The 144,179-nt window shown below is 41.6% G+C and overlaps 1 protein-coding gene across 1 annotated transcript; it reads left to right on the forward strand.

Annotated features, from left to right (window-relative positions):
- The first annotated feature begins 16,148 nt into the window (after positions 1–16,148).
- ST8SIA6 (ST8 alpha-N-acetyl-neuraminide alpha-2,8-sialyltransferase 6) lies at positions 16,149–117,501 on the forward strand. The gene is made up of 5 exons (XM_045085037.1): positions 16,149–16,247; positions 16,347–17,131; positions 17,593–17,691; positions 84,738–84,827; positions 117,361–117,501. The coding sequence occupies exons 1-5, from the start codon at positions 16,149–16,151 to the stop codon at positions 117,449–117,451; spliced, it is 1,164 nt and encodes a 387-aa protein (XP_044940972.1). The 3' UTR covers positions 117,452–117,501.
- The last annotated feature ends 26,678 nt before the right edge of the window (positions 117,502–144,179 follow it).

The raw sequence follows: 144,179 nt of genomic DNA on the forward strand, positions 1-144,179 counted from the left end.
ACATGGGACCATACTGTGTACATAGCTCTGCACCTTGCTTTGGACATTTAGTTCTGAGAATGGTATTTGATCCTTATCGTACAAATGAGGAAATGCAGTCTGCAAGAGGTTAAGTTGACTGACCTTGTAACTGCCAGGGCTGAGAATTCACGTCTGCCTGACTTTAAATCTCCAGTTCTTTTTGTCACTTAAAGCACGGGGGTCATTTTCCACCTATAAGTAAGTGGTGGTGACTGCCGCCAAGTGTAGGCAAGTTGATAAAACACCTGCGAGTTTTGTCCTCTCCTCTCTTGTCATGCGTTCTTCTCACCCCTCCTGGAATTCCCTCCCAGCCCTGAGCTTCCACAGCCTTCAGACAACTCACAACACTCCACTTTAGCTTTGTCCTTATTATAAAGCTCTACCCTTGTTGTGTTCCCCAGAAATGCCCGATGCATTCTCTCTGCTCTATACCTCTCCCTTACAATCAGAAATCAGAAATTCTTTTCTAAATAAAATACTAGATATCAGGCAATCTATGTGGGGAAGGTATGCCACTAGGGGGCAGAGGGAGGACAGTCAAAGACTCAGCCTCCCGGTCACAGAGGTGGGCACGTGATCTCCCTTAGACAGCCTCAACCCCTTGTCCATATGATGAGAAAGGTGAGCACATGATCCAACCCGGGGTCTGTTCTGGGATTTTTCTTACTGCAGCTAGTGTAAACAGTCTCTCTGTGAAACTTAAGGATGTGGCTCTGCCTCTTGCTGTGTTCCCTGTTAGTTGAAGGGTCCTCTAGCAAAGGGAGAGAAGGAAGCTGACAGGCACATGGGGAGACTTTTAGACAGAGAAGAGAAGGCATGTCCAGATGCAAGAGAGAACACGCCATGCTAGCTCAACTGTAGGAAAGGATGAGTGGCCGGGGGATAAAATGATAAGAGGAAGCATGAGAGGTGAGTGGTACTTGAGTCCAAAAGCCATTCTGAGGATGGTGGGTGTTATTACAAGGCCACTGGAAGTGGTAGGAGTTGGAGGGGGCGGGTGTTTCATGATGTGCCAGGTGCTCCTCTTGGTTGCCCGCACAGGTAATTGACAAGGGCAGGAGTGGAATTTAGGGGAAGGATATTTATTGGTTAGTTCTGGAAATATCAGGAGGCCTAGAGAAGAGAGCTCAGAAAATGGATTTGGATCAAAGGAGGCCAGGCCACAGGGTCAAGCCTGCCAGGGATCCATCATCTACTCTGCTCTATGGATGAACACCACATGATCCTCTTGGATGCCGCTGCCACCATGATGAGTGGTTTCCTAACTGGCCCTGCTGTTGAGTTTCACTTCCTCAATAGTCAGAGTTCTGGAGGTGAGTATGTGTGATTGGCCAAGCCCGGATCACAGGCCCATAACTTAGCTGCCAGAGGGTTAGGAGGTAGAATGTCTGATTCCTATCAACCTTGATAGTGGGAGGCTGGCATACTTCCCACCCAAACTCCTAGAGTGTGGAATTCTCCCACAACATGGACAAAAGTGGAAGAGGAATTAGAATATTAGACTGTCAGCAAAAGAGGCAAATGTCTGTTCTTTATTCTTATGTCCAGGTGCTAGAGTGATCATTCCTTCTGCTTTCTGGGAAATGGACAGGACATGGTCATGGTAGAGAGGAAACTGCTTGCTTTCAAATTAACTAAGAGGTTGTTGCAATAATTGACAAAGACAGGTGATGGGGAGCAATGTGTGGGATTCAGGATGCCTTAATATGTAGAACTGAGATGGTTTATTGATCAGGTAGATGAAGGGTAGTGATGAGAAAGAGAAGGTGTGAAGGATAGTACTTGTTTTTTGGCCTGGGAAACTTGCTGACTGCTGATGTTCTCTCCTTAGAGAACCCAGGAGGAGGAATAAGGTCCTGATTAGGTTCATTTTACCCCTGCTTTGCAGGTGAAGAAACTCAGAGAGGTTAAATATCATGCTTCCCATCACACTCTGTGAGTGACAGAACCAAGATACACAGCAGATCTGTTTGAATGAAAACCTCCTGCTCTTTCTCTTACAACAAAATGGTCTGAGTATCAAAATAGGAAAATCGGGGAGCAATCTATTCAAATCTTCTTTGTTTACATGTGTCATCTTTTCTGAAGAAGCATTTCCAGTTGATATTTTTAATGGGAAAATATTTTCATAGGGAAACAACTTGCTACAATTTTCTAGTCCACGGCTTGTCCAGTTTCTTGGTCTTTCATTATACTTTCTTCTGCATTGTTTAGTGACTAACGCTTCTTATATTTGCACTTTATTATTATTGTTATTGGGACCAGCATTTCTAAAGACCATTTGAATTTTCTGAGGAAAAGCAGTATTTAGGTTAGCTATGGAAAAATAGCAGTTGTGTATCCTACATATTATAGAATTTATATGCATTTATTTACTTTAACAAACATTTATTTTGTAACTTCTTGGTGTTCTAGGCACTGGGGATGCAGGAATAGAGCAAAACAGACAAAGTCTGTGCCTCCACAAAGCTTTTGTTGTAGCACGGAAAGATTGAAATGTACACATAAATATATAATGTATTTGGTGCTGATAAGTACTTTGGAAAACATACAGCAAGGTAAGGAGGTAAGAAATGCTGGGAACTCAGAGTTGAGGGGCACTTCTTATTTTATTAGGGTAATATTTGATCATACTGAAGAAGAGGGAATCAACCCTGGATATATCTGGAGCAAGAGTTTTTCTGGCAGAGAGAACAGAACTGTGAGTGCAAAATGCTGTGACAAAATAACTTGACCTCTCTGTTTCACACATCTGTTGTATATTCCCTTCCTCATAGTGTGGGAGAAAAGCGCAAGAAAGGAGGCAAGAAGAAAATGATCTCAAGTTTGTTTCTGATTCTAAATATTTCTAAGAAATTTTTCTTCACTTTTGAATTATGAGATCATGTTCTAGAGACATGTCTGGAAGAAAAGATGCCTTTAGGGATTCTGAAAGGCCAACGACAACACAAGTAGTTGAATTACTTGTGCTAACTGAGCCAGAAACTTTGGGCTAGATCTAAAATCTGTGTGCTTTCAGGTAGGGATCAATTTGGTCCCACAAATGAGTGGCGAGGAATATCAGTCAGGGTAATTGCTACTGACTGTAAAATCAGACTAATTTTCTCTTCTCCGGTTTTAGAGATAGCTGCAAAATCAAACCTAAGGCTGAGTCTTAGATTCAGAAATAGGACACTTGGCAACTTGTAAATATACTGGTTTTAAGCTATGGATGGAAGTGATGAGTATTTTTACGTGGTTCCATTTGGGTTTAAAGTTGTAAAACTTGGGGCGCCTGGGTGGCTCAGTGGGTTAAGCCGCTGCCTTCGGCTCAGGTCATGATCTCAGGGTCCTGGGATCGAGTCCCGCATCGGGCTCTCTGCTCAGCGGGGAGCCTGCTTCCTCCTCTCTCTCTCTCTCTCTGCCTGAGTCTCTGCCTACTTGTGATCTCTCTCTGTCAAATAAATAAATAAAATCTTTAAAAAAAAAAAAAAAAAAAAAAAAAAGTTGTAAAACTTGGGGCACCTGGGTGGCTCAGGTCATGGTGTCACAGTTCTGAGATTGAGCCCTGCATGGGGCTCCACACTCAGCATAGAATCTGCTTGTCCCCTACCCCGCCCCTTTCTCTCGAATTAAAAAAAAAAAAGAGTTTTGGAATTTACTTTTAGTGTATTGAGTCGTCAAATGTCTTGACAAGAACCTGCTCAGTACCATGGATACATTTCATGTAACAAATGTTTATTGAGAGCTGGTCTCATTCCTGATAGAAAGAACTATTTTGATTAAACAATTAAGCATGAGAAGCCTTTCAGTTTGAGGTGCTTATTATCTTTCCATCATGTTTTTTTTTAAGAAACTGCTGTCAAATCCTGTTTTACTAAAGAAATTTGAAATCCAGCAAATATTGCTAAATTTGATTAAATGTCTCTTTTTCTTTTCCTAGGACGACTGTGGATTTCCTGCAATAATCAAGTAATAAGATAAATAAAATTAGATGTTCTCATTTTGAACTATCTTTGCATCATGAAAATAAATGCTAGTGGTCTTTTAAAAAACATAAAAGACTATATTTGGGTGCCTGGGTGGCTCAGTTGTTAAGCATCTGCCTTCGACTCAGGTCATGATCCCAGGGTCCTGGGATCAAGCCCCACATCTTGCTCCCTGCTCAGCAGGAAGCCTGCTTCTCCCTCTCCCACTCCCACTGCTTTTTTCCCCTCTCTTGCTGTGTCTCTGTCTGTCTGTGAAATAAACAAATAAAATCTTTTAAAAAGTCTTTATATTTAAAAACCTTCATTTTTAAGAGCAGTTTTAGGTTCTTAGCAAAATTGAGCAAAAAAAGTACAGCATTCCCATAGACCCCCTCCCCTGACATGTGCAAAATCTCTCCCACTATCAATATCCCCCAACAGGGTGAGACATCTGTTATAATTGAGGAACCTACATTGATAGTCCGTTATCACCCAGAGTCCTTGGTTTATATTAGGTTTCTCTCTTGGTTTTGTACATTCCAGGGGTTTGGACAAATATATGACACAAATCTGCCATAATTATGTCATACAAAGCAGTTTCATTCCTCTTAAAATCTTTTATGCTCTTCCTTCCTCCCCATCCCCCAACCCCCAGCAATCAGTGATCCTTTTTTTTTTTTAAATGTCTCCATAGTTTTTCTTTTTCCAGACTGTCATATAGTTGGAATCATAAAGTGCTAATGGTTCCTTTAATGTCGTTTTTGAGATTTATGGCATGTAGCCTTATTCATTCATTTTAATTGCTGAATGAATAAGTGACAAAATATTGATCATTCTCCTACTGAAGGGCAATTAGGTAGTTCCTACTTTGTTCCTTGGTATAAAATTCTAGATTGGAAATAATTTTGCCCCAGAGTTTTGAAGCTGCTCCATTGTCTACCAGTTTCCGTTGTTGTTGTAGAGAATGTGGCAGTAAACATTTATGTGGTGTTTATATGTTGGCATTTTCCTAGCTTCTTTATATAAAATAGCTCATTTAATATGTATAAAAGTGTTAGGAGGTAGATACTGTTATAAGTATCCTTATTTTACATATGAGGAGGGACACCTGGGTGGCTCAGTGGGTTAAGTGTCCCACTCTTGATTTCAGCACAGGTCAATGATCTCAGGGTCATGAAATCGAGCCTCAAGTTGGGCTCCATACTGGGCATGGAGTCTGATTAAGATTCTTTCTCACCCATTCCCTCTGTTCCTCCCCTCTCCACTCACGCTCTAAACAAACAAACAAATAAAAGATTGCTGAGGCACAGAAAACCTAACTCTCTTAACCCAAATTCTGTAGCAGGTCAGTGGGAAGGCCTTCCTGTGAACCCAAGCAGTCTACTTCGTGAATTCCTTCTCAACCACTAGCTTACACCACTAGATTATACCACCTCTCATGACAGTTTGAATCCTGACCCTTCATGCATGACCTGTTTCTTAATCTGGTTTCCACTGCTGAGATTTCTGTTTGTACAGGTATAACCTTCAGTTCTTCAGAGTATCCCCTGCTTTCTTCCTGGGGGTTCTCTAATACCATGATGTGATGATCCTATTTCTGTAGGAACCCACCTGCTCCTCACTCACATGGGACCTGAGAGTTGGAGGGAGTTTGCAGCTCAGAAGAAAGGCCTTGATAGATGGGGATACAAGCTAATGGATAAATGCTTCTCCTGACTGGTCATCAGGTGAAAAATTCTGAGGTACATTCCATATGGTTCTTTAGGGGGCATCTACGGGGGTTGAACACCTGATTCCAATGGAATCCCTCAGGCCTAGTTCTGGGGATCATTTGTCATATAAGCTTTCTACCTGCAAGTTTTACCTCAGCTTTGCTTGGGGATGGCCAAGTGCCAGGCAGGTCAAGAGTTGGTAATATAAATAGCTCTAGAAAATAGAGCCTCAGGATATAGTTCTGGACCTGAATTACTTACTGGGAAGACTGCTATAAGGACCCCACCACTGGTGGTAGTTGGAGTAGTGACATCCCTTGATATCATAATTACTGAGACTCTCACTGAAGTGAGTTGAGGTCAGGTGTAGAGAAGGTAGAATGCTCACGATACAAGCAAGGGCTTTGAACAGTAGGGGCGATAGTAATGGAAAGGATCAGATTGACTGGTTTTGCTTAAAATATTTTATGAGTTTTAATTAAGAAAATGGCAGACTCTAGTTCTGCTAACTATCAACTCAACAGAGGCTTTGGAAGCTAGAAGACCCTTGTGTCAGCATTTAAAGAAGGTATCATCACTTGTGGCTCCAGTCTGGGCTCAGGATTGAATTTTGTGGGCAGCAAAGCTACGAAGAAGATTGAATCTACAGCAAATGCCAAGGTTATAATAGGAAAGGGGTAGGACTTTGAGAACCATCATGAAGACATCTGGGTAGGTGAACCTGAGAATCTCAAATGCCTGGTTTCCCCCAAACTCTCCAGACTGGCAGAAGCAACATCCCCCCCAAAACACCCCAACACCCTGATAAGGGAGAGTAGCTTCACCTTGTCTAGACCTTTGCCCTTAATGAAAATAGACCCTTCTTATCATCATGGCTTTCCTCCACAAGATCTGTCTCTACCTCCCTCATTGACTCCAGACTAATAATCAGGGTCAAGTCACAGCATGGCACCAGCAGGAAAACAGAGTCCATATTCCAGGAGGAAAGAGAATGTGCAGGAACTGGAGTGCACTACCTGCTGGCTGAAGCCAAGGCTCACATTGGGTCTAGAGCAGACAAGGTAGACTATATGAGTGAAGAGGGGAGAATTCATTACTCAGGGAGCCCTCTTCTGTGAATTAGAGTCTGATGTGGGGTCAGGGTACCACAGTAGGACACCTGCCACTCGTTATCGAGCAACCCAAGAAATGCACCACTCCAATAGTGGAGATGGAGAAATGCCAGTCTTCCTTCAGGTAGATGGGACCCATGCACATTCTGTGAAGTTTGTCAGAGAATCCCTGGGGCCATATTTTTAAACAAACTACCTGCACAAAAGCCCCGGTTCAACTTTGCTTTTTGGAGATTGAGCAGGAAGACTGGGGCTATTTGGGTAAGTTCCTTGGACTGATCTCCCACTTTTCTTGTCTTATAATGCCATTTTTTTTGTATATTTCAACAACTTTTGCTTTACTTGGCTTTATTTCCCTAGCATCTTGAGTTGTATGCTTAACTCATGGATTTGCAATTTTTACATTTTTAATATATACATTTAAGGCTGTGCATTTTCCTGCTCTTATTAGAGTCCACAATTTGATATGTTGTATTTTTATTAATGGTTTTGTCTTAAATATTTTCTAAATTTAACTAGTATGGCCTCTTTGACCTATGAATTATTTGAAAGTGTATTTAAGTATAGGAATGGTTTTATTAATCTTTCCAATATTGCTTTCTAACTTCCTGCTTTGTGATCAGAGAATATAGCTCTCTAATAATATTTTGCAGGGTTTGTTTTGACTGGCTGTGTGGAGTAGAATATGGCCAGTTTTCAGAGGAATTTCAGGTTAGCATGAGAAGAATATTCCTTCCTTCCTTCCTTCATTCCTCCCTTCCTTCCTTCCCACCTTCTTCTTTCTTTCTAAAGATTTATCCATTTATTTGTTTTAGAGAGAGAGAGAGAGCACAAACAGGGAGAAGGAGGAGAGAGAATCCACAAGCAGACTCCCCATTGAGTGTGGAGCCCGAGGAAGGGCTTGATCCCAGGACCTTGAGATCATGACCTAAGCCTAAATCAAGAGTCAGCCATGCAAATGACTGAACCACTCAGGTGCCCCCCCAAATTATCATGTTTTTCTATATGGTGGATATCCCTTTTTCCCCCTGGCTTTATTAAGGTATAATTGACAAAGAAAATTTAAGATAATTGAAGTGTATAATGTGATGATTTGATAAACCTATCTGTTTTAAAACTATTCCCACAAGTGAGTTAGTTGGCATATGCATCGCCTCACATATTATAGAGGATGTCTTAACATTTAAAAAAGTGTATATTTGACTTAACAATGTATAAAGGTAATTACTATTGCTAATGACTTCCTGAATCCCTATTTCAGGGATCTCTGTGTGCTTTCACTCTGATTGCTACTGTTCTCTTTCATTTTATTACTGTCTATTGTTTTAGTTCAATCTTGCTTTGTGTTCCCTTTATAAATCAGTCATTATTTTGTGTTATCTAGGTATTGCTTGTTTGCCATTTTCCTTCTTCACCTTTTTTCTTGTATCTCACTCCTTTCTTCTGGGATCAGTTTATTTTCTCCTGGAACGTACCACTTATAGGTTTTCTTTTCAACAAGGGACTGTGGGTGGTAAACGTTTTCAGTCTCTGTAAACACTTTTTAGTTTATCCTCACATATGTGTGATAGTTTAGCCAGGTATAAAATTTTATGATTGGTAATTATTTCCCCTGGGTCTTGGAAGATTTAATTAACTTTAGGGCTCTACTTTTGCTGATGAGAAATAATGCTGTAATCTAATTACCATTTCTTTAAAAGTTACGTTTCTTTCCTCTTTGCTTCTAAGACTTTGTCTTTGGGGTTCTGTAGTTTTATTAGAGTGTATTAAGATTTGGATGTATTTTTACTCATTCTGATCAGCACTTGTTGTTACTTTTAAAAGAGGTTTCAAATCATTTACTAGTTCTGGAAAGTTTACAGATATTAGCTCTTCAAAGATGACCTCTTCTCTATTCTCTCTTTCTGGAATTTCTATTATACAAATATTAGATTGTGGTAGATTAAGTGACACATTATTTGTTATTTCTCTTAGAGATGGAGTCGAGTTCCTCTCCTCTTGAATATATACCAGATGTGGGGAATTGTTCAACCAATAGGATAGAGAAGAAGTATTGTCTTGGAATTTCTAACACTAGCTTGCAAAAATGTGCAGCTTCTGTCCAGGCCTATCAGAATAGTTTTGTGAAGAACACTGAGCCTCTGTGTAAGAAGTCTGGGTTCCCTGAGATCACTATGGTGGAGAGTTCATGTGTGGGCACTCCAGTTGACAGTCTTAGTTGAACTTAACCTTTCAACCATTCCATCAAAAAGGGCAAGAAAAGTGAAACCATACTGAAGCCTCCAGATCACTCCAGACACTGTGTGATATACCAGTATCACCCAGCTAGGTTCTCTCTGAATTTTTGACCTGCAAAATCCTCAGGTATAATAAAATGTTATTGTTTTAAATGAGTGAGTGTTGGGATGCTTTGTTACACAGTGGCGGATAATAGGATAGATTTTCTTTTCTATAGCTTTAGTCATTTTCTATATCTTTATCTCTCAATGGATAATTTTCTCATATAATATTCTAGATCACAGATTATACCTTGAGCCATCATTGACTATTTTGATATCAATAACTATATATTTGTTTCTCACAATTCTGTTGGTTCTTTAGGAAATACCTTTTATTACCCTTCTTTCCCCAGTGTTGATTCACCCTTCCATATTCTTAATAATTTTAAACCTCACTGTTTTCTGATTACTGGTTAATGATCTTTCCATTAATGATATCTGTGGAGACATATCTTTTTAAAGATTTATTTATTTATTTATTTATTTATTTATTTAAGAGGGGGAGAGGGACAGAGAGAATCTCAAGCAGACTCCACATTCAGGATGGAGCCTAACTGCTGCATGCACCTGACACAGGACTTTATCCCATGATACCCTAAGATCATGACCTGAGCCAAGATCCAGAGTTGGATGCTTAACTGACTGAGCCACCAGACCCCCTCCTGCTGAGACATATTCTAGGGTGAATTCCTAAAGTATTTTTTAATAATAATATTAGAAAATATTTTTATCTTTTGATTCATGTTTTAGTGAGATTCCTTTTCTTTGAGATTTTTTATGGAACCAGAGTAGTTAGCACTTTCCTACCATATACCTCAGAACATCATTAGGCAGGAGCCAATCTTTGTGTTAACTTCAGAACAAATTCATGTGGGATAAAATTGGGCCTCAAACTCAAGTGAAGCAGAAGTTTTAGAATAAAATAAAATTCTTTCACCTAGAGCTTAGATGGTGACAAAGAGTTATCATTGTGAGGTATGTGAATCTTTGTTTTCCTAGTTCACATATTTTGTTTTCAACAAGAAGAAAAGCTTTCCATAGGAATTTTGATTCTTTCTCACTGGAGAACCTCATCCTCCTCCTCATCCCCTGAATAGATGTTAAAAGCAAACCTCCAGATCACTGGGATTTTCAGGTTAGCTGCTGGTCACATTGCACACTTACTGTTCTTTCTTTTTTTCACTTTTTTCCTCATTTCTGGTACGGGGCTTTTCCCTTCTTTATTGAGTGCTTAGCTGTGCATTCATTTTTATTGTTATATTTTATAAAACATTTCTAAATGTCTGTAGCAGATCCATGTATTGTTCCAATTGGTATTCTTTCTGTTTTTAGTTAGAAAGTCTGAATTTTTGGGGCACCTGGGTGACTCAGTGGGCTAAAGCCTCTGCCTTTGGCTCAGGTCATGATCCTGAAGTCCTGGGATCAAGTCCTGCATCGGGCTCTCTGCTTGGTAGGGAGCCTGCTTCCTCTCTCTCTCTCTCTGCCTGCCTCTCTGCTTACTTGTGATCACTCTCTGTCAAATAAATAAATAAAGTCTTAAAAAAAAGAATGAATTTTCTTTCTTCCTTCCCCTTCATTAGAAAATATTTATATATGTATGTATATATATATATTTATTCTTTTTTAAATAATAAAACGATTACTACTTTTTAAAAAATAGCTGCCTTTTGATAATTTGATTATATATATTTGCCCTGAAAGATCAAGAAAGTAATACACTTGCACTCCATCCTTCATTAGTATTCTTATTTCATATTTCCCACTATTTATAGTGAGCTAGAGATTTTCTTTCCCAGGTTTATTGCATCAACTTTTAATTTCATATTTATGTAGTGATTTTTAAAGAAAATGTAACATTTCCACTGTGAGATTCTATTACTTAAACTCAATTCTATTTTAAAAATGATGTATGGTTCATCTGAGTTCCTTATGGCCAGCACTTCTTCATTGTGAATTCTTTATTTGATTCATGTTTTATAGTTGAATTATGGCTCTAGTTGATTTTTTTCCAGGATACATACACAAGTAGTACATATTCTGTTTTCTTAAATATTTGACAATGTTGTATGTAAAAATAATTGTTTTTATTTATAAAAAATATCTTAGCTTGGTATAGAATTTGGGGGTCACATCTCTTCTGCTCAAAAACCCTGTAAGTATAATTTTGTTAGAGAGAGAGAGAGGGAGGGAAGGCACAAGTGGAGGAGGGGGTAGTGGAGAGGGAGGATGAATTCTTAAGCCGACTCCATGCTGGCCATAGAGTCCAATGCAGAGACTCAATCCCAGGACCATGGGATCATGACCTGAGCCAGAATCAAGGGTCAGCCTCTCAACCTGAGCCACTCTGGCGCTCCTACTTTTGTTCCTTTTGAGTCTAATGTTGCTGAAGTGAAGTCAGAGACAAGATTAATTTCTACCTGTTTCTTATGTCTTTTATGCTCTTAGGATTCTTTGTTTTTGAATAATCTCTAGAGGAGAATAAATCATGAAGTTAGTTGTTCTCTATAAATTTCTCTAAAACCTCGTAAGTGCACATAATGGGATCAGACAAAAAGAAGAAAATATCTGCAGATTTACATATTTTTTGGTAAAGTTTTCTTCTACTATATCCTTAATTGTTTGTAATATTTCATTCTTTGTCTTTAAAAATGAATCCCTAATACTTACATGGTATATATATATATAATATCTTAGATACATATAATTGTTTTTCTAATGATTGTATTTTCCTTGTCCCTCTCCTTTTTCTGTAATTCTCATCAGTCTCATCTCCATAACGCTAATTCAGATTTTTGCCAAGTCAATTCTGCTCAGGCTTTTAAAGTTTAAGTTCTATAATGGTTTCTATTTGCATGTTTTTTTCTATTGTCATCAGTTCACTTTTCATACTGTTGCTTTGCTATTTCTTCTTTCAGTTCTTAGTTCTTCTTTGGGTTTTTCTATCGCAGTGTTTGTGTTTCATTTCCTGGGCAGTATGAAGTGATTGTGGCTTATGTTTTCTGCTGTTTCCTGGAGGAAGTCTTGTTCCAACCTGTAGTCTTCATTTTCCTTTTTATTGTTTGCATTCTTTTTCTTTTCTTTTCTTTTTTTTTTTTTTTTTGAAGATTTTATTTATTTGACAGAGGGAGAGAAATCACAATCAGGCAGAGAGGCAGGCAGAGAGAGAGAGGGGAGGAAGCAGGCTCCCCGCGGAGCAGAGAGACTGATGTGGGGCTCCATCCCAGGACCCTGGGATCACAACCTGAGCCGAAGGCAGAGGCTTTAACCCACTCAGCCACCCAGGCGCCCCACATTCTTTTTCTTTTATATTTTGCATAACTATTACATCATTTTCCCCCTTTTGTTTACTCATCTTTGAAAGAAATCATGCCTCTATTTGTCATTTGCTTTTATGTGTTTGCTTGTTTGTTTTGCTACTTGCCAGGAATATTGTGAACAGAAAATTTTTGCCAGTGTTTCCTTTTCATCTGTCTACTTGTTGAAACTTGCTTTTGCATTACAGGATTGTTATTGGATGTTTTTTTGTTCAGTTATTTCTCTGGTTATAGTTTAGGTTGTACACAATGAAGTGGTAGGGAAGAGAAGTTAAGGAGAGACTATGGAAGGGTTAGGTACATAATCTTTGCACATACAACCTCCAGCCCCAATCTGCTGAAATAGCTGGAGTTCTACCTGATCTTGCAAACACTGGAATCAGCAAGGGTAGTCTGGGAGAGGCCAATTCAGTCTAAAAACCAATGGCTTGAGGGCCTGTTGTTTATTGAATACATAGACTAGGTACTAATTTTTCTTTGGTAAATTGATTTTAACCAGTAGCTACAAAATTTTTTTGTAGCATCTTTCTTCAAGAGTAGCATTATATCTAGGTCATCATTTCTCTGGATAGAGCTGTATTCACTGGAAACAGAAATACTGGTCACTGCCTCTCTTCAAACTCTGTAACTCTGGCCATTTACACTAATCGCTACTCATTTTTGATGTGACCTACTCCCAGACTTTGCTCTTCCAAATTGTGCATTAGTAGGGCCTTCAGAAACTTTTCCATTCCCCCCACCCTACCAATTTAAGTTCATAAATAGAGGCAATGAGCCTTGAACTTGGTATTCTTGTCCAATTGGTTCACCTTTCACAGATATTCTTGGGAGTTTGTGGAATGGGATTGCAGCCATTTTATGGTTTCAGGATAAACAATTTCCATTTTTCTTTTTGGTCCTTGATGATCTTTTAAGTGGATTTCAGAGAGAGGAGTTTTTAAAGTTTGAATGTTTTATACATTAAAAATCTATTTTGCACTGTAAATAATAACTCTAATTTTTTTGGTTCTGTAATTTTAGTTATGCTACAAATTGGATTTCTTATAATTGTAAGACCTATAAAAAATTTGTATATGACCTTCAGTGTTCTATCTTTAAAGTTAAAACTACTTTATGCACAGAATAGCATCCATTTTTTATTTTTATTTTATTTTTTAAAATATTTTATTTATTTATTTAACAGAGAGAAAGAGAGAGAGAGAGAGAGAGAGATCACAAGTAGGCAGAGAAGCAGGCAGAGAGCGAGGGAGAGAAAGCAGGCTCCCTGCTGAGCAGAGAACCGGACTGGGAGCTTGATCCCAGGACCCTGGATTCATGACCTGATCCAAAAGCAGAGGGTTAACCCACTGAGCCACCTAGGTGCCCCTGCATCAATTTTTTAAATATTCATTTAGCAGTGGGAGAAGTTGGTAATAAAACATATTTGGAAAGAGCTCCCTCTCATACATGTTTGTTGATTTCTGGAAGTTATTTCTACTTTTATTTATATTTTATAACTTACTGAAAATATATAGCCTTGGTTATACTATTCTTATGAATTTCCTCCCCCAAGGAATAGTTTAATATTTATGAATGTGCTATTGTTCTATAGTCTTCACGAATCTCTACTATTACTAAAAACCAATCAAGCACCCTGAAGACATCAGGAACCACCCTTTCTATCAGGGAGATAAAAATGTCCCCCAAATGAAGGAAAAGATTCTTGGGTGATTTTTTGCGTTTCTCTATATTGAGAGTCTGTACTTGTGTGTACAAGTGGATCCAACAGGCCCTTGATATCTGAGATTCTTCTTCGTGAATGCCTAAATCTGTGCACATGGAAATATTTAAAACCTTACACCGAAAATGAGAAACTCCAACTTCCTAGAAGATTTTCAATTATTTGGACATTTTTTTAATATATCATTACTTCCCAACCAGGTTTTCATGGTGATTTTCTGAAAGTAAGGGTCAAAACTAAAGAATAACAAAGGTAAATGAGAGGCACATGCTGGACAGACTGGATGAGTGAGACAGGTTTACACACCAGCTGCGACTTCTACATAGCACCCAGACTTTCTTTTTAGATCCTGGCCTCAGCAGATTACCCAAATGACCCAAATGTATCTTTGAGGTTGTTGGTCAAACTCACTAATCTTAAATTACCAAATATACAGTTTTACAGTTTGGGTTCTGTGGCTGATAATACAGAAGGACTCATTTTTGTCAGGTGCTTTTTGCTTTTCTTTTTAATCTCTCAAGGATAAGCAGGATAATTCATATTTTACCAACCCAAGTCTTCATTTACAAAGCTGGTGGTAAAGTTCCCTACTGTCAAATTTTAATACTGGGTTCAGAATTCCCAGTGCAAATTTACACTTGGTTTTCCAATTAAAATGGGCTTTTGTGAGTCCCCTGCTGATAGCCATTGGCTTGATAAAAAGTAACTTCATTTACAACAACAAGGGTGTTTAGGGAACCCAGTGCAAGACTGACTCTTCTGCTGTTGCCTTGAGCCCAGCTGTGCTGAAATATTAAACTTTAGTAAATTAGGTGAAATTGCAGCTTCCTGGCTGATACAATAATGTCCTTTTCTTTTTCTGCAAACCGTCTGCAGTATGAGTTGTCTGCCCAAATCTGCTCTAAGAGAAATAAAATTCAGACTATCTCCCAAATCCAGACAACTTTTCATTTTCAAGATAATTGTGCCATATCCTACTTGTCTAACAGAATGCCTCACTTTCAGACATGTAGAACTGGGTTGCTTTATTATTTTAACAGCACCTGAATATAGTATTACTTTTTTGTGCCCTACTCAGATAAGCAGCCATATTCCTAAAAATGTTGACCTTATGTAAAAGGAACAACTTTTTCTTTATTGATTAGCACATACTTTAACAGCAGGAGTGAGCTATGGAAGGAAATCATATTTCCAGTCACACCCATTTTCAGTTTTTTCCTCCTTCTTCTCTTTAAGGAAAGCGTTAGTTCCTAGGCGTTTCATTCATTGATCAAACATTTATTGATCGACTATTATGTGAAAAGTTCTGGTTTGTTTTCAACTAAATATTTTTAATTAGAGTAAATGCAGGGTTAGCAGAAAGGAACTAGGTAGCCCATATTTCTCTTTTGGGTATAAGTTATTTTTTTCAGTGACAAAATCCCTGGCAACAGCTTTATCGTTGTTTGGCTGCCTTGTTCCCCCAAAGGCTCTGGGGTGGGTCTTTTAGGTCAAGACCTTGTGTCTCTATAAGACTCCAAGTGAAATACAAATATTTTTGTCGCTTGGGAAAGCTAACACAATTAAAGACTTTTCAGAGCTTAAGCCCTTCCAAAGTATTTGCGAGATCGTGAAGTCCAGTTGTTCTTTCGGAGAAAGCTCAACTCTGTACGATCTAATGAGGCCCCATCTAACAGTTTTGGGGTTTACGGTTCACTGAGGTTCCTCAAGGGTTGAGTCGGGAGCAAAACTGAGGTTGCACTGCAGGAGACATGCGCAGTGTGCTGGAGGCACGGAGGACGAGGACAGAATCGCTTGGGGCAGAAAGAGGACAGCCAGACCGTATCACACCGCCATAGGGCCATTTTCCAGTATCTAACCAATATGATTTAGACCAACGTGATTTAGACCAATGGTCTGCTAAGTTTTTCTGAAAAGGGATAGATAAATGCTTTAGGCTCCAGGGCCCTTATTATCTTTGTCACCACTACTCAACCCTGCCTTGTAAACCCAAAGCAGGTCCCCCCAGCTACGTACAGCCATGGAGAAGACAAAGGAGCCGGCATGGAGGTGTTCCAAAAACACTATTTGCAAAACCAGGCTGGGGCCCAGCTCGGCCTTCAGGTGGTAGTATGCCAGCCCCTAAAGATTCCCTGGCTCCTGGTAAATCCACTCTCGGTGCCTCTAAATCTGCGTTCAAGTAAGAGACGGTTCCTCCTCCCCTTGGGTACCAGGATCTACCGAACGAAACCATGTCCCTAGCAGCCTTCGCGTGGGAGCGATCCAGCCGAGCGACTACACAGTTTTAAGAAAAGTTTTGAAGTGGTCTCTTTCCTTTCTTCTCTTCCAGCCCTCCGAGTCCTTGCTTTCCACCGCAGGGACGCGGAAGGAGTTGCGGTGTGCTTGGGTGAGCTGCGTGGGCTCCGGGGAAGAGCCCGCGGGCACTCCGGGGAAGGCGAGGGCGCACAAAAGTTGGAGCCCAATCAGCACCGAGTCCAGCTCGCGAGTCCCAACCTTCAGGTGACCCCGCGCGGCGGCGGCGGCGGCGGCGGCGGCGGCAGCAGCGGCGGCGGAGGAGGAGGCAGCGGCGGCGGCGGCGGCGGCGGCGCGGCGACTAAAGCCCGCAGCGGCTCGGAGCGCCTCCGGGCGGAGAGGAGGCGAGCTCGGCCCATCGTCACTGCCAAGCCGAGCGCCGAGCTCAGCGGTCCGGGGCTGGGCGCGAGAGGGCGAGAGCCGGCACGCGCCTTCTCCCTTCGCCCCCGGCACACCGCGAGAGGCTGGGCCGGGGCGCCCCGGGTGCGGGCCCGCGCCGCGCGCCGTCGTCGCCCCTCCCCGCCGCGTTTGAACACTGGAGGTGTGCGTGGCCGCGGCGGCGGCGGGAGCGGCGAGTCGGGCCGGCCGGGCTGCGCTTCGCCGGGGCGGCGGCGGTCGTGCGTGGGGCTCAGGATGCGGCCGGGGGGCGCGCTGCTCGCCCTGCTCGCCAGCCTGCTGCTGCTGCTGCTGCTGCGCCTGCTCTGGTGCTCCACCGACGCGCCCGCTCGCTCCAGGTAACCCGCCCGCCCGCCGCGCGCCCCCCCGGGGCTCCCCCGCCGCCCGGCCGCCCGCCTCCGGGCCGCCGCGAAGGGAAGCCGACGGGCGGCGGTCGCGCGAGGGCTGGCCGGAAAGGGGGCGTCCAGGAGGCGGGACGGGCCTGGCCCGGGCGACCGAGGGGGCGACGCGGGGTCCAGGTGGGCACCGGCTGCGGCGGGGAGAGAGGCGAGGGCTCCGGCGGGCGGTCGCTGCGGAGCGGGACCTGCCGTCGGGTCCCCCGCGGTCTCCCGAGCTCGCCGTTCTGGTCCGTGGTTCCCCTTCCTTCCCGCCCTAAGCGCCTTCAAACTCCGGGGTCTGGGAGCTGCCGGGGCGGGGGAGCCGGGGCGGCGCGAGGACGCCCGGGCCAGGTGCGAGCGCGCTGCGGCCGCCGAGCCTGTCAGCGACGTGTAACAACTTAGTTTTTTTCCTGGCGGTGCAGGCTCTCGGTGGAGGAGAGCAGGGACGCCACCCGCGGTACCCCCGCCGCGCTGAGGACGCTCCGGAGCCCGGCGACCCAGCTACCGCGCCCCACGAACAGGTACCCGCGGCGCGGGGCGGCGGGCGGGCGGGGACTCGGCGGCCGCGGGGCGCGGGTGGGGCGCGGCTGCAGCCGCAGGGCTCGCCTCGCGCTGTCTGGCTGGGACCGCGCGATTGAGTGCGCTTGGGTGTCTGAGTGTGCTCTGTGTGTGTGTGTGCGTGTGTGTAACTCCTCACACTGTGCGTGTGTGTGTGTGTGTGTGTGTGTGTAACTCCTCACACTGTCTCAACCTCCCCTGTAAAGCCTGGATCTCCACGTAGAGGTTCTCCGAAGCGAGGGAGACACTCAAACAGCTGCACTTTGCCAAAATGGGTGCTGAGGCCCCTTCTCCGTCACTTGGTGTTGAAAACCCCGGAGAGAGGCAGCTCAGCCTGTCCGTAGAGGGATTCGGTTGGTTTGCTTTTTGTCTTTATGCTTTACAGGGCACCCGTGTAGAGAGATTCACGTTTGGGAGAATTCTGTGCGCAACGTTCAGACTGGTTTTGTCCTTAGTGAATGGAAGCTTAAAACTGTTCTTTTTCACTCACAGGAGTATTTATCCATGTGCAATAATTATTTGGTTTTTATCTTTCTTTCTGATTATAAAAGTAATACATGCTTGTTGCAGAAAGGTAATATGAGAAATGTATTAAAAAATATTCACCCACAGATCATATTAAGGCTTTGGTCTGTATTCTTCCAGTAGTTTTTCCTACCTACATATATTTTTAAAATATATTTAAGATAGACTTTGTGGTCTACCTTTTCCTAAAAAATTAGACAAATACATATCATTATCCCCCCCACTATTGCTTTTAATTGTTGGATAATTCATCAGATGAACGTGCTGTTTAACTCTTTGTAGCTCTAGACATTTTGACTGTTTCCTGTTTGCTTTTTGTTTTACTTGCTGTTAATAATTCTATTAAGTGTATTCTTGTATGTAAATCCTTATCTTCATATTAAATGAATTCTCCAGGATAGAATGATAGAAGTGACATTATTAGGTTGAAGAGTATATGCATTGTTGGTTCCAAACACATGGCCAGTTACATCCTGGAAGAGTTGGTTCAATTTACATTTTCACCAGAAGAATGTACCGTTCCGTGCTTCAGCAACGCTATTCTTACCTCAATTTTGTATACTGTCTCTTTTCCTCTGCCTATCTTTTGTGAATGCTTTTTTCTATGTTTCCTTCTGTATATTCTTGGCTCTTGGACCTTCTAAATCTTTCTGACTGAGCAACCCCAGGGCTCCTGTGTAGCATAGTCATAATAAAGGTCTGGTGGAGCCTGGAAGAAATCTTGAAGTGCAGGAACAGTCTCCCACAGCCCTCCTATTAGGATTTTATAACATGTTAGAGGTACTAAGAAATCCTAGAGTAACAAAACTTTTGATAAAAATAGTGGCCTCTGGTTTGTATACTATAGATAGCATAGCTTTCCAGTGATCTGGGGAGCATTCCATTTTTTTTTTTTTTTTTTTTTGCAGGCTTTGGTACTGTTTGTTATTCATTTTGGCATTACCCCTTGGGGAAATTTTGAAAGAATGCACTAATTGAATTACCCGGTTCTAGGCCTTTTTTGAGGTAATTCTTTGATGAATTTTTTAGCTTCTTTTGGCATACTTCTTTTCTATTTTGCATGCTTCTTGAGCTAATATAGGTAATTCCTATGTTTTTCTGAATCTGATTCAAAGGCTTTTTAAATACTATTCTGTCATGTTTTTAAAAACCTGTCTAATTTATTTTATATGCCTTTTATCATTTATGATTTTAATTATTTATGTAGCAGGGATACAAATTTTAATCTGTACTACTTGATTATGGAGAGAAATTGGAATTTATTTTTTTAAAAGATTTTTTATTTACTTATTTGACAGACAGAGGTCACAAGTAGGCAGAGAGGCAGGCAGAGAGAGGAGGAAGCAGGCTCCATGTTGAGCAAAGAGCCTGATGCGGGGCTCCATCCCAGGACCCTGGGATCATGACCTGAGCCAAAGGCAGAGGCTTTAACCCACTAAACCACCCAGGAGCCCCTATAATTTCTTTTAAAGATTTATTTATTTATTTTAGAGAAAGAGAGCATGAGCAGGAGGGGCACAGGGTGAGGCAAAAAGATTCTCAAGCAGACTACCCACTGAGCTCAGAGCCTGAAAGGGGCTCGATCCCAGGACCCTGAGATCAGGACCTGAGCCAAAGCCAAGAGTTGGACACTTAACTGACAACCCAGGCACCCCGAGAAATTGGAATTTCTTAATTTTTCTGTAGCTGCTCTGATCTTTCCTTTATGAGCCCCACACTGTAGGTAATAGGTAAAAGTAATAATAGTAATGCTAATAGCAGTAAAGATAACCGACACTTAATGAATACTTTAATGGGCCAGATATTGATCTAGGCACTTTATATTTATTAACTCTCTTAACCCTTAAAAACTACAGAGAGAAACTATGATTATCTTCATTTCATAGTTGAGGAAACTGAGGCATGGAGGGAGGAAGTAAATTTCCCAGAGTTACAAGGAATTTGTGGATCCAGGAGTCAGACCTAGGCCATGTGGATACAGAATCCCACACTCTTTTTTTTTTTTTTTAAAGATTTTATTTATTTATTTGACAGACAGAGATCACAAGTAGGCAGAGAGGTAGGCAGAGATCGAGGAGGAAGCTGGCTCCCGGCTGAGCAGAGAGCCCGATGCAGAGCTTGATCCCAGGACCCTGAGATCATGACCTGAGCCGAAGGCAGAGGCTCTAACCCACTGAGCCACCCAGGCACCCTGGAATCCCACACTCTTAATGGCCTTGCTGTGTAACCTTTCTGAGGTGCTGGGCAAGATGGGGTGTGTGTGTATGTCTCCAGGTTAAAGCTTAGTCCGATGTGACAATTTAATCAACTCTTTCTGGCAATATTTATTCTTTCTGGGAGCAAATGCTCCATCTGCCATATTGTTTTCATCATTTCTTTTTACTTAAAGATGACACTCAGATACAAGGAGGAGGTGGGCTTAGATGATGTGTTAGTAGGGTTAAGAGTTGGGGTTCATGATCATGGTAACCTTTGACTCCTCTAATTTCCAGAGTGATGTTGTCCACTTTCCACCTGATGGCTGGGTACCACCCAGCTGAGAGCCAGTTAGGAAATTGCAGTTTGTGGCTCATTCTTTTTCTTCGGGTATTCTACCTTATGGGTCCCCCCACTCTATCTTCCTCATGAGCTCCCACCTGGTGCTATCTTTCTGGGATCTGGTGAAGATTCTCTCTTAGTCCTCTCCTGTGTTGTTACTTTGCAACATTTGCTCTGAGGCTGTCTCACCCAGGTCTGGCTCACCAGATCCACAACCAGTCTCCCAGCTATTTCTGGGACCTGTCTAAACATATAAGAATGGAGGCTGGTTCTGGAAATTAAATAGAGGTCCTCCCTCTACTTGCACTGTGAAGTACATGTGACCCTATTCTAAGTTAATTTCAGGATGGGAGGCTGTCCAAGAAGCGATCTCTTTTCAGAGTCCGAGGTGGGGGATGAGGCCAACTTCGTCTACTCTTGTGGTTACCCTTATCTTTCTGTCCCCAAACCAGAGCTCTCTTCTTTCCACCTCTGGTCCCAGTTGGGAATGTGCAGTCTACCCCAGTTCCTCATATTTTCTTTTGTCCTGACTCAAACCTCTAGGTTGAATTCCAACCTAAGTCTTAATGGTAATTTGTGGAGACCAGGTTTGAAAAGATTGAGAAAGCTCCAAGAGCTGTTTCTTCCAAATAAGGTGGTTAATGTGCTCAAGTGGGAGAATGAGAAGAATCTGGAATTCTTTTCTTGAGGCCATAGCATACCTTGTTTTGCTTGGCTATAGCTGAATATCACCTTATTTTTCTCTTTGCATTTTTTGAGTAACAAGTCTTCATCGCTCCAGAATCCCCCAAAGGATGCTTTAAAATGACAGAGGGAAAAGTCATGTCAAAGTCAGAAGACAAAAGAGAAAAACTTAATAATAATTTTCAAAATATAATTCCATTACAATGAATGCTTTCTTTTTCTAATAAGTTTTGTCAAAGTTTGTTCTAGGTTTGTTTTTCATACAACCAGCTCCTGGATTTATTTCTCAATTTTGGCATGTTTTCCTTGTTGTTACTTCATTTGTGCTCTCTTTATCTTTTAAAAATCATTCCTTTCTTCCAACTTAATGCCTTGAAGTGAATGCTTTATTTATTTTTCTGTTTTGCTTTGTAAGAGAATGTTTACTACTATGAATTTTCCTTTGAACGCAGCTTTAGGTCTGTTCCTTAAGTTTGGATACATAGTGTTTTGATTTTCAAAAATATATTCTAAACTGTGTATAATTACATTAATTTTTAAAAGATTTTATTAATTTTCTTTAAATATACCTGATGTGGAACTTGAACTCACAATCCTGAAATCAAGAGTTGCATGCTTCACTGCCTGAGCCTGCCAGGTGCCCCTATAATTGCACTAAAATTTTAAATAATTTTTATCTCCATAGTGATTTAGAAGAATACTTAAATTTTCAGGTGGTTGGAATTTTAAAAAATACTAATCAAATATTCTTTCTTTTAATTTCATTTTTGATTACAAAATAAATTAGTAGAATCTGCTATAATGTCATAAGTTAGTTCTCAAATACTCAAGAAGTGAGAGACTGGACTATCAGCAGTGTTAATCATGTAGCCTGAGCAAGTCTGTGTAACTAGCTGGCTTGGAATTCCAGGGTCCCTCCACGGGAGTATCTAGGTCCCGGTTGTGACTTAGTGCCTATTAGTGGGGGTGTCCATTCTGACTTTAACATCCATGGTGGTGATTCAGGCTCTGTGTCTAGCTCAGATTTCCCAGTGAGCAACAGCTATGCTGTGAATGTTCTGGTACTTACTGCCCATTTCATTGCCCCTTCAGGGATGACTGGACTATGAGTTTTCCAGAGATGTGGGGACCATACTTCTACTTCTCTGCTTTCTTAGAGAGGTTTACCTGCTATTTTCCCAAGTGGGCTGCCTTTCTGTTCCCTGTGATCCTTTCTCCCTGCAGTACAACTTTGACTTTTTCTTGTTTGACACCTGGGCATCCACAAAGGGCAGACATCAAAAGTCAGTTGTGTTACATCCCAACTCATTATTGTGGCAAGTGCTTTACGGCATGTTTTGTAGCAACTTTACTGCATGATTTTTAGATGAGTACAAAGAAAAAGAAAACTGCCTGTCATTCAGGGTACAAAAGATGGGTACTACTCGTATTTTCAATAACTTTGTATGCACATATCTGGCAGTTTTGCTATGCATATTTTGGTAGGGGTTAGTAAAACTTTTTAAACTTTTCTTCATGTCATTTACCTTTCTGCAACATAATTTTTAGAACATGGTATTTGAACTTGTACACCTATCATAATTTAGGCTTAGGTTTTTTTAAAAATTTTGATTTATACTTTCATATGAACAACTTTATTTTTAAAAAGATTTTATTTATTTATTTGAGAGAGAGAGGGAGCATGGGGGGAGGAGGGTCAGAGGGAGAAACAGACTCCCTGCTGAGCAGGGACCCTGATGTGGGACTCGATCCTGGGACTCCAGGATTATGACCTGAGCCGAAGGCCGTCGCTTCCCACCCAGGTGCCCCATCATATGAACAACTTTATACCTTTGCACGTATTCTTGATTATTCAAATAAATTCTAGAAGTGGAGGGGCTAGATCAAAGAATATAGGAAATTTCAAAATGTTCCTAGGACTTGTCCAACAAAAATGGTTGTTTCAGTTTATTTTTCTGTTAGCAGTGTAGGAGAGTGACCATTGACTCAAACTCCTGACAGTTCTGTGTTTTAGAATTTCTTTTCATATTTTTAGTTTCACTATCAGAATATAATATTTTATTGATGTCTTAATTTCTATTTGTAATGTTGTGCTTAATCTTTAGGATATTTTTAAATTTTACTTTATGGTTTGGCTCTTCATACTGTTATCTATCTTTCTATCAAGATCCTCTGTTTTCTGGAGCTCCTGTGTGGCTCAGTTGGTTAAGTATCCAAACTCCTGATTTCCGCTCAGGTTATAATCTCGGGGTCCTGAGACTGAGTCCCACCTCACGCTGCAGGGGCTCCGCTGTCAGCCTGCTTGAGAATCTCTCCCTCTGCCCCTCTCCCTGCTTGTGCATGCACATGTGCTGTTTCTCTCTCTCTTTCAAATAAATAAATAAAGTCTTTAAAAAAAGATACTCAGTGTAAACCTGGTGATTCACAGTCCTGTACTCCTGGGGATAAAAATATATGTTTATAAAAAATAAAAAATTATTAAAAAATGGAAAAAAAAAAAGATACTCGGGGTGCCTGGGTGGCTCAGTGGGTTAAGCCTCTGCCTTCGGCTCAGGTCATGATCCCAGGTGCTGGGATCGCGTCCCGCATCGGGCTCCCTGCTCGGCCAGGAGCCTGCTTCCTCCTCTCTTTCTGCCTGACTCTCTGCCTACTTGTGATCTCTGTCTGTCAAATAAATAAATAAAATCTTAAAAAAAAAAGAATTTAAAAAAAGATACTCTATTTTCTTACAGCTATACAAGAGGTTTATGAATATCAAAAATGTAAAACTTCTCTTTACCATGCATTTAAATTGATTTTCTAATTTAGTTAACATTTAATTATGTCTGTGGTTATTTAATCTGTGCAAGTTCCAACCTTTCTACTCTATCACTTGTATCTACTTTTCTTTCCCAATTCTGCTTCTGAATAAACGTAACAGTTCATTTATTGAAGTATTTGCTGTGCTAAGTATACATTTTAAGTACATTTTAAAATATTTAAACATTTAATGGTCCTAGAACTTCTTTCGGCATGTGGCAAAAGGGTGGGCTTTTATTAAGTTATTATTATTCTGTCCTGTACTTTTGCTTTTGAGAATTTTTTTTTATTTGAATTAGGTTCTTGCTCACAATCTAGAAATATTGGGTGGGGTGCCTGGGTGGCTCAGTCAATTAAGCGTCTGTTTTTGGCTCAGGTCATGGTCCCAGGGTCCTGGGATCAAGCCCTGAGCCCTGCGTTGGGCTCCCTGCTCGGCTCAGCGGGGAGTCTGCTTGTCTCTTTTGCTCTGCCCTTCCCCCTACTCCTGCTTTCTGTGGAGCTGACTCTCTGTCTCTCAAGTAAACAAACAAATAAAGTCTTAAACCCAACAAGTCTAGAAATACTGTTGAGATTTTCTTTTCTGTTGTTCAGTGCTCAATGCCATTGTAAACATTCAGCTTACAATGCCATTGTGATGGAGCCTCTCCCCACTTCTTCAGGTCTTTGTTTCCTTTGCGTTCTTGGTCAGCTGGCATAAATCTTGGACATTTTAGCCTTAGAGGATGGATGATAGTGTTTCTGAAACTTGAGATATTTAAGGATCCAATTCTTATTTTTCACATATGAGTACTGAATTACTGCACCATGACTCCATTTTTTTTTTTTTTTTTTTTTTTTTTTTTTTTTGGGTCTTAGAATTTTTCTAAAATTTCTGTTCATCTATTTTCTGCCTTTTAGGGCCCTGAAAAACAAATAAGAGTAATCCTAACTTTTACTTTTTCAAAAGTAACCTGTTTGATTTTTTTGTGTTACAGATCCTGAGAGGAATGTTCTTTTCTTTCTTTGCTGCTGTTAAATTTACAGCAGTATGTCTTTTCAGTGACCTCTTTTGGTTAACTTTTTCTGTAAGCCTTTTTAATCCACTGGCCCAGTTATTCTATTTTGTTTCTATTTATTCCATTTGGTATCCTATAATGGATTATGTGATGTGTTCCGCACATTCTGGTTGTATTCTGTGAAGTGAATCTTCATTTTTTGTGTGTGCCGGTGCTGAACCTCTTCCCATCATTACCTTTCCATGTAAACGATTTTATTTCTTTTTCCGATTTCAGTTTTTCTCTTTGTCTTTTTCCCCTGCCCTCTGGGATGGCCTCTCAAATCTGTCCTCTACATTTCTGAATTATTTTTCTGTAGTGTCAGTTCTCTGTTTGGCCCTGTCTAAAACAGTACATCTATTCCATTATTATTCTTTACAATTTTTTTCTTGTCTCGGCCTGCATCTTCTCACATCAGTTTATATCTTAGGAAACTTCTAAGTATGCTTTTAATACACCTCACCCTTCATTTCTGACGGTTTTCTTGTATTTTATTGAGAACGCAAAGCAAATGCTTTCTAAAGATTTCTTCTGCTGCTTATAGTAAATATTGTTCAAATATAGTAAAAAAAAAAAAGTATAATTTTTCCTTACACTTTGAGAACAGTGGTCTGCCAAGTTAGAGAATCTTTTTTCTTTAAGTTTTTATTAAATTCCAGTTAGGTAACATGCAGTGTAATACTAGCTTCAGGTGTGCAATTTAGTGATTCAGCACTTAATGTACATCACCTGATGGTCAGTGATGTTGAGCATCTTTTCATGTGTCTGTTAGACGTCTGTATGTCTTCTTTGGAAGAAAGTCTATTCATGGCTTCTCTCCATTTTTTTAAATTAACATATAATGTATTATTTGTCCCAGGGGTACAGGTCTGTGATTCATCAGTCTTAAACAATTCGCAGCACTCACCATAGCACATGCCCTCCCTAGTGTCCATAACCCGGCCTCCCTATCCCTGCCCCCACACCCCAATCCTCAATTTGTTTCCTGAGATTAAGAGTTTCTTATGGTTTGTCTCCCTCCTTGGTCTCATCTTGTTTCATTTTTTTCCCTCCCTCCTCCCTAAAAACCCCATCCGCCTCTCAAATTCCTCATATCAGAGAGATCATATGATAATTGTCTTTCTCAGATTGACTTATTTTGCTTAGCATAATACCCTCTAGTTCCATTCATGTTGTTGCAAATGGCAAGATTTTGTTTTTTTGATGGCTGCATAGTATTCCATTGTATATACATACCTACATATATATGTGTGTATGTATATCTCTCACATCTTTATCCATTCACCTGTTGATGGACATCTAAGTTCTTTCCCTAGTTTGGCTGTTGTGGACATTGCTGCTATAAACACTGGGGTGCTGGTGCCCCTGTGGATCACTACATTTGTGTCTTAAGGGTAAATACCAAATAGTGCAATTGCTGGGTCATAGTGTAGCTCTATTTTCAACTTTCGGAGGAACCTCCATGGTGTTTTCCACAGTGCCTACACCAGCTTGCGTTCCCACCAACAGTGTAGGAAGTTTCCCCTTTCTCCGCATCCTCTCCAGCATCTGTCATTTCCTGATTTGTTAATTTTAGCCATTCTGACTGGTGTGAGGTGATAGCTCACTGTGCTTTTGTTTTGTATTTCCCTGATGCTGAGTAATATGGAGCACTTTTTCATGTGTCTGTTGGCCATTTGGATGTCTTCTTTGCAGAAATGTCTTCTGTCCATTTCTTGATTGGATTATTTATTCTTTGGGTGTTGAGTTTGCTAAGCTCTTTAGAGATTTTGGACACTAGCCCTTTATCTGATATGTTGTTTGCAAATATCTTCTCCCATTCTGTCAGTTGTCTTTTGGTTTTGTTGACTGTTTCATTCCCTGTGCAAAAGCTTGTGATCTTGATGAAGTCCCAATAGTTCATTTTTTCCTTACTTCCCTTGCCTTTGGCCATGTTTCGAGGAAGAAGTTGCTGCGGCTGAGGTTGAAGAGTTTGCTGCCTGTGTTCTCCTCAAGGATTTTGATGGATTCATATCTCACATTGAGGTTTTTTTTTTTTTTTATCCATTTTGAGTCTATTTTTGTGTGTGGTATAAGGAAATGGTCCAGTTACATTCTTCTGCATGTGGCTATCTAATTTTCCCAATACCATTTGTTGAAGAGACTTTTTTCCATTGGGAAATTCTTTCCTGTTTTATCAAAGATTAGTTGACCATAGAGTTGAGGGCCCATTTCTGGGTTCTCCATTCTGTTTCATTGATCTGTGTGTCTGTTTCGGTGCCAATACCATACTGTCTTGATGATTACAGCTTTGTAATAGAGCTTGAAGTCTGGGTTTGTAGTGCATCCCGCTATGGTTTTCTTTTTCAATATTACTCTGGCTATTCAGGTCTTTTCTGGTTCCATATAAATTTCAGGATTATTTGTTCCATTTCTTTGAAAAACATTGATAGTGTTTTGGTAGTGATTGAATTAAATGTGTAAATTGCTTTATGTAGCATAGATATTTTCACAATATTTGTTCTTCCACTCCCTGAGCATGGAACATTTTTCCATTTCTTTGTGTCTTCCTCAATTTCTTTCATGAGTACTTTCTAGTTTTCTGAGTACAGATTCTTTGCCTCTTTGGTTACGTTTATTCCTGGTATTTTACGTTTTGGGTGCAATTGCAAAGGGGATCAACTCCCTTAATTTTCTTTCTTCTGTCTTGCTGTTGGTGTATAGGAATGCAACTGATTTCTGAGCATTGATTTTATATCCCGACACTTTACTGATTTCCTGTATGAGCTCTAGGAGTTTTGGAGTGGAGTCTTTTGGGTTTTCCTTATACAGTATCATATCATCTGCAAAGAGTGAGGGTTTGACCTTTCTTGGCAGGTTTGGATGTCTTTTATTTCTTTTTGTTGTCTGATTGCTGTCTCTCCATTTTTTTAATGGGTTTTGGGGTATTGAGGTTTTTTTTTTTTTTAAAGATTTTATATTTTTATTTCACACACACACACACAGAGCATGCAAGTGCGCAAGCAGGGGGAATGGCAGGCAGAGGGAAATGGAGAAGCAGGCTTCCTACTGAGCAGAGAGCCTGATGGGGGGCTCGATCCCAGGACCCTGGGATCTTGACCTGAGCTGAAGGCAGATGATTAACATACTGAGCCACCCAGGTCCCCCAGAGTTGTTTAGTTTTATAAGTTCTTTATATAGTTTGAATATTAACCCTTTATCACATATATCATTTGCAAATATTTCTCTCATTCCGAGGGTTGTCTTTTAGTTTTGGTGATTATTTTCTTCATTGTGTAGAAGATTTTTATTTTCTTGTAGTTCTAATGGTTTATTTTTTATTTTGCTTCCCTTGCCTCAGGAAAGATATCTAATAAGAATTTGCTACAGCCAGTGTTAGAGAGGTTACTGCCTATGTTCTCCTCTAGGGTTTTAATAGTTTCATGTTTCACATTTATGTCTTTATTTTGAATTTATTAAGAAAGCAGTCCAGTTTCATTCTTTTGCATATTGCTATCCAGTCTTCTCAACACCATTTTTTTGAAGAGACTGTCTTTTTCCCATCGTGTATTCTTTCCTGCTTTGTCAAAGATTAATTGACTATATAGGTGTGAGTTCATTTCTGGGTTTTCTATTCTGTTCTCTTGATCTGTGTGTCTATTTTTTTATGACAATACTGTTTTGGTCACTACAGCTTTGAAACATAACTTGATGTCTGGATTTATGATGCCTCTAGCTTTGCTTTTTTTTTCAAAGTTGCTTTGTCTATTCAGGGTCTTTGTACATACAAATTTTGTTCTAGTTCTGTGAAAAATGCTGTTAGTATTTTGATAGCATTTGCATTAAATGTATAGATTGCTTTGGGTAGTATAGATATTTTAACAGTATTTGTTCTCCTGATCCATGAACATGGGATGTCTTTCCATTTCTTTGCATCTTCTTTAGTTTCTTTCATCAGTGTTTTATGGTTTTTCAGAGTATAGATCTTTCACCTCTTTGGTTAGGTTTATTGCTATGTATCTCATGGGTTTTGCTGCAATTGTAAATGGGATCAATTCTTTAATTTATCTTTGTGCTGCTTCATAATTCGTGTGTAGAAATGGAACAGACTTCTGTACATTGATTTTGTATCCTGCAACTTCACTGAATTTGTGTATCAGTTCTAGCAATTTTTTGGTGGAGTTGTTCAGGTTCTCTGCCTGTAGTATCATGTCATCTGCAAATAGTGAAAATTTTGTTTCTGCCTTGCCAATTTGGATGCCTTTTATTTCTTTTTTGTTGTCTGATTGCTGTGGCTAGGACTTAGAGTACTATGTTAAATAATGGGTGAGAGTGGACATTCCTGCTTTGTTTCTGACCATAGAGGAAAAGCCTTCAGTTTTTTCCCATTGAAGATGATATTAGCTCTGGGTTTTTCTTATATTGATTATATTGAGGTATGTCCCCTATAAACCTACTTTGTTGAGATTTCTTATCATGAATGGATGTTGTACTTCTTTTAAATATTTTTTTCTGTATCTAGTGAGAGGATCATATGGTTCTTATCATTATTTTATTAATGTGGTATGTCATGTTGATTGATTTATGAATATTGAACCAAACTTGCAACCCAGGAATAAATCCCATTTGACCATGGTGAATGATTCTTTTGATGTCTTACTGGATTCAGTTTGCTAGTATTTACTGAGAATTTTTGCATTCATTTTTATCAGGGATATTGGCCTGTAGTTTTCTTTTTTTAGTAAAGTCTCTGCCTGGCTTTGGTATCAGGGTAATGTTGGCATCATAGAATGAATTCGGAAGTTTTCCTTCCTTTTCTGGGTTGGTTTTTTTTTTTTTTTTTTTTTTTTTTTTTTTTTTTTTGGAATAGCTAAAGAAGAATAGGTATTAACTCTTCTTTGAATATTTGGTAGAATTTTTCTGGTGAAGACCTGTGGCCTTGGACTTCTGTTTATTGGGAGATTTTTTTTATTATTGATTCAATTTCTTTGCTGGTTATCAGTCTGTTCTATTTCTTCTTATTTCAGTTTTGGTAATTTTATGCTTCTGGACATTTGTTCACTTCTTCCAGTTTGTGTAGTTTGTTGGAATATAGTTTTTCATAATCTCTGATAATTGTATTTCTGTTGTGTCAGTGATATTTCTCCTCTCTCATTTGTGATTTTATTTATTTGGGTCCTTTGTCTTTTCTTTTCTTTCTTCTTCTTACTCTTCTTCTTCTTTGAGAGAGAGAGAGAGAATGTCAGTGGGAGAGGGGCAGAGAGCAAGGGAGAGAAGAGTGAGGGAGAGGGAAAATCTTAAGCAGGATTCATGCCCAGCATGGAGCCCAATGTCGGGCTCAGTTATGGCCCTGTGATCATGGCTTGAGCTGAAACCAAGAGTCAGATCCTTAACCAACTGAGCCACCCAGGCACTGTGATCTCCTTTCTTTTTGATAAGTCTGGTTATGAATTTATCAATCTTATTAATTTTTTCAAAGAACCAGCTCCTGCTTTCATTGATCTGTTCTACGGTTTTGTTTGTGTTTTTTTTTTTTTTTCAGTTTCTATATCGTTTATTTCTGCTCTGATCATCATTATTTCCTTCTACTCATTTTAGGCTTCACTTGCTTTTTTTGTTTTGTTTTGTTTATTATTATTCTTATTGTTATTTTTTAATTTTTTAGTTCCTTTAGGTGTAAAGTTAGATTGTTTGAGATTTTTCTTGCTTCTTAGGTAGACCTGTTTTGCAATATACTTCCATCTTAGGACCACTTTTGCTGTATCCCAAGGTTTTGAACTGTTGTGTTTCCATTTTCTTTTGTTGCCCTGTATTAAAAAAATTTTTTTTATTCTTATTCTTTTCTTTTAGAGAAAGAGTGCATGTGAATCACAGGAGTGGGGGAGGGAGAGAGGGAGAGAGAGTAGCTTATGCAGGCTCCATGCCCAGCATGAGCCCAACACAGGGCTCAATCTCATGACCCTGAGCTCATGACATGAACTGAAATCAAGAGTCAGATGTTAGCCTACTGAGCCACCCAGGTGCCCCCTCTATGTATTAAAAAATTTTTTTTTTATTTAATAGAGAGACAGTGAGAGAGGGAATACAAGCAGGGGGAGTGGGCCCTTCTATGTATTTTTAAATTTCTTCTTTGATTTCTTGTTCGACTCATTCATTGTTTAGTAGCATATTATTTAACCTCCATGTATTTGTGGTCTTCCCAAATTTTTTCTTCTAGTTGACTTCAGGTTTCATAGCTTTGTGGTCAGAAAAGATGCATGGTATGATCTCAGTGATTTTGTCTTTGTTGAGGCTTGGTTATGACCTATTATGTGATCTTTTCTGGAGAAGGTCCCATGTGCACTTGAAAAGAATGTATACTCTGCTGTTTTAAGATGGAATGTTCTGAATATATCTGTTAAGTCCATCTGGCTCAGTTTGTGATTCAAAGCCACTGTTCCTTGTTGATTTTCTGTTTAGATGGTCTGTCTATTGATGTAAGTGGGATGTTTAAGTCCCCTACTATCATTGTATTATTATCAATTAGTTTCTTTTTGTTTGTTATTATTTAATATATTTGTGTGCTCCCAGTACATAAATAATTATAACTATTAGTCCTTCTTGTTGGATTGTCCCTTGTATTATGAGATAGTACCCTTCTTTGTTTCTCGTTACAGTCTTTGTTTTAAAGTCTATTTTTGTCTGATATAAGTCTTGCTACTCTGGCTTTCTATTCAAATCCATTTGCATGCTAAGTGTTTCTCCATCCTCTTACTTTCAATCTTCAGGTGTCTTTAGGTCTAAAAATGCATCTGTTGTAGGCAGCATATAGATGAGTCTTGTTTTCTGTGCTTTCTGATACCCTGTGTCTTTTGATTGGAGCATTTTGTCCACTTATATGCAGAGTAATGATTGATACATGTTTCTTTTCATTTTATTTCTTGTTTTGTCATTGTTTCCAAAGATTTTCTCTGATTCTTTCTTGTCTTTGTCACTTTTGGTCTTTCCATTCCACTCAGAGTCCTCTTTGATATTTCTTGTGGGTCTGATTTAGTTGTCAGGAACTCCTTTAGTTCTGTTTGGGAAACTCTCTCTCTCTCATATTCTGAATGATAACCTTGCTGGACAGAGTATTCTTGGTTGTAGATTTTTCCTTTTCAACATTTTGAATATATCATGCTTGCCAAGTTTCTGTTGAGAAGTCTCCAGCTAGCCTTTTGGGTTTCCCTTTGTCAGTTAAGGACTTATTTTGTCTTGGTGTTTCCTTAAAAAAAAAAAAAAAGAGTTATTTATTTCAGAGAGAGAGAGAGAGTAGGGGTGAGGGAGGGATGAGGGAGAGGGCAGTGGGAGAGAAAGAAAGCATATCCTGAAGCAGATTCCCTGCTGAGTACAGAGTCTGACATGGGGCTTGATCCCACGACCCTGAGACCATGACCTGAGCTGAAACCAAGAGTTGGATGCTCCATTTCTTTGGAAAAAATCAATGGGATTTTGATAAGGATTGTATTAAATGCGTAGATTGCTTTAGATAGCATAGACATTTTCACAATATTTGTTTTTCCAATCCATGAGCATGGAACATTTTTCCATTTCTTTGTGTCTTCCTCAATTTCTTTCATGAGTACTTTCTAGTTTTCTGAGTACAGATTCTTTGTCTCTTTGTTTAGGTTTATTCCTAGGTATCTTATGGTTTGGGGTCCAATTGTAAATGGGATTGATTCCTTAATTTCTCTTTCTTCTGTCTTGTTGGTGTAAAGAAATGCAACTGATTTCTGTGCATTGATTTTATATCCTGACACTTTACTGAATTCAAGTACAAGTTCTAGCAGATTTGGAGTGTAGTCTTTTGGGTTTTCCACATAAAGTACCATATTATCTGCAAAGAGTGGTAGTTTGACTTCTTTGCCGATTTGAATGCCTTTAATTTCTTCTTGTTGTCTGATTGCTGAGGCTAGGACTTCTAGTACTGTGTTGAATAGCAGTGGTGATTATGGACATCCCTGCCGTGTTCCTGACCTTAGAGGAAAAGCTCTCAGTTTTTCTCCATTGAGAATGATATTCACTGTGGGTTTTTCATAGATGGCTTTGATGATATTGAGTTATGTACCCTCTATCCCTACACTTTGAAGAGTTTTGATCAGGAAAGGATACTGTACTTTGTCAAATGCTTTTTCAGCATCTATTGAGAGTATCATATGGTTCTTGTTCTTTCTTTTATTAATGTATTGTATCACACTGATTGATTTGCAGTTGTTGAACCAACCTTACAGTCCTGGGATAAATCCCAGGTCCTGGTGAATAATCCTTTTAATGTACTGTTGAATCCTATTGGCTAGTATTTTGGTGAGAATTTTCGCATCTGTGTTCATCAAGGATATTGGTTCGTAATTCTCTTTTTTGACTGGATCTTTGGTTTTGGGATCAAGGTAATGCTGGCCTCATAAAATGAGTTTGGAAGTCTTCCTTCCTTTTCTATTTTTTGGAGCAGTTTCAGGAGAATGGGAATTAATTCTTCTTTAAATGTTTGGTAGAATTCCCCCTGGGAAGCCATCTGGCCCTGGGCTCTTGCTTGTTGGGAGATTTTTGATGACCGCTTCAATCTCCTTACCGGTTATGGGTCTGTTCAGGTTTTCTATTTTTTCCTGGTTCAGTTTTGGTAGTTTATATGATCTCTAGGAATGTATCTGTTTCTTCCAGATTGTCAAATTTGCTGGTGTATAGTTGCTTATAATATGTTCTTATAATTGTTTGTATTTCTTTGGTGTTGGTTGTGATCTCTCCTCTTTCATTCATGATTTTATTTATCAGGCAAGAGTTGGATGCTTAACTGACTGTGCCACCCAGGCATCCCTGTCTTGCTGCTTTAAAGATTTTTTTATCATAATATTTTGCAAATTTAATTACAATATGGCTTGGTGTTGGCCTGCTTTTGTTGAGTGTTGCCTGTGCCTCCTGGATCTGGATGTCTGTTTTCTTCCCTAGATTAGGGAAGTTTTCCGCTATTCTTTCCTCAAATAGAATTTCTGTCCCTTTTTCTCTCTTCTTCTTCTTCTGGGATTTCTATGATATGAATGTTATTATGCTTGATGGAGTCACCAAGTTCCCTAAGCCTATTCTCACGTTCTGTAATCTTCTCTCTCTTATTCAGCTTCATTATTTTCAATCATTTTGTCTTCTGGGTCACAAATTCATTACTTTGCTTCTTCCATCTTCTGTTCATTGCATCAAACCTGTTTCCAATCTCATTTATTGCATTCTTCATTTCTGATTGATTTTTTTCTAACTCTTTTATTTCTTTGGTAAGAGTCTCCTTGTTTCCTCAAGCCCAGTGAGTAATATTATAATTGTTGCTTTAAATTCTTCATCAGGCATGTTACTTCTATCTGTTTCACTTCAGTCTCTGTCCGTGGCCTTATCTTGTTCTTTTATTTGGGATGAATTCTTCTGTCTTGGTGTTTTGTCTAAGTCTCTGCCTTCTTCTCTGTGTTAGAAAAGCAAGTTATGTTTTTTGTTGCTAAAAGTAGTGGCTTTATGAAGAAGAGGTCATAAAATGTCCTGGGCCTGGTGGTTCAGGAGCATCTCTGGTGCATTCTGTGTGTTCTGCTGTTGTGTTCTGGCTGTTCTGTCCTTCAGGTCAGTCATCTGCAGAGGCTCTCCTGGCCTGCCGTCGGCAGTGTTTTGTCCTTGGCCTGAGTGTGGTGAGTATTAGTTAGGCATGTTCTGCTCTGCTTGTGAAATGATACCTGATGCTACTTCTACTAGAACTGAGGCCCTGAAGAAAGAACTCTCTGGTCAGGAGATGTGGTGCGGAATTGGATTTCTGCTGCTCTTCTGGGGAAGGGGCCTTCCACACTGGGACCGAGGCAACCTTGACTGAGAAGGGCAGTCCTGCCAGAGTGCAAGGATGTACGGTTGGGTTTAAGCAAGTTAGGCAGCCAGGGTTTGCACTGTGCTGTTTCCCGCAGGTGGCTCTGTGTTTCTGCTGAGGGGCAGGCGAGGGAAACTGTGCCAGTTAGCTCCTTTGTTGTCTCCCAGGGATGATCTCCGAAACAAGTTCCCACTGTGTTCCCTAGGCGTTCTTCAGATCACTGTTTCCATGCCGTCTGTACCCCCCGCCCCATCCCACAGATGTTTGCCTGCCTTCTCCCAAGGAGCAGTGCAGTGTCCTCCAGGCTCTGGCCCAGCCAAGCCTGTTGACCTTTACACCCTAGGCTTTAAGATGCACTGGTTGCAAGAACTCATGAAATTCAGGCCTTGTCATTTTCTCCCCCACCTGCGACTTTGGGGAAACGTTCTCCTTGTACGTTCCCCTTTGTGCATCTCTCTCTGTCTTTCCATTATCCATGACAATGGCTCCTTCCCTTCTGCAAAACATATTATCCATTACTCTCCTAAACCACATCTCCACACTTATTCCTTCTTCATGTGGCGTCTTCTCTCCCTTTAGTTGTGGCCTTTGTTCTGTCAGACTGTAGGCCAATTTCTGGGGTATTCAGAATGTCTTGATAGTTACTAGTTGTGTTCATGGGACGAGGCGAGCTTAGGGTCCTTCTACTCTGCTCCCCTCTTCCAGGGGTTAGGTGTTAGTTGGGCAGTTAGGTAGTAGGGCCAGGTTCCCCAGCAAGAAAATATGGAGTCAGGACAGTTAAGAGAAAATAGCACCGACATCCTCTTCTGGAGTGTAGACAGGAGCACACTGACATTCTGCTTTTCAGCCCTTGCAGAAATGACTTTTGCAAAACATTCTAAAATAAGACAATTAATTACAAAGCATTTGTAGTTGCCCCCTATCACGGGCAGGAGCAGTTAAGACATAAGCCCCTAGATGTTAGCAAAAAAAGGACTGTCACAGAGATTGTAGCCTAAGAGGTAGACAGATATGTGACCAAACCCCTGATTGGCACAACTCAGCACACCCCGATTGCTGAAGATAGTTCCGCAAAAGAGTTCATAATATCCCCTAAACTTAGACATCTTGAGACCAACCCTCTCAGGCCCCCCTCCCTCTCCAGGAGCCTTGTACTCTTGCTCAATAAACTTCACCGTGCTGCCCACTGCTCTTTGTCTGGTCTACCCCTTCATTTTTCGAAGTGGCATGACCAAGAACCGTGGGCACTAAGGGGACAAAATCCTGTAACATGGAGTGATCCAGTTAGAGAATTTTTTAACATGTTTTATGTGTTTTTAATCTTTTTTTAGGCTTCTTTTAAATTTAGACACCTCTAAAAGAGGAGGCCTCTCTCCAGCCTTGTGCACATCAGACACTCGTTGCAGCTCCCACCAGGGGCTGAAATGTTCCCCTTCTTAGAGCACACACCAGAGGAGAGGCTGAGCTATGAAGCCCATCAACAAATACCTGAATTTCTAAAATTAGAATTTAAAAAATTGTGGTGAACTATAGGTAACATAAACTTTACTAATTTGAGTTTGTAAAGACCAGACCTCAAATCTATCTCTTGCTTCCACATGTCGATCTCATGGGTTGCCAAAAAGGCCATGTATTTTTGGGTTGTCTGATTCAGCCAACTGAATGACTTGGTGACTGGCAAATGTCACCTGAAACCCAGGGCTGGGGCCCTGGGGCTCTCCCCGTAGCTGCCGCCCCCTTTATATCCCAGGGCATGAGGACTGATGCCCTTTCGTGCCCTCTTACCTTCCTTAAGTGTTTTACAATATAATATAGCATCACATCACATCACATACTCTGCATAGATAGAACCTCAGGAGAATGCAAAAATGGAGCCATAAATGGGGAGTTGGCTCAGCAGCACCCAGACAGCCTCTGCTGCTTCAGGAAGCAGGTCCCTTCTGTGTAGGGACAGCCATCTGACTTTCTGGTTGGGGCAGGTGCTTCCTGCTCAGGTAAAGACAGGCAGACAGTGGGAGGAAGGTCAAAGCCACCCTAATTTTTTTTTTTTCTCCCTGGACCCCACTGCTTCATCAGCTGCTGGTAATTTCTCCATGGGGTTCCATATGCCCTTCCAGATGCCTTGCATCTGAAGCGTTTTTGAAGCCGTCATCTGTCGCCATCTAAATGTGTGGTTGTCGTTTCGTGTAGACTTGTGTGCTTTCATGAGTATGTGAATAGTCTGGAAGGGAGAGAACCAGGTGGTGTGGTCTCTCTACTGTCTTATCCTGAAAGTTGTAATCATGTTTCATTGGACATTTTCTTGTTGTCTGTATTCACAATGGGATCATAATTGTGAGCTCTGGAAATTCAAGATGCGTGTGAACTAGAGCTTGTAAAAGGGAGGCATAGCTGAGCATAACTCTGCAATGGTGGCTTTTCTCTCTCTTTGACCCCTTTCCTCTCCACCCCACCCTCCAAATACATGAAGGCTATCGAACTGTATTTTTGAGGACAATATATTTCACCTTGGTATCTTTCCTCCTTTGCTTTTAGGAGTAAGGATACTGTACGTGTCCTGATTTTAAACATTCAGTACGCTTTAAGGTTGCTCTGAGTCTGGTTTCTGAAATAACCTGAAATGAGGTTTTAAATCTTGCATTCTGCCTCTTTTTTCTACTTCCTCATCCTGTCTTCATTGGAGCTCTCCTTTCTCAGGCTTGTAGGGAGTTCTCTGTGCCCACTGTGATGGGGATCACCGGGGTCCTGGTTTTCCCAAGGTCCGGTGAGAGCGGCAGGACACACTTCTGGGGGACGGGGAGCAGTCCCAGACATGGGCTGCAGGGCCCGCTGGGTTCCCGTGGGCTCTCCGACACGTGGGTGGGCAAGCCAGGCTGACCTGAAGGACACACAGAAATGTCCTGCTGTTTTCCTGGCTTTGCGGGGTAGGCGGATGAGGAGATCTGGTGTTGGGGGAAAAAATGGTATCTCACTGTCCTGCTGTCGCCTCAGAGGTGGTCGGGGGTGGACTTTTATGTCCTAATTAGAGGCTCCTAGGACTCCACAACTTCCTTTTCAGGCCTCTCTCCACAAGCAGGGGGGTGCTTCTTCTCATGGCTGGAGGCGTGACCTGTCGCCAGCAGGACGGTTCACCCGTGGATGTCACAGCGAAGGTGGTTCCATTGCGACGCGGCCAGTCAGGGCTGCCTGCGCGCTGTCTGGCCTGGTGTGTTAAGTCAGTGTGGCCTTAATAGACCGTTTCCTTGAGCTGACAGGCATCAGGTGAAAGTGAAACAACGGAAGTCTCACCGCCTGGTGGTAGGAGTGAAGCTTTCCCTCAGGAGTTGCAGAGAAGCACAGATGTTTCAAGAGAGGAGGCGCTGACTGAGGCTTAGAGGGAGGGAAGGCCTCCACCAGCCGAAGGGACGTGAAGAGAAGAAAAGGAAATAAATATATCTTCTCCTCGGCCAGGTGCACGGATTCTTTTCAGAGCCACTAATATTAGCTGCTCGGTGGCTTCAGGGTGCAGAGGTCCCGCAGCCTCTCTTCGGGGGACAGACAAAGAATCTCTTGAAAGAGCTGCTGAATGCCATGAGGAAACTTGAGAAAAGTGCTCTTGGGTCTCAATGATGTCTGGGTTTGCGGCTGCTTTTACCATGAAGAAGATGGTTATTGCTGTAGTCGGTTTATCTGCTCCCACTTAGGAAGTTAGCGAGGCCAGGTCTGACACGAGTCGGCTAGGAAGGCCCAGTTGTGTCTTTCCGCAGCATCAGCTTGATTCAGTCAGAAAGCAAGGTTAGCACCATTGGAAAGCAGGCTCCGGATTCCATCTCACTATGCACACAACTTGGCTTCACCCACATCACCCTGACCTTTGCTCAACTGAGCAAAGCGCAGTTCTAGGCACACAACGAGGAAGGTATGACAAGGGGTAAGAATTTCACAAACCAAATGCGGAGACAGTCTGTGAGCACACAGCTGGATGAGGACTTGGTGTGGTCTGGGGCGGTTCTCAGAGCTTCCTGCGGACTGTGTTTGAACAGTGGACGATCTCTGTTGTGTTCAGAGATCAATTGGCCAGAGCCTTTGGAGGCAGTTGCGTTTTCAGTGTGGCCAGACGTGAAGGGGTCTGTGTTTGGAGAGCCTGACTCTGGGCTACAAAAGTCCTCCCTCTTTTAAAGGAATTTAATCAGTCTTGGGCCTTTGCAGGACACTTCTGGTTCTGCTGGTTGTCAGATCTGGGTGTTGTCAACCTGTGTTGGTTTTGTCTTATCTGGTCTTAGCCATAACGCCCCCCCTTGGCTGCTTATGTCCTGCTTGAGAGGAGGGACTCCATCTTGCTTTCTTTTTTTTTTTTTTTTAAATTTTTTAAATTTTTATTTATTTATTTGACAGAGAGAGAGAGATCACAAGTAGACAGAGATGCAGGCAGAGAGAAGGGAGAAGCAGACCCCCTGCCGAGCAGAGAGGCCCATGTGGGGCTCGATCCCAGGACCCTGAGATCATGACCCAAGCTGAAGGCAGAGGCTTAACCCACTGAGCCACCCAGGCGCCCCCATTTTGCTTTGTATAAGGAGACTTAAATCTACCTTGTCTGTATCCCCAGAGGGAGCAGTGGAAAAGTTCTCCTTTCTTCCAGCCTAGATTTTTTGGTTGATCAAATAATTAAATTGATATACAACAGGTTACCAGGGTAAAAGCAAAAGTTTGGTAGCATGTATAGAGCAGAGGCCCAGAAAAACTGAGTACCCTTCCAAAGCTGCCAAAGCCACTTTAAATATCAATATTTTAAATACCATCTTCAACTAAAGACAGAAGATGTCTGGGGTGGGGAGGCGGTTATGCAAGCATACAAGGGAAAGCACCTTAAACAAGGGTATGGTTGTGAAATTTAAGTTGCTGCCTTCTTTACTGGTAAGAGTTTCTAGAGATTGATTTATCCCTCCTTTCCTGCTACAGGAAGGGAGACACGCTTAAAAAGAGAGAGTTCCCTGGGGTGCCTGGGTGGCTCAGTGGGTTAAAGCCTCTGCCTTTGGCTCAGGTCACGATTTCAGGGTCCTGGGATTGAGCCCCGCATCGGACTCTCTGCTCAGCAGGGAGCCTGTTTCCACCACCCCACCCCACCCCGCCCTGCTCCTGCCTCTCTGCCTACTTGTGATCTCTGTCTGTCAAATCAATAACATCTTTAAAAGAGAGAGAGAGAGAGAGAGTTCCCTTATAAATGTAAGTGTCTCTTGCCAACAGGTATATTCAATTTTCAGAACTTCCCCTGAATCTGCCATTTCTTAAAAATAACCAGCTTAAAATAATCAATATGCCAAAGAGACATATCTTAGAGTAGCAAAATTTGCTCCCATTCACAGATTTGAAAAACTTTGTGTCACAAAGTATGAAGAATGATTTGTGCATGCTAAAGATAATCAGTCAGTAATTCTAGAGAACATTCATATCCCTGGGCATAATTATTTCTAAAGAAAATTTTACAGGGCATAACCTGGGCTTTTGAAATTATTGTAAAAATAATTTCCATTATCTTGTTATTGTTATAAGTTATTATAAAAGCACTAGGATTCTCCAACATCCAATTTTTAAACTAGTATTCCAGACAATTGGAGTTGTAGGTTGCAAAGACCATTCATTCTGGAAATGATTAAAATCTCTCACTGGAGTCTCAGTTGGAATGAAGCGGTACCTTTGCACACTACCTCTGGAGCATATATTGTGTGTCATATATACTGATTCTTGAATATCATGGGTTTGAGCTGTGTGGGTCCACTTATACTCAGGGTTTTTTTTTTTTCCCCTGATAAATACAGTATAGTACTGTAAATATATTTTCTCTTCCTTATGATTTTCTTAATAACATTTTCTTCTCTCTAGCTTGCTGTATTGTAAAAGTACAGTTGGTAACCTTAAATTAAAGCCATCGGTTATTTTATCAGCAAAAATGAGTTTATTCAGAAATAGGAGAGGATCGCATTCAAGGACAAACAAGCCACGGCAAACCTTAGGCAAGTCCACTGGACAAAGGAGAAGAATGCCCTTTTGTAGAGCAGAGGGTAAAGTTGGGAATGCTGTTATAAACAAAAAGCCCATTGGAGTAAACTGGGAGCTGGAAGTAGTGGCTTTTCATTGGCTATATTGTGATGGTCTCTCATTGGCTGGGCTGTTGCCAGAGGGAGGGGTTAAGCCTGTCTTCCCCCCGCCACCTAGCAAAGTGGTATCCAAGTGCAAGGTTCATCTCTTCTTGGGGGGTGCAATTGAGGGCCAGTGGTAGGGTGTGAAAGGCCCTCTTTCTTTCTCCATTCTGGTGTGGTTTCCCTTTGTTAATTTTTGCAGAGTATATAATCTATATACAAAACATTTGTTACTTGACTGTTATCCATAAGACTTCTGGTCAATAGTAGGCTATTAGTAGTTATGTTTTTGGAGAGTCAAAAGTTATACATGGATTTTTGAGTACACAGGTTTGTGCCCCAACCCTTCTCTGGTTCAAGGGTCAGCTGTATTTTTTTTCTGAGAGATTTTTAATTATTTATTTGAAAGAGAGTGAGAGAGAGAGAGAGAGAGAATGAGAGAGTGCACAAGCAGGGGGAGAAGGAGAAGCAGACTATCCACCAAGCAGGGAGCCCGATGCAGGACTCGATCCCAAGACCCTGGAATCATGATCTGAATTGAAGGCAGATGCTTAACTGACTGAGCCACCCAGGCACCCAAGGTCAGCTGTGTTCTTTAAGAGATTATATTTCATCATTTCCTTACTCTGTGGGATATAATGTGTGATCCCAATGCTTTGTGTTTGGAATGTATCTTTTTTTTTTTTTTTAAAGATCTTTAATGTATTTATTTGACGAGAATTATTAGGCAGAAGCAGGCAGAGAGGCAGGCAGATAGAGAGGGAGAAGCAGGCTCCCTGCTGAGCAGAGAGCCCGACGTGGGGCTTGATCCCAGAACCCTGGGATCATGATCTGAGCTGAAGGCAGAGGCTTAACCACTGAGCCACCCAGGTGCCCCTGGAATGTATCTTTTAATGCTTTGGTACGTATATTATAATGTAATTGCTACTTTATTATTTTCGGGAAACCACTCATATTTTACATGTTTATATTTGTCAGCATAGCTTTGCTATTTGTGAGTTAAGTTTGTGGACAGAGTTTTGTGTTTTTAATTGGGCAGTCCATCCAACACTCCCCATTCTTTTTGGGGTTATCAAAATACTCATGTTTTCTTTCTTTTTTTTTTTTTACAAGTGTATTTTTTTATTAATTAATTTATTTTCAGAAAAACAGTATTCATTATTTTTTCACCACACCCAGTGCTCCATGCAATCCGTGCCCTCTAAAATACCCACCACCTGGAACCCCAACCTCCCACACCCCCGCCACTTCAAACCCCTCAGATTGTTTTTCAGAGTCCATAGTCTCTCATGATTCACCTCCCCTTCCAATTTACCCCAACTCCCTTCTCCTCTCTAACACCCCTTGTCCTCCATGCTATTTGTTATGCTCCACAAATAAGTGAAACCATATGATAACTGATTCTCTCTGCTTGACTTATTTCACTCAGCATAATCTCTTCCAGTCCTGTCCATGTTACTACAAAAGTTGGGTATTCATCCTTTCTGATGGAGGCATAATACTCCATAGTGTATATGGACCACATCTTCCTTATCCATTCGTCCGTTGAAGGGCATCTAGGTTCTTTCCATAGTTTGGTGACCGTGGCCATTGCTGCTATAAACATTGGGGTACAGATGGCCCTTCTTTTCACGACATCTGTATCTTTGGGGTAAATACCCAGGAGTGCAATTGCAGGGTCATACTCATGTTTTCTTGTCTGAGAATATTACTCATACAATGGATTGAAATTCAGCGAGGTCTGTGCTTTGTTTCTTTCACCATGGTATCCCCCATGACAATCTGAATGCCCAATATGTTGAGATTTGAGTCTTCCTGCCCTGTCTAAATAATAGTACTGAGTTTCAGGGTGTATACTTTATCATTTTGCATTGTGAGACACACAGTGAGCTTTACCTGGTAAAATATCAGTGATAAAACTTAATTTGACAGTTGTGTGCTTGTGTGTAAGTAGACAAAATAAAGCCTTTTGATTAGAGGAGGATGGATTGATCCTCGAGGATTGAAAACTCAGATCTATAATCATTTCTTAAAGGGAAAATTGACATTAACATATAATTTTAATAAAAAGGCATTGCCTTATGATATTTGTACTTAGAAAAGTTTTTTCAATAAAAATTTACAATATTAGTAAAAATTAGTAAAATTAGTAAAAATTTCAATAAAAATTTACCTATTAGTAATCACATATTTCTATAGTCGGTCTTACAACCTCTGCTTTTGTGGGGCTTTGAAAACTCTTTATAAAGCCACAGAGCATTGGAAACTTTTTATAGAAATATACATTTTAGTATATAATTTTTTTTAAAAAATGCATGTTCAAAGCAAAAATTCAGCATTGTTCAGGTTTATACTGGGCTTTTGTGGAAAGATTCTTTTTTTTTTCTATATTTTATTTATTTGACAGAGAGAGATATAGCGAGAGAGGGAACCCAAACAGGGGGAGTGGGAGAGGGAGAAGCAGGCTTCTTAAAGAGGAGGGAGCCCAATGCAGGGCTGTATCCCAGGACTCTGGGATCATGACTTGAGCTAAAGGCAGATGCTTAACAACTGAATCACCAAGGTGCCCCTGAAAGATCCTTTTAAGCCAAGACTGCAAACTAGGAAGTTTCCACATAATAAATTTGATTATTTGGTATGTTAATTAGAAATGAATGTAAACTATGGGATGGCTTCTTACAAAAAGTTTTAACAGTAAGAAAAAAAATCTGGATTTTACAAAATTTTGAACAATGTAAGATTTCCTCCCTTTTCTGTAAGAGTGGTCAACAGTGAGACATGTATCCTATCATCTTTCCTCTGAAAAGAATAAAAATCAGAAGAGAGCTACTGTTTGGGGATAGTTTCAAGTATGGAACTTTCACATAAGTTTGTTTTTAAATAAATGTAATTCTATTCAGCATGACAAATGATGTAAAATGAAACTTACTTAATTTACAGATTTGGAGGAGGGGTGTCCAGATAGTAAAGTGAGGATAGTTTCTATATGTAATTGATCTCTACAAGTAAAAGGATAAGTTTGGATTCTCACCTCACTCCATAAAAAAAAAAATTATTTCAACATGGGTCATAGACTTAAGAAGTAAAGCTATAAGCCTTTTAGAAGGAAACAGAAAATTTGGACCAGGAAATTCCTTGGATCAGGAAAAATGTGATTATACGTTACAATAAGAAATGTGTGATTGATAGAGGCAAAATTGATAAATTATACTTTATCAAAATTAAAAACTTTTTTGCTTCCACACAGAGCACTGAGGTGTGAAAAGATGAGTCACAGACTGGGAGAGAATATTTGTGAAGTATATATTTGGCAGAGGAGTTGTATTCAGAATATGTAAAGAGCTTTTACAATCCAATAACAAGAAGATAAGCAAACCAATTTAAAAATAGATGGAAGATCGAAACAGACATTTTTATTAAAAAAAAAAAAAAGATGGCTAATAAGCATCTGGAAAAAAAATGTTTGACCTCATTAGTCATTAGGGGAAATCCCAATGAGATAACCTTCTACCCCTTCTATAATGGCCTTTGTAGAAACTCCACCACAGCATGGGGTGCAGCTCCCTCCCCTCCCAGGGTTTGCTTCTGTTATTGAAGCCTGTGATGGAGGTCATTTGGTATGACCAAAAAAACACTTATTGATGACAGAAAAAAGGTAGTCCCACGTTGGAGGAGGGAAGGATGGTTCTCCAAGAAAAGTTCTGGAACAAAGACCATGAGTTGTAAGGACACAGGAGTTTTGTAGACATGAGTCTTTGGGAACCCTAAGACCATGAGGCAAAGCTTTACATTTGAGAAATTATTACAAGATGGAAATGTAGTATCTTTTTGGCTCTGGGAGTTGTGAGGTCATATCTTATTTTCTACTACTCTGAGAACCATGGGCATTGCAATCCTGAATCCTGCAGTAAGCCCTCATTCTAACTGCCGTAATGCGTGGAGTGAGAGTGGGCAACCTATTTAAGAATGTTGACACCAAGAACTAATTTACAGTCTTTCTTTCCTCATTGAGAGGTCCACACAGTTATAGGGGGTAGCGAGTCTGTGTTACACAATTGAGAATAACTAAATATGTGTCTGTTATACCAAAGATTGTGATGAGGCCCACAGAGTTTAACAGGGCACCAAGACTTCTGTTTCCTACAAAGATGATCCTCTAGTTAGGGGTGCTTGGGTGGCTCATTGGGTTGAGCCTCTGCCTTCGGCTCAGGTCATGATCTCAGGGTCCTGGGATCAAGCTCCACATTGGGCTCTCTGCTTAGCTGGGAGCCTGCTTCCCCTGCCTCTCTGCCTACTTGTGATCTTTCTCTGTCAAATAAATAAAATCTTGGAAAAAAAAAGATGATCCTCTAGTTAGTCAAGAACTTTAAAACTTCATTCTGAGGGACACCAAGATTTGACATACAGATAGCCTGTTTGAGCATTAGGCCTGAATAATATTCTGTGGGTCCCATTGTATTTTCAGCCCCAAAGTGGGCACCAGGTTTGAGAATGGATGGCATTAATAACTCCCCATTTAATGAATGAGGAGTTATTAAGTGGGAAGGGGAATTCTATTTGGGTATTATAGATCTTTAAGTGGGGAGTGTTCTCTTTTGTGACTAGAATGATGGGAAAAGGGACCCAACCTGCAGTCTGGTAGGATGATGTAAGACCTAAAAGTCGGGAGCTGAAGGTAACCAAGGCGGAGGGCAAAAGAGAGATCCATTTGGAAACACTATCCATTTTGTAATTTTAAGAGTATCTTTGAGTAGGCTATTTTGCTTCTTTATTAGAACTTTAGTTGGGGCTATTGACTCTGGACAATAGGAAGGAGGAAATTTCTAATAACGTCTTCTTGTAAGACTCAAGCCTACATTGAATGAATGGTGTGTATCCCAATCAGAGAAGATCCTTTATGGGGACCCAAAGGGAACTAACAGAGTTTTGGTGACTTATAATAGTGGTGTCAGCAGTAGCATGCTAAAAAGAATAAGCCCAAAGTAAACCCATATAATTATTAATCATTGTGAGGGCACTTTGATTTGTGCCTGATTAGGCATAAATTTGTGTACAATTTGTGCAGATTAGGACAACAGCCCAATGAAATCAATTGCTAATGAATGGAGGGGGATTTGCTTCTTGTTATAATCCTCATCGACCATGATGCCAGAACAAAATAAGGCCCAAAAAGCACATTGGGAGGTTAGGGGTTAAGGGTTCAGCTAAAACAAGTGACATGGAGATGCCATGGCATTCAGCCTCATGTTTAAGAGTTGAAAGACCACACTGGGCATTTAGGCCAAGGGAATGGGTGTGTTATATGAATTTCCAGAAGAAATGTGAGCTATCTGGTCAGCTAAACCATTACAAGAAGCTTTCTCCATGGGACCTTTAGTATTAGCTGAGACGTGGGAGACTTGAAATGTAACATGTGAGGTATGAGAAGAAGTATATTCCCAATGTGTAAGGCCTCACAGGGAAAAATCCTGAATGTGAAAGCTATGCTCATTGATGAGACCAAACAGTGGGGCCCTTAGCTACTAACCAAGAGTCTGTAAAAATATGAATAAATGAACACTTTATTAAGGAAATCCTCTAGTGGCCAAAGGGCCAACTCTTGGGTCCCATCCTTTATCAGCTGTGTCTTGGCAATGAGATGGAAAGAAACAACTCTCCAGTGGGTTCAAGCTCATGCAGTGATGGTGCTGTGGTCCATAAAATAAATGGATTCCCTTTCTCCTAGACTTGAGAACCTGCAAATGGCCATGAATACCAGGAAAGGGGCAATCTTTCTTGGACACATAGACCTGGGCAAGGAGATACCAGAAAACGTGAGAATTAGTGGCTAGGTATTCCACAGTAAAGGAATCACCAGATGGGACTAGTGGCATTCTTAGTTGGATGACATTTAGGCTTCAGGGGCCAGTTGTTGGGGTGGCCACCACTCGAATTCAGCTGATTTTCTTGTGACCACCTTAATGGTTTTTTTTTTAAGTCTTTTTTTTTTTAAGATTTTATTTATTTATTTGACAGACAGAGATCACAAGTAGGCAGAGAGGCAGGCAGAGAGAGAGGAAGAAGCAGGCTCCCTGCTAAGCAGAGAGCCCGATACGGGGATTGATCCCAGGACCCTGAGATCATGACCTGAGCTGAAGGCAGAGGCTTTAACCCACTGAGCCACCCAAGTGCCCCAACCTTAATAGGTTTTAATGAAAAGTTTAGGTGGGGAAGATAATTGCTTCTAGAAGCTAAGTAGGCAAGTAGATGTTGGGCTTGTTTGAGAGTGCTGGAATAGGGTTATTGACTGGATCTGGCATGGCGTGGTCTTCAGGGGGCCAAATAATGCCCCTAGATCCAAGTGAGGTGGTGAGACCTTGCGTTTTTTGGGATGCAGTGACCCAACGGCAGTCAGTCTGAGTGTGGACTACAATTCTAATCTTGTGCAGCAGCTTCATGAGTCTCTCCTCAGTAAGATGTTGTCAGTATGAGGCCAGACCTAGGTCAAAACAGAGCAAGCCTTTGAAGATGCTGTCTGCATAAATGTTGTGGAGATGGCATAAACCCTAAGTAATTTAGTGAAGGGATATTGGGACACCTCAATGGTGAATGCAAAGGTAGCTGTGATGCTGGAGAAATGGGGACGGAATCAGATATATTAACTCTACCAGTCACTCCAAGGGTCTCCCTCCCAGAATGTATCATCTCCTTGATATTTATCAGCTTTCCTGCCTAAGGAGTCTCAGTCTAACTTGTTGGGCTTTGTCACTCTTGGACATTTGTTATAATGCTCGAGAACAAAGGAGGATTCATAATCTTTGCTGATGATCTTTCTGTTGGCTCAAGAGCTCATTTGTTTCCTTGTGATCCTTAGGAGATGAGGAGATAAAGCACTTAGCACTGGTGAGCATTTCAGTTTTAGCTTCCGCGTGCCAACTGTGAGTCTCTCTGCAGCCCTAAAGACTGGGATCTTTATGGCAACACAAGGGCAGGAGGAGCTGGGAAGATATTTGGTGCTCTCCGTGTTCTAGTTAAGCATTTTCCCTCAGGAGGGGAGCTTCAGCTCATATGGTGATGGTTCTGTTTCACTGTTCACCTCCTTGGATACACTGGGGTGGAGGTGGTGGGGAACAAAGCTGTTGGGCTTGTGCAAGACACAGGTGGGAGTCTGAGAGGTTGCTGGCACTGAATCAATCATCAGCCGAAGTCCAAGTGTATGTACTTTGGAAAAGTGTTGGAAGGTTCCTCAGAGTGAAACGTAAACTTGTCATATGCCCCAGAGGCCTTTTGCTCCTAGATATCTACCGCAAGATAAATAAAAACATGTGTCCATGCAAATCACTTGTATTTGAATGTTTATAGCAACATTATTTATAATATTCAGACAATGGAAACAATTCAGACATTGGTCAGCTAGTGAGTGGATAAACAAAACATGGTGTATTTATACATGAAGTGCTATTTAGTAACAAAAAAGCATGAAATAGGAACACCCAGCAACATGGAAGAAAACATTATGCTGAGTGAGAGAAGCCAGACACAAAATACTGTATGAGACAGAGGTAAACCGCAGATCAGTGGTTGCCTGCGGGAGTGGGAGTAGGATAGAGATTAAGAAAGAGGATCTCTTCGGGGTGATAGAAAATATCCTAAAACTTGGCTGTGATACAACTATATAATGTGTAAAGTCACTAAATATCATTGAATTGTGCCCTTGGATTTTTTAGGCGCAGGAGATTTTGTGAGGAGATGCTTGTGTGTGAGTGACCTCTGTGCACTGTGTTAGCTTATGTAGTGTGTGTGCATTTGTGTGTGTGTGGGGGGTTAAATATACGAGGCTGAAGTACGCAAGTGTTGTGTTATTGGGATATGCACAGGGCTTAAGTATTTCTGAAAAGCACCAAACTTAAAAAGGCTTCTTAGGTAGTCTACATAGCTTTTGACAGTACTGTGAGAGGGAAGAGTAGAAAAAAGTGTGACAGGTTCCCCCTTAACGTATAGATTTCCTACAATTTTTTTTTCATGTTTTCTATACAGTTCAAGTCAGCTTTGAAATGTTGTTTATTTAAGATGGAGAATGATCACCTGAAGGTGGGTTCCTGTGATGCCTAGGGCGCTGTGTCAAGCTCAGCAAGATCTAGGTCTGTTGGCAGCTAGTGGTCTGCTAGCCTGGACAGGCCTTGGCGGTGTCAGTCTGACCTCACTTAGTTCTCACAGCAGCCCTGTTTTGCAGGACTGTTGCTATTTCCTTTGTGCAGAAGGAGAAACCAAGACCCTGAGGGTTTAGTCAGGTGTCCCAGGCCACCGAGCTGAAAAGGGCAGCTGACTCCCTTCCAAGGCTGTCCTCCAGAAGGAGAAACAGGGATCAGTCCCACAGTGTCCCTGTTAATGCTGGTGATCTTTCCGGTCATTTAGGGGCAGTGGGAGAGAATGGCAGGGAGAGGTCACGCATGACTGAGACTTGCTAGTAGGATGGATGGCCTCGGGGACATGGGGGGGGAGGGGCCCAGAGCCTGGCAGGCAGGGGACCAGCCCAGGGGACAGCTTTGAATTCTTTTAGACTAGAGTCAGACTTAGTGAAGTCAGGTGTCTAGGAGTTAGGAGGATGCCGAGTAGACCCTGCCTGGAGAGGGGGGCCTTAGGGGCTCCGCAGGAAGGCCATGTCCCTGTGCTGATTCTTGGAAACAGTTCCCTGGGGAGCTCTCCTTAGCCTGGAATGTTGGTGGTGGGGTTGGAGCTGAGCTGCCCCAGTCGGTGTGGGCCGGCGGTCTGTGCTCAGCCTCTAGGGCTGCGGCTGCCTCCGGAGGCCCACCTCCAGAAAGTCGTCCTCTCAGCTTACATGCAAACCACAGACCAGGCCCGAGGAAGGGCACTGAGACCCTATTATTTCCTTTAGCCAAGCTGGTACTAACCATTGCACACAGCTTAGCTCTCCCAAGCTTTACTGAACGCGCGCGCCGGTGCACAGTGGATGCACGGTGGACGCGTGCGCATGCGCGTGTCCTCTCCGCGGAGGCCCGCGTTCCCTTTATTCCCGCTCCATGGGCCAGGTTTGGGGGAGATTATACTTACTGCGTGTTGGGGAAGGCCCAAGAAACACAAACATACGTCCAACGCACTCACCAAGAATTCCACTAAGCGCAAGTCCCTTAAGGAAGAAATATATCTGTAGCCAAACAATTTTATCCTGACTCACTCAAAAAGGTGATTTCCTTTTCTTTTGCAAATATTCTTCCCAGCAGTACCGATCCCGGCACACAGTCAAAGGTTATTAATGGCTTCATTCATCCGTTCAGTGGATATTTATGCTGCGGGAAACCTGTGCTCTTATCTCCGAGCTGGGTGCCAGGAGTTTGGGTATGCAGGTGGTGCCTAATTTGATTTGGGTAGAAACAGCCTTCTTTCTTCCCTTGGGGAGGCGGTTGCAAAGTTCAGCTCAGTGTTTGCGGCCAAGCACATCAATCCTGTAATCCCCAGGCATTTTCTGAGGCCCCTGCTCTTGTCAGCCAGAGGTCCTGGATCGGTGACAGACCCGAAGAAGCATCCGTCACTGCTCCCAGGGAGTCCCCAGCCTAGAGAGGGAGCAACAGGCACCCTTGATGACTGGCCAGTGCAAGTGTTGTCATGGAAACATGTCCAGCACAGCAGGGGGGCAGTCCAGGGGAAGCCGGACAGGGGAGGGGGCAGAAGTAGAAATTCTGCGATAGGCAGAGGGAGGCAGATATTCATGATGTGTACAAAGGCTCGGAAACATATGGCCAAGATGGGCTTGTGAAGCTGAGACTCTGTTCAGAGTGTCTGGAGCCTGGGACATGAGTGGAGGATGCTGGACAGGTGACTGCCGAGGAAAGGTGTACCCTCCCCCAGGTAACACAGTGCCAGGGACCCGCTGAAGGGCTTTCAGGAGGAGCGATGTGCTAAGATTTGCAATTTGGAAAGCCCGGTCAGGGGTGGATATAAGGCAGGACTGAGGTTCAGTCTGGATGGCCACACCTGCCAGGACAGTAGTGGAAGAGCGGCTGCCCCTGCCCCTACCCCTCCACCCAGGGATACCAGAGCTGGTGACCGGGTTGAGAAGGTGTCTGCATGGTGGGTGCCATGCCCAGCGCCCATGTCTGTTTCCATGCAGACGGCGTCTGTTGTGAACATCCTACCCCCCTACCCCCCCACCCCATGCAGATGATGGATGGAAGATGAAAGAGGCACCTGGGTGGCTTAGTCAGTTAAGCAGCGGACTCTTGGTTTCAGCTCAAGCCATGATGTCAGGGTCCTGGCATTGAGCCACATGTCGGGCTCAATGGGGAGTCTGCTTGAGATTCTCTCTTCCTCTTCTCCTGCCCCTCCTGCTCATGCTGTCTCTCTCTCTCTCAGTCTCTCAAAATAAATAAATAAATCCTTAAAAAAGAAAGGGAAAGAGCTGTGAAGCCAGTTAGGAGGCCATCTCGGATGGAAGTTAGGCTGGTCCTGAGTTGAAACCCACGTGGTGGGAGTGGATGGGAGTGTAAGGAGGAGCGTGAGGAGTCTGAATCCTCCAGTCTTTGTGATTGGGTGGAATTGGGGGGTGGAGAGAGTCTGAGCGAGGCCAGTGCTGTGTGCCCTAAGGGAATGTATTGGTCTGTATTGGTGTGTTGTAACAAAGCAACCCAGACTGGAGAGCTTAAACAGCAGAAATTTATTTCCTTGTTAATTTTTATTGAATTTAGTTCTGGAGAGGCAAGACATCTGAATCAAGGTGTGGGCAGGGTTGGTTTCTTCTGAGGCTGTGAGGGGAGGGTCCGTTCCAGGCCTGTCTCCTGGGCTTGTGGATGGTCCTCTTCTCCCTCTGTCTTCCTGTGGTCTTCCCTTTGGGCATGTCTGTATCCCAGCTGCCCCATTTTAACTTGATGATCTCTTTAAAGGCTTTGTCTTCAAGTCAGGCAAGAGTCCCTGAGGGACTAGGGGTTAGGACTCCAACAATTTTGGCGGGGACGTGGGGACACAGTTCTGCTGACAACATAGAGACCTCAAAATCGGTGAGCCAGTTAAAGTTGGCCATTCTGAGGAATCATCCGATGAGGTTTACCTGAATTGATGTGTGTCCTTTGTAAGGAGGGAGGACAACTTTCATGGGGTAAAGAATCCCACCAACTAAGTTGAGGTGGGAGATTTTAACAGTTCTGGAAACTCACATTTTCTCAAGGTGCACGCAGGTCCTTTGGCTGATGTCTGGGGTGGGGGGAGTAGCTGAGTGTCAGTGGGTTTCTGTAGGATATTTCTGGAGTGCTGGAGTGGTCACCACCCAGAGGTTGGAGCTCTAAATGATGTGTGTGTGTGTGTGTGTGTGTGTGCATGTGCGCGGCGCGCACGCATGCGCATGTGATGGATTATTTTGAGCAAGGAGGTGAAGCTGCTTATGAGGTAGAATGGGGTCAGACAACCCTAGATTCTCATCTTGGCTCAGTCCATTAGTCTGTGGTCAGGCTGCCATAACAAAATACCACAGACTGGGTAGTTTATAAGACAGACATTTATTTCTTAATGTTCTAGAGGCTGGAAGTCCAAGATCAGGGTGCCAGCATGGTTGGGTTCTTGTCAAGGCTGTCTTCCTGGCTTGTAGATGGCTGCCTTCTTGCTGTGTGCTCTCACGGCAGAGAGAGAAAGAGAGGGAGGTGGAGACAGAGACAGAGATAGAGCTAGAGACAGAGACAGAGCTGGAGATAGATGTATGGAGACAGAGAGGTCTCTGATGTTTTTTCTTATAAGGGCACTAATCTTAGTGCCTCATCAGATCAGGGTCCCACCGGCATGACCTCATCTAAACCGAATTATCTCCCAAAGTCCCATCTCCAAAGACCATCACATTGTGGGTTAGGGCTCCAGCATATCAATTTTGAGGGGCATTTAGTCCATAGCACCACCCCAACTGTGACCTTGGACCTTTGCCCACTTTCTTGTTGGCAGCCTATGCCTGCCTCTCCAGATGGTGGGAGGGTTACATGAGATCCTGTCATGTGCCTGGTTTGTGCATTTATCCTTCGGTGTTTCATGAGAGCACGACACGGAGGAAATCCCTGACCTGTGAGATCCGCATCGAATCTCGTGTCACTGGAGGACTCTCAGAGTAAATGCTGCCTCATGCCATGCTGTCTGTTTGTCTGTCTGTGGTATAGCAGATCATGAATGGTGTGTGCTCAATAAGCACTGAACTTGATAATTTAGAAGCCCCTAAGTCCTATAATTAAATCACCTCATTTGAGAGCCAGTGTGTCCTATTTTCAAGTCTGTTTTTGTTGTTTTCTAAATAGTGTTTCAAATAGTTAAAAAGCCAAAGCGTTTTATTAAATAGTTTCTTCTAAAAAAGTTATGTATAAAAAAAAAGTTATGTATATGGCTTAGACTCATGTTAGAATCTGGCACCTCTGTAAATATCATTGATTAGGACTCAGAGACATAATGAAAATTAGCAATTCCTGCCTTTTTGTCCCTCACCCCTGCGGTCATACCTTTCAACCCCATTAGCTATTTTTCTGTTTACCTCCATATTTCTTAATAATGTGCTTCTACTTCTGTTTCTTGATTTATAAAATTTAATTAATTTATAAAGTTTATTTAATTTAGTTTCATAATTGAATTTTTAAATTTAATTTTATGTTGAAGTCTGTTTAGGGCAGAAATAGAATTAGTCCCTTATTCTCAATCCCCCATCTCAAAAGACCAACACACGCACACGCCTCTTCACACCTATTCCCTCCCACCTTCCTAATGTAGTTTTATTCATTTTTAATTCATTCTGTATGAAGTTCACATTATCAACAATTTGTAAATGTGGCTCAGAGCTGAACTTTATCCTGGATTGTGATTACAGCTCCTTTTGTCCTCCTTGTGTGTTTTTTTTCCTTCAGTATTTCCTTTTTCTAGAGCAGTTTTAGATTCATAACAAAATTGACAGGAAGGTGCAGCCTTCCCATTGTCAACACCCCCCCCCCCCCAAGAGTGCGACATTTGTTATCAACTGATGAACCTTCATGGGCACAGGATCATTCCCCAAAGTTCATAGTTTACATTAGGGTTTCCTCTCGGTATTGTATGCTCTGTCAGTTTGGACGAATGTGGAGTGACCTGTATCCAATGGGGGAAAATGTCATCTCTTTAATTAGAATCTCTTTGTTTATTAATAATATATCTTAGAACATCACTTAACTTAGGCACAAGTTAACGATCCCTGGTGATATTTTTGCTTTGGTGTTTAGCAGTCAGTAAGACAAGGGCACGTGCGTGGGTGTGTTTGACACATCGCTGTGGAATGTGTTGTTGTCCCGTTGAGGAAAGGTAGAGGATTTTGTGGGTTTCCAGATGTTGAGTGTTTATTAGTTTCCTGAGTCCTGTGGAGCCAGACAGGTTGGGATGTGCTCTGTCCACAGGCCCTCACATCTGCCTCCTCGGGCCATTATGCAGGCTCTGGATGGGACACCGATCTGGTGGAGCTTCCTTGACAAGCTGAAAAGTGCATCTTTATCATCACCTGCAAGGTCATAATACAAAACTCAATTTGTTGGCTGTATTTTTTCCCTCTAACATGTTTTTAGCATAAAGGTCATAAAATGACAATAATCATAAGCCTGAAATGCATGCAGTGTTTTGAAACTTATCTTTATAGTCACGACATCGTGACACGTCGGTGGGGCAGGAAAGGCCCCTACCCACCTGCCCGCCTGGCCTATTGGAATGGCCTCCAAACTAGTGTCCTTCTAGAGGGGAGCCTCAGCATTCTCCAAACGAAGAGCTGAGTTCTTGCTTCTAAACGTAAACCTCATCACATCACTGTCTTCTAGCAACTTCCTGTCTTGCTTGGAGCAAAAGCCAGGGTCCTTTCAGTGGCCTCTGAGTCATCATCAACTCTGGCCCCATTGCCTGTCTGACTTCATCCCCTTCAAGCCTCCTCCTTGTTCCCTTTCCCCCAGCTGTCGACTGCATCTACCCTTTTCTGGAACATTCCTTTTTTCTAGTGCCTTTTCTCAGACCACTGATGGCCAACCCTTGCCCCAAATATCCACCTGTTCCTTCCTTCATGGAGGCCTTTTTCTGAGTTGTCAGGTCACGGGGGTGTCCCTCTTCAGTCCACTTCCTGTCCTTTCTGGTTACCTTCCCCTGCCCTCGTGTTCTCTGTACCACCGTTCTCCTTACGACCCAACATCAGCTTCACGCCGGCCACTCTTGCCTGTCCCCTCTTGCTCGGAGGTCAGCTTCCTGTGGGTAGGGGTCGGGACAGAATAAACAAGTTCATTCCTGTTTTCTAAATGAAGAAAATGGGGCACAAAGAATCGAAATGATTTGCCCGACTCACAGGGAGCAGGTGTGAGACTTGGGACTTGAGCCAGGACCCCTTCCTCTGGGGATGATTTTATGGCAGAAAGGGTCTCAGCACCGGCTTCCTGAATCCCTCCTCTGTGTTTGCCGCGGGCTCGGCTGTTCTGGAGGGTTTTGTTTCTGCTTTCATCCTTGCACCCTGGATAGCCTATCTTTTTCAAAAATCGAAAGAAATCCCAATTACCAGTCCCCTCCCCCCTTTGAACTTTCATTGCTTGACTAAAATGACCACTTTCAAATGAGTGTGTCATTATTCTGGTCACACCTTGAAGTGATGTGCTTAAAATACCTTTAAAACAGCACTGTGAAGAAATCCTTTTATGTAAAGGTTATAGATGTGGCTTAAGATAGATGCTCCTGACTTTCTTCCCTTTATCCTCCATCTCGGGATGGAATCCACTTGACCTTCAGAACAAGGACCACAAAGAGGTCACCTAATTTATGTGGCATCCTGTTAAGTCACATGTCTTCACTGGAATGAACTCAGGAGGCCCAGAGATGCTGAAAGCCTCAGGTTTCCTCAGCAGAATGTGACAAAGTGAGGGGGATCAGGTGGCCCTCGGGGTTTCCCACTCTGCTTCAGCCAGAGATATGCCTGTTTCCTTAATTCGATATATTCAGCATTTGTAATAAATCTTCATAGTAAAAAAAAAAAGTGGGACTTCCATGGCAAGAGTTTGAGAACCATTTGTGATTTTATAGCGGAGGCCCAGAGAAGCTACTTAAGTTTTTCTCACTTTCAGTCCAGACTTCCCTTCCCTGGCTCCTGGTTTTAGGGCCTTTAGTTGAGTTTAAAAATTCGAGAACCCCATGCTAATTGTCACTTGAGGTGCTCCTTGAAAAATGAGAATTCCTGGGTCCCACTGCAGACCTGTGGCACCAGATTCCCTGAGGCTGGCTTCCAGGAATGTGCATTTCTAAAGGAAAGCCATGTGGCATTTCACCCACTCTTGTGTGTCCTGGTACTTGATCCCAGTACACACCCCGCATTCTTAGGCTCTCCCCTGTGATCAGGCCTCTCTTCACTGCCCCCCATTAGACCCTCTGTTCCTTGTCCCTCCCTCTTGCCCCACTTATCCCCTCCTTCAGTAATATTATATCACTGGACTGTGGGGATATGCCTACTTTTGCAGGTGTGACCCATGCTTCTTCAGACTTTCTTACTTTATTACCAAGGCAAGGTTTCTGGTCCTTCTGTGGGTTTTTTGTGGGTTTTTTTTTTTTTTTTTTTTTTTTTTTTTTTTTTTTTTTTTTTTTTTTTTTTGGTGGGGTTTTTGGCCCAGGAAGCAAGAGAATCCAGAAACCCATCAAATCAGACTTCAGTATGTCCGATATGAAATCTCCCGGCAGAAGCCGTGGGTGTGCTAGAGGCAAGCAATGAGGTGAAGTTTCATTCGTTTATACTTGGAGCTGCCAAACAGTGGATCAATCCAGATAGCATGGAGATGGGAGGGCTTTCCAGTTTCAAGGAGCCACACAGAACAGTGGTCACCAACCAAGAGCCTGCTTTGGATGCTTCCACCAGTGACTCACCTAGGAGTAAATCATCTTTAGCAATAAGTAACAGAGATTTATGCTTCTCGCTTAACAAGAGTCCTGGTGTAGCAGCTCCCCAAGGTCATCCGAGTCCCAGGTTCCTTAATCTGTCCTCTCCATCATTCTCTGTGTGTGCGGTTCTCTCTGGCCCTCATGTCTGCAGATGACAGCCACTCCCTGCGTGGTCTGCCTTGCCATTGGGAGGAAGAGGACAGGGTCAAGGGAAAAGAACTTTTTCCTAAGGAGACGTTGCCTGTGCACTTGGAAAGAAAATCCCTACCCAGAGATTTCTGCCTGAATCTTTTGGGCCGTAACTGTCGCATGCCCAGCCTGGCGGTAAGGATGTCTAGAGAGACCTTTCTAGTTTTCCCACCTGAGTACTGGAGGAATGAGGAGGGGCTTCCCCAATGGCTTTGGGGCTGTCGATCCGCTCTCTGCCACAAGGGGGAGCCCTCGGTCATAGTGAACAAGGGTTTTGTGTAACCCTGTTATGAAGAACGCGGGTACTTGGAAGAGGAAGGGCGAATGTACCAGAATCAAGTACAAGGCGCCACAGCATGTGAGGTCCAGAGCAAAGTGGAGTTAGCACAGAGGAGAGAGTATATGGAGGTGTCGGTAGGGGGGTCAGCGGTGGTAATGGTGTATATATCTCTAAAGGGAAAAAACCAGCTGTATAAATGTGTAAGGGGTCCAAAACCAGAAGGGCAGTAGATGTACCTCAGAATATTAAATATGGATGCAGAGAAACTTTTTTTTTTTCAAATACTGTCTATAAGCCAGCAGCAGCAGCCCCCTTTGCTTTCTACATTGGTGGAACCATGACCACCCCCCCCCACCACCCCCCCCCCACCCCCACCCCCGTTGCAGCTCAGGCCATAAAAACCTTGTGGCGTGTTTATGTCCAGTGCTGTCTCCCTCCCCAAGTTATGGCAGACTGATTTCTGACCACCACCCCCGACGCCGCCCCCAGGCCCTACGACTCTTTGTGCTGAGATTATCTGCAGCATAGCCGACAGACACTTAGTCCCCCATTACCTGCTTCCTCCGACTGGACCACTCCTTCTCTGAATGATTGTCTCTTTCGACTCCCACGGTGCCAGCGTTTGTGCTGTCCTGCTCCCGGCATTCACTGTTTATTGCCTTCCTGGCCTTCATTGCTGCCTCTCCAGCCCCTCGCCTGTACTGTTTCTTTGACTCCCTTGTCTACCTGTCTGATGCCTTAGCTCTTTTCTGGAGATCTAGCTCAGTGGCCTCTCCCCAGGGCCGGCTCCCAACTGCCTTTCCCCCTGGTTCTAACTCGCTCCCTCTGTGTTTCTCTGGAATAGCTCATTATCACACTCTGGCAAAGTGGATCTTTATTCACCATCCCCTGGGGAGACAGAGAGCTGTGTGTGAGCGGGGGGGCTGCCTGTCATTTTTGTATCTGCGACATTTACCGAGTGTCGTATCACAAATAAAACCAAATATTTGTGGAACGAATGAATGGAAGTATTAGGATTTATAATGGTCTCTGGACTCCAGAGAGAAAACAGTCATTATGATTGCTAAGGAGGGGGCCAGAGTCGGAGGGAAAGGGCAGGGATGCTGGCTCAGCCACCGGAGACGGGTCCAGCTCGACATTTAATGGGTACCGGTACCATTTGCTCTATCAACAGAGCCATCTCCGGAATACCTGTTGGAGTATTTGTGTTAGAGTATTTAAAGAAAGAAGCATTCAGAGAGCTTTAGTCACTCAGTGAGGAAGTGAGGAAAAGTTGTAGGGATAATCCTAAAAGTTAATAGAGCTGAAAATCAAAAGAATGCCTTGAAACACTGACAATAAACAAAGCGACCTTGTTTCTTCTCCTCACACAAGGAGAAGGCTGCTTCTTAGGTAGAGAGAAAGCCCTCCCTGCTCATTCCATTCCTCTTTGGGTCTGCCTTTCCTTTAGACTGACCTCCTGGAAAGTGTCTGGCTGTGCCTCCACAGGGACGGGCAGCAGGAAGGTATACACATGGGTACACTGCCTTACCCTCGATATATAAGCAGAATCATGAAACAGACCATTCCAGAGCCTTCATTTCCTGCCACCAGCTCCCAGGGCTCTGTGGGTCGCCCACCTCCTCTCGGCATTACTGTTTTACACACGTTTTTCAGGTTCTTCATGGAAGCACCTTCCCTCATGTGGATTTGTCTCTGCTCCTTCTCATATTTTCTACCTCACCCTCCCCACCACCCCCTCCTTTCCTATATCATACCCGTGTGATTCTGCGAGGAGCCATCCGTCATTTGGCAAGCAGGATCATGTGTTCATTTCCACAGAGGTGCTTCTGTAGGATTCTGGGTCACTAGTGGGGTACTCCCCAGGTGTGTTATAGGTCATTGGAAGTCCAGATCCTGTGCCTCACAAGGAAGGAAAGGATCTGATTTTTTGGGATTTCAGATGTGGGATGGATCTACTTGGATACATTGGCCCTTGCGAGAGCCTCTTACAGCTGTCAGACTGCGTTCTGAATATGCTCTCGTAGAGTGCATGTTACCTATCACACAGAAGGCACCCAACAAGCATGTGGAAAATGAAAATGGTATGCATGATGAGCCTGACCCTTGTAAGAATGGCTGAGGAATGCTGATAGAAACTTCCTTTGAGAGCAGAATGCCAAGTTTCAGTAGGGATTTTGGGAAGGAAAGACTTCTTTCTGCCCTGTATCTATCAGTATGCTCTCTTCCATGTCAGTGAGAACACTGATGGCCTTTCCTAAGTCACCTGATGGTGAGATGTCAGAGTTTTCCTCTTTTTTCTTTTCAAGTAATCATTGTTCTGGTAATAGCATCTTGAGCACTTGAATTCAGAGGAGAAGGTAAAGTGCTGGTCAGAGTGGTTCTCTTTTCTTGAGCAAGTGGATTTCCATGAAATCAAGGTACTGGACTACTTCCAGAGCTAAAACCGGACTCTTGTTGACTAAAGGGATTAAAGAATAAAAGCACATGCAAGACATTCCCTCATCAACAAGTAAGTGCCCACTTGTTGCCTGGGGAAGAATGATCCCGACGCCACATCTCAGTATCCTCTCCTTTGGAAACCCCATGTCCCCCTGTCATGGAGAAGAGGTCCATGTACACCAGCACCTGGGGTGTTCGCAGGCACGGCTGCCATCTTGACCTGCGCTTACCCGTCTCCTTCACCTTGATCTCTGTCAAGGAAATCTCCTTGTCTGCTCAAATTCTAGTACTGCAAAGACAAAACTACTGATTTTTCTTCTTTCATTTAACCTTATGCTTTGCTGGTCCCTCCCTCTGTTGAGGAGCCCTGCACTGACGCCATTTTGACTCCATCGGATCCTTATCACTAATCATGGGTCTCCTGAGCTCCACGTTGGAAGACCGTTGGTGGCAGAGCCTCAGCCTGGGACCACCAGCATCAGCACCCCCTGAGGCTGATCAGGAATCTCTATTCTCAGGCCTCAAGTCTGGAGTTGAGGCCCAAGCCTTCCATGTGATTTTGATACCTGCTGAGGTCTGAGAACCCACCAACCAAGAAGAGCTCATTCCTAAATGCTAGAGGGTAGAGAAATGAATCAGCAACCATACTTTATCAAGCCATCAACATTTTCCTTTTTTTTCTGTTAACAATCCACTTTTCAGGGACATGTGGGTGGCTCAGTCAGTGAGGCGTCCAACTCTTGATTTCGGCTCAGGTCATAATCTCAGGGGTCCCAAGATCAAGCCCTGTGTCAGGCTCTGTGCTCAGTCTGGAGTCTTCTGGAGATTCTCTCCCTCCCGCTGCTTACTCGCACTCTCTCAAATAAACAAATCATTAAAAAAAAAAAAAAATCCTCTTTTCATTCATAGAGCTTTATTGGTACTAAAAGATGGAATCTTTTTGTATTCAGATTTGTGAATTTGGGGGGAAAACTTGGAAACCAGCAGGATTTTTGGCAAGATGGACCATCGCTCTTCCACACGGTGGCAGGGGGGCTCTGCCCATGTCCCCTCAGGCTTCACAGCTGTCCTGTTTGCAGACCAGCTGCCTCTGCTCGACTCTGCATCTCTGCCTCAGGGCTCTCTCTGGCTGGCTGAGCCTCCTCACCAGCTTACAGCAGGTCTGACGTGTGGGAGAATGAATGCCCCCGGCAGCGACCCCCTCAACTGGTGCCTGACTAGACTTAGTCCTTTTACCCCATGGGGACAGTGTTTCTACACGGGCCCAGAGAACTCTCCAGAGGAGTTTAATGCAGGTACCCAGGAGCTGTAGTAGTAACATGCTTGATAATGCACAATTTATTAGATACATTTCCTTCTGTATCTGTTTTAATTTTCTCCCACTCACCCCATTGGTGAGGGAGGGATTCCTGCCGCAGGGCTCTGGAGATGCCCAGACACGTGATGCTGACATGGTAATCAAGACCGACAGCAGTTCATTCATTACACAGACTTGGAGTGGGACACTGCCTGTCACAGGGAGTCATACAGAGATCACACTTGGAACAGAAGCGCAGGGCCGTGGGAGGCACACCTTATAGGATCGAGAGAGAGGGGGGCGCCCATTGGTTCTTGCAGGAGGATGTGATTTGTTTGTTTGAATAATTGTGTGGAGAGTTGAAGCCTGCTTCTGAGGGATAGACAGGGACTGTGTCTGGTCCCAGGACCAGGAGGCCTCTTTGGTCAGAGGCCCTCATCTGGGGGATCAGAGCAGGAAGGGGAACTTAGGCTTTGGCCATTCGAGGCCCTCCTGGTTTTCCCCAGATGTCAAGGCCCACATAACATGGGGCCTTAATTGCGGGCCTTCGGCCACAGTAGCTCACTCCCCTCACGTCTTGCCTGAGGCCTACTTTCCAGCAGGCTTTCCACATCAGAATCCTTGTTTCAGGGTCTGTTTCTGGGCAAACCCGAGCTGAGACCACCAACCAAGCAAACGTGTAATCCCACAAGCCAGTCCCGCCACGGGTGTGCTTCTGTGCAGATCTGTACCTTGTGTAATTTCCGAGAGTCCTTCTGTTTTCATTCCCAGGTGCTTATTCTAGCTTCGGAGTTCTTTAGAGCACCGCACTGGTGATGTTTAGATATTATTTTTTCTAAAAGGAAAGCAGAAGGAAAAGATCCACTTTTGATGAATACAAACCTATAAGTAAAAACCGGAGATATTGAAATAACGGTGAATAAATGCAATGAGAGGAAATCTCTTAAGGTCTGTTGAAATGTCTAATGAAATTTCTAATGGAAATGCCATTTTTCTGCTTCTGTAATGGACAATAAAGTCAAAATCTTAAATACATTAGTAGATGACAGGCTTCACACGTGTACACCGTTTGGGGAGTGTGCAGGCAGGGTTGGAATGTGGTGTCTGTCACAACGACAGGTACACAGGTACGCAAAAGCAGAACTTGGGAAAAATGCTGTCAGAGTTGTTCAAGGTGGGGCGGAGGGAGGGAGCGTGGCGGGAAACCTGGGAGCCGAGAAGTGTGAGAATGACCACCGCTGGACAAAATCCTGTGCAAGGTGCTTACAACTCTGTCCTCAATGTTGCACAATTTTTAAATACCAGGTATTTTTAAATACCTGGAGTGAGTTAATTAGTACCTAGGATTATAATATAATACTCAATCCCTGTGGTTTCTGCTATCTATAAAGGACTTGATAGAATATATGGAGTATTGTTCTGAAGATGACTTTAGACCAAGATGTATAGTTTCCCTTAAGATTATTGCTTATGGGGGCACCTAGGTGGCTCAGTGGTTTAAGCCTCTGCCTTCGGCTTGGGTCATGATCCCAGGGTCCTGGGAGCCTGCTTCCCTCTCTTTCTCTCTCTCTCTGCCTGCCTCTCTGCTTGCTTGTGATCTCTCTCTCTGTCAAATAAATCAATAAAATCTTTCAAAAAAGAGATTATTGCTTATGTATTTTGGGATCCATCACAGGTACCTAAATGCCATTGAATGAGTGATCTGTTCTGGTGTGCCTAGAACAAAGGGGTAGGAGGAATGTGTCCTTTTCCTGTAAATGTCACATTGCCCTAGGGATGCTGCCTCCTCTCGTATTCTCATTAGAGTGGTCAAAGAAGAGAAAGCCACATTGCCTAGGGAAATGCACATAACAACCAAAGAGAGAATGGAGAAAAATCATGGATGTGTCAACAGTCTCATTTATTCATTTTAAAAGTATACTTGGTGCACCCGTCAGGGATCATACCAGGCACACAGGGAACCCGTCCTCGGGTCTGTGGCCCTCATAGAGCTGCCAGCATAGTCGGGGGGAGGGGAACATTAATCAGAATCTGACACTATCAAGTTATATGAAGAAAAAAGAAATAGGGTGCTGTGCAAACATAAAACAAGGGGACCCACTCTGGAAGATTTGAAAAGGTTTCCCGGAGAGATGGTTATTAGGATTTGGATAACAGGAATGAGCCCTTGTAAATTCAGAACGGTTCACAAGCTTCCGTTTAGAATTTGTGGGATCGCTGGCTTCTCTGGTGCAGTTTCAATATTTCTATCTAATTACTTGCTAATTTGGCTGCATAATACATCAGGCACATACTTTTTTGTTACCAAACACTCTCCTGAGTGTCTCCTTGGCTCTGCTTCTGCCAAATGAATGGCAACAGTATTCTGTTAAGAATTGCTTCTGTGCGCGTTTATTTCCTGTTGCGTTGAAAGGGATTTTCATCATTTTCCAGTCGGCTGTGTTTCAAAGGGAAATTAACACCGTCCGTCGTGGTAGCTGTTCCATAGCATGAAACACCTTCTAATATTTTCTAGCATTCCTGTCTCTGTGTCTTAGCATGCATCGTATTGTTTGTCTAATGGTTTTGAAAAGTTTGGCCAAATTCGGTGAACTTTAAAGGATGTTGGATCCGCAAAGCCCAGGCATTTTCGGATGATTTTTTAAGTACCACCGATTCCAAAGACATCGAGACAACATTGCCATTGAAGTAAGAGAAGATAAATCATCGCCCGTGAGAGTCCGTAAGATAGTTTTTTTACAGTCCATTTCACTAAGTGTTTAGAATGTGTATTACCTGATTAATCAATGTGTCGAGAGCCATAACGACATCAATGCATTTTCCCTTGAGCCCGGGGATGCTGGTAAGGGAGGAGCAGGATTATTGAAGGCTGTGTTTGCTGCGGAGCACATAATCTGCCGCTAATGGTGAAAGTAGCTGTTGGCTGCCATTTGGTAAAGAGGAGATCAGTGTCGTAGGAAGACGAAAGGTGATATCGAAATTCTGTCTCTCTGAATCTGGGCAATTGCTCCTGACTGCCTACATTCTGGCCTGTAAAAAAAACTCTTAATCCGCTACTTGTGGGGGAAAATGATAACCCAGAGCACAGACTGGAGGTTAAAAATGATAATTCATGGCGCACCTGGGTGGCTCAGTGGGTTAAAGCCTCTGCCTTCGGCTCAGGTCATGATCCCAGGGTCCTGGAATCGAGTTCCGCATCGGGCTCTCTGCTCAGCAGGGAGCCTGCTTCCTCCTCTCTCTCTCTGCCTGCCTCTCTGCCTGCTTGTGATCTCCGTCTGTCAAATAAATAAATAAATAAATAAATAAATAATCTTTAAAAAAAATGATATTTCACAAGAGTTGCAGTAAGTTGACTGTTTCTTTCTCTTTTTTTAAAGATTTATTTATTAGAGAGAAAGAGAGAATATGAGCATGAGTCGGGGAATGGGTAGAGGGAGAGGGAGAGTGTGAATCTCAAGTAGACCTTATGCTGAGCGTGGAGCCCAACACGGGGCTTGATCCTGCAACCCTGAGATCATGACCTGAGCTGAAATCAAGGGTCAGACGCTTAACTGACTGAGCCATTCAGGTGCCCCTAGAATAGTTGATCGTTTGAAATGTAAGCTTTCTTCCTACGTGGTTGTTTTGTTTTGTTTTGTTTTATATTCTGGCAGTCATACCTATGGAAAATATCCCAGAAAGGAAATAAAATCCAGTTTAAGACTTGTTCTGACTTTGAGCACCTGGATGGCTCAGTCAGTTAAGTGTCTGCTTAGGTCAGGATCTCGGGGTCCTGGGATTGAGCCCCACATGGGCATCTGTGGTCACTGCGGAGTCTGCTTGTCCTTCCCTTGGTCCCTCTGTCCCTCTCTGCTTTTCATGCTCCCTCTCCCTCTGTCCCTCTCTCTTTCAGATAAATAAATAAATACAATAATTTTAAAGAAAAGATTTATTCTAACTTTGTATGCATCTTTTTAAATCTTGCTCATTTCAGCTCTAGTTAACTGGACAGTTTTTATATGTGATTTTTTTTTTTTGCATACCAACTAGAAGCACCTGTGAATTAAAGTACATACTCTATGATTCCTGGTGTATCAGGGATTGTTGGACACTGGCTTCCCTGGAAAGTAGACTCTGGGATGGAGATTTGTGTGCAGGGAGTCTATGAGGAAGTGCTCTCAGGAATACTGTGGGGGAGGGAGTGAGAGAAGCAGAATGTAGCCGTGGGAGGAGTTGGGTCCTAATGCAGTTGCCTCAGAGGCCTTGGCCACAAGCTGGCCCCTGGGCACTGATCAGTCCTAGCTGCCTTCCTGGGCATGTGACCTTGCTGGAGCTGCTCCTTCCCCTGAGTGTGGTTTCTAGGGAAGGGTCCAGGTCAGATGCCCCTCCCAGCAGCTGGTGGGATGAACACGGCCATCCCAGAAGAGGGATTGTGCAGAACCCACAGCATCCTCTGTCCACCTGAGCCCGTATTTCATGACCCTCAAAAGTAGAAGCAGTTCACCTGGCTCGGAGAGGTAATTATCAGAGGACCCTTATTCTTGGGGGCTGATCCTCCGAGGGAGTTCTGGGATGATCACCAGTGGCTTTGACATTCCAATGACTTCACCATCCTCGAAAAGCCTGTTCTCTCTTTCATCAAGGCTTTCAGAGTTCTTGGGCTTTGACACAATAATGTTAAAAAATTATATCATGGTTATCATTTTATCACCTCACGCCTGTGTCTGTCTTCGGGGTGCCGTGTGGGAAAGCTATTGAAAAAAAACATTCTGAAGGTGTGAATGTAAGTGACAGAATTGGGAGGTGAGCTTAGCATGTGGATGACAACACGGCGTCAGATTCAGGAAAGCTGGGTCAGGGGACGAAGTCAGGACATCCTGCAAGTCAGACAAGGTCCTGAGAAGACTGGAGGATGGTCACCTCTAATGACCTCTGATGTGTTTGCATAACCATATTCCCAGCAAAAAAGAGAAAGGGATAGACTTCGTGCATGGGGCCAACTGCATAGTGTCCCCTGAAGGTGGGGAGAGAAGAACTCCCCACTTCTTTCAAGAACAATGATCTCCCCGTAGGAAACATCTCACGATAAAGAAGTGTGGGAACCCAGGGCAGGTGAAGAGAGGGTCCCAGATCACCTTGTCGCTTTCAATAATTCCCTTCCCCAGATGTAGGCAGACTGTCCGCCAGGAACTAAGTGTTCCTGACACGCGGAATTGGAGACCTGTTACCAGTCAGGGTTCAGGAACTAGAGAGAAGAGGAGAGGTGATAGGAAGCAAAAGATGGAACAAACTCTGTTTCAATATTTGGAGGGGGGATAGAGATATTTTGGAAGCCATGAATGGGAGAGCGTGACTGAAATTATGGGGAGCATTGAGAGGGAAGGCGGTAACAAAAGGAGGCCACATTGTGAAGGAGGAACCAGACACCCGCAGTTAACTGAGTCTCTTGTTAGGGAGGGACCGAGGCGATGTAGGCACAGAAACCCCAGCCCCGAGGCAGCAGCTCTGGGTTTGCCACTTTGCCACTGTTAACGGAACGGCTGTGGTCATGTCACATGGTCTGTCAGAACCTCAGTTTCTGTCAGAACCTTAGGGTCCTTGTAGTTCAACTCCCAGTATTTGAGGAAGCACAACTCAATGTGAAAAAAAAAATTATGTTCTTATTTTCCTTTCTCTTGACACACATGAAAAGGGGTTCAGTTCAGAATCCTCAGCTCTTGTCTCGGGTTTCTCTCCCCCACCCCTTCCAGAGACGCAGACTGGACAAGTGCGGAAAGAACTCTTACGTCTCTTACGTCTAGACCACATGGATTTTTTCTTCCCCCTTCCCAGTGCTTCCTCCCCCCTGCCTGCTCACTCAGACCTCTGTTCTTTATTATTGTTGACTGACAGCCAATTTCTCCAAGTCTTTCCCTTCCTCAGCCTTTCAGGTTCTATCTCCCCCTTTATTAATTCTCTGTCAACTCTCTGACTCTGATATATGAAGAACACAGGAGCAGCTTGGCTGAGACAGCTCTCCTTAGGAGACAGATGTCGTGGGGGGAAATGGAGGAATGGTTAAGGCCATTGTGGGCTTCCTGTGGTATCCTGGAGGAGGGAGAGAACGCACAACCAGTTTCATTCTCTCAGTGAGTCTTCGTTGTACACCAGGTGCGTGCTCTCTGCTGGAGAGAGAGCAGGGAATGGAACATGACAGAATGAAGCTCGGCCTTCTTGGAGTTCATGGTGATAAGCTGGACGAGGGATATAGAAAGGCAGCGCTGAGGACAGGTGAGGGTCTCTTGTAGACAGGAAGTAGGAAAAGCCACTTTGAGGGGCCGACATTTGAGTGAATGAGGAGAAAGAATTTTCAAGGCAGGGGGAGCAGTGGGTAGGTAGACCCTGAGTTTGGTCTGTTTGAGAAACAGAAAGAATGGACCATTGAGAGTGGGGGGCCCAGCGGAGCCGGGACCAGAGTAGGAAGAGACTTCTGGACGGTCAGATAATACAGGACGCAAGCCTTAGTGATGATTTTGAGTTTTGTTCTGATGATAAGTGAAACCACAGAGTGGTTTTGTGTAAGGCAAAGACAAAAGGTATGATTTAAGTTTTTAAAAGATTCTTCTAGGAGCTGCATATGGACGGCGGTGGGGCCACAATGAAAGCAGAAAGACGAGGAAGGATGCTGCGGGAGCAGTCCAGGGGAGAGACGAGGTGCCTTGGGCTAGAGGGCTAGAGGTAGAGATAAAGGGAAGTCGATGGATTTGAGGCAGACTTGCCAAAGGACTGGATGTCCGAGATAAGAGAAGGGCGGGGAGGAGTCAAGGATGATGAACGTTTTGGTTTGAGCATTTCGTTGCCATCCACTCAGATGGGAAGGTCTGGAAGAGGGAGGGGAAGTCAAGGGTTATGTTTTGGATACGCTACACTTGACAAGACTATTAGACATCCAAGAGGAGCTGTCACATAGGTGCTTGGATGGTATAAATGAGTCTGGAGATCAGGGGGGAGGTCAGAGCTGCACATATAAATTTGGGTATCACCGCCAGAGAGACAGGCAAAGCCGGGAAGTCGGGTGAGATCACTTAGCATTGGAAATAGCCAGAGAAGCGAAGATGATGCCAGAAGATACGGGAACAAATTCTAGGGCGCTCCCAGATCTAGAGGTTTGAAAGAGGAGTCGAAGCAAGCAGAAAGACCCAGGAGAGTATGCCATCATGGCTCCAGTGAGAGGAGAATTTTCAGGAAAGAGAGTGGTGCCCTGGATCACATGTTGCCGAAAAATTGAGTAAAATAAGAAGAAGCACACCATTGAATTTGGAGCAGGTTGGGATGTTGAGGAGCCTTTTGGAGGCAAGCGGATTTGAGTTGTGTGATGAGTGAGAAAATTGTTAAGGGAGAGACAGTGATTTTAATAGTGCTTCAGAGAACTGTTTTGAAGGGACGTGGTGGAGGACGGGGAGTCAGGGTTGAGCACCTTTAAATGCTTGCAAGAATGACCCGGGAGAGAGGGGCACTGGTCGTAGAGAAGAAACCAGACCCAGGGGCACTTTGATCTTGCACTTTCAGCTTCTGGAACTGCGAGAAAATAAGTGCCTGTTGGTTAAGCCACCCAGGATGTGGCATTTTGTGCTGCAGCCCAAGCGACTAAGAGAGAGAGGCACAGGAAACCCAGAGGTTTTAGATGTAGCGGAAGGCGTAGGAACGCGTTGCCCTCCATGGGCTTCTGTTCGCTCAGTAAAGTATGAGGTAAGGCTCTCCGCTGCCGGAAGGGTAGAAGTGGGGGGTGGGGGAGGTGGGAGCAGAGAAGAGAAGAAATGAAGGAATGACTGGGAGAGAGATTGAAATTCATTCGGGAGACAAGAGGATTGCCAGGTATCATTAAATGCCCATTTGAAGTCTGTAGAGCTGAATTTAAAGCACAGTCATTCAGCAGAAGTGCATGCTTCTTCTCCAGCATTATTTGGCCGGTTGGGGGTAGGCCCAGGTGGCAGAGGTTGGGTATTTTCAGAGCTCTGAATTTTCCAGGCAAGGGCAATGCAGAGAGAGGGGCAAGGGAGATTCAGGATATTTGGGGGGGGGGGGCATGCACTGGGAACAGAAAAAACGAAGGCAGGTGTGTGCACTGGAAGAAAGTCTCTGTACAATTAAAGAATTACTGCAGGGAGAATGCTAGCATCAGTGAGCTAGACACATGGTCTAAATCAGCACTAAGAAATCATATTTAGTTTATGAGACTGGTGATGGAAGTCCTCACTTCACAGGATTATTCTGAGTATCAAATGGAAATGCTTGGTAAACTCTAAGTTGAGGTATCAGCCTAGTAAGCTAAAATAATGCAGTAGATATAATGTATCTTGATTTCTTTAAGGCATTCCACTATAGCTGACACCAGCAAAAAAGTCATAATATGTAAATGATAGCACATAAAATAGATTTATGAATGGCTGAATAATTGCATCAAAAAGAACTGGTTCCACTTAGTTGTAGCTCTTTGGCCAACCCCCTTGGGAAAATGGTATTTCCATTTCAAACAACCCTGGAAGGGTGAAGTTTCAGAGTGGGACATTGGACAAGTCCGGCTTCTTGTGTTTTCCAGATGCCAGCAATGACTAGATGGAAAGATGGTCAAAGCCCCATAATTTTTATTTCACAAATCTCAAGCAGAGTGTTATAGGAACTCTGAAGAAATTACATGCAGTCTGTACTTTTTGTGTTCAGAATTACTCAGGCAGAATCAGAATGTGATAAGACTTGTAAATCCCAAATTACATTCAATTGTGTCTAATAAAGAGATTTTAAAAGTTGAGAAAATATAGGTTATTACTGGGAAAGAAATACAAGAGTTGAGAAAAAAAAGATAATAAGCAGTTGAATTAGATGGAATCGTTTATTGCCTAAGGAAAAACCCACAGCTGTAATAAAAGTCATCATTCTGAATATTGTATTTCTGAATTTTAAAAAAATGCACTCAGTGATGAGAATAGATAGAACAGATTCCATTTTTGATAGAATTGAAAAAGAGGTGTGTTAGATAATAAAATGCTTGCACTGTGTGTTCCTTTATCTCAACTTCTCCTTGATTCTCCTATGTTAATATGCACTTCCATTGATTACAGACCCATTCCTGTAAAGTTCTTGTAGACAAAGTACCTAAAAGGCCTGTGTATTAGGAACAGGCAGTTTCAGACTGATGCAGCCATTCTGATGGAGCCATGGATGGATCAGATCCCCTAGACTCACAGGGGGGAGTTCAGGCACACTGGTCTCCACTCAGGTTCATCCCCGAGCATGACCTTATCAGGCCTATTGCTTGACACTTAATGTAGAACGGAGGTTCCCATGGCCTGGCTTGAGTTCCTTTATGCCCAACATTTGTCTAACATTTGGGCTGTTTTGGAGCCTGACTCCCTACTTTGATTAGATTGCTAATTTCTCTGAGCCCCTGTTGAGAGGGGCTGGGGCTGGCTTGGCCAGTGTTGGATTAGTAGAATGGGGTGAGGCTCTGGGAAGGCAGAGCTGGGGGTAGGGTGAGGGCAGATGTTGTCCAAGGCAATCGGAGCCAGGTGTCAGTGATAGGAGGGTAGTCACCGTGATTGCTGCACATGCCTGAGAGAGATCCCCAAGATCAAAGCTGGAAAAGGCAGATCTATCCAATGGGAGTGGAATGGGAGGTTGGGACTTGGGTAAATGTGGGCAGGGACTGCAGAGCCCTAAGGGTAGGTGCACCCCCAAAGGCTCAAAGTGATCTCAGTATTCAGCCTAGACCAGAGGGGAGCTTTCTTTGCAAATGGGGCTGTACAGGAGGACAGAAAAACATCCTTAAAAGCATCTTTTTTTAATGCAAATTTGTTCATTTGAAGTGCAATTTATTAAAAACTCATTAGAACTCATTACCGTCTATGACCGCACTCCCAGAGACTAGTTTTTCAGATGAACAGGAAATGGGACTAGTAATTAGTTAAAGAGCAAGAAGGGATGTCCTACAGAGGAAAGGCATTCTCAAGGAGAACTTCAGGCATACAGGAAAAGAGGTCCTGTCCAAGAGAGCCCATGGGGTTTGCAAAGTTCCAACATGACAGAGCAAAGGAAAAAGCAAACATCCAGACAAACGACAAAAAAATCCATAACCAGACACAGGAACTCTGATTGAACTAGAATCAGATTATTCCAAATTTTAAGTGAAGTAACAACAGCAGGACGTTTGATCAGATAGGAAATTGTGACTGGCAGATAGGAGATTAATAGCCTTTAATGTAATCAGGAATTGAGTTGTGTTGAGTAAGGTTATTGCTCTGGAGTTGCATGAAATGAGACATGAATGACTGTGCTGCTCAGAACCCAACACCCCATTCGAGTAATTGTGTTTCGTCTTTTCAAGGATTATTATGTTGTGCTGTGTCCTTGTTGAATTTCATCTGTAATTGTATCGCTCCATTTTGAGATGGATGGGTCTCTTAGGATACTCTCCTAACACTTCCTAATTACGGTTTACATAAGCTCAGTCAATTCGGTTATCCAATTCTCTTAAACTTTCATTCAGTATGAATAAGGACATTTGGACAACATCATTTTAAATATAGTAAAATCTCAAAATGAACAGGGAGTGGGTTCTTCTGGATAATTAAATTTTTTTTTGAAGATTTTATTTATTTATTTGTCAGAGAGAGAGAGAGCACAAGCGGGGGGGGAGTGGCAGAGAGAGGGAGAAGCAGGCTCCCCGCTGAGCAAGAAGCCGGATGTGGGACTCGATCAAAGAGCCTGGGATCATGACCTGAGCGGAAGGCAAAGACCCAACCAACTGAGCCACCCAGGCACCCCTGGGTAATTAAATCTTAGAATTAGCTGGGGATTAATCAGAACACCCTTTTGGTTCCAATTAATTTTTTTTTCTAGAATTTTCTCTGTCTTTTCAGGCTGAATGACTCCAAAAATCTTTTTTTTCCCCACTGAATGAGTTATAGTTGCACTACCTTAGGTTTAGTTATCATTTATCCATTTGCCTATTCGTTCAGATTTCTTAAAGGGAGGCCCTAAGGGATGAGAGGACACAATCATGTGCAGGCAGGCATAGAAATGTTTAACAGCGAAGCAAGGGCGAATTCCAGAAGTTGCTTTTTTTTTTTTTTTTTTTTAGATTTTATTTTATTTATTTATTTGACAGAGAGATCTCAAGTAGGACGCTGAGATCGCAGGACGCTGAGACCATGACCTGAGCCACCCAGGTGCCCCCAGAAGTTGCTTTTTGAGAAATTCTAGTTTAACATTTTTTCATCACTGTCTTACAAAACATGGCTCATAGAGAAAAGGCGTCACAGGTAAGGAACATCTGAGATACTTCCTGTTAAACTGAATGACGTAGCCTCAGAATTGTGAAAATCATCATTATTCTGCGACAGAACCTTTTGCCTCACTTGCCATTTATAAAATTGCCACAGAGAGAGGAAATGTTCCACTGGCTACTTTTATTTTATTATGACATATCATTTTATTTCATACTCAAGGTACCCCCCCCACAATGTTTAGGCATGTTTCATGACAGATTCTTTGCCCTGATTTTTGTTCTGGTGACGCTAACCTCAATTCCACAAGTAAATGCAAACAGCCTTTATGGGATAGATCACCCTCCACTACTCAGGAATGTTAAGCCAGTAAATTAGGATTTTGCTCACTGGTCAAATGTGTTCAATGCCTAGCTTTTGGATTGTTTATATTTTAATACCATATAATTTCCCTGGAGCTTCTGCATTGATTAGGCAGCTTTTCCATGCTGGCTCCTGGTCTTGGCAGCAGTCTGCATTGCTTTGACTTTTCCTTGCTCTGATGATCAGAAACTATCGCACCGCCCTGTTTAACTTTGTTCATTTTGTTTTTTAAACAAGATTGCATGAAATCATCTTTGCAGCATTTGACCCCAATGCTTTTCTGAAAATGAGTATGAAATACAATTATATAAAAATGAACTATGGACTTGCAGGTTATAAGATCATTCCACCCTTTGATGACTAAGCTTATTTTAAAATTATAGCTATGGTTCAAATAGTTACATAGTTTTGAATTTGTAAGTGTTATTCAGGGCGCCTGGATGGCTCATTCCGTTCAGTGTCAGACTCCTGATTTTGGTTCAGGTCATGATCTTGGGGCCATGGGAAGGAGCCCTGGGTTGGGATCACCACTGGGCATGGAGCCTGCTTAAGATTCTCTCTCTCTCCCCTGTCCCTCCCCTCACATCCCACCCCTCACCTCTGCATGCAAGGGAGCCCTGTCTCTCTCAAAAAAAAAAAAAAAAATTCTTAGAAGTTACCCAGTGGCTATAGCTCTACCTCAAACTCCACTATAGGCTTAGCATGGATATACAGAAAAGTTATTTCTCCTTTAAATTTTTATCTACGTTTTATTGAGGAAATATTTAGTTGACAGAGAAGTTTCTTTCTTTTTTTTTTTCCTTCTTTTTTTTGGGGGTGGGGGGTTGGGATGAAGAACCTCGATGAGACTTGCATAGCTAATATGGACATTTCAACATGGATTTTAACCGACATTTTAGAGACATTTCCAACTCATGTCCTTTGGCCTTTTCTCAGTAAAGGCCATATCCTTCAATTACCATCCAGTTTGCTGGAATAATCCCCATGGGAGGGTTGTGTTTGACTGGTTGGTGGGGCTGAGTGGAGGATTTGGTGATGCTGGAGGCTGGTTGTGTGGTTTCTCTGTAGCAGAGCTCCAGGGAAGATGAGCGCTACATCTGGACTCAGGAAAGCAATTATGTTAAATGTTCTCAGTACCATAAATCTCCTCCTGTATTATTTCCTTTGTTGAGCTGTTCATCTGAAAACCTAAAAGCAGCAACATACTCTTGTTAGTGACATGGTCACTTAACTCATTTTACTCTGGTAATTTTTTGTTTCATTGTTTTTCCCACTGTTGGTTCTGGCTGTAAGACAGTCCTACATTTCTTTTCTTTCTTTTTTAAAGATTTTATTTATTTATTTGACAGACAGAGACCACAAGTAGGAAGAGAGGCAGGCCGAGAGAGAGAGGAAAGCAAGGCTCCCTGCTGAGCAGAGAGCCCAACTCAGGGCTCGATCCCAGGACCCTGGGATCATGACCTGAGCTGAAGGCAGAGGCTTTAAGCCACTGAGCCACCCAGGTGCCCCAGTCCTACATTTCTTGAAAGTCTAACTCTAGGCTATCAGGAAAAGCTCTGAGGGGAGATAATCGATGATCAGGTTGACCAATGATCAGCTTCTTTTAAGACTTTATTTGAGGTGTGATGCTTAGTCCAGTAGGACTGGCATCAGCGGAGGCTTGTTGGAAATGCAGAGTATTAGGCCAGATCCCAGACCTCCTGACCCAGAATCTGCATCTTAGTAAATCTCATAGGTGATTCAGAGGCACATTTTAGTTTGAGAATCTTGCTTCTAGAGGCACCCCTCATAGTGGCAAGCACCTTGAGGTTTCCTGCTGCATCCTTCTCAAGTGAGCTTTCTGTTCCATCCACTGTGGTGAGTATGTCCACGCATTATCTCTTACAAACAGCATCATATCTGTCAAAGAGGTAGTGTTATCTCCATTTTGGACACGAAGCTGAAAGCACAGAGGTGTTCAATAACTTTCTTGGAGCTCAGCATCTAGTGTGTAACAGATCCGAACTAGGGTCAGCTTGCTGCCGGTGTTTGTCTTCTTGGTCAGGGGAATCTGTTTATTCCATTTGGAAATATCTTCAACACTCTCATTCAGAGTGCTGGAAGATAGTTTTACCAAAAAAAAAAAAAAAAAAAAAAGGATAGTTTTATTAAAAAGATAAAAGCACGCCTCTCCTACAGATAAGAAAATGAACACTTTTGAGATATTTCATCTAACTCATCTGTAAGGAAACTGGTAAGGTGTTAACAAGCAGTTCAAAGGAATGAATACAAATCTAGATCAGGAATATTGAGAGGAATGTGCAAATGGAGGCAAACCTAATTCCCCCACCGTGGGGGAGAGTTGTCTCTCCACTGGACATAATTCATTTGTACGCCTATCGACAAGAATTATTTTGCTTTGCTGTCAGCTAGCTACAATTTATAGAATCACAAAATAGCTCTGTTAAAGAAAAAATTATTCATGACCCATGTTAAAATGGGGAGGCAGACTTTATTCGTTTCTATCAAGATAGGGGTGGGGACCATCGCAATGGAGTGTTTAAGCAGGGGAGAGAGATTGGGCTCAACTCTGAGGAGCACAAGGAAGTGGGGGGATTTATAGCCAAGGAGAACGAGGGGCAGGGGTTAGTGAACAGATTAACAAGAGGAGGCACTGGGATAAGGGGCATTCTGGCTGAACTGGCCTGGCAGGATTCTCACTGCAGGCAGGCCGGGGTGTTAGTTACCACCTGGTGGACAGGGGGGAATGAGGAACTTGGTCAGGTATTCAAGATGATCACTTGTAGGGGATGAAGGCTTCTGGCTAAACTGACTTAGCATAATTCTTGCTGAAATTGAACCCTTAAAGACATGCCCAAGGATGGGGTCTAGTTGAAAAAGCTGAGGAGCCTGACTAGAGTTTGGTCAAAGAGAAGGTCTTCATCAGCCCCCATAGATTCAGAATTAGGTCACCTGGAAATCAGGACAGATGTTGCTATAGACAGTGAGTAGCTCTCCATTGAAGGACAGATTTTCCTGCCTATGAATAGAAGCAGAATAATATAGTGGTTAAGAACACAGAACCATAGTGTCTGGGCTCAAACCATATGAATAACGAACCCACTCCAGTTCTAACCAGCAGAGTGATTTGGGGTATATTCTTTCATCTTACTGGGCTCCGTTTTCCTCATCTGGAAAATAGTGCCTACACTGAATATTCATTGCAAGGAATAAACGAGATGATGCATATATAAAGTGTTTCAAAGAGCACCTGGAACCTAGTGACCACACAGTAGATACTGCTCTTATGACCTTCAAGCTTAACAAGGAGCGCAGCTCAGAATTTTTGCATCAAGGAGCATGGATACTCTCATTAAAAGGATACTCGGCTTCTCTGAGAATTTCAGACTCAAAACACATTCAAGAGAAGTCAAAACAATTTTGGCTGTATGGAGCAAGAGACGTTGTTGGAGATGGGTTAAAACAAAATACTTAGAGACGCTGCAGTGTGGACGAAGTCCACCCCGACCCTATGCGTTCAAGTTTATCTCGAGTCCCCAAGGATCTCCCACTGGAGGACGGCGAGATGAGACCGGGTGCTCCAAAGCTTGTCGCTTGTCTTCCATTTGTCCCCATTGTGCTATTTTCTCTCCTCTCTGTTTTGTCCCTCCTGTTGCTCATTTAGATTTGAAGTTTTAATTAATCTCCATATCAGACTTGTCCTTTTGCTAAATCACTTCAACCTTTGCAGGTGAGTCCATGTTCCCCATCTGCCTCAAAGGCTCCACACCTGAGCCTGGCCCACCTCTTTCCCTTGCAGCAAGCTTTGGGAGTGGAGAGGCTTAAATTCAGCAGAAGCGGAAGTCTATTAGGTTCATGCCTATGGATCTTTCTTTCAACATCGTAGTGATGGGGAACGATACTGTTCATACTCTAGGGAAAATTTTTGCTTCAGTGGATAAGTTTGCCTTGTTCAGATCACACACTTCCGAGTTATCTGATTCTGATCCCTTGGGAGCAATTTTACAACTCTGTAAGTTGTAGTTAGCTCAGCAATGCAATATCACTCTTGTCTATAAATATGCAAACTATGTCTTACCCAGTAGAGGTCCAACTGGCTTCCCTGCCCCTCTCCACCTGTTTGACCCCCATTTGCGCGTACATCTCAATATTCCTGATCTATCAATGTGTCTGTACCTTGGATTCTCCTTTGAACTGATTTTCTCATTATGAATAGAATAAAATCTTTAACACGGGTTCATGTTACATCTGTATGAGATTTATGATTGTACATTTTTGAAAACTATCTTTCAGCTGTGGTAGGGGGCCAGAATGCATTATGGTTGCTGATTTAGTAGTGCAGAGAGCTACCTAATTAATCTTTGTCAAGGGGAAACTAAAGACAGGCAAGCATTAAGGTAAAAGCAAGTCCGCGGAGATTGCAGAAATGTCTGCAATTTCAGTTGGCTGCCGTGTTCATGGATAAAAGAGCGAAGTTCTGTCTGGTCGTTTTAAAAGCACATTCTGTTATTTTGAATTAAATGGCACCCACCAAAACACAGATTCATGGTTCCTTGGAATTAATATGATTGCAGAAAATAGCCGGCATTTGTTCTGCAAAGTCAGCATGGCAAGCGTGTCTGTCATGTCTGTCCTGTCTGTCCTCCTCATGGGATGCTTTGCTCAAGGCGGCAGGGACACTGTCCTGTTTACTGTCTTGTCTCCAGTAGTCACTATTCTTAGTGACGCAAGCTTTGAGCTCCATGGATGCTATAGCGAATGACTGAATGAACAGGCAGGCCAGGGTCTGCCCCTCATCTCTCGGTGGGTTTCGCCATGTCCCCTCTGTGATTGGTATTTCGAGGGCAGACTCGGGTTAACCAAGCTCAGAGAACAATCAGACTGTGCAGTGGGCGGGGACTTGTATCTGTCGTTTAGGGAAACTATGAGGTGAGCCAGAGGAGGTGGGGGGCAATTGTAAGGAATATTTTGCTTGATGACTTGGACAAGTCAGAGCCCTGGTGGTCACTATCACCTCTTAACCCTCTCTGCAGGGGGGTTTCAGTAGGTGGTCAGGAGGCCTTGTCCACTCTTCCGGGCTCCTCTTCTCAGGAGTAGGGAAGGAGCACGAGAAGTCAAAGGAAGAATCCTTAGTCTTGGGCTTTTCATGACTAGGGTGCATTCTCCATCTGTTAAAGCATTGTTTCCTCAGAGAGACTACAATTGGTTGGGTTTTAAGCTTTTCATTTAGACTCACATTCCAATTTTGCCTCCTTTATGACCACCATAAATAGAATTTGGGTGTCCTTGGAAGTGTCCTTGAAAGACCTCGGTCACCTGCAGGCAGATTACTCTTCTCCAGGGGACCGATTTCATGACGGCCTGAATTACAAGTCATGCTCAGAAGGTGATGTCAAGTCTGTTTTAGAGGTCTTTGTGGATGCCCACTAAGGACTGGTGACATCTTGTAGAGATTGAATCCCTTGTGTGTGTGTGTTTTCTTAAGGGATATTCTTTATATCATCAGAGGCTTAATTTTTAGCCTCTTGCAGGAGCCATGTCCTCCTTAAACTTCCCGTTTTTCTGCAAAATTTTGCCAGGTGGCTCTGTAAAGCGATCGCTTTCAACTCAAGACTGACTTAAAAAGACAGCATTTCTAAAAAAGGAGATCAGCCACACAGATAATGATAGCAGAAATGCTTGGTTTTGTGTATATTTTTCCCCCAAATCTTATTAAAAGATTTTTTTCTCCCCCGACACAGTGAAGTGAGGAAAATGTGCCTGAAGGCTTGCTTGCCTGTACCATACAAATAAATTCTATAATTAAATAATAAAAGCAGTCAGAATCCATAGTACAAGATTTACAAGGAAGGGAGAAAGAGGAATTTGTAGCATTTAGCATTTAGCAAACTGTCTGTGAAAGAGGAGAGTGGAATCTTGGAGTCCGGGTCCTAGATGGAGCTGTATGTCCAGTCAAGGACTGGGGAGCATGTGCCAAGGGTGATGTGGGTCAAGAAAGGGCTTTGCACAGGGAAATGTCACCATCACATGTGCACACGCAACAACCACCCATGGGCCAGTGAGGACGGAGCGGAAGGGACAGGAGGTTGGTGGAGATGTTTGGAGAAAACAGGCAGGCTGAGAAGACAAGAGATCCGGAGAAAGTCCTGGGGAATGCTGTCACTGAACACCAGCCAGTTACATAAAATTAACAGGCAGAACAAAAGAACCCTGGGGAACAGAGTAGAAGACCAGGGAGAGAGGACTGTGATGGGGACCAGGTGCAGAGAGGGGAGACTGCTGTCCAGCTACTGGGAAGTAAAGTAGGAGGACCAAAATATCCCCCAGATTTGGTGATACTTTCCAAGAACAGCTGAGTGGATGTGGAGAAGAAAAGCAATAGTGGCAGGGTACATTCTGAGAGCCAAGGTAATACGTAAAGGGGAATAGCAGAATGAGATTTGTTCGGTTTTGACAATGAGTTGGTAGAGAATTGAGCATGAGGAGAAGGAGGAGACCATGGGAGAGAAAGGGAACAAAATAAAGGGATGGGCCCAGATCTCAGAGGAGACAGGGAGGGATGGGGTGGCAGGTCGACTATCCTTTTGCTGGGCAGGGAGACTGGTTTGCTGAGATGGAAAGTAAGGTTAGCTGGTCCCTAGAGATCAGTTCACACCTGACAGCACTGCTTTTCTCTGAGATAGGACACATGATTAAGTGAGAAGTCTGGAAAGCAGATGCCGGTGAATGGGTAGGTAGCCATTGAGGAAAGCAAGAAGGGAGGCTAGCTGGTGACGTGGAGCGGAATCATCAAGACGGACCAAAGACCAAGCAAATTGGACACCATTGATGTATCAAGGCACCAACCACCTACCTGTGTGATTGCTTATTTCCAGTGGTCCTCAGGGGTCAGGTATAGCAATGGATGAGGCCAGGAGTCTCCATTACTGCAGCTTTGCCAGGGGGAAGTGACAGAATACAAAGAGAGAAAGGAATTGAGAGCGGTCTGAAGGTAACGGTCTTGCACGGCAACCCGTGAGCAGAGACTGTGTTCTTATAATGGAGTGATTAAAGAGGCACTGGCTGGGTAGTTAGAGCCATCTCTGCTCGCTGGTCTGGGAGGCTTCAAGTGCTCTGGGGTCCAAGGTCTCGTGCCTCTCCAAGGGGATGGTCACTGTCTCTTCTGTGACTGGCCTTGGGGGCGCTCTCAGCTGTGCAGCTCACTGGATCATATGTCGCCCGATCCTTTTCTGAACCTGATTCCAGTTAGAAGTATTTTAGAAGGGCCTTCACCGGGAATTGAAATGAAATTAAAAAAAAAAAAAGTCTCAGAGTTGGCAGAAAAAAACAGAATTCGTGTTTGAAGCCTGAGAGAGTCAGTCCCACAGTATTTTGTTATTAGAGCTTCCCTGGAAGCCCTCTTGATTCGTTGCTTTTTCTCTCCCTACACCCAACTGCTCGGACCACCAACTTGAGTTAGTTTTGGGGGCCCCCTGCACTGATATCCTGGACTTCCGCCTGACCATGAGATGTCAGGTTGTGATGTGCTTCATTCTGTAGCTGCCTTGACCATTTCAGGTTCTCCCTGCCCCCTGGTCCTTTAGGATGGGCCATTCCAACCTGATCTCCAAGACTCCTTTCTGGGTTACAGATCGGCCTGCACCTGCTTTGTGGCAATCTCTTGTTCTGCCAGCTTGCCTTTGACTCCCGGGCTTCAGAATTCCTGCCTGCACCTTAATTAGTTCCCACTTTCTTTCTTTTGGCCCGTCTGGGAGATGTCCCCATGTCTTTTCTCCAATCAGAACTGACAAGGTTTGATTATCCAAGAGCAAGTTACTCCATCATAGTCCTCTGAAAGAGCTTATATCCAAGCAACATCTAATTCTTTATTTTATTTTATTTTATTTATTTGTTTGACAGACAGATTACAAGTAGGCAGAGAGGCAGGCAGAGAGAGAGAGAGAGAGGAGGAAGCAGGCTCCCCGCTGAGCAGGGAACCTGATGTGGGGTTCAGTCCCAGGACCCTGGGACCATGACCTGAGCTGAAGGCAGAGGCTTTAACCCACTGAGCCACCCAGGCGCCCCCAACATCTAATTCTTACCTACTTGCATGGCAGAGAGGTCTGACCAGCTAACCTAACCAGGCCGTCTCACCTTCTAATGCTCCCGTGTCTCCTGGGACTCCTGGTGTCTCTCAGGCTCTCAGATATTCAGGCATTTTATTTTTTTATTTTTTTTTAAAGATTTTATTTATTTATTTGACAGAGATCACAAGTAGGCAGAGAGGCAGGCAGAGAGAGAGGAGGAAGCAGACTCCCCGCTGAGCAGAGAGCCCGATGCGGGGTTTGATCCCAGGACCCTGGGACCATGACCTGAGCCGAAGGCAGGGGCTTTAACCCACTGAGCCACCCAGGCATTTTAAAACATGGTAGTTACAGGGACACCTGGGTGGCTCAGTGGGTTAAGCATCTGCCTTTGGCTCAGGCCGTGATCCCAGGGTCCTAGGATCGAGTCCTGCGTTGGGCTCTCTGCTGAGCAGAATCTGCTTCTCCCTTTGCCTGCTGCTCCCCTGCTTGTGCTCTCTCTCCCTGACAAATAGATAAATAATCTAAAAATATATTTTAAAACATAGCAGTTACATTGTTAAAATGTACTTCTGTCACTTTAAATAACAAACATAGTTGAAAACAGCATGAACGGAGAGACTTCTCTGGAGGGCAGACAAAGGGTCTGTATTGGTCAGACGCCTAATGTAGACAGATGTCTGAATACCGATTCTGCGTGTGAGTATCTCACTGTTTTCCTCGGCAGGTTTTAAGGACATTAGATGAAAGGAAGAAAAGTATGAAGACCCTGAATGAAAGGAGGCAGGAGAGAAACAGAAACAAAGAGAGATCAAGGGGCTTCCCTTTCTGTCCCTTTCACAGAGAAGTAGCTTCTAGGGGTGGGACAGGTTTCTGACCCGTGTGTGTCAATAACCATGACAGGTTTGAGGAACGAATACAGTGATGCATTAGAATAAAAGCCTGATACGGATTTAGTGACTTCTGTGTGCCAGGTGTTTTTGTACACATCCTGTGTATCTCCTTGTCTTTGTCCGTTCGGGCTGCTGGAACAGACTAGTGTCGAGCGAGTGGCTTATAAACAACCATAGATGTATTTCCCCTCTCTGGAGGCTGGATGTCCAAGATGGCGGCCCGTTCAGCTCTGGTGAGGGCTCACTTCCTCTGAGGTGGCGCTCTCTTACTGTAACTTCACAGGGCAGCCTGGGGACTCCCAGGCCGATTTTATAAGGGCACTAATTGCATTCCTGACCCACCCTGGCATGTTTTCATCACCTCCCAAGCATCCTTCCTCCGCTTGCCATCACCTTGGAGGTCAGAATTTCGACATACGAATTCAGGGGTTGGGGGGGTGGTAAACATTCAATCTATAGCCTCCATTTAACGACTTTATTGAGTAAAGATTTTTATAAAGGAAACCCTAAAGGCTGGCCCTCAGACCCTGTTTTTCCCCCTGACTTCATGTTCTCATCTTCACTTTACAGCAGACACTCTCATTTGCTTTCCACGGATCTTCTGTGATTTCAGTTGGACAAAACTGTTCTGACTTTTTATTAACAAAGATACTCTCCAATTTAAGGGAAGTTGTGGGACACTAAATCCCACTGGTGCCCGCTCGCCACAGTTGCACAATTCAGTATTGCAAAGCCATCATAATTCAAAGCGCTGTTGGCCTGGTAATTCACTTCATTAACGGTGCTGCCTGAATAAAATACACAGCAAATTAGAAATAAACAAATCCTTGGAAGGTACGATAATATATTCAGAAAGCACAGAAGGTCAGGCCTGAAGATGGAGGAGGGAGAAGGAGAAAGGAGATGGGGGGTGGGGGAACCAGTCAGATCAGGATAAAGAAGGATTTTTGTGTCTGTAGGTGCTCTGTGGACAGTGTTTTTAGAAAGCCTTGCTGAGAAATACCGGAGAACTAATTACGAAGCTGTCTTGTGTATATCTTTACCTTCACACCTCTTGCTCCCCTCACTTCCTGGATCCAATTTATTATGAAATCCTGTCAGTCTTACCTGCAGAACAGATCTCACTGTCTGTCAGCTTCTGGCTGCACTCTGCATTCGGGGTGGGCCTGTGCCTTGTTCTGGCTGTTGGGGTTTGCAGTTGGGGTGGGCCTGTGCCTACTTCTGGCCAGGCTGACCCATGCAGAGATGGGGGTCACGCTTTCCAGAGCTTTCTTCTCTTACCTCACAGGTACAGAAGCAGGTTGTTGGAATGAAGGTGCCACGAGACCCTCTGTCTAAGCTGTCTGGATCCCTAAATTTCAGGGAGTGCAGCTGCCCAGGAAAGCCAGGCAGCTGGGCAGCGGGCGTCTCCCAAGCAGGGCACAGACCCTGTTCCATAAGGCACCTGCTGGCTGGGTGTCGTCACATCGTGTTCCATTGTCGCCCGGCTAGGAAGACGAACTGCCTTCCTCTCTCTCCTAACCAGCCCAGCTTTTCAGCAGCCCTGCCTCCCCTCAGCTGTTTTCTCAGCAAAGAGAAGCTCTGAAAATGTACACAAGGACTGTCCTGCTTCCCCTTGTTACTAGGATGGATTCTCCACATGCTTTAGCAGTCCTGCGTGCTTGCCTACTTCTTTCAGTTCCTCAGATGCTCTGGGCTGCCGCTCCATTCTGGGGCCTTTGCACCTGCTTTGTCCTCTGTCTGGAACCTACCCCCAACAATCTCCCATAGTTCACCTGGCTCCCTTAGATTATCCTTGCAGTCTCCAACCTGCACAACACTGTCTCAGAGGCTCCCTGAGGGTGCAGAGGTCTTCCCATTACGTACTCCAGCGGCACCCCCTGCTGTTTTAATGATCCCAGTCACAGTTCATCATTCTGTATTCATTTGTGTGGCTTTTTGTTGGAGGACCAGGTTTCTCCGCGACCAGACTTGATGCCCCCTCGGGGAAAGGGCCCCTGCCTGTTTTATCTACCAAAGCAGCCTGTGCCTGGCCTCCAGCCCCTACCAGGTTCTCAGCAAATACCTTCAGGATGATTTAATAAATGCATTTAATGCTAGGTCAGAATTCTGTGCATATTTTGGGAGTTTAAGGAGAGTGTGAGTGGATACTGTTTCAAGGATTTATGATCTCAGCCAAGGTACCAAATGCTTTACATTGTTTCCTCTATCATGTCTCCATCATGACAACAGTAGTATGTCGTCAGTCTTGAGGTGTAGAAGCTGATCTGGAGCGAGATGAAGCCCACGTGTGTCTTGGAGGCTCAGGAGGCTGCCCGACCCCATGATCCATTTCCTTAACTTGCTTTTTCATTTGGCTTCTTTCCATCTCCAGTTTTCCAAATTCATGAAACAAAAAGAACAAGCTCTCATATCATGGGTATCATAGTAATCACAGGCCAGACCGACCATGCTTTCTTTTTGGAGAGAATACTGATCTCTTGTATGTGTATGCTTCCCGCCAGACAGTGTCTCTTTAACGTGACGGGTGATGCATGGAATGATTACAACTGTTCAGTGATGTGTTCATTGGAAATACTAACAAGATATGAAAACCTGAAAATACAAAGTCTTCCACCGGGAGTTCTTTCCTGTTTTGACTTTATAGTGCAAACTTTTTTTTTTTTCCCTAATTTAGACCTGTCAGAGGTGAAAATATCAATTTCCTTTTCCACGGAGAAATCCAATAATGGGATGAAAATCAGACTTCATTTGGGCACACTGGATCAATTATATCTGGATGTTGTTAACGTTATCTTATGGCTCTCATTTTAAATCAATCTTTTTAAAATCTCTTTCATGGAACAGCACATATCTGAGTGAGAAGTCCCTCCAGCTGACAGAAACATGCAAAAGACTACAAGACGGCTTTCAGACGTTATCTAGCAAACTAAAAAGGTAAGTTCTACTTTTTAACATTTAATCGAATTTTTAGAAGAAGTGTTTTGCATTCAAAAATGTTTTACTTTGAAACCTTTTGGAAAATGAGACTGTGTTCATGCTCAGGCTTCCCCTGGGGCTCTGAGAAGCTCTCTCTGGTGAGCAGGTGGACAGAGGCGGGGGTGGGGGGTGGACAGAGCAGGCCAGGGTGAGACCCTGGTAGTGGGGACTCAATTTATCTGTCTCTGGATCCCCATTCACTGAAAACTCTGTGTAGTTTTACTGGCTAGACTTTATAGGCCTTCACTCTTTTTTGAGGAGCCTGGAAGCATTCTGGATGCTATCCTAGAAAAATGTACACTTGTCCGGAATCGCTTATAATTCCAGAAGGTTAGCAGGTTTACTCCTAGTTCTAGTGGTGGTTCACTTTCCACTCCCCAATCCCACCCAACCCCCCACCTGCTTCCAATCCTGTGTTTTAGAGAGATTCCTGTACCATCTTCTTCCTACTGGGAAGGGAGATCTTAAAGCTCCAAGCTTCACAATAGGAGAGCCCCTGGTGGCCTAAGAGTCTGATGGGTTGCAGGCAGGCAGTGTGGGATGAAGGGTGTGAGTGTGGGGCAAGGGGCCTGTGCTTACATCTGTCACCTTCCTCAAAGGAACCAAGCTGAGTTGCATTTAGTATTAATCATACTCAGATCCTGGAACCCAGGATCTTCGAGGCAGGGCTCCCCAGAGAGGAACCCATAGGTTATCTGACTTTGGGGGCTTAAAAGGGAAAGGTTTTATAGTATAGTATAAATATTCCTGCGGTGTAAAGAACCCCACAGCTCTCACTTGGAAACCTCAGCTGCTATTCCAGGCCAGACAGTCATGTTCAGGGCAGGAACATAGTACCAGGGTGACCACCGCTGCCAGCCCAGGACATCACTTCTTGGTCTGAGCCTCTTGAATGCCTGGATCCTTGAAATTATTAGGGAACCCCGAGACTGAGTACGATCTCTGATTTACGTTCATCTGGTTTGACTATCCAGTCCTGTGTGTTAGCTCAGTTTATTACAAAAGGATAGCCCCAATAAAATTTCAGTTTTCTTTTCCCTAAATTCCAACCGATGGACCCTTATGCTTCCTGGAGAAATCTACTGTGCTGTGTGCCTTCTGTCCGCCACACCTGACCACCTTTTCTCTCTTCACTATAGTTTGGTCTGTGCATTTCTTTGCCCTGGAATGTTGACCCACAAGGACTTCATCAGCATACCTCTTGCTCCTTGTCATCTAGTTTTCTTTGGATTTGAGTCAGAGGGGAACACCAGAAGGAGAACAGAAAGAGGAAAGGATCTTTCTTTGTGGTGGTGCTGTAGGTGAACCACCTCCTTGACCAAAGGAAAGGGCTCTATCTCGAATGAAGGTCATGACTTTTGTTAGGTGTCTCTTTCTCTCCCTCCCTTGGCTTTCATTCTCTCCCTGGACCCTTCATGTCAGGAATAAGCCATTAACAGTTCCCTGACATTGTGCTTGGATTTCCCTACATCCAGCCCAGGCCTTTTGAAAAAGTCCCTTTCAGAAGCTGTTCTTAAAAGACTATAGACGAGTGGGCTATCATCCTTGCCAGGACCCTCACTTACCATAGTTTGGCTAGAAGAAACTGTTGCACATGCATCTCTCTCTGCATGATAAATTCATTCAATTTTGTGGTGGACCTAAAGTAGCTCACACGTTACAGATGGTGCAACACATCTATTTTTATCATGGTATAGCTGTTGCTTTATTTGTTGGGTGTGGGGGCTACAGGTCTTTCTCTGAAACTTTCCCCAGGGATCTCGAATCCCACACCTCCTGCAGGCTCCCAGCATCAGATATGGCACAATGACACGTGGAAAGTAGAACTTGGAAAAATCAGTCCTTGCTCCACCATACCCTGTGACAGGCTGGTGCGACTCCTTGCCTGATGTGTGACGCTGCACGTGAAAGTTGCCTTTGACTTTCATCAGCATTCTCCCTGACATGAGCTGTTTTTGCTCCCCGGAGTGACAAAAGTCCTCAACGTAAAAATGACCCATAGCTGTACATTGAAGCAAAGCACTTGAGTCAGCATGGAAGAAAATTCTTTAATCGTGGAAGGTGGTTGTTTTTTTTTCTTCCAAGGACAGAATTTAACAACTTTATTAAGTGCGTCAACAAAAACAGTCAGTGGCCGTGTGCTAATGAGAATGTCTGTGCCTGTGCCCTCATGTTTGCTCTTGCACTTTTTCTATTGTTTTAGATTTGGTGCTGAGACCTCTTCTTGGCTGCTCTTCAGGGGGATGCATTTCCATTATGCACACAATTTTCAACTAGCTCACATAATTAGCCTGCGCGGGTATTCTGTTTGGCAAAGGTCTAGAGAGAGCAAGCATGAATTGCCCATTGTTATGAAAGTGTTATTTTGCACACAGGAGACTAATTTTTTCAGTTGTATCATCTGTTGTCAGGAATTGTGTGTTCTGCGACTCAGTGCTATTATAGACTTACAGGGGACAGTCGGGAGGGCTATTCAATATGGGGTGATAAAAAGTAATTTCATTTTCTCAGAAATAATTATTTAGCTCTGTTTTCGTCATGGTCTGGTAAAGTCTTAGAATTTTCTCTTTCTTTAGCCAATTTGTCCCTTTAGGTTTGCGAAAATAAAACCTAGGAAGACACAGTTATAGTGGGAGGGAAACTGCTCTTTTTCTCCTTTGGTCTTTAGTACATCTTTGAATAAAAGAAAATTAAACAGTCGCTATTTGGAGGACAGCAGTTCTGGAATCGCAGTTCTTTATTGTCTGAGATTCTGAGCTCCATGGACGTGGCCCTATTCCATTGCCTTGCTGCAGCCAGAACTGTGGGTGGTTGCAGCACTGTCCTGCTCCCTGGCAGGGGCAGGTGAGCCTGAGTGATCACGGTATTCTCCTGCACCCAGCCAAAAGCCAGCGCACAGGCAAGGCACTGTCCCACTATTACTGAAACTCGGGGGCACACACTGTTGAAACATTGTCCCGCTCCCTTTCTGAAGTCAGCGAGCATGCCCTACCCCCGACATTAGCTGTCCAGGGGGCATGCGCAGTCCGTACAGGAACACCATCTGATTGCCTGGTCACATCAGCTAAGGGGGCTGGAGTTCCTAAGCATCATGGAAAGGTAACAATTCAAAGGACAGTTATTGTCCAGCCACCACATCCAGGACACTTCGCAGACAACAGACTGAAACACAACCTGTCTTCCTCTGAAAAAGGCTTACTTACTTAGCCTGGAGCTTTGGCGTGAGGGACAGGCTTTTGGTTTCCCAGCATCTGGAGGCTGACGTGGTGCTCCCTGGGAATGTAAGCAGGGAGACACTATTCTTGAGCACCACCTTGGCCTTGCTACAGATTGATGAGACCTGCCAAAGAAGAGGTTATATACTTATCTGGAGCCCCGATTTTTGTACTCTTGTCCAGAGGATACTTCTGGATCTCCTGGTCTGGAGGCCAGCAGGGATGATGATTGTGGCCCCTCAGGAGTGCATATATTTGCACACATTAGCAGCTGCTTCCTGAGGGACCAGTTTCCAGTCGGCCTGAAAGTAAGTCCTAAATGAGCTTCCTCCCTTGGAACACTCACAGTTCTTGGAACACTCTTAAAAATGGGGACATATCAAGAATAAAGTGTTTGGTTTAGACAATCACAAAGGTTCAAGAGATAGCCAAGAGCTAGAGGAAAGTGAAACAAGAATGTTCATCCCCTACACAATGCCACTTCTTCAAGATAGGTAGTTGCTTCACGTAATACACAGAAACAGAGAGAGTGAAGCAAACTGAGGAAACAAAGAAGTATGTTCCTAACGAATGAATAAGAGAAAACCTCAGAAAAAACCTTAATGATATGCAGATAAGTAATTTGCCTGATAAAGAATTCAAAGTCATGTTCATAAAGTTGCTCACTGAACTTGGGATGAAAACACTGATAAGTCCAACTAGGAGTCTTAAAATATGAGAAAGTACCAAACAGTAGTCATGGAGGTGAAAAATACAGTAATGTATCCGAAAAATACAGTAACTGCACTGAAAAATACAGCAGAGGGGTTTAATAATAGAGGGATGAAGCAGAAGAACAGATTAGCAAGTTGGAAGACAAAGCAATGGAGTTAACCCAGATAAAGCAGCATAAAGAAATGAATAAAACTTAAGAGACTTATGGTACAAAATCCAGTGAAATAGCATTTACATCATGGGGGTCCCAGAAGGAGAAGAGAGAAAGGGGCAGAAGACTTATTTGAAGAAATAATGGCTGATAATTTTCCTAACCTGGTGAAGAAACAGACATCCAGGTTTAAGAACCCAGAATCCCAAAATAAGATGGGTCCAAAGAGAGCCACACCAAGACATATTATAATCAAAATGTCAAAAGTTAAAGAGAAAAAATCTTAAAAGAAGCAAGAGAAAAGCAATTTCTCATTGTTACGTACAAGGGATATCCCATAAGGCTATCAACAGATTTTCGTTGATATCAGCAGAAATTCTGCCAATCCAGAAGGAAGTAGCAGGACATATTCAAAGCGCTAAAAGGAAAAAAAAAAAAATCTTTCAGCCAAGAATAATCAACCTAACAAGGTTATTATTCAGAATCAAAGGAGAGGTAGAGTTTTCTAGAATAGAGAAGCTAAAGGCCTACTACTATAAAAGCAGCCTTGCCAGAAAATTTTAAGGGATTTTTTTAAGCTGAAAAGAAATGACACTCATTAATAACAAGAGAACATGAAAGTAAAAATCTCACTGCAAAAATATATTTTTATTATATATTTAATAAATTTACAGTAAAGGAGTGGGTTAATTACTTTAAAACAACTATAAAGGATAAAAGACAAACATAGTAAAAAATTGACCCAGACTATAATAATTAGTTAAGGGATACATAAAATAAAAATAAGTAAAATGTGACATCAAAAACATAAAATGTGGTGATGGGTTAAAAATGTAGAGTTTTAAAATGTGTTCAAATTTAAGTTGCTATCAACTTTCAAACACAAACATAAGATGATATATACATAAGACGTTATATACATAAGATGATATATATGAACGTAATAGTAATCACAATGCAAAATATATAGTAAGTATTATAAAAGAAAATGAGAAAGGAATTTAATGTAGCACTAAATAAAAGTCATCAAATCACAGGGGAAGAGAAAAAGAGAAGAAAGGAAAAGGAGGAACCCCCCAAACAACCAGAAGACAGTGTATAAAATGAGAGTAAGTACAACCTACCAATAATTACTTTAAATGTAAATGGTTTAGATTCACTGATCAAAAACATAGAGTGACTGAAGGGATAAGGAAAAAAAAAAAGACAGATACACAGTAACTACAAGAGACTCATTTTAGAAGGAAGGAGACACATAGACTTAAAGTGAAGGGATGACAAAAGATATTTCATGCAAATGGAAATTAAGAGGAATCCAGTATAGTTATATTCATACCAGACAAAGTAGATTTTACACCAAAGGCTATAATAAAAAACAGAGAGACAGTACATAATCCTAAAGGGGTCAATTCAGCAAGAAGATATCACATACATAAATATATTTATACCCAACATAGGAGCACCAAGATAAATAAAGCAAAAATTAACAGACCTATATGGTGAAATATGACAGTAATACAGTAATAATATGAGAATTTAGCACCCCATTTATATCAATGGATAGATTGTCCTGACAGAAAATCGATAAGGAAACAGTGGCCTTAAATGACACACTAGATGAACTTTATATATATATATATGTTTGTGTGTGTGTGTGTGTGTGTATATGATATTCCATCCTAAATCAGCAATATACACTTTCTTCTCAGTTGCACTAGGAACATTATTCAGGATGGATTACATGTTAGGACACGAAACAGGTCTCAACAAACTCAAAAAGATTGAAATAATATCAAGCATTTTTTCAGACAACAGAGTGATATGAAACTAGGAATCAGTTACAAAAAAAAAAACTGCTAACACTACAAATATATGGAGCTAATCATGTTGCTAAACAACTGTTGGGTCATAGAAGAAATCAAAGAAGAAATTTTTAAAAGTACCTGGAATCAAAAAGAAACAGAAATATCACATACCAAAATCTATGGGATACAGCAAAAGTGGTTCTAAGAGGGAAGTTCTTTGCAAAATAGCCCTACCTCAAGAAATAAGAGAATCTCAAAGAATTGAACTTTACAAATAAAGGAACGAGGAAGAGAAGAACAAATGAAGCTGAAGATTAATAGAAGGATGGAAATAATTCAAGATCAAACTGGAAATAAATGAAACAGAGACTAAAAAATCGGTTGAAAAGATCAATGAAACCAAGACTTGATTCTTTAAAAAGATAAAAAAAGATAAACAATTAGGTAGTCTCATAAAGAACAAAGATAGAAGGATCTAATAAAATCAGAAATTAGAGGGAAGTTACAACTGATACTGCATAAATACACAGTATTTTAAGAGACTACTGTGAGCAATTATATGACAACAAACAAGGCAGTCTAGAAGAAATGGATACATTCCTAGAAGCTTACAGTCTTCTAAGAGTGCATAATGAAAAAACAGAAAATCTGAATACACCAATCACTAGTAAGGAGATTGAATCAGTAATCAAAAACCTTGCAACAAAAGTCCAGGACCAGACAGCTTCACTGGTGCAGTCTATCAAACATTTAAAGAAAATTTAATACCTATTCTTGTTGGACTCTACCAAAAAATTGAGGAGGCGGGAAGACTTCCAAGCTCATTTTGTGAGATCTTAATACCAGACCAGGGAAGGACAGCCCCAAAACAGGAAAAAGAAAATTACAAGCAATATCCGTGATAAACTTGGATGCATAAATCCTCAACAAAATATTAGCAAACCAAATTCAAAAATACTCTCTTAATAAAATTAAGAGAATTTTATACCATGATTAAGTGGGATTTATTCAAGGAATGCAAGAATGGTTCAACATCTGCAAATCAATCAATGTGATAGACTACATTAACAAAATGAGCAATAAAAATCACATGATATCTCCGTAAATGTGAGAAAATCTTTTAATAAAATTCAGCATCCATTTAGGTTAAAAACTCTTAGCAGCAAGGTTATATAGAGAATCTACCTCAGTGAAACAAAGGTCATATATTACAAGCCCACAGCTTTTATCATACACCATGGTGAAACCATGAAAGCTTTTCCTCTAAGATCAGTGACAAGACAAAGATGCCCACTCTCCCTACCTACTTCTATCATCATAGTATTAGGAGTTCTTGCCACAACAATTAGGAAAAACAAAAACAAACAAAAACAAAACAAAACAAAAACAGAAGGCATCTAAATTGGAAAGGAAGAGGTAATTAAAGCTGTCACTGCACCAATGACATGATACTATATAGAGAAAACCCTAAGGACTTCACCAAAAAACTATTAGAACTAACAAATAAATCCAATAAAGTTACAGGATACCAGATTCATATACAAAAATCTTGCATATTTATACACTAATAATGAACAATCAGAGATAACAAAAAAACAGTCCCATTGACAATTGCACCAAAAAGAGTGATGCATAGGAATAAATTTAACTTTGGAGGTAAAAGACCTATACTCTGAGAACTATAGGACATTGGTGAAAGAAATTGAAGAAGACACAAATGAGTGGAAAGATATTTTGTGTCCCAGGATTGAAAGAGTTAATATTTAAAATGTCCATATTGCCCAAAGCAATGTATGGATTCACCATAATCTTTATCAAAGTTCCTATGGCATTTTCCACAGAACTAGAACATGAAATCCTAGAATTTATATGAAAGTATAAAAGACCACAAATAGCCAACACAATCCAGGGAAAGAATAGCTAGGCCAGAGGTACCATGATCCCCGATTTCAAGCTATACTACAGAGATTTAGTAATTAAAACAATATGGTTTTGGCATAAAAGCAGACATATAGATCAATGGAATAGAATAGTGAGCCCAGAAATAAATCCATGTGTATGTAGCCAATCAATTTCCACAAAGAAGACAACAATATACAATGGGGAAAGGACTATCTCTCCAGCAATTGGTGTTGAGGAAACCAGACAGTTTACATGCCAGAATGAAGTTGGATACCATCTTATACCATACAAAAAATGAGCTCAAGTGGATTGAAGTATTGAATGTAAGACCTAAAACCAAAACCTCCTTACAGGAAAACAAGTGGTAAGCTCTTTAAAATTAGTCTTTGCAATGTTTTTTGGATCTGACTTAAAAAGCAAGGAAAACAAAAGCAAAAATAAACAAATGGGATGACATTAAGCTTCTGTATAGCAAAGGAAATCCTCATCAAAATAAAAAAGGCAACCTGTTGAACAGAAGAAGATATTTGCAAATCACATATCTATTAAGGGTTAATATCCAAAGCAAATAAAGAACTCATATAGCTCAATAACAAAAAAAAATCCAATTTAAAAATGGGCAGAGGATTTAATAGACATTTTTCCAAAAAAGATGTATATATGGCTAATAAGTACAAGAAAAGATGCTTAATGTCACTGATTAGAAAAATGCAAATCAAAGGCACAAGGAGATATCGCCTTATACTTGGCAGAATGACTCTTATCAAAAGGACAAGAAAGAAGCATTGGCCAGGATATGTAGAAAAGGAAACCCGTGTGTACTATTGATGGAAATGTATATTGGTCCAGCCACTATGGATCACAATATGGAGATTCCACAAAAAATGGAAAATAGAACTCCCATATGATCCAGCAATTATGCTGTTGGGTATGTATTGAAGAAAATGTAAACAGTAATTCTAAAAGATGGATGCTCCTGTATATACCTTACAGCATTATTTACACACACACACACACACACACACGATACTACGCAGCCATAAAAGGAAATGAAATGTTGCCATTTGCAAAAACATGGATGAGGGCATTATTGCTCTAAAATAAGTCAGACAAAAACAAATACCACCTGATTTCACTTATACATGAAGAACAAAACAGAAGAAAGCCAGAGAACACATTGACAGTTGTCAGAGGGGAGGGGGTTTAGGGAAGTGGTTGCAACGGTTGAAGGGGTCAAGAAGTACAATGTTCTGGTTATAAAATAAATAAGACACAGGGTATAGTGTTTGGTATGGGGAATACAACAAATAACATTATACTAACTTTGGTGATAGATGGTATCCAGACTTATTAGAGTGATCATTTCTCAGTGTGTACAAGTGTTGAGTCTCTATGTACATATAACATAGAGACATTATATTATATTATATTATATTATATTATATTATATTATGTCAGTTATATCTCAATTAAAAAAAAAAAAAGACTGAGCTCCAGAGAGCTTGTTTACAGTTTTGTCTCTGGTGCCTATCACAGTCCTCTCCACACACAGTAACTGGTCAGTCAATATTTGGTGAATAAATGAACGAATATATTTCTTAGGTCTTCAAAGCATTTTGTGTAGCACCTTCAATTTATAGCTCTGAAAAGAATATCCATAGATCCATAAACTTCAACTCCTTTTGAAACCAGTAGTCATTTTTCTCTTTCTCTTAATTTGAATCTCTGGTTTTCTCCATTTTTCCTTACCTCATCCTTTACCCTTCCTGAGTTTCTTCAGCTCGATCCTTCTCCTCAGGTTATTTCCCAGGTAAAATAGTATACTGTACTAAAAGTGCTATGTAGATATCTTATCAGTGCTAGTTTGCTGTTTTTCAGAATAGCAAGATTATATGTAATGTTTTCTGCTTGTGCTTTTAGCAAAAGTGATTTTTATGAATACCCAAGCTTTCTGTCTTAGTTTACATTGCTTCAGACAAATGAACTGATTTTTCTAAGAGCAGAAACTTGAGAGCAGCTGACCCAGGAAATGAACTCATTTTTCTCCCTCTCAAATGTTTCTGACTCTGTTGTTGTACCCGGTTTTTTTTTTCCCCTGTGCTTCTCTTCCATTATGTCAGATGATCTTGGACCTCAAGAAAATGTGCATTTATATTTTCTACATTTGGTTAGGAGAGATGAACTGTTCTAACAAAATCTCCCAGAAGGTAACACTGCAACATAAAATTTTATTATCTTTTATACAGTGTTCAATGTAGATACTCCTTAATCAGGCAACTTTCCTTTGCGTATTGACTCAGGGTTCTGGCTCCTTCCATCTTATGATGTAGCCATCTTCAGTAGATAATCCCAGGCTTGCTGTGTAAGAAGGTGCTACGGTGGAAGCACCCATGACTTGGGGGGAACAGATGTCACTTCAAGTCACATCTAATTGGCTGGAACTGGGCCCACCTCCAATTTTGGAGTCATGCAACTCGTTTTTACCAGTGAGTGGAGGTGGCACATAGTAGGCGTCAAGGTCTGTAGTACCTGTCTGGGAAACTGCTTGCAGCACCAATTATAAACTGTAGAAAGGAAATACCAATCAGTGGTGGTCAACCAGATGTTTCTGCCACATATCTATTAAATGGCTACATTATCTCATCATTCTATTGACTCTTGGCCTCTAAGGTGTTTCTTAAAGGTAGAAGAAAACTTTTTTTTTTTTTACAACAACAACAGTCTCTTACATTTTTTGAACACTTGAATAGTTTATATAGTGTCTCTACTGCAAGAGATTTAGAGACCTTTTCAGGAACTGAATGTAAGCCATTGTACTGCAACTTATTGTACCACCACTGAGGCATGAAATATTCACTTGCATTCAGAAAGGGGGGCTAAGATTCAAATTCTCTGTATTAAGATCTGGAACAACACTTCTTTGTATGGGCTAAGCATGGCTTAAACCCTACACTACTTGGTGAGTGGGTGTGTTTGACGAACTATATCATGCAATACCATTTAAGATAACTGACAACAATAGAATTTTCTGAAAGGTATCTCAATGGGGCACCATAAAGATGCTAGTTAGAAAGTCTGTTTTGCAGGGTGAACAGCAAAGTGAGTTGAAGACTGGCCCAGAATGTTCTTCACTATTTATTACCTTGGAGAGTACAACATGACCTGAATCGCAGTTTGAAAGGAAAAGGTATAAATTATGGTAGATCAAAACTCAAAAAACCCGAATGTGAGCATATCACTTGACAGCTTGCTAACAAAGCAAGTATTCCTAAGTTTCAAGTTGTCTATCAGGAAAAATGATCTTTGGTCATGTGCAAGATTTTCTTGGCATAGGGTGATGTATGACTAGTTTCTACTTAGCTTTAAATCTGTGGTGCTTTATTGCTTCTTAAAATGATACCCACACTTTTGTTTGTCTTTTTACCTCTGACCCTTTAACTGTTTACAGTTAATCTGATCTTTTTAGATCAGATTTAAGGGCTCCAAAATCTAGTACTTTTTTCTGTCATTGGTATGACAATCAGTTAACACAAAACAGCCATTTGTAACAATATGGTACATTCTGAATATCTTAGGAAATTTCTCTTGGTAACTAAAGCAGGGCTATGTTTGTTGATATAAGATTTTAAATTGGGGCAGATGAGATAATATCAAGATTATGAAAGAAGGCTGTGAAACTTCTTTTGTGTTTATGCCAAACAATTATGCCAGATCTATTAAAAGATGATTTAACCATATATACCAGAGTATATAAGAAATCACAATCAGGGGTGCCTGGGTGGCTCAGGGGGCTAAAGCCTCTGCCTTTGGCTCAGGTCATGATCCCAGGGTCCTGGAATCGAGCCCTGCATCGGGCTCTCTACTTAGCAGGGACCCTGCTTCCCCTTCTCTCTCTGCCTACTTGTGATCTCTGTCAAATAAATAAATAAATAAATTTTTAAAAAGAAAGAAAGAAATCACAATCATACAGTTTAATTGAAGGAATAGTCTCAAATTGTTCAGATCCATATACTTTTTTCTGTTCTTACAAAAAACCTGTATAGCTCTTATTTCTCTACAAAATATTTGGTAAGAGTTGCTTAGTAAATCTTTTTTTTTTTTTTCCATACTGAAGATTGAAATAGTGTGTTGTTTTATTTTAAGTATTTATCAGTGGAAACAAAGCTGAATTTGCCCTCAGAGGAAAATTAAAGTATTGACTTTCTAGTTACGCTATAATGTTGATTACGTATTCATATCAGAAGGCTTCATTATCCTTGTTCAAATAACTAGTCATTTGAAAGGAACCCTTAATAGATAATGATGATAAAAATAATCAAACTTATTTAAGGACAACATGAACTAATTGAGATTATTTCTAATTTTAGAAGTTGTCAGAGAAAGAAAACAAATCTGTTACTTTTATCTAATATTTTCAAAAGTATAGCATTTAATGTTAAAAGCATAGTTTATTTACTATTTACAGTAGCCAAACTCTCAAAGTGGCGCCCAAAGATTCTCTCATTGGTATCCACACACTTTCCTCTACCTCACCGAAGGGGGCTGCCTTTTGTAACCAGTTAACAGTGTAACAATACAGCAGAAATAACAAAGTCTGACTTTCAAGGACAGGTCATAAAAGAAATTGATAGTTTTGCTTTACTGTCTAAGATTATTTGCTGTGGAGGAAGCCAGCTATAGCACCATGGGGATATGGAGAGGTCCACGTGGCGAGGAACTAAGGTCTGCCAACAGCTAGCACCAGCTTGTCAGTCATGTGAGGTGCGCTCTCTTAGAAGCAGATCCTTTAGTCCTGACCAACCTCTTGACTTTGCAGTTTAATGAGGACTGGTGGGCCAAAACCACTCAGCTAAGCTGCTGAGGAATTCCTGACCTTCAGAAGCTGTTTAATAATGAATGTGGATTATATTTTTAAGTCAGCAAGTTTTGGAGTAACTTATTGTGTGTCCATAGATAACTTATGTACTATTCAATTCATAATGCTTTGCATTATTATATTTGATCATAATGACTGTTGTTATCACCAAAGTTATTAAATGGCTGTAATATAACAACTATGACTTTTGTGAGTTTTCTATATGTAAGGTAATTTAAATGCATCCATAGTCCTTGTGGTATTTTTTCAGAGTAGGTTTCATTATGCTAATTACACCAGTGAAAAAATGACCCCAGAGGGTTTAAAGGGCTTAGAGCACATCAGACAATTACAAATGGCAGAACTAGGATTTGGATGAAATTTTGACTATTTTGTTTTCAGTACTCTATGGTACTACTCTTAATGAGAGCAGGATTAACAGTCACAAATATAATACTTTGTAATAGAAAGCATTTGACTTTATAAGGAGCAGCTCCTCAAAAGCAATCCATCTCGAAAGTACTATACATATTCTTCACCTTTTGATACTTACTTTACTTAAGCTTCTGAAATGTAAATAGTGTTAATGTGGCGTTGTCTTGCACAGCAGGTACCCTAATTGCAAGTTTGGGATCAGTCTGGCTTCTGTTGGTAAGAGCATGGCTAATGGCTAATTACTGACATAGTTCAGAATTAGTATCTTAAACCTTTGGGTGTTTTTATGTTCTAGTCACATTAAATTTCAGTTTCAGAAACACACAACAGGTTTTTTGCAGTCAACGCTGGGACAGGTACAGTGCCAGTTATTCTCAACCGAGAGGTGAACAGTTTCAAAGGATGTGTGGTTGAGAACTCTTGCACAAGAAACATGATGATAATAGTAGCTCATAGTATATTAAGAAAGTCAGAATACACTGGCTTCTATTCTTCTTTGCAGAGTCCTCATCTCCTCCCACATTTGACACTGGAGTGGCTAAGAACTCCGTCCTTAAACCTCATTTCTCTTCATGCTCAATCCTCAAAGACCACATTTAGTTTCTTGGATTTAAATGCCATGTATATATTGATGACTTCCAAGTTCACCCAACTCATCATACCGATGAGTTCCTGGTTCTGCCTGAACCTCTTCCCAGTTTTGAATGTTCCTTTGCCCAGTCAACATTTCCCTGGGTCTGTAAGTTATCTCCAACCTTAGACATCTTGCAGGATCTCCTGGACTTTCTCTTAAAGAGAAATGCTTTGTATTCCAGCATTTTCCCCAGCTTTGGTTAATGCCAAATCTATTCTTCCAGTGTTTAGGCGTAAATGCTCAGAGTTATTCTTGAGTCCCCTCTTTTTATCCATCTCATTATCCAACATTAAATCTCGTTGGCTACCTTCAAATTATTTATAGAAGCCGATCATTTCTTACTAATTCTAGAAACTCTGCCCTGGTCCAAGCCATCCTTATTCCACTCCTGGAGTGTGGCAAACATCTCTTAATTGGTCTCCCATGCTCTAAGAGGCTATTTTCAACAAAGTATAGAGAAGAAACCTTTTTAAAAATGTAAGTCAGGGGGTGCTTGCGTGGCTCAGTTGTTAAGTGTCTGCTGTCGGCTCAGGTCATGATCCCAAGGTCCTGGGATTGAGTCCCACATCGGGCTCCCTGCATGGTAGGAAACCTGCTTCTCCCTCTCCCACCCCCCCTGCTTCTGCTCCCTCTCCTGCTATGTCTTTCTCTGTCAAATAAATAAATAAAATCCTTTAAAAATAATATAAAATAAAGAAAATTAAAAAATGTAAGTCAGACCAATTCACTTCTCTATTCCAGTGTCTTCCTATTTCACTCATAATTAAAGGAAAAATTATTACAGTAGCCTCCAAGACCCTTAAAAGAACTTCTCCACAGACATGAATTATATTTGCCAGTAACAGCACAAAGAAGGTCAGAGAGAGCTAAGCTGTTACTGGGCCAAAGAAATGATTATATAGGGTAAAGTAATAAATATAACAATGTGCAGGTGGGTTTATAACATGAATAGATGTAATATTATATATCAAAATTTCCACAAAAGGGAGGGGAAAATGAATAGAGCTGTAAACTACAAGTAATATTTTATATATCAGTGCAGTTAAGTTGATATAAATCAGAAGCTGATTCTGACAAGGTAAGATGTATGTGGTAAGCCCTAGAACAACCACCAAGAGACAAAGTTAAAACTTATTAAAACATTAGTTTACAAAATATTCACTTAAAGCAGAAGAATGCTATAAACAAGAAGTAGAGGAACCAAAACTACATGAAACATAAAAACAAAGAGTTAAATGGCAGCAGTAAGTCTAACTATATCAACAATAACATTAAATATGAATGAGTTAAATCATGTAATCAAAAGGCAAGGTTTATCAGACCAGATTAAAAAACAGGATTGAACCATATAGAAAATACACTTTGGGTTCAAATTTACAAATAGCTTGAAAGTAAAAGAGTGGAGAAATATATAACATGCAAAGAATAGCCACAAGAAAGATAGAGTGACTAAAATGATATCAGATAAATAAACTGTTTTTAAGATTTTATTTATTTGACACAGAGATAGACAGCAAGAGAGGGACCACAAGCAAGGGGAGTGAGAGAGGGAGAAGCAGGCTTCCCACCTAGCAGGGAGTCTAATGTGGTGCTCAATCCCAGGACCCTGGGATCATGACCTGAGCTGAAGACATACCCCTAATGACTGAGGCACCCAGGTGCTCCCAAAATAAACTATTAAAAGAAAAAATATTAATCGAAATAAAGAAGACTCTATAATCCTAAAAAGATTCATTCAACAGGAAGATTCAATAATTATAAACTTAATAACAGAGCACCAAAATACAGAGAGAGCAAAAACTGACAGAATTAAAGGGAGAAATAATCAATTCAATAATAATTGCAAACTTTAGTACCCTATTTTTAATAGTGACTAGAACACGAAGACAGAATATCAGCAAGGAAATGGAAGACTTGAATGACACTATACATCAATGAGAACTGAAACACTTCTATTGAATAGACCACCCAACAACAACAGAATGTACATTCTTCTCAACACAAAATATTCTCCAGGATAAATCATATTATAGGCTATAAAACAAACCTCAAATAAAATTAAAAGGGTAAAATTAATACAGGGTATGTTATCTGACTACATTGTAATGAAATTTGAAATCAATATTTGGGAAGAATATGAGAAACTCATAAATATGTAGAAATTAGAAAATTCTCCTAACTATGCAGTGAGTCTACAAAGTAATATAAAGCAAAATCAGAAAATACTTTCTGCAAAGAAGACATCCATATGGCCAACAGACACATGAAAAAGTGCTCCATATCACTCGGCATCAGGGAAATACAAATCAAAACCACAATGAGATATCACCTCACACCAGTCAGAATGGCTAAAATCAACAAGTCAGGAAATGACAGATGCTGGCGAGGATGCGGAGAAAGGGGAACCCTCCTCCACTGTTGGTGGGAATGCAAGCTGGTCCAGCCACTCTGGAAAACAGCATGGAGGTTCCTCAAAATGTTGAAAATAGAACTGCCCTATGACCCAGCAATTGCACTATTGGGTATTTACCCTAAAGATACAAATGTAGTGATCCAAAGGGACACATGCACCCGAATGTTTATAGCAGCAATGTCCACAATAGCCAAACTATGGAAAGAACCTAGATGTCCATCAACAGATGAATGGATCAAGAAGATGTGGTATATATACACAATGGAATACTATGCAGCCATCAAAAGAAATGAAATCTTGCCATTTGCAACAACATGGATGGAACTAGAGCGTATCATGCTTAGCGAAATAAGTCAAGCAGAGAAAGACAACTATCATATGATCTCCCTGATATGAGGAAGTGGTGATGCAACATGGAGGCTTAAGTGGGTAGAAGAATAAATGAAACAAGATGGGATTGGGAGGGAGACAAACCATAAGTGACTCTTAATCTCACAAAACAAACTGAGGGTTGCCGGGGGGAGGGGGTTTGGGAGAAGGGGGTGGGATTATGGACATTGGGGAGGGTATGTGATTTGGTGAGTGCTGTGAAGTGTGTAAACCTGGTGATTCACAGACCTGTACCCCTGGGGATAAAAATATATGTTTATAAAAATAAAAAAATTAAAAAAAAAAAAAAAAAGAAAATACTTCAAGATGAATGAAAATAAAGACACAGTATATCAAAATTGATGAGGTGCAAGGGGTGATAACCAGAGCATACAAAATTTCATTTTTGAGGTGATAATATGTTCTAAAATTGACTGTAGTTATGGTTGTACATATCTGTGAATACTCTTCAAAAGCCAATGGCTTGTACCCTTTAAATGGATGAATTATAAGGTATATGAATTTCAGTCGACCCTTGAACAACATGGGATTAGGAGCACTGATCCCCCTCCTGGTGCAGTTGAAAATCCATGGATAACTTTTGACTCCCCAGCACTTAGCTACTAATAGACTACTATTGACCAGAAGTCTTACTAGTACCATAAACAATTGGTTAGCACATATATTATATGTCATATTATATTATAAACTGTATTCTTACAATATAATGAGCTAGGAAAAAGAAAACATCAAGAAAATCATAAGAAAGTGAAAATCCACCTACAGTATTGTTCTGTATTTTTAAAAATGCCAGGTGTAGGTGGACCTGCACAATTCAAACCTTGTTGTTCAGGGGTCAACTGTGTATCTCCATAAATATGTTAAAAAGTTCAGTGTGCCTACAAATCACTTGTGGATTTTATTTTAGTACATATTCTGATTCTGTAGGTCTGGGATAGGGCCTGAGATTCTGCATTTCTAACAGTCTAAACCATGTAATGCCAGTCCTGCTAGCTAGAGTTCCATACTTTGAATAGCACAGTCTCTACCATCAGATTTCTTGTTATCTTTCTGACCACATCTTTTGCCAGCCATGAGTGGGTGCATGACTCATGGGTGATTTCCAGCTACCCTGTCCATCTTGTTCCTCAAACATACCATGTCTGACTCTTCCTCAGGCCTTGGCACTTGTCATTCTCTTTGCCTAGAATGTTCTTCACATTTCCACACCCCTGAATGTGCATGGTTTCCCTTATCATTTCTTGAAGTCTTTGCCTAATTCTCACCTCCCAGTGAAGTCTTCCCTGACATCCCAACTAAACTGCAACCCTATTTAACACACTTTCCCTCCTTTCATGTGGTATTTTTTTTCATGGTACTGAGTACTTAGTTCTTCAACATGCTGTTAATTTACGTATTATTTGGTGTTTTAGTTTGGTAGAGCTGCTGTAACAAATGCTGTACACTGGGGCTTCAATTTATAATATAAATGAATTTTTGCACAGTTCTGGAGGCTAAAAATCCAAGATCAAGATGTCAGCAGGTTTGGTTTTTTCCTGAGGCTTCTCTCCCTGGCTAACAGACAACTACCTTCTTGCTGTGACCTCATGTGGTCTTCTTGTTATGCATGCCACACTTCCGGTGTTTCTGTAGATACAAGTTTCCTTTTCTGATGAGAACACTAGTCAGTTTGGATTAGGGCCACCCTAATGGCTTCGTTTTAATTTAATCCTCCTGTATCTCCAAATACAATCCAATTCTAAGGTACTGGGTGTTAGGGTTTCAACATATAGATTTGGGGGAACATAATGCAACTCATTCATTCAGTTTATCATCTGTCATCCCCTATTACAATATAAATTTCCTGAGAATATAGATTTTTTTAAAAAAGCTGTCTTATTTTGTTCACTGTTGTATTATTGGTCCCCAGAACAGTACCTCACAGATAGTAGATTCCTAGTAGGTATTTACTGAGTAAATATATGAAAATAAAAGAAGTGCTATAGACATATATACTAGGTACAGAATGGTTGCTTATATGAGTCAGAAGAATTTAAAGGCAAAATGTTAATAGTCAATATATGACTTAAAACTCTTACCAGGTATACTACTCATGCTAGCTCCTTCACTCTTGTAACTCACTCAAACTATCGGATGGAACTCTTCAAGAAATGCAGACACTGACTTTATTGGTTCTCTTAGATCCCTTGCAGTATATGGAATCCTAGTTCTAAAAATAGACAGTGTAAAAATCACCAAATTGTTATTTTCATCTTTGGCAATTCTCATATATGTCTGGAGATTTCTTTCTATGAACTTGGAAAGTAGATCGTCATATATTTTTTTTTCATCTTCAGAAGTCTTGTGGGATTGTGTTTTGAGAGGAAATAGGAAAATCTTAAAAAAAAAAAAAAGCAACTTCCTTGTTTGTTTATTCATTCTTTCTATCCTGGTGATGTGTTTGCATGTAGCAGATGTTCATGAAGGAGGTACTGAAAACTATGGTTTTTGTTTTGCTCTGAGGTACTGCTTGATTTGGACATTATATCCAACTAAAGCAGCAAAATAAATTCACTTACCCCCAAATAATTCTGAAAATAGCATCATGAATGAATTTTTGTTTGTGCTATAAAATTCCTTTTTAACCTTCCATATCTACTCGCTACTCTTTTTTTTTTTTCTTCTTTTTCTTGCTGCATGTTCCACAAGGCTGCATTAGTTAAACTCTCATAACCTTTGGCTTCTGATTAGGATCAGTCTATGGAAATCATAGGCAGGAAAGTGGGATGAGAGAGAGTTTGGAATATTTACTCCCCTACATGCTCTCTGTGGGCTTGGTTTAGGGATGATACCTCCTCTATTGAAGGCCATCACTCCTGTTCAGTGACCCTCTTCTCTACCTTGAACTACAGCTCTTCTGGGCAGCCTATAAACTTGGGGCAGTGGCAGCTTTCCTACTCCACCTTGGTTGCTGGCCTCAAAGTGGGCTTCACCAACCTATGTCCCTTTTCCTATGCCACGCCCCACCCCTTTGTAAAGAGACACCCCATTCCGTCTTGGTTGTCTAACATCAGTCACTGTTGCAGACTTTCCTAGCCTGTGCCTTACACTGTAATGAATATCAAAAATCCAAAAGTTAATTGCCTAGGGCAGAGAAAGTGTTCTTTTCTAAAAAAATCAATATCTGACTTTTTCACATATGGCAGTTTGGAGATTTCACTGGGGCCATGAGGAAGAACGCTGGCGTTTTTAGGAATTAATTCCTGAGTCTTTTTAGAATATTTAACTTGTGGGTGTATGGAATGTATGGGGAAAATAAAAGTTTAAGATCACTTCCTCTTATGCCAGTTGACAATAGCCACAGCATTCTAAATAGAAGCTACTATCACGTAGAGTTGAACACAATGTAAATTGAATTCTTCTACCTTTAGAGAATGATATGTCAGTACGGTATGTCTGTACTATTCATAGCCCAACTGAATATAACTTCTATATACTTCTTTTTGTTAACTGTCATACATTCATCAACCATTTCTTTAAGAAGTTTTGCCCCATCCCTATGACCCTGCAATTGCACTCCTGGGTATTTACCCCAAAGATACAGATGTCATGAAAAGAAGGGCCATCTGTACCCCAATGTTTATAGCAGCAATGGCCACAGTCGCCAAACTGTGGAAAGAACCAAGATGCCCTTCAACGGACGAATGGATAAGGAAGATGTGGTCCATACTATGGAGTATTATGCCTCCATCAGAAAGGATGAATACCCAACTTTTGTAGCAACATGGATGGGACTGGAAGAGATTATGCTGAGTGAAATAAGTCAAGCAGAGAGAGTCAATTATCATATGGTTTCACTTATTTGTGGAGCATAACAAATAGCATGGAGGACAAGGGGAGTTATAGAGGAGAAGGGAGTTGGGGGAAATTGGAAGGGGAGGTGAACCATGAGAGACTATGGACTCTGGAAAACAATCTGAGGGTTTTGAAGGGGCAGGGGTTGGGAGGTTGGGGGATCCAGGGGGTGAGTATTATAGAGGGCATGGATTGCATGGAGCACTGGGTGTGGTGCAAAAACAATGAATACTGTTACACTGAAAAGAAAAAAAAAGATCAGATGTATTAACTGAAAATCTTAGAGCATTTGGTTTCTTGCAGACCTGAGCTCTTTAAGGGTTTGGTAGAAACTAGATATAAAAAACTGGTCTAGTCAGGAATACCACTTAAAAACCTACTGACTTAGGGGACCTGGGGGCTTAGTGGGTTAAGTGACTGACTCTTGGTTTCAACTCAGGTCGTAATTTAAGGGTCATGAGATCAAGCCCTGTGTTGGGCTCCGTGCTCCCCAGGGGGTCTGCTTGAGATTCTCTCTTCTCCCTCTGTCCCTACCTCTACTTACCTGTGTATTCTTTCTCTAAAATAAATAAATTAAAAAAAAAAAAGAAACCTACTGACTTAATATTACTGGGGTTTCTCCATGCATTTCTGTAGACTTAAAGCTTGGCTTTCACCATGAAGTGATATTATAGGAAACTAAATTAGTATCTCAGCAACTTAAATGGAACTAATAGATTAATATCTTCAAGGTAATTTCTAGACATCTAATAAGTACCCCATAAGTATTTAAAGATTACATGAATTAACTGGAAGTTATATAGGGCTTTTAAAAGCCCTATTTATATCTTGAGATAAAACTAATCATAGCATGTGGGTCTTTATCTCCAAAGAGAAGTTTCTAGAATAATATTTTTAATTTTAATATATTTACTTAGTGTCATTTCAAATGTTACTTACAATTTGAATTTTGAGTGTTATTGATAATGATTTAAATAGACATTATTTATTCTTTTGAAAATAACTTGCTGCATTATTTAGTATGATTTATTGTATGTCCTGGGACTAGAAAACATTTCTGATGGGATTAATTTCAGTTTCATTATGAAAATAGATGAGATGCAGTGTGATACATTAGAAAGAGAGCCAGACTGTGAATCAAAAGTCATGTGTTTAATTCTTAGCTCATTCACTTACAATACAATATTGAGCAAGCTGTTCATCTTCTCAGAACTTTTAGTTATGCCATCCATAAAAATGGGGTAATATCATAGAGAGAGCTATCTTTCAAGGTTCTGGGATGTGGGCTATCCTTTGTAACTGAAAACTAACTATAAATATAAATTTGCAGAAAGTATGATGTGATTTAGAGCATTCTGCTTAACAAGAAAGGTTTACAGAGACATATTTCTCCTGTAAATTAGCCCATATTTGTGGCATGTGTGCAATTTTACCTTCTCATATGGTTTTCCACTCCAGTCCTGCTCCCATTTGACAAATCATGAGGGTAATTTTAATTCTCTAAAAAAAGCTGATTGGTGATATATTTTTCAGTAGGAAAGGACAAGTATATAGAAAAAAATGCTTCTTTTGATATCCCTTATTCTTTGGTCTTCCCTTTTTAATTTTAGAGTATAATGCTTCATTTCTAGAGTCAACATACAAAAGAGTCCCTGAACACAGCAACCTTGGGAAGGAAGTAGCTTGAGGACTACCTTCTGATTATAAAATGGCCAGGAAACTTTCTTCCTTTGTGATAGGTAGGTCTGATATAATGTGTTGACTTAGTTTTAAATATCAGTGACTGTAAAGTCAGAAGATCTTCTATGCAGCTAACTTACTAGTAAAATTAGATACAGTATGATTAACATCTTTCAATATCAAATTAAATTAGAGCCAGCTACAATTTGTTGGGAGATGTATGCCACTAAAACAAAAATGTTTTAAAGACAATACATATTTTATAATGCACCTTTATTCTAATTGGCAATGGATGGTAATTTTAATGTTCTAGCTTAAGCTTGGTAGAAAGGAAAGAATGATTTCAAATTGATACAAACTCTGTTTCTCAAGGAAGTCAAAGTAAAAGTGTAGTGTAATTTTTTTCCTTAAGCATTTGTTCAAAATCTTGGTGGAGATAAAATCACCTTTAATTTCCAAGGTAGGATTTGCTGTTTGGACCTAATGTGATAGTTTTGTTTCCCTGAGGCTTGGGACCACTGTGGGTGAGTCTTGCTTAAAGAGTTAGGCGTGGCAGCCAAGTCTCACTTGGCCTTCTTGAAAGGCCTCCATGAAGCTCAAACCAGGGTGGCTATGGGGGGTGGGAGAGGGAGTGCAAAATTTTGAGCCAAGTCAACAAGCTGCCCAATTGAGGTGAGTTGTAGGAGCAGTCGTGCACTCATTCATATTTAACAACTTGATCAGGGAAGAGGAAGCCCTAATTTGTCACATTTGCCAATGCCTGTGGTGTAAATACTCCCACCTTGGTCAGTTTCAAGCTACCAGTGGTTTAACAATTTAGAACAAATGATCATATCAAGCATCTTTTCTGACCACAGTGGTATAAAACTTGATACTGACTGCATGAAGAAACCTGGAAAATTCACAGATATGTGAATATTAATCAGTATGCTACTGAACAACCAATGGATCAAAGAAGAAATTAAATTTATTAAGACTTGTTTTTTTGCCTAACATTATCTGTCTTGGAAAAATGTTCTATTTGTACTTGAGAAGAATGCATATTCCACTTCTTTGGGATGGAATGTTCTGTAAATCTCTGTTTAGACCATCTGGTCTAATGTGTCATTTAATGCTAATGTTTCCTTAATGATTTTCCAGCTGGATGGTCTATCCATTATTAAAGTCCCATACTATTACTATATTGCTGTTTATGTCTCCCATTAGGTGTGTTAATATTTGCTTTATATATTTATATATTTATTTATATGTATATTTATATATTTAGGTAATCTTGGTTTTTTCTCTTTGAACCTTCATACTAGATTCATAAGTGATTAATCTACTACCTTGACTATATATTTACCTTTCCAGTGAGATTTATTATTCATTTGTTTTCATTACTAATTCATGCTCCTTGTTTCAATGTTTAGTCCCTTTAACACTTCCTTTAACACTGATCTAATGGTGATGAACTTCTTTAACTTTTGTGTTTCTGTAAAACTCTATCTTTTTCAAGTTTGAATGATAACTTTGCTGGGTAGAACATTCTTGGTTGGAAGTTCTTTTTCTTTTGGTGCTTTGAATGTATCATTCCACTTTCGTCTGTTCTACAAAGTTTCTGATAAAAATTCTGCTTATGTGGGTTCCCTTGTACGTAAAAAGTGTTCTTTTGATTTGCTTCTTTTGATATTCTTTCCTTGTCTTTAACTTTTGACACTTTAACTATAATATGTCTTGATATGGATTTCATTAGGTTCCTCTTTTTTGGAAGTCTCCAGGCATTTTGGATCTGTATATTTGTTTCATTCTCTGGGTTAGGGAAGTTTTAAGCCATTTTTTTTTTTTAATAAGATTTCTGCCCGTTGTGGTGCCTGGGTGGTTCAGTGGGTTAAGCCTCTGCCTTCGGCTCAGCTCATGACCTCAGGGTCCTGGGATTGAGCCCCACATTGGGCTCTTTGCTCAGCAGGAAGCCTGCTTCCCCCTCCCGCTCTGCCTTCCTCTCTGCCTACTTGTGATCTCTCTCTCTGTGTCAAATAAATGAATAAATTTTTTTTTTAAAGATTTATGCCCTTTTCTTTCTTTTTCTTCTGGGAGCCAAATGATATGAACAGAAGTCCATGTAATGTTGTTTCATTGTTCCCTTAAGCTATGCCCCCCCCCTTTTTTTAAATCCTTTATTCTTTTTGCTGCTCTGATTGGGTGAATTCCACTGTCTTGTCTCTGAGTTGAATGGTCCTTTCTTCTGCTTCATCTAGACTGTTATGGAACTCCTCTAGTGTATTTTTCAGTCCAGTTATTGTATTCTACAGCCCTGTGACTTCCACTTAATTCTTTCTTATATTTTCTGTATTTTTGAAGTTTTTCCTATGCCTATCCATTCTTCTCCCCAGTTCTTTGAGCATTTTTATGACCATTACTTTCAACTCTTTAACAGGTAAGTTACTTATCTCCATTTTTTTTTTTGAGATTTTGTTTTTCTTTCATGTGGAACATATTCTTCTGTTTCTTAGTTTTGCTTGAGCATCATGGTTTCCATAAAGTAGAGGAAACAACCCCCTCACCCAGTCTAAAAGGAGTGGCCAGTGTAGGATATGAACCTTGTGACTCAGCCCTGCCCCAGTTCTTGGTTGTATCTCAAACCTTTGTGCTTTTCCAAGCAGACTACTACAGCTTTCATCACCTCAAGCAGTTAAGTATGTGCCAGTACTTGTCAGCATCCCAAAGGGGAGGATCTCAGTGGCTAGGTTCTCACTGGAAGCTAGAACCTCAGACATCAACTTTTTAAAGTATACCAATGTACAAGGTCCTGTGTACTGTAAGCCTAAGCCACCAGAACCAGGTGATCTGGAGGTTTCCTATGTATGGCAGTAGCAAAAATCAAAGCCCCAGAGGAATGTAGACCTCTTTTCTGGATGACACAGTCAATCTAGGGCAAAGCACAGAGAGAGCGCCAAGATGATATCCACAGCCTACATTCTATGAAAGCCATCTCCATAGGCCATAAGTGTGTGCCAAGTCTGAAGCCTACCCCTCAGACTGTAGCTCCAGGACAAGCAAAGAGGCCTCCTTCAGAGAAAGACTGAGTGGTGGGCCTCACTTCACTGTCTGGTCAGTGTCCTGCAGGTGGTAGCATGGCAAGAACTGTCTGACTGGTTGCCACAGTCCCATGAGACCCAGAAAAGCAAGCCCCTGAAGTTACCGGAGCCAGAGAATCAAGAGGTATCACCTGGATGGCAACCTCAAATGCCGGGGGTACTGGCATTATGAACCATGACACCAGACATGGAAAGTTCCCCTCCAAAAGATGCTGGCACTCTGGAGCACTGTGAAGTGTGAGTATGAGGACAGCACCCTGCCCTCAAGGACTCTGGAAAGGATTACTGTCAGCCCCCAGGTGCATGTTCAGTTAGAAGCCTGCCTCTCAGGCCACAGTTACAATGATTAGCTATTAGGTCTCCCTCACTAACGTCCAGGCTCCTGGGCCTGTTGTCTCTTGTTGTGTCCTGAGGATAATCACTGCTTAAAATTCTTTTTCTGTTGGTTAGAGACCTGTGGGATCTGTCAGTGAACCCACTGGTCACCAGAGCTAGGTCATGTACAGGTCGCTCCAACAGCAATCACAACTATTGGGGTTTCAGAAAGGGATAGGAGCTCCTTTCTAGCTGACCCTTGTTATTACAGACCCGTAAAACCAGGACTGTAAGTTCCCCTGGCTTCTAGAGCTGGACAGTCAAGGTGGTAGCTGCAGAAATCAGGGCCCAGATGTATGAAAGCTCCTTCTGGGATATACTGCTGCTCTGGAGCACAGCAGAGGGAACATCAAGATGGCATCCATCAGTCTCCTGGAGAATAGTCCTGCAGGATTGAGATGTGTGTGTTCGACAAGGTGCCTGCCTCCTTAGGCCAGTACTTTATATATGTCAGTGAGCCTCCTTCCATTTAGGTCTGGGGCACTCAGCTGCCATTGAGCTGGATCCTGGGGTGGGTGAGTCAAGTCCACAAGCACTGGAAGAACAGTTTCTCCAGTTGCTTCTACCTTGTGGTTCTTGGGACAGGAGCCCCACTGTTTTTCAAAGTTAGATGTTTTAAAGGCTCATCTGTGAAGGGTATGTCTTGAAAGCTGAAATTCAGCACATGGGCTTCAAAACTGCCCCTCAGGGAGAATCTCTGGGTTTGGAGTTCCCTGCTAGTGTGGATCACTGCATTGGGGATGGGGTTTATGGTGAGATTGTGTCCCAGCCTTTCCTACTTACTTTGATGTGGTTTCCCTCTTGTTTGCTCAGTGTGTAATTGTTGTTGTTGTTGTTGGTGGTGGTGGTTTAAAAATTCCATCCATCTATTAGAAAGGGCGGGGGGAGAGAAAGCACAAGCAGGGGGAGGGGAAGAGGGAGAAACAGTCTCTCGCCCTGAGCAGGGAGCCTGATGTAGGGCTTTATCCTCTAGAATTACCACCTGAGCTGAAGGCAGACACCCAACAGACTGAGCTACCCAGGCACCCCACAATGTGTAGCTGTAATTCAGCCAGGCTTTAGTTTAGTTTAGTTTTGATTTGTTTTAAGAGGAAATTGTTTCATTTGTAGCTGTGGACTCTGTGACCAAGCTAAGTTCAGGATCTTTCTGTGTTACCACCTTGAACCAGAACTGTTCTATATTTTAACTCCACCATCAAAGGTAGCCATGTTGCATCTCCTGAACACTTTTCTGTGGTTACTTGCATCTCCCTCTGATTCTGACCTCTATTTCTTCTTGAGAGAGTTTTTGTAGTTTGTGTCTTTCAAGAAGTATGTCCATTGTGTCTAAGTTGTCAAAATTTTTGGCATAAAGTTGTTAATATACTTTTATGTCTGTAGGACTGCAGTGTTGCAGTCTCCAGCATTGTTCTCATCTTGGTCATTTGTGTCTGTTTTTCACCTGAGCAATGTGACAGTAAGTTTGTCAACTTTATTTTTAAAACAAAACAGCTTTTGATTTTATTCATTTCTTTCTCTTATCAACTCCTGCTCATACCCTGTTTTTTTCATGGTAATATTTCTTGCTCAGAAAAGTACTTTGTCTGATATGAGTACAGACACTATAGCTTTGTATTAATTAGTTCTACTATGGTATATCTCTTCTCACCTTTTTACTTTTAACCTGTTTATGCATATGAAATGCTTTTCTTGTAAATAATATGTGATTGGTTCCTGCTTATTTAAAATCCAAGATGACATTCTCTGCCTTTTGTATGTTTACATTATTTACACTTAATGGGATTATTCATATGGCTGGGTTTAAATCTACCATTGTGTTATTTGTTTTCTGTTTGCCTGCTATCTGTTCCTTTTCCACCCTTCTTTTGATTGAGCATTTTATGGTTACATCCTCACTATTTATGGCTTTGTTTTTACTGATTGCTTTAAGTGAGCAGTACAGTTTTGTCTTAAACAAAATGGGTTTGAACTGCATGGGTCCACTTATATGTGGGTTTTTTTATAGTACTATAAATGTATTTTCTCTTCCTAATGACTTCTGAATAACTGTGTCTTTTCTCTAGCTTTCCTTATTGTAAGAATACAGTATATCATACATGTAAGTTAACATACAAAATATGTGTTAATTGGCTGTTTATGTTATTGGCAAAGTTTCTGGTCAATAGTAGTCTATTGGTAATTAAATTTTTTCAGAGTCAAAAGTTATATATGGATTTTTGACTGCATGGGGGGGTCAACTACTAACCCCTGTGTTGTTTAAAGGTCAACTGTATATGTCTTCTTGTCATCACAATCGGCTTTCAAAGTGATTTATATCATTCCCCTCTCTGGCCTTTGTTCTGTGGTTGTCAGGCATTGATTTCTACATATGTTATAAACTCCCCAATATATTATTATTATACTTCCTTTAAACAGTCATTTATTTAAGAGATGTAGAAAAAAAAAAAAGAAAAGGTCTTTTATATATTTACATATTTACCACTTCTAGTGATCTTCATTATTTTGTATCGAGCCAGAGGTACTTCGGTTTCCTTTTTCTTCCATCTAAAGGACTCCCTTAGCATTCCTTCTACTGCAGGTTTGCTGGTATGAATTCTTTCAGCCTTTGTATGTCTGAAAAAGTTCCTGTTTTACCCTCATTTTTTTGAAAGGTTTGATGACTGTGGAAATCTAGGTTGACAATCCCCTAAATGATGTTCTCTATTTTAATCATATCTTCTGATTTCCATTGTTTCTGACAAGTCTGCCATAATCTTGCTTTGTTTCTATGTATGTAATATGTTTCTTTTCTCTAACTACTTTTTAAAAAAGATTTATTTATTTGGGGGAGAGAGAGAGAGAGAGAGAGCGAGAGAGCATGAGCTGGGTGGGGAGAGCAGAGGGAGAGGGAGAAACAGACTCCCTACTTAGCAGGAAGCCCTACGTGGGGCTTGATCCCAGGATCCCGGGATCATGACTTGAGCCTAAGATCAGACACTTAACTGACTGAGCCACCAGGCACCCCTCTTTTCTCTAATTACTTTTAAGATTTTCTCTTTATCATTGGCTTAAAAAAATTTATTGTTGTTTGTCTTGTGTAGTTTTAAAAAATATTTATTTATGTATGTATTTAGAGAACAGACTTGCACAAGTAGGGGGTACAGAGGAAGAGGGAGAGAAATCCTCAAGCAGACTCCCCACTGAACATGGAGTTCTACTCAGGGCTTGATCTCCCCACCCTGAGATTATGACCTGAGCAGAAATCATGAGTCAGGTGCTTAACTGACTGAGCTACCCAGGCATCCCTAGTCTTTTTTTTTTTTTTTCCCCTAAACAGCTCTTGTATTTTCAGTTTGTTGAGTTTTTTGGATTTGTGGGTTTATAGTTCTCATTTGGAAAATTTGCTACCATAATTTTTTGAAAAAGTCTTTTCTGTGTTCAAAATTTCTCATATAGGGGCGCCTGGGTGGCTCAGTGGGTTAATCCGCTGCCTTCGGCTCAGGTCATGATCTCAGAGTCCTGGGATCGAGTCCCGCATCGGGCTCTCTGCTCAGCAGGGAGCCTGCTTCCTCTTCTCTCTCGCTCTCTCTGCCTGCCTCTCTGCCTACTTGTGATGTCTCTCTGTCAAATAAATAAATAAATAATCTTTAAAAAAAAAATTTCTCATATATTAGGGCATTCAGGATTGTCTCACAGCTTTGTGATTGTAACTTTTACACTCAATCTTTTCTTTCATGTCTCATTTTCAAAAGTTTCTTCTTCTCTGTCTCTACTTCTCTGTCTTCTCTGTACTAATCCAACTTAGCTAAACATCATGAGAAATTTAATTCTTTTCTGCCTAATAAATGGCATTTAAAGAAAACTTCAAACCCTGACACATTTTGTTTTTGGGAGGTGATAGTAATTTCATACTTACTGTACTTTTTTTGTTGTATTTTATCCTGATGACTTAAAATACAGTTACAATTCTCATTGATTTAATGAGAAGAATTTGTATTTGGCTTCTCTCTTTTCAATCTCTCTTTCATTGAGCTTTGTGAGGTAGCAGTTCTTTTGTTACTTTGCCTGATAGACTGTGGTACACATAGAATCCTGTTTTAAATATGATGAAATGACTAAAAACCATGCCGTGGTGGAGATAAGACTCTACCGACAGGAGAGCACAGGCACCGTGTCATGATTCTGCTGAAGAGCCAGAAATTGAGAGAGCCTTGGGTAGGTTGCTGAATGTGTATTTCTTTTTCTTTCTTTCTTTTTTCTTTCTTTCTTTCTTTCTTTTTTCTTTCTTTCTTTTTTATTCTTTTTTCCCTGAGCTTAACACTGTCTTACAGAGTCTCTGGGTTTCTCCTACCGTGTGGAGACAGGTAATATTTACTCCAGCTAGGAAGTGTCACATTTAGACAAAGCTTTGGGGATAGAATATATAGATCTCTCAGGCTCCCTGGCATGCTAAGACAAGTCTCAAGACCCATGGGAATGAGGTAAATCTGTTAAGGTTGGAAGCCTGTATATGAGTAAAACTATTTTTAGCTTCTCCTGTGATGGTTTTTTGCTTTGCTCTCCTTTATTAAAAAATAGTCTTTCAAGATTTTCAGATTTTCTTAGCCGGGCCAACAGCAGCCAAGGGAAAAAATATATGTATTTTTTTTATTTTTGGCAGCATCATTGAAGACAGAGATACCCAAAAGAAAGGTAAGCTGCAGAGGGAGAGGAGTAGCTTGGTTGATGACCTTGCCCACCTATAACAAATACCTCTTCCAGAGTGAAGGTTTGGAGGCCCTGCATTTTGCTGGATGGAGATGGGGGAGTGGCTTCTTTTCTTTTCTTTTTTAAGATTTTATTTATTTATTTGACAGAGAGAGATCACAAGTACGCAGAGAGGCAGGCAGAGAGAGAGGAGGAAGCAAGCTCCCTGATGAGCAGAGAGCCTGATGCAGGGCTTGATCCCAGGACCCTGAGATCATGACCTGAGCTAAAGGCAGAGGCTTAACCCACTGAGCCACCCAGGTGACCCTAGGGGTGGGGAGTGGTTTCTGACAGGATTTTTCATGGCCCTCTCCCTTTTCCATCCACCACACTTATTCCATCTCTAATGCAGAGCCTTCATCTCAAATAATAGACAACTAATGACTAAGATATTAATTTAAAGAAAATTTAAGGGTTTTTTTTCTACACAAAAGGGTCCTTGTATTTTAGTTTATTTCTTATAATTTTTCAAATTTTTAAAAAATATTTTATTTATCTGAGAGAGATCAAATCACAAACTTTGGGGGTGAGGAGCAGAGGAGGAGGGAAAAGCAGACTTCCCACTGAGCAGGGAGCCCTATGTAGGACTCAGTCCCTGGATCCTGGGATCATGACCTGAGCTGAAGGCAGGCAGATGCTTAACCAACTAAACCATCCACGACCTCAACATTTGTATTGAAATGATAGCCCTTCAAGACTAACGGCTTTTCTGTGATTGAAGGAATTAATACTTACTGATGAAATTTCAGGTAGAAGGAAATTTACTGGGGACTGCGATCCTCAGAAACTGTATTGCCCAGCCTATAGATTTTTTTATGCCACTGTATATACATCTCTCTTAACTGAGCTTAATCTGTTTTTTTTAGTGTACTATTCAGAATTAAAAATTTTTTTTTAATTTTTTATTTTTTTATAAACATGTATTTTTATCCCCAGGGGTACAGGTCTGTGAATCAGCACTCACCAAAGCACATACCCTCCCCAATGTCCATAACCCCACCCCCATTTCTTCCAACCCCCCTCCCCCCAGCAACCCTCAGTTTGTTTTGTAAGATTAAGAGTCACTTATGGTTTGTCTCCCTCCCAATCCCATCTTGTTTCATTGATTCTTCTCCTACCCACTTAAGCCCCCATGTTGCATCACCACTTCCTCATATCAGGGAGATCATATGATAGTTGTCTTTCTCCGCTTGACTTATTTTGCTAAGCATGATACGCTCTAGTTCCATCCATGTTGTTGCAAATGGCAAGATTTCATTTCTTTTGATGGCTGCATAGTATTCCATTGTGTATATATACCACATCTTCTTGATCCATTCATCTATTGATGGACATCTAGGTTCTTTCCATAGTTTGGCTATTGTGGACATTGCTGCTATAAGCATTCAGGTGCATGTGCCCCTTTGGATCACTACGTTTGTATCTTTAAGGTAAATACCCAGTAGTGCAATTGCTGGGTCATAGGGCAGTTCTATTTTCAACATTTTGAGGAACCTCCATGCTGTTTTCCAGAGTGGCTGCACCAGCTTGCATTCCCACCAACAGTGTCGGAGGGTTCCCCTTTCTCCGCATCCTCGCCAGCATCTGTCATTTCCTGACTTGTTGATTTTAGCCATTCTGACTGGTGTGAGGTGATATCTCATTGTGGTTTTGATTTGTATTTTCCTGATGCCGAGTGATATGGAGCACTTTTTCATGTGTCTGTTGGCCATCTGGATGTCTTCTTTGCAGAAATGTCTGTTCATGTCCTCTGCCCATTTCTTGATTGGATTATTTGTTCTTTGGGTGTTGAGTTTGCTAAGTTCTTTATAAAATTTGGACACTAGCTTCAGACAGAATTAAAATTTAAGGTGATTATTTTAGAGAAATTTTATCTGTATTTCCCAACATAAATCAATCAACTTAGAGTATAAAAAATGATAAACTATATATTTATGGTAAACATCTATAAAATATATTTGTCAGTGAATTATAGCAAAATGACACGGCTATAAGATATGAATGGAAATTGAGGTGCTGTCATGGTTTATTTGTAATACTAGACTTGACTTATGATATGTGCAAATCACATGTTCCTAAATCAACATAATAATTCTTTCCAAATTTATGTTCCTAGCGGTTTTGAAATGGGTATAATATTAACTTATTTCTACATTACCTTATTTCAGAAAAGATTTAGAGAGCTAAAATGAGCAGATTGTCACAATGCCCTTTAGGACACTAATATGTGTGTTTAGCAATATATGGGATCTCTGTTTTCTAATTTTGCTGACATTTCACTTTTAGGTATTTAGAGAGTGACTATCTTCAGATTATCAGAAATATACAGAGCTGTCCATGGAAACGACGAGAAGAAGAATATGAGAATTTTAGGTAAAGAATTTTTTCATAAGTATTATGAGATTTAAAGATGTCTTGTGTTTTTGTGTTGCACGGGAAATAACATGTTGTTTGAAGGAAAATAGAAGGGGCCAGTTCACAGTCAGATCGATTTTATCCTCAGACCCCCTCCTGAGGCACATGGCACTCTGTCCCCATCTCTTATATAGAAATTTAATTCAGCTATTGGGATTCATTACAAAAATCTTAAGTTGAAAAAAGAAATTTTAGAGGACATTGCTTCTTCATACCATTTGTATTTGCTGTTTCTTAATTTTTTAAATAAAATATGATTGAGTTTGGGATTGTTTGGAAAACATAGAGAGAAAATGTCCTCCAAGATCCCATTGCTTCTGAACAAAAACTGTTCCTTCCTGTGTTTTTCCCTCCCAGTGTTTCTTGTTGGCTTTTAAACCACAGCCACATTCAGGTGTGGGAGTTGGCTACAGCTAATAATCTGGGGGGAGTCACCACCCTGACAAGCCCGGGTTATGAGCTAATGATTATAGAGCTGTCCTGTCCTTGCATAATGTGGGGCCCACCTGGACAGAAAGAAATTGTGTTCCAATACTGTGCTACAGGGATGCATGGAAACTTTTCAGGGACCCCTTACTCCTAGTCGTATAGTACAGCGGGACACCGTGTGCGCTTGCGTGGTCTGCGCTTCTCTGGGCCTGCATTCTCATTCTTTGCTAGGCATGCAACACAGGTTTTGTCCAGTGCCGAGTTATTTTATGATGTTACAGTCCAGAAATATGTTTTTATCTTGACTGGTTCAGATTTTCAGACCTTAAGCCTTAAGTCTTTTGAAGACCTTCTTAAAGAGCCTGGTCTCATGTCATCTGCAAAGAGAGAGAGTTTGACTTCTTCATTGCCAATTTGGATACCTTTTATTTCTCTTTGTTGTCTGATTGCTGTTGCTAGGACTTCTAATACTATGTTGAACAAGAGTGGTGAGAGTGGGCATCCTTGTCGTGTTCCTGATCTCAACGGGAAGGCGGCAAGCTTTTTCCCATTGAGGATGATATTTGCTGTGGGTCTTTCATAGATAGATTTTATTTTCAGGAATGTTCCCTCTATCCCTATACTTTGAAGCATTTTAATCAGGAATGGATGCTGGATTTTGTCAAATGCTTTTTCTGCTTCGATTGAGAGGACCATGTGGTACTTCTCTCTTCTTATATTAATCTGTTCTATCACATTGATTGATTTGCGAATGTTGAACCATCCTTGTCGCCCAGGGATGAATCCCACCTGGTCATGGTGGATAATCTTTTTAATGTGCTGTTGGATCCTGTTTGCTAGGATCTTGTTGAGAATCTTAGCATCCATATTCATCAGTGATATTGGTCTGAAATTCTCATTTTTGGTAGGCTTTGCCTGGTTTTGGGATCAGGGTAATTCTTTATATGGAAAACCCAAAAGACTCCACCCGCAAACTATTAGAACTCATAGAGCAATTCAGCAACGTGGCAGGATACAAAGTCAATGTACGGAAATCAGTGGCTTTCTTATACACTAACAATGAAAATACAGAAATGGAAATTAGAGAATCAATTCCATTTACTATAGCACCAAGAACCATAAGATACCTGGGAATAAACCTAACCAAACAGGTAAAGGATCTGTATTCGAGGAACTACAGAACACTCATGAAAGAAATTGAAGAAGACACAAAAAGATGGAAGACCATTTCATGCTTTTGGATCAGAAGAATAAACATTGTTAAAATGTCTATACTGCCTAGAGCAATCTATACTTTTAATGCCATTCTGATCAAAATTCCACCGGTATTCTTCAAAGAGCTGGAGCAAATAATCCTAAAATTTGTATGGAACCAGAAGAGACCTCGAATCGCTAAGGAAATGTTGAAAAACAAAAATAAAACTGGGGGCATCACGTTACCTGATTTCAAGCTTTACTACAAAGCTGTGATCACCAAGACAGCATGGTGCTGGCATAAAAACAGACACATAAACCAGTGGAACAGAGTAGAGAGCCCAGATATGGATCCTCAACTCTATGGTCAAATAATCTTTGATTAAGCAGGAAAAAGTATACAGTGGAAAAAAGACAGTCTCTTCAATAAATGGTGCTGGGAAAACTGGGCAGCTATATGTAGAAAAATGAAACTCAACCATTCTCTTACACCGTACACAAAGATAAACTCAAAATGGATAAAAGACCTCAACATGAGACAGGAATCCATCAGAATCCTAGAGGAGAACATAGGCAGTAACCTCTTCGATATCAGCCACAGCAACTTCTTTCAAGATACGTCTCCAAAGGCAAAGGAAACAAAAGTGAAAATGAACTTTGGGGACTTCATCAAAATCAAAAGCTTCTGCACAGCAAAGGAAACAGTCAACAAAACAAAGAGGCAACCCACGAAATGGGAGAAGAGATTTGCAAATGACAGTACAGACAAAAGGTTGATATCCAGGATCTATAATGAACTCCTCAAACTCAACACTCACAAAACAGACAATCATATAAAAAAATGGGCAGAAGATATGGACAGACACTTCTCCAATGAAGACATGCAAATGGCTATCAGACACATGAAAAAATGTTCATCATCACTAGCCATTAGGGAGATTCAAATTAAAACCACATTGAGATATCACCTTACACCAGTTAGAATGGCCAAAATTAGCAAGACAGGAAATAACGTGTGTTGGAGGGGATGTGGAGAAAGGGGAACCCTCTTTCACTGTTGATAGGAAGGCAAGTTGGTGTAGCCTCTTTGGAGAACAGTGTGGAGATTCCTCAAGAAATTAAAAATAGAACTTCCCTATGACCCTGCAGTTGCACTCCTGGGTATTTACCCCAAAGATACAGATATAGTGAAAAGAAGGGCCATCTGTACCCCAATGTTTATAGCAGCAATGGCCACAGTCGCCAAACTGTGGAAAGAACCAAGATGCCTTTCAACAGACGAATGGATAAGGAAGATGTGGTCCATATATATACTATGGAGTATTATGTCTCCATCAGAAAGGATGAATACCCAACTTTTGTAGCAACATGGATGGGACTGGAAGAGATTATGCTGAGTGAAATAAGTCAAGCAGAGAGAGTCAATTATCATATGGTTTCACTTATTTGTGGAGCATAACAAATAGCATGGAGGACATGGGGAGTTAGAGAGGAGAAGGGAGTTGGGGTAAATTGGAAGGGGAGGTGAACCATGAGAGACTATGGACTGTGAAAAACAATCTGAGGGGTCTGAATTGGCGGGTGGGTGGGAGGTTGGGGTACCAGGTGGTGGGTTTTATAGAGGGCATGGATTGCATGGAGCACTGGATGTTGTGAAAAAATAATGAATACTGTTATGCTGAAAATAAATAAAAAATAAATTAAAAAAAAAAAAGAGTCTGCTATCCCAGGAGAGTCTCTAAAAAGAATCTGCTCCTTGTGTTTCTTTCCTATGGGAAGGAGCTCTGATTTACACTGTGCTGCTGTGGCTCTGCCTGTCCCACCTTCAGTCACTTTATGCTCCGGTCATGGGACCAGCTGCCTTTTAATTCTGCTGCCAGTTTGAGAGGGGTTCGGTCTGGCTCCCAGTGAGTGAAAGAGGAACCTCTGATGGGTTAGAGCTCACAGTGAGAATTTTTCCTCTGTCAAGTAGACTCATGGATATGTTAACTCCCTATAGGATACTATTAGGCATCTTTCCTAACTGACCTTTTAGGGTGAGGAGCAAGAAAAGGGATTCTTTTGTATTTAACTTCCAGGACATAGATGTAATGTTTTCCCTCAGAAGTCATAAATTCAAAACCTAATTCCCAACGGGCTGGTGTTCAGAGGTGGAGACTTTGAGAGGTGAGTATGTTATGAGAGCTGAGCCCTCATGAATGGGACTGATAACCTTGTAAGAGATCCCAGACTCCCCTCGTGCCCCTTCCACTATGCAAGGACACAGCAAGAGAGAGCCATCTAAGCTCCAGAAAGCGGGCTCTCACCAGACACCTAATCAGCCGGCACCTTGATCTTGGACTTCCAAGCCTGCAGAAAATAAAGTGTTGTTTATAGCACTCCCAGTCCATACTGTTCTGTTATGGCAGCTCAGATGGACTAAGACACAGTCCCAGTCAGGACTAGACTTGGGAGATCCCCGTGTCCAGGAGACTGAGTAGAAATTTGCATAGGCAGTTGTAACTTAAATGATCCCAGGGTCAACAAGTGGCCAAAGAGTCTGGTTTAGAGAGGCTTTTCTACACGTGCAGAAGAGAGAAAAAAAGAAGAGGGAGATACTGAAGTATTGAGCTACTAAAGACCAGTCCAGGATAATCAGCTAGAAAGCGTAATGTGTTGTGATGCCAATCACTGGAGTAGGGGTAAAGGAGCTTCTCCTTCCGGCTGTGAAATCGCCTTAGCTCAGACCTCCTGCAAACAATACAAGGAAAACAAAGTATACTAAGTAAGCAAAGTCTATTAAGCCAAGTGCACTGTTTGGGGGCACTGGCAAGCTACCAAGGCAGGGAGAATTTTCAGGATTAAAATCCAGAAGGAGAAAGAAGCCAAGGGGAGTGAGCCCTGCATTTCAGGGTGCCTTTTCTCACAAGAAACTTGCTGAATGCAAAAGCATGGCTGATGGGTGAGAGGCTGAGCAGAGCTTCCAGCAATCCCCAGAAAAGATGAGTTCTTTAAATGAGTAAAGCGCAGATTTGAATCATTTCCATCCTCAATTGGATTCAGATCCACCATAAGCCCAGATGTCTGACAGAAGCAAAAGCAGATCCTCTCTTGAAGAAGGTAACCTCCTTCTCAGCCTTACCTGATCTCTGCAAATGTTCACACAGCGTCTGGTTCAATTAAAAAAAAAAAATACAAAACTCTTTAAGGTTTTTTCTTTCCTTTTTTTCCTTTCTTTCCTTTCTTTTTGTGATAAAAATCACAAATCCAATGCTGCTTGAGTCAGTGCTGCAAATTATGCTGCATAGAAGGAAAGGAAAAGTGAATTGGGAGAAATTGGAGGGGGAGACATACCATGAGAGACTGTGGACTCTGAGAAACAAATTGGGGGTTTTGGAGGGGAAAAAGAGGGTGGAAGTTTGGGTGAGCCTGGTGGTGGCTATTAAGGAGGACACGTACTACATGGAGCACTGAGTGTGGTGCATAAACAATGAATTTTGGAACACTGAAAAAATAAAAAAAAAAATTTAAAAGCCGTAGAGTTGGATGATATACAGAGAGAATGGCCATTTTCTCCTTAGTACCATCTCAGTATAAAAAATACATCAGTAACCACGATGATTACCCATGGTCTATCTATCCCTCCAGGGCCAATTTAAGTAAACATCTGGGACTATAACACTTATTGTTTGTTGTCATGGAAGAGAAGAGTCTCGGTGACATGTATTTATTGACTTGAATATTTATTATATTAGAATGTTCTTTTTATGGGCATATTTGTGAACTAAATGTTGTACTCCCTCAACAGAAGTCTGTGCAATTAAATAATAATAAACTCCCAACTTTCCTAAATTTTTACTAATACAGCTGGCTAAATCTGGGCAGTTTCTGGCTTATTTATAAAACTGGTAGTGTAAAAACATCTCCTATTATTAAAGATGGCAAATTCTCCATTTTTTTTTAATGTGAGCACTTTATACCAAGTTGGAGGAGAGCAAAATGTGACCCCTTAAAATGTGATCATATCCTTTTAACAGGAATTACAAAAGATACATTAAATTATGCTGAAAATGAGCAAGTGAGTATATTCTAAATCCACCCTTGGCCTGATTATTGAAACTCCCCACAGTTGACATTGAGGGGCTATTGGGAAATTATAGAAACTCCTTTGGCCACATGATCTAAAACTAAAACAGCTTTTAAGAGTTATTCTCCTTAAATAAATACACTGCTTGCTAGCAGGGGGTTGAACTTTGTTTATCAACAAATATCTATTTACAGTTTTACTATGTTAAAGCACAGTAGAACCCCTCAGTCTGGTATAGTGCAATAAATACATACCTATCAGTACTTACTTTGAATATATGTGTACTAAACACTCCTATCAAAGGACAAAGGATAAAGAAATAGGAAAACAAGTCCTATCTATAATGCTGCCTACAAGAGACTCATTTCTGACCTAAAGACACAGGCACATTGAAAGTGAAGGGATGGGGAAGCATATATCATACAGATGGATTTGAAAAGAAAGCCAGGTTACCAATACTTACATCAGATAAAATGATTTTAAAACAAAGACTGTAACAAAAGACAAAGAGGGACACTATATAATCATTAAGGGGACAATCCAACAAGAAGATATAACAGTTGTAAATATGTATTAACCCAACATGGAAGCACACAAATGCTTAAAACAGGTAGTAACAAACAGAGAGGAAGTAATTGATTGTAATACAATAATAGTAGGGACTTTAACACCCCACTTACATCAATGGACAGATAATCCAAACAAAATGAACAAGGAAACAGTGGCTTTAAAAGACATACTGGGCCAGATGGGTTTAACAGATATATATAGAAGATGCCACCCTAAAACAGTAGATATACATTCTTTTCAAGTGCACATGGAACATTCTGCAGAAAAGATCACATATTAGGCCACAAAACAAACCTCATCAATTTCAAAAAAGATTGAAGTCACAATGTACATCTTTCCTGAGCACACTGCTATGAAACTAGAAATCAACCAAGACTAAATCTGGAAAGAGAACATATACATAGAGGCTAAGTAACGTGCTACTAAATAATGAATGGGTCAACCAAGAAATCAAAAAGAAAATAAAAAAAACACATGGACACAAATGAAAATGAAAACACAACAGTCCAAAATCTTTGGGATGCAGCAAAAACTGCTCTAAGAGGGAAGCTTATAGCACTACAGACTTAAGAAGCAAGAGAAATCTCAAACAATCTAACCTTACACCTAAAGGAGTTAGAAAAGGAACAACAAACAAAACCCAAAGGCAGTAGAAAAAGGAAGGAAATAATAAAAATAGAGCAGAAATACATGAAGTAGAAACTAAAACAAATGAGCAAAGAAAAAACCACACACAGTAGAACAGATCAAAAAAACCAGGAGCTGGTTCTTTGAAAAGATCAACAAAGCCGATAAACTTTTAGCTAGACTCATAAAATAAACAAACAAAAAAGAAAGAGGAATCAAATAGACAAAATCAGAAACGAAAGAAGAGAAATAACTACCACACCACAAAAATACAAAGAATTGTAAGAATATTATGAAAAATTATATACCAACAAACTAGGCAATCTAGAACAATTGGATACATTTCTAGAAACATTTAACCTTCCAAAATGGAATCAGAAGAAATAGAATATTTGAACAGACCAATTACCAGCAATGAAATTGAATCAGCAATCAAAAAAGTCTGATAAACAAAAGTCCAGGGCCAAATAGCTTCAACAGGTGAATTCTACTAAACATTTAAAGAAGAGTTAATACCTATTCTTCTTAAAGTATTCTTAAAAATAGAAGAGTAAGGAAAACTTCCAAGTTCACTCTATGAGGCCAGAATTACCCTGATACCAAAATCAGTTAAAAACACTGAAAGCAAGAGAGAGAAAGAACCACAGGCCAATATCTCTGAGGAACACAGATACAAAAATCCACAACAAAATACTAGCAAACCAAATCCAACAATACATTGAAAAAAAGATCATTCATCACAATCAAGTGGGGTTTATCCCAGGGTTACAAGGGTGGTTCAATATTTGCAAATCAATTAATGTGATACGATACTTACATCAATAAGAGAAAATATAAAAACCATATGATCACTTCAATAGATGAAGAAAAGCATGTGACAAAGTCCAACATCCATTCATGATTTTTTAAAAAAAGGCCTCAACAAAGTAGGTTTAGAGAGACCATGCCTCAACATAATAAAGGTCATGTATGAAAAACCCACAGAAGACATCATACTGGGTGGTAAAAAAAAAAAAACCTGAGAGCTTTCTTCCAAGGTCGGGAACAAGACAAGGATGTTCACTCTCACCATTTTTATTCAACATAGTACTAGAAGCCCTAGCTGCAACAATAAGACAACAAAAAGAAATAAAATGTGGGGTACCTGGGTGGCTCAGTCGTTAAGCATCTGCCTTCAGGTTGGTTTGTGATCGCAGGGTCCTGGGATTGAGCCCTGCATTGGAGCTCCTTGGTCAGCAAGAAGCCTGCTTCTCCCTCTCCCACTCCCCCTGCTTGTGTTCCTTCTGTCACTTTGTCTCTCTCTGTCAAATGACTAGATAATTTAAAAAAATCTTAAAAAAATAATACAAGGCATTCATATTTACTGATTTGGAAAAGGTAAAACTTTCACTGTTTACAGATGACATGATACTATATATGGAAAATACTGAAAACTCTATCAAAAAAACTACTAGAACTCATAAACAAAAAGGTCACAGGATACAAAATCAATGTATAAAGATTCATTGCATTGCTATACACTAATAAGCAACAGAAAGAGAAATTAAGAAAGTTCCATGTACAGTTCCACTAAAAATAATAAGACACCCAGGAATAAACCTAAGCAAAGAGGTAAAAGACCTGTACTATGAAAAGTATAAAACACTGATGAAAGAAATTGAATATGACACAAGCAAATGGAAAGATATTCCATGTTCATGGATTGGAAGAACAAATATTTTTAAAATGTCTATACCACCCAAATCAATCTACAGATTCAGAGCAATCCCTATCAAAATACCAAGAGCATTTTTCACAGAACTAGAACAAATAATCCTAAAATTTATATGGAACCACAAAAAATCCTAAATAGCCAAAACAATCTTGAAAAAGGAAAACAAAGCTGGAGATATCATGATCCCAGATTTTAAAGTATACTACAAAGCTGTGGCAACTAAAACAGTAAGGTACTGGTATAAAAATAGATACACACATCAATGGAACAAGATGGAAAGCCCAGAAATGAATTCACAACTATATGGTCAGTTGATCTTAGACAAAAGGGGCAAGAATATGCATGGGAAAAAGTCTCTTCAACAAATGGTGTTGGGTAATCTGGACAGCTACATGCAAAAGAATGAACTGAACTACTTTCTTACACACCCGCAAAATGGACTAAAGACCTAAATGTGAGACCTGAAACCATAAAATTCCTAGAGGAGAACACAGGCAGTAACCTGTTTGACAGTTAATAACTGTCAACTTCACAACTTCATTTTGGATATTGTTTCCTGAGGCAAAGGAAACAAAATAAAAAATAAACTATTGGGACTTCAACAAAATAAAATCTTGTGCACAGGAAAGTAAATAATTAACAAAACTAAAAGGCAGCCTACAGAATGGGAGAAGATATTTGCAAATCATATATTCAGTAAAGGGTTAGTATCTAAATTATATAAAGAACCCATACAACTCAACACCCCCCAAAAATGAACAATCCGAATGAAAATGGGCTGAAGACATGGATAGACGTTTCTCCAAAGAAGACCTGGAGAGGGCCACAGACATATGAAAAGATGCTCAACATCACTCACCGTCAGGGAAGTGCAAATCAAAAGCACAATGACATATCACCTCACACCTGTCAAAATGGCAAAAATGAAAAACACAACAAGATGAGGAGAAAAAGGAACTCTCCTACCATTGGTGGGAATCCAACCTATTGTAGCCACTGTGGGATACAGTAAAGAGGTTCCTCAAAAAGTTAAAAATAGAACTACCTCACAATCCAGTAATGACACCAAAGAATATGAAAACACTAATTCAAAAGGGTATATACAACCCTATGTTTAGTGCAGCCTTCTTTACAATAGCCAAATTATGGAAACAAACCAAGTCTCCATCAACTGACAAATTGATGAAGAAGAGGTGGGACTATTATTCATCTATAAAAAATAATGGAATCTTGCCATTTGTACCAACATGGGTGGAGCTAGAGAGTGTAATGGTAAGTGAAGTAAGTCAGAGAAAGACAAATACCATATGACTTCACTCATATGTGGAATTTAAGAAACAAAACAAAGGGGAAAAAGACAATCACCCATGGGGTGCCTGGGTGGTTCAGTGGGGTTAAGCCTCTGCCTTCAGCTCAGGTCATGATCTCAGGGTCCTAGGATCGAGCCCCGCATTGGGCTCTCTGCTCAGCAGGGAGCCTTTCCCCCCACCCCCACTCCTGTCTCTCTGCCTACTTGTGATCTCTCTCTGTGTCAAATAAATAAAATCTTTTAAAAAGACAACCACCCACACGACTCTTAACTATGGAGAATAAACTGATAATTACCAAATGGGAGCCAAGAGGGGGCAGCAGGTGAAATAGGTGATGAGGATTAAGGAGGAAATTTATTGTGAGGAGCAGTGAGTAATGTATAGAATTATTGAGTCATTATGTTGTACACCCAAATGAATATAACACTGTATTTTAACTATATTGGATCTTAAAACTTAATAAAAAAATGTGGCCCTTGAAAAACCTAATTTCTCAGCATCCCCCCCAACCCAGCTCACTTGCTGGTGTTTTTCCTCTTTTTACCAATTTCTAAACCTTTTTTCACTCAGCTCTTCATCTTGAGTCCAAGAACTTGTAACCTCAGGTTTGAGTCCCGAGCTTCTCTCCGTCTTTCTTAGAAAAATATCTGAGATCCACGTGAGTGGTTCTATGAAGTTCTGAAACTGTATCTGAAATTTTGTGCATGTTTCCAGGAAAAAAGGATCCCTGATTTCCATCTGCTTCTCAAGGAGTCTAGGGCCCCCAGAATGGACAACGGTATTTCTAAGAACACTTCCAGACCTGAGGCTCTGTTTGCTTCAGGATTGTATTGCTTGTTTCATCTTCTCTGTACGTGTGATGACCATAAGCTTCAGTGTGGCCCTAGCTCAGGTGTATCCCTTCCTGTCATGTGGACGTTCTCAGTTTCAGTTATGAACTGGCATTTCGGTGAGATCCTAGTGGAACCTAAAGAAAGATTTCCTAAGCAAGAGTTGAAGATGTTCTACCTTCTCTCTTTCTTTTGGCGTCTAATTTCGTTTATACATAGCTTTACAAAGAATGTTGAACTGTCTGCCTTCTGCTTTTAAAATCAGCAGCTGATACACATATAATAAATTTGTGGAAACTCGAACCTGGATTTCAGTTTGAGGGATTACTGCTCTTCACATTCTCTCCCTGGCATTTTTAGAGACTGATGAATAATCATGTCTTTTGGCAGGATACTCATGTATTTGAGACTCATACCAACATGCTTAAATATAAATTAAACATGATAATATGAAATGCTCTCTATTTCTCTTTCTCTACTTCCTCTTCTTCACCCTTGAAAACTCCTTTGCAAAGCTCTGGAAACTTTTGGTAGGCAGGTTTTATCCCAGCAGAAGACATTTGAGCTTCAGTAATTAGTCTTAGATTCCCTGGGAGCTGGCATGGGAATTACTGCATTAGCTTTCAAGAATTGTCTTCTTACTTCAAAGAACTGTATTCATTTGTGTAATCAATTATGGAAAACTAAGAGGTAGACAAAGCAACAGTCCTGAATTTTCATTTTACTTCCTTTTTTTTCCCCCTGTAAAAACTCATGCTATTATTTGCTGTGATTTTGTTTTTAGTTTCTTTCGGATCCTCTAATACCCTTTGATTTCTTTAAACATCCCTGGGTTTCACGAATGTGGGTTTGGAGCCAAAATGACTGAATATTATCAGCCACATATTTACTGAAAATTAAGTGGCTGAAAACAGTGCTATTAATGTAAATGCACACATTTATTTTAAGACTGATGCAATGAGATGCCTTTCAAATTATGTGTAAAACAGGTATTTTGTGTCTGATTACTTTGTTACAGATAACTATCACATGGTAGCAATTTTCTTAAATCTGGAATTATCCCCTCTGGTTTGATTAGATTAAAATTTCTTGAAATTTACTCCTTTGTTTTTCTCATGTGGGATACATAAGAAAAGGTTCCAGTGTTGTATCAGTAGATTTATTGAGTTTTCTAAAATATCAGCCAATGTGTTGCTTTTGTTTTTATTAGAGTTCCTTGGACAAAAATAGAACAATGAACAAAATCAACTTAAACACCTTCTATCACATAGGTTAATATTCTTTTCTTACTACACGATAATTACATGACTGAAACCGTGCTATTTAAAGATTCAGTTTTGGGGACGCCTGGGTGGCTCAGTTGGTTAAGCAGCTGCCTTCGGCTCTGCAGGTCATGATCCCAGCACCCTGGGATCGAGTCCCATATCGGGCTCCTTGCTCGACAGGGAGCCTGCTTCTCCCGCTGCCTCTGCCTGCCTCTCTGTCTGCCTGTGCTCACTCGCTCTCTCTCCATCTCTGACAAATAAATAAATAAATAAATCTTAAAAAAAAAATAAAGATTCAGTTTTGGGGTGCCTGGGTGGCTCAGTCAGTTAAGCATCTGATTTTGGCTTGGGTCATGGTCCCAGGGTCCTTGGATCGAGCCTGTCATTGGGCTCCTTGCTCAGTGGAGAGCCTAGTTCTCCTTCTCCCTCTGCTGCTACCTCTGCTTGTGCTCTCAATCTCTCTCACCGTGTCTCTCTGTTAAATAAATAAACAAAATCTTTTAAAAAATAAAAATAAATAAAGATTCAGTTTTGTGAAAGGATATAAATTTTCAGATAAATAAATGGATAGGGTGGCTCAGTCATTAAGTGACTCAGTCACTTAATTAAGGTGGCTCAGGTCATGAACCTGGGGTCCTGGGATCGAGCCCCGCATTGGGCTCCCTGCTTCTCCCTCTCCCACTCCCCCTGCTTGTGTTTCCTCTCTGGCTCTCTCTCTCTGTCAAATAAATAAATAAAAATCTTGAAAAAAACGGATAAATTAATCAATGTTTTTTGAGATACCATCGGACTGAGCAACCGGACAGTTTCAGCAACAAAGCTTCCAGCTAATTTCTGAAATATTTTTCCAAAAGCAGTGCTTAATGTTTGATTTTGGTCAGTATGTCCTGAGCTTACACTTTTTTCCACCCTCATTTAGTCTTCATTTTTTTTTTTTAACTAAATGTTATTTTATCTCAGGCATTTTGTTTTGTAGCGCAAATTTCTTGGAGAGAAGCAGGAGCCTTCTCTATTAGGGGTTTCTTTTCATTATACAAAACCGTGTTCATTGTTCTGAGCCACTATTCCCCTCCTCATGCCCCTCAAATATGTTCTTTTTATGATTCATACAGGGTGACTGTGAGGACACCTCAAAGCCATACATATATATAGTTTTTGAATTTAAGAAGATGTATGTACTTTACGCTAGGTGTTTTGGGTCAGTTGTCAGATTGAAAAAGCTTCTTTTCCTCGTTTCCTGTGCATCGGGAACATTTTTCACTGTTAATATCCTGTCATAGCATCTTCTGTTTGTCATGCCATAAGCATGCCCACGCATTTAGAGAAGCCACAAAAACCACACTGTGTCATTACGCCTGCTGTATTTAATAACAGAAACTGGCTCTTGGACATTTAGGGAGTAGCTCCTGTCTTGGTTTTCAGAATATAAACCTTGCCATAAAAATGCATCAAACCCACATAAGATTCACTGATTCTTCTATATTTTACTTCAAAACTCATCTTTCAAATTGTTCTCAATATCAAGCATATCACTTTATGAACCCGAGTCAGATAAGCATCCTTTTAGGCTGGCCCGCCTTTCAAAGCCTCTGTTCCCTCTTGCACTGCTTACACTCTCTTGGCTGGTTCTTTACATGGTTGAAAATCTGGTCTAATGACCCAGGGTTTCCACAGACCTAGACCTCCTACACTTCTGAATTTCAGTTGTCTTCCTGTCCTGGGCTTTGGTAACCATATTCTTTTATATTTCATCTTACCTTGGTTTGGTTCTTATATTCTCAAATACATGGGCTGGTCTTTCATCAGCTTAAACATCACAGTGCACATGTTAGTTATGAAGAGAAAAACCCAGTCATCTGAGTTGCCGATTGAATTTCATCTTTCTTCTCTTCCTTAGCCTGAGACTCATGCTGATCCCATATTGAACACTGGATCACATATCCTGTTGGCTTTTTCTCTAGCTACTGAGTCATGGAGCAGCACTTTGAGAGGGTTGAGGTAGAGCTGGAATGGACCTTTAGCAAAACGGCCAAGTATGGGAAGCATTCATTCATTTTACATTTCATATGTATTCAAGAAGAATGTATTGAACCTCCTCTCTGCATCAGGGGCCTGGGTTTCCCCCGACCCCGCCCTTTTCTGATATTCTGTAAAGCTTCTCTCTTGCTTCTCAACGCAGCGCCTCTGGGGTTCAGACGCACTGTACAATAGCAAGTTTCCATGTCCCCAGATCAAGAAACGATCTGAAATGTCATGTGCTAATTCATGTTAAGATGTGAAGGATTACGGGACAGGCTTTTCTGAACCCCTTGCCTTCTATTCTGTGTCTAACTGGAATCATTAAGGACGACCACTGATGTCTGATTTTTCTAATTCCAGATGTAGAGTCCATTGTGCTTTTCTCACTGTGTAGGAGAGCCGGGGATTTGAAGGCAAAACTCCTCTGACAGTAGTGTCCATCTAAACCAGGGGAAACTATCAGTACCCCCATCATACTTTTCAGTCTGATAATCACACCGACTCATGGCAGATACCTTCTGGGCTTCTGGAATTTCTCCCAGTGTTCCAGACAGCTAGTTCAATCTCATGGATAGCTCTATTTTAATTCCCATGTAGACATGTTGCTAAAAAGGACTGTCCATTTGAAGCTCTTAATTCTTCTGATCTGCTGGAGCTGAAATGGAACATTTTAATGCCTTTGGAAGCCTGTAAATCACTGGAATTCTTCGATCATTGTATTTTTAATGATACAAACTATTCTTTTGGTTTGAAACCTACATTCATTGTGAGCCTAAATCTACATTCATTGTGATTCTAAAATCACAGGATTTTAGTGGGCCATCTCGATTTTATTTTTTGTTTCCCTTCTGACACAAAGACGCTTTCTCCTCCAAACCCTGAAAAGCGTGGTCTGTACTTGATCTGTCTTCCACCCACCTATTTAAGTACCCCAGCTCACCTGTGGTCAGCAGCAACCCCACACTGCTAAACCCAGAGGGCATTTTCCATTCCCATTTTGTTTGACCTCTCCGCTCTTACCAATATTCTGACATTCCAGACCATTTCTGGTTCCTTGAAAGATTCTCATATTTGATTTCTTTGCCACTCCATTTGTTGTCTCAACTTCTTCCTCCTCACCCCCCCTACCAATCCATCGTCAACTCCTGATTGTATTTTAGGAATCTCTCTCTAGAACGTGGGCGCCCCTTCTGGCCGATGGCAGGCATTGCAGCACTATCCGTGGCTTCATCATTGCCCCTCCCGGGTACTGCTCTCATGACCTACACCCTGGTCATCATGCACCAACCAGTGTCCTTCTCGCACAAGAGCCAATGTAGTCTTTTAAATGGGAGTAGGGTCTGTGGTCACAACTGGCTTCTGCCACACCCACCACTGCCCCAGACAGTTTGGAGTGTGTTGGTGATTTTTTTTTTATTGCTTTCAGAGCAAAAACTGAACTCTCTCAAGGCCCTGTGTTGCTGGACCATTACCCAGTCCTCCAACCGCACTACACACCATACTCCTTCGGACCCATTTTGTTCCACTTTCGTTAGTCTTTTACTACCTCACACGTATCTTCAGCCAGAGTCCTTCCAGCGCCATTCCTTCTGCCTCCCCCGCCTCACTCAGTTAATGTGTACTCATCTTTCAGATTTCCCCATCGGTCATCCCTTCCTTGGCAAGATCCTTCCCTGAACAAGCTGATGAGGTCATTGCTGCTGTCAGTCCTATAATGCATTCTCCATAGCGCTGATCCCAAGGAGGAGTTTCTCTTTTGTGTGTATGTGATTACTTTGGAGACCTGGCTAATCTGGCATCCGTGTATTTTATAAAGTGCAAAATAATGATCGGAAAATATTTTCATCAGGAGGAACCACGAAGCTTTCTAGATGGTTCTAAAAATGGGTCAAGGCTCAGTACAGGAAGTAGGGGTTGGAAAGCGTCGTCAGGTTTCTGAGCTCAGGAACACATGCTCAGTGTCGGGCTGGCTCCATGCATCTTATCATTGACCTTCCCTGTTTGTTTCCCATAGCCTTTCACTTTATTTTAAATCTGGTCTCCCCTGTGAATTGTTGATTTCCCACTAGAATATCTTTTTGTTTTTTTTTTTTTTTTTAAGATTTTATTTATTTGACAGAGAGGCACAGCAAGAGAAGGAACACAAGCAGCGAGAGTGGAAGAGGGAGAAGCAGGCTTCCTGCTGGGCAGGGAGCCTTATGCGGGGCTCCATCCCAGGACCCTAGGATCATGCCCTGAGCCTAAGGCAGACGCTTAAGGACTGAGCCACCAAGGCGCACCCTCCGCGCTAGAATATCTTAAAGGCACCTTAGACAGGAGGCATTAGACCCATTTGTTTTTTGAGAGATCAGCTCTGTCACTCTTAGGCTAAGCCCTTTCTCCCAGCCAGCCTCTTTTTCAGAAAAGGAGAAAAAGAGAAAAAGGAGAAAAGGAAGGAGAAAATACCTTCCTCTGTGAGTTTTGATGACTATTCAATATGCAAAATACAGAGTTTGTTAGATGTTCAAGTCTCAATACATGATAGTTATTATCTTCCATTTAGTATCTTTCTAGCTTGCAATTAATATCCGGCTAAAAATAAATTAAACTCTTGCCATTTGTAATACCTGTAACAAGTCTGCAAGTGGAAGTCGAGCCGGAATACTTCCAGTTCCAGTCCTTGGCCTGCGGACGCATGTAAACGTTTCTAAGCCTCAGTTTTGCTCTTGTGATGCATTTCTTGTGGATTATCCCACAGGACTGGGTCCCCATAGGACCAGCATTTCCTATTTAGTTTATTCTGTTTGAAACTTCTTTGATCTTTTCATGATGGAAAATAGGTCACACAGAGCAGAAAATACTAAGCTTCAACTTTCTAGGTTATAATCTTCCTGTGCATTATTTGCAGCAGAAAAAGACTTACTCTTTGTGTGAGCAGTCCGTGGCTTGTCTCCCTCTCTTTGGTAGTGCGGTGACACCCTCTGATGTCTCACCAAGAATGGACTCCGAGTTGCCTGAGAATTAATCAGCCTGAGGACAGGCAGAGCAGAGTTACACATCCGTCCTTCCTCCAGATTATTTAACCTCCCCTTGCCCCGCCTGGGACTGAATAAGGGTGACAAGCTCAGGGTGGGACTAGATAATTCTTATCTGTTGGGTGAAGCCAGAGGGCTGAGATGAAAAGTCAGGACATGGGGAAAAGCTGCAAAAAAGCAAGAAAATGAGGGCACAATTCCCGAGGCCAGGCAAGCTGAGTTTTGGGGCTGAAGCCAGAAAGCAGAAGAGGCTGGATTCCACCGTGAGCCATGAATGCTGTCCTGGAAGGGCGTCTGAGATGCCCATTGGCCTTTCGTGGCTTTCCAGGAGCGCTTAGGGCCCATGTGTCTCTGAGTCAGGCTCATTGCAGGACTAGGAGCCCAGCCAGCCTCTTAGGCCTCTCACTTCTCCTTCCATCTCTGTCCTGTGCCCGCAAGGAGCCCCGTGGGATGCACATGGATTGCTTTTCACGGGATCATACAATTAGAGTTGGGCTTCCTAAGTACAAGATTATGAAATCATGAGACCCTTCAGGAAAGAAGGCGTTGTAAGCAGAAGGGGCTGAGAACGCTGTCCTGAGGAAGTCCTTCACAGGACAATAGCACGTTAGTGCACTTAGGCGTGAGATTGATTCCCTTTAGGATGATAAAACTCGGTTTTCACAGGGTTCAGACTATACATTCAGGATCTTAACTGTGTTGCCAGACAGCATCAGAAAAAAGTAAAAAAAGGTTTCTCACCCTTCCTTTTTTTCCCCTTCAACATCTCTGACTGAGGAGAAGTACAAATTCTGTCAACAAAGGTTTGGGTTAAACAACTTCTTTACATTCTCCTCACTCTCGGAACCATAAGGGCAGTGACCTGGATTTTTTTTTCCTTCTTTTTTCCCTGCAAAAGAAAATAATTCAGAAATCTTAACATTCGTCTAACCATTGATTTTGTATTTTTAGAACTTGTGTTCTCCACACTTACGTAATTCACAATTTACTTTAAACCTGATGACTTAAAAAAGGCACTGGCCAATCACGTGACTAGGGCCCTTGCAGAGGCCTGGGAAGGTCAGTCGGGTCACTGCTTTGCCCCCATCCAGTAGGGCCGGGGAAGCCAACCGGATGCTGGAAGTTCTCTCGTGTTTTCACAGACTTCACAACCCGCTTCTTTCATGATCTAAGTTCTCCATTCATTCTCCCTGTTCTACGGCTGTGGTGCAATCTTCCCTTAATGAGCCTGAGGATGAATGAACCCAGTGAAAGGTCACAGCTTCACTAGGAAAAGGCTGGGGTCGTCGCCACATCAGGGAGAGCAAAGCACCACCTTACTCCCAGCAGCCTGTGTCAGAAACCTGCGTGTTACCCTTAGTGTCGTGTCCTTTCTGGCTCCTTTCCAGTCAATCAGCCAACTTCAACAGTTTCACATCCAATCTGCTTTTCTCTGTTCCCCACCACCACTCCGATCTGAGTTACCGAGATGCTTCCTTTTGTGTGTCCTCTTGCCTAGGCTTTCGTGTGCAGCAGTTTAATCAAAGGCTAGTCTGGGTGTTGCTGTGAGGGTAGTTCGTGGATGTGGTTAACCTCTCTGATCCGTTAACTTCAAGCAAAGGAGATTATTCCCTATCGTGTGGGCAGGACCCAATGGGTGCTGAACAGCAAAAACAGGTTTCCCAGAAAAGAGATTCTCCTTCGAGACTGCAGTCCCCACTCTTTCCTGAATTGCCAGTCTTGGCCGTGCCCTACAGAGTAGAGACTTGCCAGTCCCAAAACTGGTGGGCCAATTCCTTAAAATAAATTTCTTAGATAGATAGATAGATAGATAGATACACACATATGTACATATGTAGGTAGATACATGGATAGACAGACTAGTGGTTCTATTTCTCTGGAGAGCCCTAACTGATATAGCTCCTCTAATTATCTCTTAAATGTTGTCTAATTATCTCTTAACTGGGGCTCTGGTTATCTGTTGCATTGTCAACTGCTGCAGAACTTGTGATGGCTAGAAAGAATGGCTCGGTAGTCTCCTGGTTCTATGGGCTGACTGGGCTCAGCTGCGGGGGGAATTATCAATCAAGGGTGTATGCTCACTGTCCAGAAGTAGCTGGCACTGGAGTCTTCTGAGATGGCTCCCACAGCTGGTGCTTGACATGGGTTTTCATAAGAGTTCCTCGAGGCCTGCCCTCTCTGACACCTTCAGAGGAGCCCTGGCATGTGACTAGAGCTTCTTACAACATGATGCCTGGGTTCCCTCAGGAAGTGTTCAGACAGTGGATGTTCCAAGAGACCCAGGCAGGAGCCACAAGACTGTTTAGGACCTCACTTCAGAAGTCTCAGAACGCTGTCTGCAGCATTCTCTTGGTCAGAGTAGTCAGAAGGCTAACCCAGATTCAAGGGGAGGAGCTTAGGTTCCACTTCTTGGTGTGAGGAGCAATATGCCCATATAGCACAAGGACAAGCCGAGGGCAGCCATCTTTGGAGGCTACCTACAACACTGGTCACTACCATATCCTGATCCTAACACCTTTGCCCAGACCTTCAATCTGTCCTCCTCAAAGACTCTGAAAATGCTGATGTCCTAGAGTCACTACCTTATGTAAGGCTTCCGGTGGCTTGCCCTTTCCCACAGAAGAAGGCCAGTTGTTCACTTTGCTTTGTTTATAAAACTCTTCATGTTACAGTTCTACAGTGTTCCCCACCTAGTACCCTGTCTCCCAAGCCAGATGGAATTTCTTTCAGGATTTTGCATATTCCATGTTCTCTCTGTCTTTCTCTCCTGCAGGCTCTCATACTCCATATCTGCTGTTTCTCAAACACTCTTCGCCCCTCCATCTCTCTCTTGCTTTGCCTAGCTGACTTGTGCTCATCTTTTGATGTTGAACTTAAGGTCTGCTTTTTCTGGAGTGCTGAGCCCTGGCAACCCAGGTTTGGACTGGGCACCTTCCTACATGCTCCAGATCAAGGGTTGGCCCAGGTCCTTGGGTTGACATATTGATGCAATTGGACTCTGTTAAACTTGCTTTTACTTTGCTTTATTATTGAACCAGCAAAACATCAATACAAGATTAAGGACTCAAGCAAGTGGATTATTCCACTCAGAGCAGCACCTAAGGTTTCTATGGCTTACATAGTCCTTAGGGCTTAAGGAAGGAGCCCAGACCCCGAATTATGGACTCTATACCTCACGCTGGCAGCATGCCAGTCTCAAAGGTCCACCCTGTTGTCACAAAAGGAAGTTCCCATTGAACTAAAAGGTTACCCTTCTAGGTTCTTCCACATCAGTGGTATGCATCAGGCCTGGCACAGCCTTAACCAGCCCTCACCTCTGCTACCCACTGCACATAGGGCTGAGGGTGTGAATGTAATTGTTTGCCATGGTCTCTCTCTCGTCACACCACAAGCTATCCATTGGCATTCACTCTTTGTTTTTTGTTTTGGTTTGTTTTGTTTTGTTTTAAATATAACCCTGTACTGAGAACAGTACTATGATCTTGATATCTTGATTTGCTGAATAAGTGTACACCTAAATGAATGGATAAATATGTTTACCCTGAGCACTGCTCCGTGTCCCTAAACTTGATTCCTGCCTCTGCCTTCTTGGTGCTAGGTGTTCGTACTGGCTCTCTTCAATGTCAAACTCTTTATTTTTGTTAAGAGCTCTGTCTTCATTCATGGCCCAAGAAATTGGATGCCAGGACAAGAACTTTCAGCCTTGGCCTTGACCCTGTGAATGGCAGTTGGCCAACCCTCAGCCTTGGAACCTGTATCCATTCGGGCCGGTTCCCCAAGGGAAGGATTTGGATACTGTTTTACTCTTTTATTTTGTTCTCTTAGGCATGTAGGCATGAAGATCGAGCATGGTTTGAATATATATATATATATATATATATATAGATATATATTTTAGATTTTATTTATTTGACAGACAGAGATCACAAGTAGGCAGAGAGGCAGGCAGATAGAGAGTGAGAGAAGGAAGCAGGCTCCCTGCTGAGCAGAGAGCCCGACGTGGGACTCTATCCCAGGACCCTGAGATCATGACCTGAGCCGAAGGCAGCGGCTTAACCCACTGAGCCACCCAGGCGCCCCTGGTTTGAATATTTAATCAAAAATTTACAAAATGCTTCAACATGCAGATACGGTCAGAGAGTTTCTCTGCAGATCTTACAACAGTGGCTCAGTGGGCTGTGTCAGTGACTCTTCCCCTCTGTGTGTCTCTGCTATGGTTGATTTGTGTTGTGTAAGGCAGTATCTAGAGGAAGGGTAGGTTAGTGGTAAAAAGCCCACAGATGCTGACTACAGTTCAGATCTGAGTCCTGGTTGTGTGACCTCAGACAAAAGACTTAGCTTCTCTGTGTCTCAGCTTCCACATCTGGAAAATGGGGAGTACAATTGTGATGATAATTGTGTTGCCCTCACAGGGCTATAATGAAAATGGATTAAGTTTCTATGTTGCAGGGCTTGGAGGAATGTTTGGGATCTCATAGGAGCTACATATGATTTAACTGTTAGGATTCATGCATGAACATTCCTGAGCCTCAAATTCATATGTTTTACTTTTAATGTCTCTAGTGGGACCTCTGTGTCGTGGTTTTCTTTCTGTCGAATGTTCTGTCTGCATAAGCCATTATTTCTGGATCATGTGATTGCATTTCTCTCTGGATATTTGATGGGTCTCTGTGTCCTAGTTGTTTGTGTGACTGTCTCTTAGCTCTGCTTTTCTGGGTTTTTTTTCTTCGTTGTTTCACTTTATCATCATCATTATTATTATTATATTTATTATTTATTTATATTATTTATTATTTAAATTATTATTAGTCACCATACAGTACATCATTAGTTTCTGATGTAGTGTTTCATGATTCATTGTTTGCATAAAAACACCCAGTGCTCCAAGCATTGCATGTCCTCCTTAATACCCATCACCGGGCTCACCCATCCCCAACCCCCCACCCCTCTAAAACCCTCAGTTTGTTTCTCAGAGTCCATAGTCTCTCATGGTTCATTTCCCCTCTGATTTCCCCTCCTTCATTTTTCCCTTCCTTCTCCTAATTTCTTCCATGCTATTCTTTGTGCTTCACAAATAAGTGAACCCATATGATAATTGACTTCCTCTGCTTGACTTATTTGACTTAGCATAATCTCTCCAGTCCCATCAATGTTGATGCAAAAGCTAGGTATTCATCCTTTCTGATGGCTGAGTAATATTCCATTGTGTATATGGACCACATCTTTTTTTTTCCTTTGTTAATTCCTTTTTTATTAATATATAATGTATTATTTGCCCCAGGGGTACAGGTCTGTGGATCGTCAGGCTTACACACTTCACAGTACTTACCATAGCACATACCCTCCCCAGTGTGGACCACATCTTTATTCATTCATCTGTTGAAGGGCATCTTGGCTCTTTCCACAGTCTGGCTCTTTGTGGACATTGCTGCTATGAACATTGGGGTGCATATGGGCCTTCTTTTCACTAATCTTTAGTACTACTGGGTATTTACCCTGGGTATTTACCTCAAAGGTAAATACCCAGTAGTACAATTGCTAGGCCATAGGGTAGCTCTATTTTTAACCTTTTGAAGAACCTCCACACTGTTGTCTGAAAGGGCTGTACCAACTTGCATTCCCACCTACAGTGTAGGAAGGTTCCCTTTTCTCTACAACCTCTCCAAACTTTGTTGTTTCTTGCCTTGTCAATTTTGCCATTCTAACTGGTGTAAGGTTCTATCTCAGTGTGGTTTTGATTTGAATCTCTCTGATGGCTAATGATGATGAACATTTTTTCATGTGTCTGATAGCCATTTGTATATCTTTGGAAAGTGTCTGTTCATGTCTTCTGCCCATTTTTTGATGTGATTATCTGTTTTGTATGTGTTGAGTTTGAGGAGTTCTCTACAGATCTTGGATGTCAGCCCTTTGTAGTATTTGTGAATATCTTCTCCCATTCTGTGGGTTGCCTCTTTGTTTTGTTGATTGTTTCCTTTGCTGTGCAGAAGCTTTTGATCTGAAGAAGTCCCAAAAGTTCATTTTCATTTTTGTTTCCCTTGCCTTTGGAGATGTGTCTTGAAAGAAGTTGCTGTGGCTGATGTCAAGGAGGTTACTGCCTATGTTCTCCTCTAGGATTTTGGTGGATTCCTGTCTCATATTGGGATCTTTCATCCATTTTGAGTTTATCTTTGTGTATGTTGTAAGAGAATGGTCGAGTTTCATTCTTCTCTATACAGCTGTCCAATTTTCCCAACACCATTTGTTGAAGAGACTTTTTTTCATTGGATATTTTTTCCTGATTTGTTGAAGATTATTTGACCACAGAGTTGAGGATCTATATCTAGGCTCTCTATTCTGTTCTGCTGCACAAAAACACACACATAGATTTCTTTGTTTTGCTTTAATGTGTCTTTTTTATTTTTATTTAAGAGAGAGAATGATAGGGTACAGGAGGGGGTAGGGGCAGAGACACAGGGAGAGAGAGAGAATCTTAAACAGACTCACCACCCATCATGGAGCCTGATGTAGGGCTCGATCCCATGATCCTTAGATTATGATTGGAGCCAAAGTCAAGAGTCAGATGCTTAATTGACTGCACCACAGGAGCATCCCTGTGTGTCTTATTTAATTTTCTTGGTTTCTTTCTGGCTTTATTCTGTACTTTCTCTCTTGCCTTTCTTCTGTCCTCTGCCAATACCCATCATGTATAAACTGGAAATTAAAAAATATTTTCTGAATCAGTTTTCTCTTCTTCAGAAATTTAGCAGGTTATGAATACCATATTTCTCTTGTTCTTTGCTCCTACAACCTCCTGTGGATTTTCTTCCCGAGTGGTTCAGTGATGCTTTCTACAAAAGAGATTCCTGGGGGTTGGTGGGCTTTTCTTTCTTGAACATAGTGGGAAAACTGTTAGGCTCCTTTATTGCTTTGCTGGGAAGGCTTCTTGCATTTTCTGCCTCTCTTCTAAACTGTACCATCCCCGGCTGTAAGACAAGGGAAGAGACAGAGTGTCTTTTATTCCTCAGCACATTCCCAGGGTCCAGCATGGTGCCAGGAACACATGATGCTCTTGACAAATATTTGAGAGATGAAGGAATTCCACAAGGGCACATCAAGAGTTTAGGAAGACCTAGATGAGCACCATGTCATGGAGCTACTGTCTTTTTTTTTTTTTTTAATGGTTTCCAACTCTGCAGAGTTGTCAGTTTATTTTGTTTCAGTGCTTTTAACTGTCTGGGTTCAATTCCCCAGGGAAAAATGTCTTTCTAGGAAATGATTTTCTTTCCAGTGTTTTGAACTGGATGGGTTTCGGTCCTTAGCCTCCCAGTTACTAGCTGTGATTCCTTAGGGGAATTAATTTTTCTGAGGTTGTTTCCTCAATTACAAAATGAAAATAGGAATCTCTACTTCAAAAGAATATTGTGAGTATTGTGTGTAATGTATAAAATACATTTACTACGTTCCTTGTAAAAGGGCAGCCATATAGACAAACAGTAGAATGGAGAGCTAGAAATAAACTTCACATGTATGGCCAATTGATTTTGGACAAGGGTGCCAAGACCATTCAATGGGGGAAGGACAATCTGTTCAAAAAATGATGGAGAAAAAACGGAATATCCTTGTATATAGAAAAAGAATTGGACCCCTTTCCTCACATCATACAAAAACACATAATGGATCAAAGATGTAAACTTAAAGACAAAAGCCATAAAATTCTTAGGTGAAAATTTTCATGACATTGAATTTGGCACGATTTCTTATCGAGCCATTGTCTGGTCTCCTAGCTACCTTCATGTGTCTCTCACCCATTAAGTAGATCTCACATCTTTTCCCACCCCACCCTTGCGCTTTTTACCCTAAAATCACTTACTCAAGGGAGGCCTTTTTAATCTCTCATTAATCAAATTCTAGTCATTGTCTCCCATAACCCCCAGTTGGCCTTCCACTCTGGCCTCCTGTGCCTGCTGTCCAGCCTCACAAACACAGACTTATTCATCCATTTAACAGTTACATCCCATGTGTCCCCCATGTGCTGGGCGCTGGGCGAACACCTTCACACCATCTTCCCCTTCCCCCAGCTTAGCCGCGGTGCCCTCCCTCTGTGCACTTACCAAAACCTTGCCTTGTGTCAACCCATATGATATTGAAATGATACCAAAATACCAGTTATGTTTTGTGTTTGCCCCTCCTAATGTAAGTAAGGTCCCATAAGGTAGGGCCCATCCCTGCTTTATTCCTATTTGTACTTAATGATATGTATGTTATAATCCTCATGACTGTCACGTGATGAGCACCTGTTGAGTATGTGCTGGATTGTTCTGTGCATGGGTCCCAATTCTGGATTGTACTCTTGCATAAAATAAATCTGATTCCTTCTGGGTCCATAGAATATTGGCAGGCAGCTACTAAAGCCCCCACACCAGCCCTTCTCTAATCTGGACGTTGTTAGTTTCTCACCTGTCGTGAATTTCATTTCCTCCATCAGCAGATCTGCTTCCTCCAGCCAGATCCTGGCTTCTCAGTGTGCCTCGGAAAGCAAAGATTACACAACAGAGCCAAGAACACTGAGTGTGCTTTGAGCATCGGGAGTATAGTGCATCTCTCCCTTCTTTTTCTAACCACTGTTCCTGTAATTACATTGTTCATATCACATTTGAATTTTAGTAAGCTGCTACACACTACTGTTGTCACAGGTTAGTCTAAAACCTACAAATCTTAGGGGCGCCTGGGTGACTCAGTCAGTTAAGCGTCCGACCCTTGATTTCAGCTCAGGTCATGATCTGAGTCCTGAGATTGAACCCCTTGTTGGGTTCTGTGCTCAGCGGGGAATCTGTTTCTCTATCTTTCTCCCCCCCCCCCGCCAACTTTCCCCTGCTCACACATTCTCTCTCTCTCTAAAATAAATAATAGATCTTTATATTTAAAAAAAAAAAAAAAACACCTGCAAATCTTATTCATTCCTCAAAGGTCTCTGACCAGGAAAGGCTTTTTCTGAACTTCTCCTACCAAATTATTCTTTCTCTCCCACATTTCCTGTGCCTCCACATCACAGTGCTGCACACACAGGCCCATACACAAACACCCAGACTCACAGAGTCCAGTGTGGTATGGACATAGGGTATGACAATGTGCATGGAGGCTGGGCCGGGTGTCACATCATGTGACATCAGCAGCTACATGATAGAAAAGGCCCTTTGAGCTTATAGTGCTCTCTACTTTTTCATTACAGTGTGCTTGTAATCATGAACTTTAAGATTCTAGAAAAATCACTGGCTAGTAAAATATGGTGGTTCAAACAAGCACATTTTATTTGCTGAATGTCCCCCAATTCCTTTGTTGGGAGCATTGCCCTTTGTAGGCCATTGCCTGAAGGTGAGCTTTATAATAAGCGTTTGAATTCTAGGTTTGAATCTTGGCTTTACCACTTACTCTGTTGCAATTTGTAAGGAAGGAGAAAGGATTTTTCCCTTTACCCTTTTGAGTTCTTGGCAGAGACCCATGTAATAATACAAGAAAGATGAACAAGAAAAACAAACAGCAGTTGATTAACATGTAGACCCCATGGGAGGCACCCAGGAAAAGAGTGTCTCCCTGAGATGACTTAGAATTCAGGCCCAAATCCTGTCCTAATGAGGAAGGATCAGGGGGAGGTAGCCTCTTAGGGGAGAGT

Source organism: Mustela putorius, unplaced genomic scaffold (genome assembly GCF_011764305.1).
Source record: "Mustela putorius furo isolate JIRA1106 unplaced genomic scaffold, ASM1176430v1.1 tig00000827_pilon_pilon_pilon, whole genome shotgun sequence".
NCBI lineage: Eukaryota > Metazoa > Chordata > Mammalia > Carnivora > Mustelidae > Mustela > Mustela putorius.

Coding starts and splice junctions, on each gene's coding strand:
- ST8SIA6 (XM_045085037.1), top strand. CDS start 16,149: ATGGAGGTGTTCCAAAAACACTATTTGCAAAACCAGGCTGGGGCCCAG. Junction 17,132..17,592: donor GACGCGCCCGCTCGCTCCAG/GTAACCCGCCCG, acceptor CTGGCGGTGCAG/GCTCTCGGTGGAGGAGAGCA. Junction 84,828..117,360: donor TTATCTAGCAAACTAAAAAG/GTAAGTTCTACT, acceptor TTTCACTTTTAG/GTATTTAGAGAGTGACTATC.